This window comes from Barbatula barbatula (assembly GCF_947034865.1).
Source record: "Barbatula barbatula genome assembly, chromosome: 16".
NCBI lineage: Eukaryota > Metazoa > Chordata > Actinopteri > Cypriniformes > Nemacheilidae > Barbatula > Barbatula barbatula.
Window position 1 is genome coordinate 5,112,887 of NC_136779.1, and position 144,179 is coordinate 5,257,065.

The following is a 144,179-nucleotide window of genomic DNA, read 5'->3' on the forward strand; positions in this document are numbered from 1 at the left end:
ATTCAACAGACACTGGACTGGAAACAATACATCTAGAAATGCTAATTTAATAAAATTATATATGCATATAATAAAATTGGCTTGGCAACTTTAACTTTCCATGTGCTCCTGTAGTTCAAATTGTATACCATGGCTCCAATTTGCACATATACTTATGAATTGAATTTAGTTGGTGTGTGTTTAAAAATTCTGGAATTCATCAGTAACTTGACAGAAGCTAAGTTAAGGTTAGATAAACAAACAGAACACAGCCTGAGACACATTGAGATATTATTCAAAACATTGTTAGGGATTTTTCCCGCAGTAATGCATGCATGTGCATGTGGACAGTTAAAATGTCAGAATGACATTTACACCGATAGTACAACTCAATCTCTCAAAATCAACGATACTGCTATTACAGCACTGGGCAAAGATCTCACACACACTCAAACTCACAAGATGGTAATTGTGAAGGTGGAAAAACGTGCATTCAGTATTTACTTGGTCTGACAGCTATAATTTTGGTTTTCACACAGCTTAAAGATAGGTGGTAATTAAAGCGAGAATGTTTTCCTTTCAGATTAGTTGTCCTGTCCATTTATCAGTTGTCTGACCACATGTGTGCGCTCTCAAAGTGAGTCATTCAGAAAGAGCTCAAAATTGTCTCTCCCCATTAAAAGCGTGCTCCACCCAAACATGGCAAGCGTCTCGGTCTGACAGGCGGCTATTTCACAGGTCTGAAATATTCCTTTGCCTGCCCTTTTCGGTCCTTTTCTGTACCCGATCCATCCCTCCCTCTGCGACTCTGAAGCAGAGGAGCTTCTGTGAGCACATTTCAATCGGGTCTTCATGTTGAATTGGGCTTAACTAACCCTGCTTAAACGTCCATGAAATAGCAGCAAAAACTCATCATAAATCTTAACGGGGGAAAAACCCTCAGACTCATAAAACAGGAGGGTGACAAGAGTTGCGCTGATGGGTTGATCAATGCGGCCTCTCCTCTAAGTTACAAGACCACCGTATATCAGCCACCGGGGATGGAGGGTCCAATCAATGACGGGGCCTGTTACGTGCAACAAGCACAAAAAGGGCCCCTGTGTCGGCTCCCGCCGTGTTCCACCAATTAAAATCCTTTTTTGAGACATTTTGGTTATGTGTGAATGCCGACACTTGACTGATTTTTTGATATACAGTTCTGCTGGGACGGGATAGAAAGAAGGCTTCTCATGCCTTTTGGTGGAGGGTCGTGATTGGAGCTTGTGGCTTTCTGTAAAACTAAAGGACTTACTTGATGAAAGTGAATGCTAAATATAATAAATTATGCCATAAAAGCTTTGATTGGGCCTCAGTTTACATAAGCAACAGCTACCGCATGCCACTGGAAATCTTTCCGCCTCTCAATAATTCTTTGTGAAACTGCGTCGGCCATTTCTCAACCGTTCACTAATTATAACCTTCATGCTTTGAAAGTGGCTTTAAAGAGAAAAGCACAGATCACTCATCCTTCTAGTGGCCCCTCCCACTTGAGTCCCCGCCCACTGAAACACTGCCAATCACATTGCTAAGAGCAGATGCATGGCTTACAGCTGCCGTGGATTTAGTGGGGTACAGCCAATGTTCCCCTAACATTAATAATGAATCCCTTACAATGACTTTCATGGCTTTACATGCAGCAAGTGGGCTACCCAGCCCCTGCCCTCTATCTGACCCCGTCGCTGGTCACATATTTCCTTCATAGTGACGGAGGGCAACAGATGCTCCCCTTTCTTCTTCTTTTTCATTCTTTATATCCCTTCATTAAGTAACCATATAAACCCCCAACTTTATAGACTGTGACCCCTAATCTCTCGCTTTTCCATCAACAGAGAAGCTTTTCTTATACTTTTAGGAAAAAGTAAATGTGTGTTGCATATTTTAGATGCCACTCAGAGGAAGTGCTTAGCTGATGTCGAAACAAAATGAACGCAAACTGTGCATGCAGGTTACAGAGTTTTGTGTCATATGAATTTCTTGACGTCCATTACAGAGCAAAAGTGCAAATGTTTTAGCTGGGATAACTTAAATAAAATTCAGCGTATTCAGTTATGTTTGCTCACACAACGATTTAAATTATAACACTGAACAGTATAAATTCAACAAATGTTAACTGTAGATTAAATAGCACTTCTAAGGCAATAGTTACAATAGTTACAAAGTAACAATAAATAAAGTAATACAATAAAAATGCAATTAAATTAAATTAATAATACTCCCGTTACTAAGTTTACAGAATATTTTTTAGGGTGAAAATTTATCTCATAAATGATAAATTTTTGTAATCGTTAATTATAATTAGTTAAATTGGATCAGATAAAGGTTGTACATTTAAGGAACAGTCTGTTGCCACAAGTGCTGATTTGCAATTGTGTCAATTTAAATATTTAGATGTAACCAGTCACTATATATTTTGAGTTGAGGACTTTTTTACCCCAAAGTTTTACACCTTGAAAAAAGAAGTTTAATGTCTATTATGCAATTTTCGTGACTAAATTAACGTAACCTTTTTTAATATAACATCCCTTACACAGGAAGATAAATGGAGGTGCGCTGTGTGCAGCCCTCTGAAACACCATCACCCTCAGGGGTTACCTTCAGTATGTCGCCCACTTTAGGATTCACCTCTGCAGCTTAAACAGGTCGGCCTTTGAATGTCAGGATGTTTTCTCCCTGTGTATATTATATATGCCTTGTATTTTCAAAATCCTTTTGACCACCGAACCGACACAGCAAAAGTCCCAGTGCAACTCTGGCCGGCACAACCCTGCTTACATCACATCCTTTTAACCACACTTTCAACATACCCTTAAACTTCTGTATGGTTCATTTATTCAATCCACTCCTGTAAGTTCTTTTTTGTCGTTCTGCAGTCCTTTACTCAGACCTAATAGGCACATACACGTACACACACAATTCAGAAGGAGCACAGCAGCTGAAGTGAGTAGAAATCAAAGAGACATTGGGGATTTCAAATGGCTCCAAATGGCCATACAGTGGTGACAGTGTAGAATCAACATCCATCCATTATCTCTGCATCTGTTTCTAACTCACCCTACACGAACATGTGCTCGGGCACACACACACTCCTCTCTTTACGTTCACCACACACACACATACTTGCACCAATGTAAACACACAGGCAGAAACACACACCCAGTAAAGTGTCTCACACTTGCTGCAGGTCCTCTGGAATCTCGAACCCCCCTCCTTTACACTCTCACTTTTTATTACCCCGTTTCCTCCTCAGTCCCGTTTCGTGGCGCGAGGATCGCTACAGAGCAGCTGCTGGCAGGTTCTGCAGGTCCAGGCCAAAGAGAAACACATTATCCTGTTCTAAACAGGAAATGTCTTCTTAAATAGTCATAAGTAAAGACTTCATTGCGCAGTTGGGCCCTGGAAACACACAATTTTTTATTTCATGTCAAAACCCTGCGTATGTAAACATAATCACACATAAATCCAAACAGTTATTAGCTCACAGTCGGTCTTTTATACAGTATGTGCACATAGCAGAGAGAACATTTGCGACCTGGAGATGCTGTAAGGACATTGTTTCTTGCATTTATGTGCTTGTTTTGTATCCACAGAAAAAATCCTAATTGTAATTTCCTCAGCATTTCTAGATTTCTTGTTCCAATTGCTTCCATTATTGACCTCGCCTGTAAGCATCTGCTAAATTACTAAATGTAAATGTAGATGTACTGTGTCCATTTTAGTCCAGTGTCTGTTGAATTTCAACAAAATCACTTCAGGAGTGACTTCAAGTCAACTGACAGCCAGTGTTGGGTTGTTTCTCTGAAAAAGTAATGAATTACTAGTTACTATTTGCATATTCAATGGTGTAATTAGATTACTGTACAATTTCCTCTCACCAAAAAGTATTAATTACGTATTACTAATTACTTTCTATATCAACCTTGATTAATTAAGTGATTCAAGGATAGACAAATGACTCTTAATTCGTTAAAATAAATTATATAAAACTACATAAAGTACTCTTATTGACTGACTTACAAATGTGAGAAATATACATTAATGCATGCATTTTAAAGTTAGACTTTGAATTTTAATGTAAGTGCTACTTTACATTACACAGTATTTAGTTCAATTACATCCGATGTAACTGTAATTAAATTACAGAAAAATAAGAGTAATCCCTAACTTTACTTTTTATGGGGGAAGTAATTAAATTACAGTAACAAATTACTTAGTAACTAGTTATACCCAACACTGCAATGTGCAATGTGAAAGACTGACAGCATGACAAAATACAGAGCATCTTTTGTGTTATTTTGACTGGTTTCTCCAGGTTTCATTTTCTGCAGATAAATGCAATCAGAATTTTTTTACACGAAATTTGGAAGAAATGTTGGCAGTAGTTCACAGAATTAAACAAACATAATCTTTTGTGACCCTGGACAACAAAAGCAGTCATATGGGTCACGTTTTTAAAATCGAGATTTTTACATCATCTGAAAGCTGAATAAATTATTTTTATGTCACAAAAACAATGTTTTTAAATGTTTACAGTGGGAAATTCAGTAAATATATTCATGGAAAAAATTATTATTGTGACTCATACAAAGTATTTTTGGCTATTAACACAAATGTTCCCGTGCTGATATGAACTCTCAAATATTAAGACTCTACTAAATAGATATCAATGCATTGAAACATTAATTTCATAGAAAATGTAAAAAAACGGTTCCTTTTAACAAAATTATACTTGATGTAGTGCACTACATTAGCAGTGCAGAAGTCACAGGTCTGGTCTTCAAGAAACTGTGTCTGTGTCCGCCAAATATGTAAACTGTGTCCAGCAAACTATATTTTTGAGAGTTGAGTTTGAGAGAATGTTTTCTTCAGAATAAATAATTCTGGGATCTGCTGCAATGACATATGTTTTCAAGTGTGACCTAAATGTCCAAACGTTTTTTGGGGCCACTGTATGCATGTGTACTTTTCCTCAGCGCTTATGTCTTGTGAATGGCACTGGATTGGTGCTTGTCTGCACACGACTGAGTACCCTGCACACAGACAGTGGGCTATCCACATAAAAGCCTTCAGTGTCTCCACAATCTAGCCTTTGTTCTTACGCTGGTCTGATCAAGGGCAGTCTTTGTGTGCTCCCTGTGCCCCGTCTGTATGCACTTTCAAGGGGATATTTCTCTTCCATGTCTTCTCCTTATGGCTTTCTTCCTTCACTCTGAAATTAAGCTCCGTAATACTCGTCTTTTTCCAGGTAAATGAAAAAGAAGGCTGCGTGATTGATCTGTTTGTCGGTTGCAAGGGGGCAAGGTGCTGTGGCCGGGGAATAAAGCAGCATCTTCCCTTTGTCGTTTGTTTTCCTTTTCAAGTGTCTTGAAACAAAAGCCCTTCTCTTTATTTTAATAATAGTGATGCTTATTTGCCGTGAGTAATTGACTTTGCCAAAACCACATTTTCCAGTGTGCTTTGAGCTCTTTAAACCACATTAAAGGAGGGGCGGGGGTCATTCCTGCAGCGAGTGTAAATATTTGGGCACCGTACACATAGTGGGTGGCACTTTGTGTTCACGAGAGGAGTGGAAGTGCCCTTGGACACAGTGAGATAAAAATCAACTGCTCAGTGTTCTAGCGCAGAGACTAACCCTTTACCCACCTCTCCTTCACTGCTTAATTAGCTCTTATGAAATTAGAAGACCACAGGGGTAGTACATGCACTGCACAAAAGCTTTTTTGGGTCTAATTGTGGATTCTGCAGGTGGTCTGGTCAAGCAGTAATGTACAAAAGATTTATACATTTTCTAAGGATGTGAATATCAGTGCTGATGCCAGAACGCTAGCAATGTGTTGTTGTTTGAGTGTTGCCAGGGCGTTGTCTATATTGTGTTAGGGATTTGGTAAAGTTTTCTGGGTGGTTGGTTACTGACACAAGCAGCGCCGGCCCAAGCCTTTATAAGCAGGATTTTATTTGGGCTCCCCCAGTGCCCCAATACAATCGACTATAGTCAATGTTTGGTTAAAGGGGTCGTACACTGTAAAAAGTGAATACGGGTCTATGTTGGATTAATATAACTATTTGAGTCTAAAGTTAGTTTCTGGTGTTAGTTGACCAATACATTATGTTGGTTAGTGTAAAACAATTTTGTTTGACTGTTGTTGATGATTTATATGTCTTTTTAAATTTCAGATCAATGTGGAGTTCCATAGGCTTAAAGCAAGTTTCTTGCCAAACTCAATGCATACCTGTGTAAGCTAATAGCCAAAATGTGTGACTGTTACATATCAGCAATGATGACCAAATTTACATTGTTTCATGGTGTGTTGGTAACCAGTTAAAAAAATTTTTTTAATTAAGGCGAAACACAACTTAAAATAAAAAAAAATTATATTGTGTAATGTTACACTGTATTTAATTTATTTAATTTGTATATGGAACAATGAAACAATATGTTCTTTTCAAGTGGTCTTAGATATTTACAAAAAATCAACACTAAACGATTTGTTCAAATCTTGGGCAACAGCAATAGCAAAATGTGTTGTGAATATTGTGCCCCCAAACATCCCAAAATGTATTCAACGCACCCTAAAGCAATGTTGAACACAACCACTACCATCGTCTATATTCAGACAAAAGAAAAAATCAGCATTCAGTTTGTCCATAGGGACAGTTTAGAGCAAGTTTGGGTCCTATCTGTCAATAACTATGATTATCAACTTGGTAAGGTCACTGTGAAGAGAAGAGGGGCCTTGAGGTGTCAGAGGTGGGGTTTGTACGCCTACAGGGTATATGGACCTGGACTTCTACAACATGTGGGTGTACTTATATACGACCTGACCAGAGTCACCCCAGCGCTGCCTACCAGGACTTCTCTAATCATAGCCTTCATGTCCTCAAGCTACATGGTGTGGTCAGCAGACATTCTGGCTGCGGTCGAGAAACTTCAGCTGCCCACATAATTTTCTGCTTTTTTTAACGAATCTTGCTGGTGACCTCGGCCTGGCCTCCTGCTCACCCCAGCCTCTTCTTGTTTAGCACCGGATCAAAAACTTTTCATTTTGTAGTTCTCTCCTACTCGGAGACTCCGGTACAGCCCAAGCCTTCTCCTTAGTCTTTTAGAGTTCAGCCAATCGTTTGGATCTAGGCAATAAATCTGAATTGTTATTGTTCAGCCTACTATTTACAACAAGTGTGTGCGCCTGTGTGTCAGACTGCCGCTGCATGCGCGAGCCACAGGTTGCACATTTGGTTTTAATTGCGGCCGTTTCAGTCCAGGGCAAATGGAAAGCACATGGAGACCCCTCCACCTGCCTTGAGTCAGCTACTGACAGAAACACAGCAAATCACACTGACAAGGGGAAGGGAGACATTGAGAGAGAGAGAGAGCGAGAGAGAGAGAGAGAGAGAGAGAGAAAAAAATACAGTAAATTGTGTTGATGAGGGCGTGCAATAATTAATCTGTTTGATGCCAATGTGAAACCCTGTTTGCAACCCATCTTACATCTATAGCATGATGTATTTTTTTGTAAAACAGTATCATTAAAGTGACAAAATGTTCGGAGGGACTTTAGTAAACTAAACAAAAAAAGCTAAGCAAGGTACATTACATTATTATTATTACTATAAGTCCTAGTATAGCTACATATGCTTGAGAATATTTAAAAAGCACTGATGATTTTTTTCCCAATAAGACCAGGACTATGCATTAGGTAAGCATAAATGGTCAAACCTAATTTCATGCCAAGTCCATCAATCACAGGTAGGGGGCGCAGTAGGGTATGAATTTTCACTGGCCACACAAGATCCTTGTGTGCAGTTTGGAAATATGCCTGTGCCTGGCTGTCTTGATAAGAAACACATGCAATTCGGACAAAGAGACTCCTCTTGTATGATTCCCTCTGCTGAGGCGCGAACATAAACAAGCCGATTCAAATTAAAAAGCCCAGTGTCAAAATATTTAAACCCACCCAACCTGGCTTGAACCGATTTCAACAGAAACAACATCGGTGCCCTCTGAGATACCTGCCTAGATGCTCGACGAAGAGAAAAAGATTCTTTGATCCAGCAACAGAAGCAAGTGATGAAAACTGTTGTATAGAGAGATAAAACAGTAAAGCGTAAGAAAGAAATATGACAGATTTTGATCAGCCAAACCGTTTAAAAAAGACAGCCTGTTATACAGTGACCTTGATGTGTGCCAACCATGCACTGCATTTTTATAGACAGGAATAGAGATTTTCCTACGATTCTTGCAATTATTACTCAAATAACCCTCGCTGTGTAAAGGTCACTGATGTTTCTAATGTTCACAAACAGCCTGTCCAGTCATAGTGTGCAATGTTGTTTTAATACAAGGAACGTCCTGTAACAGACATACAAAAAGTTATCATCTGTGTGATGCGTAGGTATTCTGTACATAGTGTTTGATGCGGAAACCTGTATTTGCAGACAAGTTTCATTGATGCCGGTTTCAACTGAGCGAACAAGCGACCCTTCTCAAGACAGATTTGAACCTTTCTTGGAAGCTTTTTGGTAATTGGAATGCACATTTTTTTCAAGTCTGTCACATGAAGTCCAATCTGTACATTGACACACAACATGCTTAAGGGCTGCAAATACTTGCATTCTTGATTTATCTTTACGAGACAGGCTTGATACAGAGACGAACACAAAACAAGCGGAGTCAAATCTCTATCCTCGCAAATCACAAAATGTCTCATTTAGGTATTTTTAAACAGGAATGTCTAACCAAAAACTTTTTCTGTGTAAACTGATCTGAACTTAATTGGAGGGCACAAGGTGGCTTGCGTTACATCCAGGTCCGACTGCTCACTTCACTGGATCTCGTGGTTCTCTAATCAACGTGAGGCGGGGCTTTTCTCTGCTGGCGTCCCCCACCAATCAGCAGCCATGGACGGCTCATCTCCCATCTCATTTAGAGTCACTTAACTCCATACTCAATCTCTTTCCCCTGTCCTTAACTTTGCCATAGACAAATATTCTGCTCTCTTCAACTCCTCTGGGGTCACAGTCAACCTTCCAAATGAGTTTCAAATGTTCATGTTATTTATGATTAGGTATCAATTCACTTTACAAATCCCTTGCAGATGTTTGTGCTGCAATCCACACACAGGCTTGTATATGTGTATGTGTGTGTGTTTGAGAGAGAGAGAGTCTTGTATGAATTAAACATACAGCAGGTGTTACTATTTACCACTAAGCCTTGAGCCTGGGTTATACATCATAGGCGTGGCAATATCATCTCAGTTCTGTTCAGGCACGGACAAAAATACATTTGCAATTTGAGTCCCGCCCTCTCACTTTAAACCCACCCCTTGCAGAAAAAAAACAAGAATTGAAGTGTGTCGAACAACTTAAAGAGAAATAATGATTGGATGAGAATTACATTCTATACAAATATTTTTATATAGGATTAATATGTTGTTATTTTGGTTAAATTGTCTTAATTTGATATTCCTTCACCTTAGGTTAGGTGTCAATCATCATTTACTCACCCATAAGTTGTTCCAAACTTTAACAAATATCTTTGTCCTGATTAATACAAAGAAAGATATTTGTAAAAATCTTAGCAACTGACATTTCTGGTGACTGGTGAAAACATTATTGCATCTTTTTTTTTGTTCTGTTGAACTCAAAAGAAGATATTTTGAAGAATTTAATAAAGCACCACCATTTAAAATGTGCCTACTAGGGTAGTCAATGATAGCCCAGAAATGTAAGGTGCTAAGTAATGTATAGAGGTTTAGAACAACTAGTTTGTTTTCCTGTAGCTGGCAGAGGAGGACGCTTGCGACACCAAGTCATGGACTCAATTCCCAGAAAACATCGATATAAGATTTGTACATTGTCATTTGCTTTGAATTCAAAACATCGGATGTAACTGTACATCTGTTTTGTATAATTGTGCACTGTGATTTTACGTGGGGTGCAGGGTTTTAAAGGTCCTGTAATGTCTTCATTACTCTACAGATCCACTGTAGATCCAACCGTACTGCACTTTCTCATCTGGTGATATGTATTTCTGCCTTAGCCATGAGTGTTCTGTAATTTTTCTATTTAAGCTTACATGAAATCAGAAATTACCCCTTTTACTAACACATTCCAGTGTAAAATATACATCAACAAAATACACATCTTCTAACAAGTTCATTTTATTCCCCCCCAACCAAACCAATTACCAAGGGATACAATGAAGTCCAACCCTACATTTTGTTGCATTTGGCCATGCTGTTACTTAGAAATATGTCTGAATAAAGAAGAAAAATTGGATGTGAGGGCCATTATATGTTGACATTTGAATGTCTTCCCAAGATTCCTGCAAATAATACACGTAAATACACAATGTTGTGTTTTTCAATGCATATGCACATATTTGCTGGAGGTATGATTACTCTTTCTGTCGCTTCTTCTTTTCTATTGCATAAAGAGTTGAGTGTAATATGATCGTGAATTGTAAGGAGGGACAGAATAATGCAGGCCCCGCCGTTCGACTCATACAATTCCCCTGTGGTCTCTCCTAGAACATCTCTCTTAGTGAAACTTACCCCTCCAGATCTCATCAGTCACAGGTTACCCCCGCTGACAGATTTGCCTCGAGATTCACGCACACATGTACACACTCATTTAAACACACATGCACTGCCTTATCCCTATTTTTCCTCGCTCCCTGTACGTTCACAGTTAAGTAAACCTGGACACCACACACATACCACACCCACACCAGCGTCCTTTGGGGTCTTCCACACGGCAGGTCTGTGCAGTTGTGAGAGGCTGAGATCGAACTTGAGACTCATAGGACACAGCTCACATGAACTTCCTCAGACCCCCCCCTTTCTCTGCCTTAACATCTGGTTTGGTTATCCCAATCTTCTGCCTCACACACACATACACTCAACTAAAGCCATGTGCACACACTTACGCTACAACACATACGCACATGCGCGCCACCTCTTGCCCTCCGCCCATTAATCGTATCAGCCACATCATGCCCTCTGCTTTCGCTTTGATTGGTAAAGTAAACCCAAGACGTGAAAATGATGTATGAGCTGCTCCACAGCGGAAACGACAGTCGAGCAGAACCTCAACCTCCAACCAGGCCTCGCTCAACCCCACCCACCACCCCCAACCCCGAAGGACCCCACTCTTCTTCTAGAAAATCCTTCCTCCCAACAGGCAAGACACACCTGTCCTCCTGACATGTCACAATGGTTTACAGGGTAGAGTTTTTCAGGTTTTTATTAAAAGCATCTGAGCCTTGTTAGAAACAGAATGTAAAAATAGATTGCTACCTTATGAGTTTATGACCAAAACTGGGTCTTACTGTAAATGCTATTTATATTTGAGGGTTTAAAGCACATTACGATATATCACTTTGGATTGGCATTGCTGTAGGTTAAAACAATCTTGACATGCTGGATTTTGTCATTATAATTTTTTTCCGCAAGAGTGCAGTGTATTGTAATGATTCTGTGAAATGGGAGCATTTTGCTGTCATTATGAATAATAAAAGCATCAACTAAGTGTTGTCTCAAAAGACAACGTGAGGTTCATTTTCAGCCAGCTTGTCGTAAGCAATCACACTGCTGTTTCTCAGCCTGAAAACACCACACACCACTGCTTTTTGTGCGATGGAATAATGATCTCAGTAAGCCCTAGTTCTGTCACTTAAATCTCATCGATTATTATAATTAAGTTAACTTAACTTATTATAATGAATTAACTATTTGGGGATAGTTCACCCAAAAATGAAATTTCATTCATTATTTACCCACCCTCAGATTGTTCCAAATCTGCATAAACAAGGTTTTTTTTTTAGATTCAACTTTATTGTCATTACACATATAGTACAAGTACAGTGTAACGAAATGTAGTTTAGGTTTAACCAGAAGTGCAATTAGCAAGTGCAGGATATACAGTTAGAATAAATACAGAATACAATATTAGGAAAATTTTATACAGTTATGAATTTTTTTTACAGTAGGTATGTTCTATGAAAAACATCTTTGTCCTGCTAAACACAAAAGAAGAAATTTGGAAAAATGTGAGTAACCAAGCAGATTTCAATCCCATTGACTCCCATAGTATTTGTTTTCCCTACTTTGGCAATAAATGGGAGATAAGATCTGTTTGGTTACTGACATTCTTCCAAATATCTTTCTCTGTGTTCATCAGAACAAATAAATATATAAATGTTTGGAACACTCTGAGGGTGAGTAACGAAGACAGAATATTCATTTTTGGATAAGCTGTCGCTTTAAGAGCATTACACAATCAAGGTGCTTTGTTTTCTTTACGTCTAAAGAAACGTTTACGTTTTCTTCAACTAAACATTATATCACCATTAATTGTTGGATAACACAAGGATTGAAATGCATGTTAAAAGTCATATACAATATTAATTATTTTATAAATTTTCACACAGGTTCCCGTAAATCAACAGAATGTTGTTTGCAATGAAAAGGTCATGGGTTCGACCCAGGGGTCCCAATAATGTGCAATAAACAATGTACCAAATGCTCCCTATAGGTAACTTTGCACAAATGTAAATGTATTTTACTCCGGCTGTTCACTTAAATGTTGAGTTAAAGAAATACATTGATAATAGAAATAAAATACAAAATGTCAATTTAAAGGAATAAACAATCCACCCACCTTGAGATCTCTATGAGTTCAGTGAGTGACGTTTTGAGCATGTCACGTCTTCTCAAAATTACCTATTAACGTTCGTAAAATTACGCTAAAATTCACATCCTATAATTTCCATTCAAAATGCCGTAAACATACGTTTTATAACACTTTTAAAAGTACTCCCGTGAAAAAACAACTCTTTCCTATTGGTGCGATGGACGTCACGAGACTCTGCACAGATCTAAGTACCACGAGAGCGTCGCTTAAACTGCGCTTTAATTATTGCTCTCGCGATACTTGGTGCAACACTTCCCTTACGCTTTAATTATTGCTCTCGCGATACTTGGTGCAACACTTACCTTACGGTTGATCCACTGTTGCACTTTGCATGTCATGTTCAATAAACTTCTTTAACAGCGGCATTTTGTTAAGACCAGTGTGACATTAATGACAGATCCACAGAATAATCCCGATCAAACTATGAGACCAGACGCGGTTACTCGGTTTACAAACGTAACGTTAGGCCACTTTTTCAAACATGTTTCGGAAGGACAGAGCGTGCCACAAAAAGGAAGAAATTAGACACGAGGCTGCAGTTCAAATAGTAAATTCAAATGTAGGCTACTGCTAGTTTTACATGCTTAAACCATCTAAGTAAGCACTGGATTATATCATGCATTTTATTTTTGTCGTTAGTTGTTTTTTGCTGTTTACGTCACGTGACTTGATTTTACCTCACGTGCCTTGTTTGTGAATTTCCCGTTGATATAAAAATAGTTCGTCAACGAATTGGGTTACTGACATCAGAAATGTGATATTAGAAAAGCGTTTTTGCAGCATGGTCAATAACTTTAAGTTAGAAAATGTTTTCGTAGTTCGATTAACCATGTTTACCTTGACTGAGGAAATGAATCATGAATCCCTCTAAACATTATTTTTATATGGAAAGACAAGCATTTATATTATGTAGCCTAACATACTTTAATATTATATATTTTTCATAAACACATAGCCTTCAGAAAATGTTGTATGGTCATAGAAGCGGAGTAAACATTACAGATGAGATGATGACTTGCCATAGGAATCATTCTCTGAGATTCTTTGGATAGTACGCGACATCACATTGAGGGTCAAACTCGATATGCTTTTATTCTCCGTTGTATTGCTCTCGGTTCTGTGCATGCATGTTGAGTCAATACATCGTAATACTTCCCCAGGAATCATAATTACATTAGTTTGAAAGGATGTCAGGGGTGTGTATGCTTGTGTGTATAGGGGTGGGGGTTGTGGAGAGGGAGGCTCATCCCATTTTGTGGAAATACTGAAACTCCAGGAGGTCTGACAGCCAATTAAATAAGCACCAATCCAGCTCCACCCTACCCACTCCTCTCTCCAGGACCCCCTGCACCTCCTATTCAACACTCATTCCTCACTCAGACAGAAAAAGAGAGTGAGAGAAAGAGAAATCTCTATTGTCATCACTGTCTGTCAGTCATAGCCATAGGCCTTGAAGGTAGAGATACCAGACCAAAGAGCAGAGAAAGGGCATCGAGTCTGTGGATATGTTCAGTACCCTACAAGTCTGGGGGGCCCTTTGCAAGTCCCTGCAAGCCTTGTGGGGTAGTTTCGGTGGGGACCCAGCACATCGTCACAATTCAGTAAAACAAAGGGGGCCCAGTCATCTGCCGGGACACCTGTAAAGCTGGAGAAAACAATGGAGACCAGCCTTTTATTTGTCATATAACAGGCATGACAGAGCACAGCGAGAAACGTTCATCGTGTGAAATAAAAAAGACTCCATCTTAGTATAATGTCTAAAACAAAATGTACTTTTATAACCCATTGAAATCCTGATTAATTATTGCACTTTGTAGGGTCTTTAAAAAGATAAACATGGAAAAGAAAGGAGACGGTTGATGAAAAGAAATATCACTTCATGTTATAATCCCCACATCAGCTTCTGATGAGCAGTCAATAATCTGTATCAATACTGTGAAAGAATTTAAAGTGTGAGTCTTCATTTATCATAGCATATTGCACGGTTCGAATCCCTGCAGTTAGTCTTTTCAGATAGTCATTGGTCATTACGTACAGAGCTCAGACAACCACAGGAAAAAACACTATGAAGAGAGCAGACGCACACACTCGCAAGAGAAAACATGTTCAGTCTCAGTCTCATACTCTTTTTTTGACAATGTCATGCTGCTGTTCATTACAGTATAAAACTATTAGAAAGTAAAACTACATTGACTAAAAAGTTTGCATTACAAACCATGCATAGTTATTTATTACTGTATGGGAATTTTTTTGGTTTTATATGTTTGTGAAAATAATATGCTGAGAATAGTTAATATAAATAATTATAGCTGAATGTTTTGAATTTGTGTTTGCCATTTTTTATTAGCTCTTACTCTGAAGTCACACCTTACTTAACCTCAGTAATACTGAATGCACACTGAATTTTAATTACGCTTTTTTCCTTCTCTTAAAATGTCCGATCATGTTGCTTCAAACGTGTTTGAAATGCATAGCCAAAAAAATCAAAGGAATAAGACATGTTTCCATAAAAGGTTCATTTTAAATAGCCGGCTAAATGAGCATGGCGGCTTTGGACTTGTTTAACAGGCTCTTTTGTGTTTTACAACGCAAGATTGTGTTGACTTATGGCTGAAAGTGATATAAGGGCATTCGTGTTTAGGTCTACATTTAAGCATCGAAAAGTTATGTGCTTGGAGAATGAAAGAAAGGTTTCAAACTCTTGTTTCTTGGACTTTCTTTAACAATAATACAAACACCATACCTGCCTGTATGCATATGTTTATTTTGTATTTTAATTACAATGCTTGACTTTATGTTAAAAAAAGTATTTATTAAAATGTATAATTTGGGGGAATTTATTAGTTTCATAGTTAAGGTATATATATATATATGTATTATTATTATGTATTGCGTAGTGGCTTATAATAAAAACCGAAATAACAAACAAATCGCAATATTTTCTATTGTTTTCTATTGCTGACATTCCATAAATTTGCTGAAATGACCCAACGTTATATGCTATTTGTTAACATATTGGTTTGATGCTCCATGAACATATCAGTTTTGCTAAATAAGGTTTCAGGCATGACAATTTTCAGCTTTTTCTTTAAATTTCTGCAGGTGGGCAAACAGTTTTATACATCTTAGAAAGCATTTTTTTCAATGTATTATATATAGCATATTACATACAGTTCTCAGCTGGGCATCCCAGACACAAAGGCGAAGGTATGTATAAAGCTGCCTCAGGGGGGCGAGAGAGTCTCCTGTGAAAGTTCTGTGCTTCTCTGGGTACTTGACGATGCACTTCGTTTTACAGTTTGGTTGGCCCACTGAAATACGTGTAAATCAAACACTTCTACAAAAACTTTTGAATAAGCTGAAATAATATATGATTGGCAAACATACATTCAAAATACATTCATATTGGAATTTTAATGACAAAGTCATGTATAAATTAGCAGTTCATACAAGCTTTATTTTAATGTATTACCATATAGGATATTGTACATTATGTAGAAGCAAATAATTTTGTTATGTTTATCAATGCTATTAATTAAAGTTGTTCAAATTACCAATGTAGGTTAAACTAAATGAATGCATTTGTTGGTTGTAGCTGTGAAATTCACGATATTTCATGTTTTAAATGTATGAATCATATTTTGAGAAGTTACCGAGTTAATTGCCTTTTAAGTCGTCAAATTACAAATGTAATTCACTATTTTAAAAGTAAAATGTATATGTAATTTTGTAACAATCAGATAAGTAAACCATTTAAGTTAAAATACAAAATATAATTTTATATTAAAAATGACTATATATACATATATATATATATATTTATATATATTAAATAATGTATATGTATTACTTGTATTACAGTTTAAATCAATTTTATATCAGTGATTTACGTTTTTTACGTAATAGGTGTGGAAAGTCTTATCTTCCGCTTACATAACAGGCTGTTAAATGAATAAGTCTATATGAAAAGCCACACATTAACTAATTTGGTCTCTTATACACGTGTTAACAGCCAACAGAATAGAAGAAGAGAAATAACCAAACAAATAAATGTGTAATTGTGCTTTTGGCAACTCTAAAAGTGCCCTGTAGTTCCACATTTTAACAAAAAAAACATCTCATTAACCCATTTGATTTTTTTGAGTTATGAAAATAAAACGTGTTTTGTATTTTAAATACCCCAAATTACAGTTGGCAGTCCGATGTATTGACAATTAAGTGAAAAGACCCCTTGCACGAACTATATGAGGGGCCCCACTGGCCATTAGCCTGCATAAATTAATAAACATTTTATACATCAAGTACCCACGTCAATTTACAAAACAAATCTGCACAACACAGATGTGTTTCCGCCCATTTAGGATAATCAAGAAAAACTGGTTATTTTATCTCAATACTATAGTCATTGTTATGAGAGGACTGTTGGCCTGGCGATCAGAAAGAGTAATTGGGAATCACAGTGTAAACGTAATACCACAAAAAAAAACTGTTTTGATTTAGTTAACAGAATTTACCCCGCATTCTCCGTCATCATATTCATTAAAAACGTCTTCTGATCAAGTCAGCGTGAATTAACTTGACAAAAGCACGTCACTAGCTTGCTGCAAGGCTCGGTGTATTTTTCTGAGACCTTAAAAAATAAATAACCTAAAAACATATAAACACATTAGATATAATGCTGTGTCTGTTGCTTGTGCTAAAGGTAAACCGTGTTATAAATAACGCTCATAATAATGCAACAAGTAAAGATATAAAAAAAATTGAAAGAACAAAATTAATGCGTACACTGATAGGCCTAATCACAAACCAAAGCCTTCTGAATTCGCGTAAAGTTACCATCACATATAATAATATCTGCATCCCATAATATATGTACTATAAAAATATAGAATGTTTGAATAAATAGGCAACTTGTAAACATATTTTTTCCAGCTCCTAGTATAAAATGAATTTTTCATTTTTTAAATAGGTTAAAAAGTGTGATTCCTATTTCCAACAGTATCTGCCTTCAGACCTAAATAATAATGTGAATACATTTGCCTTTGTGTTTGTCTCAGGTTAATAAACGGAGCCTAACATGAAAAACGTGTTCCAACTTGGTAAATAACACACACGAGGAAACTTTTTGGGTTAGCAATTTGTCAACCATCTAAGCAAATTTAAATGTCCCCGTATACAAACATGCTTTGAATTAGGCTACTAAGAACTCCAACAACAAAAGTTATTTTAAATAAATTTATTTGTACGTAAAATAAAATTCTGAAATTACATAACCTAGTAACATAAAATACATTTTTGGGATTTTGAAAAAAAAAAATATATATATATATGAGGTTAGAATTAGAAGAACAATATTTAAACAATTTAAAATCACATTGTCGTTTCTTCGTTAAAAAGTAAACAATGTAAAACGTATGTGATCAAATGCAACATGTTTTTTCTTTAACTCATCAATTTAATTTATCAATATAATAATTTACAGCATTTCATCACAAGTCTTAAAATTAATTTACGATATAACTTGAAATGATTTGTACAGTCGATTTTATTATACTTATATTTAAGGCATTTTTTACAGTCTAAAAACAAATAGTGCGAAAAAACTGTAAATCAGGCACGGTATAAAACGCTAAACACAATGTCTTAAATGTTATAGAGTAGCGACTGGATGTAAATGGTTAAAATAAATGTATTCGATCTTTATAAATAAATAGATAGGCTAACTCGTCTAGATTTATTCTGCATATCACTGTTAATGTAAATCTTGTCTTGCTGTAAATGGATCGTTTAAATCAATAAAACCAGCTTCCAGCTTATTATATACACGAGAAAATATTTGAAACCATTTCAAATCATTCATCTATTTGATTCTGACAATACACTGTAATTTGTATGTATACTAAATGAAATAAATAATAATGCATACAAAATTTAGCCCACCTTAATGGCAATGCAACTTCTGAGAAATTCGTGGTATGTCCTCAAAAACTACGCATTTGGTTCACGAAAAAAATCATTCAAATGTTCAAATCTCTTTGACTTGGCGCGATTATCTTTACTATTATGACTCTGAGATCTCTTGAAAAGAAAACAAGGAAGAGAGACTTTCAAAACTCGCGCCATATTCTCCTGTTGGTCATTATGACGCACCAGTGCTGTGGCTCGAGCTGATCTCATAGTGCAGTTAGGAAGAATTTACAAATAGTCGACATCCGTAAGAACGATGCTTGCCTATCGGGTCCAGACCGTGATGCCAGTGGTTTGCTACGCGGTAAAATGCGTTCATGATTGCTGCAGTGTATTGCCATAGAAAGCTCAAAAAATGCAAAGAGCGCTTGGGCTAGACTGTGCGATATGCTCTGTAGCCCTTCCTCTGTTCCACACGCACGATGTAGTCCTCTTCCTTAGTGCTGTATTCCACAACAACGACATTAAAGCATCAAAGAAACTCATGACATTACATGCTGCATATCCCCAGATGCATATCTTCCACTGTATGTGCGGCATCATCCATTTCAACACCACGCAAGAGCACCGGAGGCGCGCCATTCTTAACACAAATTCACGGGCGCCTTTAGGTAGCAGGGTTGGGAAAGAGTGGTGCAAGGGGATCTCCCCTCCCCAACCCAGCAGCTGAGGTGGAGAGGGGGAGGGGAAACCCGCTAGATCTACGGGAGGGAGCCCTTGGCCAGCCTAGCAAAAATCGTTACATGGAATTCCCACCAAACCTATCGTAGATTTAAAGGGGATCATCAGACGCGATCGACGCAAACATCTGCCGCGTATTTGTGCATTCCGCCCGTGTCATAATTTTACTCGGACGGACTTTATAAAAACATAATGTCGGAACACATTGGAGAAGTTATTGTGAAATGAAGGAAGAAGCGAGTCGTGTAGCAACATAATTCGGTAATAAAATATACCTTGTCCTGTCTTCAAATAATCAGGGCGCGCATCTCCAATAACAGACTGAAACGTGACAGCAGAATTTATACCTGACCCGTTTCTTTTTCGTTTCAAGGGCAACCCTAACTGCTTTGATGCTTAATTTCGTGTCCACCTTAAAACACGGGAACAGACTCCTTTAAATGAAGAGAGCTCGTGATGGTGGTTTTATGTCTTGGTCTGATGTTCTGCTTGGTCACTTTTTGGAAAGCCAAGACCTTTGGTCGCTTTGCAATACAAGTAGAATAGCAAAAAGCATTAGACCTTCGTGATAAGTCATTAATAACATATATGTAGGTTAATGCTTAACAGCCAAGAAACCTGTAATTATGTGGTCAACATTCAAGTTGGAACATAAATGAATTAAGTACAGATAAACTACAGTTTTTACGCATAGTGGTCGTGGAACGTGAAAACGATCGGTAATGATATTAATGTAAGTTATTATATAACTATACCAAAAGGCCGAGCCTTGGCTTTTTGGAAAGTATTGTGCGAGTTGAGGTTTCGCATTTCAAATGAATTACTCTCGGCTTTCCAACAGTCGCAGTTCACACTATATGTAAACGCACCCCGGAGGGCAACAGATTTATTTGCAAGAGAACTATTTTACCCCTCCTTCGTACCCTCGACTCGGTGATGGATGGACGATCTCTCTTTGTCTAAATGCAAATAGACTTTAACCCTGAATTAATGGATAACGCCGTAGTGGGGCGATTACTCGACTTTCGGGTTGATCTGCCTTTCTCGTAGTCCGTCTGTCACCAGCTACATGACAATTGATCATTTGACGCACGTTTGGTGCACCCCCTGAATGTGAGAATTATACCAGTCACGGAGACAGTGGAGTTAAACCGACTGCAGGTTCCTTATGCATTCATTTAGTAATCAGCCATTACTAAAATAATCCGACCCCACAAACCTTTGGGTTGCTTAAACAATCCTAAAAAGAATTAAGATAAACTATGCATTAGTAGCCATGCATTATCTTTAAAATGAAATTAATTTACCAATAAATCAGTTTGTGAACCATGTTTTCATCAGCAATGTGTCGACTGAGGTTACCGTGGTAAACCCCCAAATAATCTTTACACTTGCTAGATTTCCATTGAGAATTCATGTTGGCAGTGTTTTAAACATTTTCTGCATGTTAGCACTAGGGTACAATAAATAGCCAATAAGGTTTGGAATTTTGGATTCTTTTTTTTGCTTTAACTCTGATAAACACAACATGGCCATCATTTACCCCAGAGCAAGCTGCAGACCCCCTGTGGTGGTCTGTAAGGAGCCCCATTTAAAAGCTATAAAGAATACAGCAGCGCGTGCAGAGAGGGGCATGGGGAGGCATTTTGGATTTGATTTGAAGTTTTAGAATCAGACAGTAGATCTGTTTTGAATACACGTTTTTTAGACATTTAGGCCTGTACTGAAATGCAGAATTCCCTGTTTTTAAATTATTGACTGAGTGCAGGTGTGAGATTGTCCCTTGTCTTGTACATTACTACCAGGGGTACAAACATTTTATTTCCAGCTAACATTGTCAGGATTAGTAGTGTGCGGACATATTTGTAATAGCATCATCGGCTCTTGCCAAAGGGGGGGGATGGGTGGTTTATGTTACTTGTAAAACTCGATGTCTGAGCACCCTTAAAGTCTTTTTTATGAAATATCACTCATGTTCTTGGTGTCCAGTGATAAAAGAGCCAATGGGATCTACAGAATAGGGCACCTGTTGCAGAGGATAAGTGATGTGGTAATCATAATTTTAGCTGTTAAGAGTTCAGTATTGCAGAGCAAGTTATTCTGTAGGTGAATAATAAAAATAAGTGTGTAGTACATTAGCCACAATCTTTAATGCACGAATGCAAAACCCATTTTGTTGCTTAAAGGCGGATTTTGTGTTTTTTGAAGGTGACATACTGTACAATGTTATTCAACATTCCTCTATTTCAGGTGTTACTAGAGTGCTGTTATAGAACCGAAACAACCCTGGAACTCTTTACAGTTTTGTATCACCCTGCAACCGTAAAAAATGTAAACTTATGTTACACGTAGTTGTTTAGTATTATAGATTTTTGCCTAAAGTGCACCTTGTGTTCTATTTTTAAGTGTCCAAATATTGTATTGGAGTCCCCATCAACAGGTTTAAATGCATCCAAGGTTAAAAAAATACTGTCATTTTCATAAACTATGCATTTAATATCACCCCATTTCTTAAAGATCTCTAAACGGTTCCTTCAAAGCAGTTCGAATATTCAGTTTCTCTAAACCCCGCCCTTCCACAAGCCCACTTGGTCGGCTACCCCAGTCTGTTGTGATTGGTCTTTCCGCATAGACTGCATAGACGCAAAACTACATTTCAGCTCTTGGAGGCCTATTAGTAACTTACACAAAGAAGATTATTAGTACACAGAGATACTGCAAGGTTACAAAAGTGGCATCGATATGTGATATAAAGATAATGACACGCAAGCAACATTAAGCAACATTAATGCGTTAATAAAGTCCAAATAAAGACATGCTGACACATTTTTCATGGACAAACATTAGGAAAGTCCCACACTGATTTTACCAAGGTTGGAGAAAAAGTTGTCAGTGTTTGGATCATACTGTGAAATTGTGGGAAAGATATTTTTATCCTCTGGTTCTTTATCATCATCCTTTGGATTTGGAAGTAAAAACAACTACATGCCTGATTTTGCAGAACAGAACACAGCGTCTCCTCTACAGGATGCAAACACGCAAACTGGAAGTGTTTGTGGGCAGGTCAGAGGGTTAGTGTTTCGGGCAGGAGGGGATTATGCAAATATATTAAATCGTGACGTCTGAAGATGACAGGCTTCAGCGTTCGAATAAATAACACTCGTTCGGATGATTCAGAGTCGACTCTTTATTTTGAGATGCAATTTCTTTGTTTATCATTGACTTTTATGAACTTCGCAGATCGTTAACATTAAAGGAAAGCTACGTTACACACTGCAATAAAGATGATTCGAGGAAATCCAAGTAACTGGCACTCAGGAATATCAGAAATTTCCGTATTCTGTTGCAGAGCATTGTTTGTAAGCTCTATGTTCTCCTACTCCCTGTTTCCCTCATTGTCTTCCTTACCAGTTTTCACAATCTTTTTGTGGCCGATGGACTCGGTTATTCATTCTTCTCATAAAAACAAATCAGCAGTGTACTCGGGACCTTGGCGTATATCAGAGGGTGAACACGGGGTTGTCTAGTTCTTTCTGCTCATCTTTTAAAAGAAAGTGATGCCCAAGGCCTGGAGATAGAAACTGATAAAAGGCAGTAGAATGTGAAAAATAAAGGAACAAGGGACAGTAGGGAGAGAGAGGAAAAGAGATGGTTCATTGTTGGGTGGGCAGTCCCATCACTTGATGACTGTGGCACTCCTCAACCCTGCAGCTGGGTTCTGATGCCCTCACAAACTGTCTTTCTTCTTCCTGACAACAGCCATGGCCTTTGGGGGGGTCACAGGAGCTGCCTCCCCTACCACGTGATGGCGCTACAGATGTGGTGAGAACACTTCATCAACAACCAGGGCAAATAGCAAATGCGTCACATACAAAGCGGTGGTCACAATACTGTCCTTGTATCTCCATCCCAGCTGCTGTATTTAACAGCTGCAATACAGAGCGTATTTGAAAAATAAGAATTTGTAGGCCTTAGACTTTTTAAGACATGCCTTTCTTTGCCGTTCTCTCTGTACTACAACATCTAATGCTTCATGCATATGTATGTAAGAGTTTAAATCAGACCTCTAGCTCTGATCTCAAGATGAAAGAATGGGCACTGCTCTAGTCTCATTTCTAGCCCAATCTATTGTTGTGGATTCTGCATGAGATTTTGACAATTGCTGTACTTTTCTTCTCTAGGCAAACCTCACCAGGGTGCTTTTGGATTTTTAGTTTTGAATGCATGGGTTTATCTCAATCAAGTTCTCACTCAGTGTGTAAAGACTGTGTTTTAGACATCATGGCTCTTTAAAAAGGTTTTCTATTCTGTAGTTTGTCAACAGCTTCATATTGAAAACGGGGTTGGCACTTATTTTTCCGAAGTATTATACCCGTGATTACATTCGACCAGGCAAAGACAGGTTTACAGTGATTCTTCCAGTCGGGAAATAGATGACAAGTTGTCCTAAGGCAAATTGTGGGCCTAAAGAAGGAAAGTGCATTATACCTATATGTTTTATTCAGATTGTTTTTCGGTTTGCTTTGATTTCTTTAACCTCTTAAGGGGAGTTTTATAGTTTTGTGTCCGGGTACCAAATGACCTCACATACCACTGAATGACGCTATTTTACATTTATGGATGGGGTATATGCACACATGACGTACTTTCGCTAAAATCTCAGCCAGTTAGGTCACTTTTGCTCTCATAGCACATGGGGATTTTTCACCAAGTGATAACGATGTGTTTAGTAAGAAAACTTTAATATTACGGTCAACTGACAGCACTACGGGTGAGCATTGTTAAGTGCCTCTGTGATCATGCCTCTAGTAAGTGCAGAAGTTTGCTTTGCTTTTTTCATACTTGGGGATATAACTGATAGTCTGAAGTGCTTCTCCTTTTTGGTTGTCAACGTATGGCGAAGTGTTTCAATAATTAGACTCACATTTACATTTAGTCATTTAGCAGACGTTTTTTTCCAAAGCGATTTATAAAGAGTTCGGGGAGCAATAAGCGATATGTCATGCAAAGAGCAATAGTACAATAGGTGCTATTACAAAGTTTCTACAAAAGCTAGACTACTACCTGTTGAGAGAAGAGGGTTAGTGTATGCTATTTATTTATTTTTCCTTCATTTGACTCACGTTGTTGATCGTAATTCTATGTGCATCCTGAAGAGAAACGCCATGGTTCCCTATGGTGCCGGATGTAACAGCCTGGCTGAGATTTTAGTGGAACTACATCATCGACCCGTATTCATATACCCCATTTGGTAGAATCTTTTATCCAAAGCAATATACCATGAATTCAAGATGTACATTTTCACATCAATATGTCTTCCCAGAGATTTGAACCAACAAACGTTGTGCAATCCTTAACCCTTAATCTATCATGTTAAAGCTTATTTTACTCTATAATTATTCTACTGACGAATCCATGGTCAAATGCCTAAATATTTTATGATATTTGCCTTTATAACCATTCTTAATAATCTGTTAATCTCATTTTCTTAGTGCTGGACTAGTTAGCCTTAAAAGAAACGATGGGAAAGGCCAATGATTTTTATTTTCCCTATGAAATTACTACATTAAATGGCCTTTTAAAAATATTTAAACATTTGCTTTCAATCATTTATGCACTTGGCAGACGTTTTATCAAAAGTGATAAATATGTCATATTTAGGGGGAGGGACTCCCTTTGAATGGAGGGACTGATTAGATTAAATTCCAATTGAAATAGATGAGCATGTGCATTAAAGCATTCTAATATGAGCCACATATTTGCATCATCTTACACTTGGCACAGATATTCCCACTGGACTTGTCCTTGCACGGTAGAAATAATATGAAGCATGCAAGTCTTATGTCATACTGTAATTTTAGTTAAGGCAGATATCAAACATTAAGACTTTAAAAGAAGGTCAAGAGTGTGTAGCAAAATACTGTCATTCATGAATATGGACTGGTTGTCGTATGCCCATTTAATCTTCTCTTTGCTCTCTTTGCTGCCCTGAAAATTGCTTAGCGCAGACAATATTGATATTTATTTCCAAATCCTTTCACGCACCTACTGTATGTTTAGGCCACAAACAAGGTAGTATCCAAAACAAACTCAATAAGAATTCTCAGCACATAAGGAAAGAGTGATTATAATTTCTGACATTGAAGGCAGACCAGCCCAGTAACACTATTTTTAATGATACATGTCAGGGTCATTTGGGGTAATCTGTGTCTATGAAATAAAACTAGACAACTGACTTTTCCTGTCCAACTGACTCGATGCCTTTTGAAGTTCATATTCATATATGTATGTGACCATCTACATAAGACACATCTGAGAATGGGTAGTTTTGCTATGTTGTCCGTTGTCACATCTGTCTAAAAAACAAACAAAAAATTCACTGTTAATTATGAATGTGCGCTAAGTATTACCTGAAGATTGTGTGTGCGTGCGTGCGTGCGTGCATGCGTGTTTCATTCGACTGTGAATCAGCTGTGATGAGTAAAACAATCAGGTTCAGCACCTTTTCATGCACTTAATGAATCCATTAGTAAGTTTGTCTTTGTTTCAGTGATGAATGTATTTCAAACATATTTTTGTCTTCCTAAGTGCACAAAATGTACAAAAGATTCATTACAAATCTTTTTTTCAGATGGCTAATAATGCAAGAATTATGCTTTACAGTGAACCTTAAAAGTGCTCTACCTGTATAGAGTCATTTCTTACCCATTTTAATGTTTCCCTTTATAACTTGTGCATGGAAAAGTGGCATTATATCAAATGCTAATACTTACACCTAAGTATTAGCCATTCCTACATTACCAAAAACATCCATTCAAGCGATGCGCACGGGAACGAAAGCGTTAATCGCGTGACGTCACGGCTCCCGGGGCGTGACCTTAAAGGTAGGGGTGGGCGAAATTTTGCTCCAGGGATGAGTGGGAAATATGCCTCGCGTTTAATCAAATAGCCTGTTTTGGATGTAAAAAAAACATGCATATTATGCTCTAACTTGTATGTAGAAGTAGCGCATTGCTTTTCTTTCAGGACAGCATATGTTTTGTGTAATGGATTGCCCGTTTCTTCAAGGTAAATTTGTAGTTCTTTAAGTAAACAATCTATCGAAGCGAATGTGTGTTTGTGTTATTTCTGCAACTGATCTTACCACTTCTACATGTTCTCGGTTCGTAGGCTTGATCTGAACAAAAATGCACTGGGTAGCGCTAGTACACCGCCATCGCAACATCGTGTCAACATCGAACAACCAACGTATCGCTTTACAACACAAATTTTCGATACAATAGCTTATCGTGTTTGGAACAGCGCAGTCGCAGCGATCGCGATCCTCTCGGGTCCGCAAGCGATGGATTTCAAAATCGTTACGTTGCTAAATCAAACGGGTTACTTTGAGTTTATTTGTGTAGATTCTTTATAAAACCACGTGGGAATGTCCAGTGTGGTGTACAAGTCCTGATCAAGTAGATCCAAGGTCTCCACGACACGGAGAATGGAGTCGTTTCCCCTAGTTTACCATGATCCCGAACATTCGAAAGAGTAGAATAGTTCAATGCGTGTTGAAGAGTTGGGGTATGCTCGCAAGACACGTGCCCTCTCCCCTAATTAAATGAGGCAAAATGCGATGGTCTGGATATGAAAGCAGATTAAATTTCGTTCGTCTCTCCATCAATTTTCTGTTTAATGTCACTGAGCTCCATTGTGGGAGAAGAGGACGCGTCATCCAGCCATAAATTTGTGATTATAGAGGCTCGAGGAAGCAGTTGGCTCTATTCGGATGGATTTGCTTCGTACCTTCAGATAGATCTCCAACGAGAGCCAAACAGCAAGTCATCTTTTCGTATTTAGGCGAAAGGCTTTAGAGAGTTTTCTTTTTTCTAGCGGAATAAATGGGAATTAAGTGCGAATGGTACATTTTATACTCACCGGTTTGTAACAGCTTTAGGTTTTTTCTTAGAATTGAAGACTACACGACAGAAGACATTTTGCCCGTTTTTGCATAAATCGACACACAGTCCTCGTTCAAAAATATTTGCCGTCCGGATGGACTATCATTTTTATAGGTAGGTGTTTTCTGCTAATCTGTTTTTGATTTATCACATCCACCAAGACTTTTGCAGAAGAAGGCTACTAAGGACAGACTCGACTTGTTTACTCGTTTGTTTGTGTCATTTATGCACAAGATATATGGCTTGTCAGAAATTAATAGCGGCCTAATTCAAGGTTGTTCTTGACATCAAAATACACCTTTATGTCCGATTTACATCGTTCGGTCAGTGAAAAGGTGACTTTTATAGCAATTTGTTGAACAAACCAGACAAACGGGTTTTGCGTTTGCTTTCAATTTAGTATTTTAAATTTAGATCTAGGCTACATAAATTTGTATACATTTCATAGCGGAATTATGCATCGACAATACTTTATTATATATCATAGATTTGATCATCTTTAAGGTTTTGAGGTACACCACACATTAAAACAGGCTGTTTCCTTTTGACCGAATATTAGATTTTTTGACTTTTTTCATGGTTTGCCTTAGACTATTTTTTTTACAACAAATTCAACTTTTCTAATTCACGGAAATTAGAAAAATATATAACTCCGTTTTGTTATCGTTGGTGAAGTTGATGAATTAAACTCAATAAAAAGTTTGCGCACATATGCAAAGTCGTTGTAGTTTTATAAACATTTCAGGACCATGAGTTTAAACAAGCATGTGCTATTTCTAGTGGCTCGGAATTTTCAAATCTTTTTTCGTTGTTCAATAATTCAGTAAGTAATTAGTTTCAGGTTAGTATTTTGTATTACTGCTTTGCTCAACACGGCTATGGTCGGTCAAAACATGCCGTCCTACGAAAAATGTAGTGATGCTAGTACTGTTGTTTTCTCAGTTTGTTTGGATGAACCATTCGCGAAATGTAATATCATACGTTTAATTATACAACCATTTTTTTGTCCTTTTATTACGTCCACATGCATTAAGGGAATACGGTTTTACGGAGGGATACTGAAACGTAGATTTACTTGTGTGGCTGATTGATAACAACGTGTAACCCATTTACTGCATACCCGTGTGAGGATCTGACACACAAGACTGTGATACAAGCACGTAGGCCATATTCAAGACAGCTCCGTGGCCCTTGTCAAAACTGAAGAGACGCTGACAATCATTTAAAAGCGTTTAGACGCAACCCCTTAAGGATTTATTGGAATCTTTATACACGGACTCGTTATCTAACGATAATGAAGTTGAGTAGAAGTGACTGCCTTTTGCAAAATTTCAAGTTTTATATATTTTACGTTTTGTTATAGATTTATGGTAGTTGTGAGCTATAGCTTACGAGTAACTGTTCTCTTGACGACTTGAACGACGGTACAATGCAACGATTTGCAAAAGGTAGACCTATTAACAATATTAGTCACTCATTTTGTAGTCACATATTGGTAACGTGTAATTAGTTCACTCATCCGATTCATTTTCAATTTCTTTAGTAACGTAAATTTTTGGGAGATAAAGCTTTATAAAAGACAATTTTATGAATGTCAAAGAATTTACACGGAGGTATTTTAAGACTCATTAATGAAGCACCATGGGGCCAGCTGTAAGTTTCTTATTTACCATTAATGGGTCTGTCAAGACACGGTGTATATAATAAACCCAGCACAGCATAAAATAAACCCACTCTGAAAATTGCTGCGTTGTTTCAAGCCACGCTTGTGTCAAAAATGTATAAAACAACCCACCATTTTCAGTGTCGCTTTTGTCATGGCACCCCCTTAATTTTAAAAATATCCTAGTTTCCCCTATCATCTGTTTTCTTAAAAGGTTTGGAAGGTATACATGCAAACGTTTTTAATTGTTTATTAATAGCATCAACTTAAAGTTTTTTGTGACACTTATTTACCTCTCTATAGTTTGACTTCTAGCTTTTACAATAAAACAGGTCGTAATGAGGTAGGTTTGTGCCATTTATGGGGGTGAAGCAGTACTTCTCTTAATTAGACACAGATGGGCCTTTTCTATCGATAACGCCATTCCCTGGAATTTATAAAGGGCAGCTGGTCGGAGATGTGTTTTTGTCATTCACAACTTTCCTCTGGCCGTACCGCCTTAAACTGTAGGTTTGATGAACACTTTTTCATCATATAGCCATGTAACATTTATTCAGCGTATCCTCGTCGTTTCAGTTAAAAGTCGACAACTCTCGTTCATGAGGATGCAAGCCACAGCTGGGCCTATTATTAACCCATCGTGTTCAATAAGTAAAAATCATCTGTCCTATGGCGAGTTTATAATATTAATTTTAGTCTTAACTGTCCGTTATTTCATAAAGCATGACTGTTCTTTTCGAAGTTTGGGCAGATACAAATGGCATCGTTTGCCAACGAACCCACTTACACAAAAACATTAAATGCAAGATTATATTTTAGGAACAGTGTATGGATTTAACACTTTAGGCTAGTTTATACAGGACTGGCTGTGTGTGTACGTCCCGCATTTGACTTTAAACCAATGTACGTTGAGACGGGCTGTGAGACAACTTGCCCAACAGTTAACAGGGCCCACATCATTTCACAAAAGGGTGTAATAAAGTTATGCAATTCTGGTTTTTGCAATATTTTTCAAAGGGGGTCTAAATATGTTTGCAACAGTCTTTTGTATGGAACAGAAGGTTCCATCAAAATGAGAGGAGAGGTCACTAAATCAACCAATCAATGAACAAGATTAAAATACTCTTTATACTCAAATTCCCAATCCTGTTAAAATGTTTACAGTCAAAATTGTTCGCTTTAAATGCTATCCATTACATCTGTGTTGACTTTTTATACGTGAAAGAACTTTTAAAAGCGTTTCCGTTCTGAACGTAGCCTACTTGTTAATTGACGCAATGATACCGTCAGTGTATGGAATATATATATATTAATAACAAAATAGCTGATTTTTAAAACCATTTTCCATCTCTTTGGCCGGTGAGAGAACCCGTATTATTTATTTGTTAGAAAAGTGCACGTCTTGACTAAACACGCTTCTTCCTCATCACCTGCTTTGAAGATTGTCGCACCGATTCACCCACCAGACGCTTACATAAATACCCCAAACCTACATAGACATGTAGAGGCAAGTAAGCACAGTTTATACATTCGTATCAGAGTGGCCTTTGAATTCAGCCGTACTGTATGTATTATTATTTGCCAAAGGCAGACCAGAGGGACCTCGCACTGTCTTAAAACTGGTGTGCAACTTCGGCCTGACAATAACTGGGTCTCGGCGCACCCTTGGCCTATACGCTGGTGACAAACGCCCCGTTCCGGTAGTTTGAATGTGGCTGGAAGATGGAGGGAAAGTGTCAATCAGAGACGCTTCATTGATCACGGACAATGCCGTTCACGGGACTGGTCTGTTTCGAGAGCAATCAGTCACTCCGCATTAATTATCCCCGCGTCCCACAGTGGGGCAGCTCGCGCTGGCACATGGACAGTGTGTGTCTGTTTGTGCGTGCGTGTGTGTGTGAGAGAAAGAAAAAAGAATGGAAGTGAGCGCGTGTGGAGAGAAGGAGATTGCGTGTGTGCTATGTGTGTGTGACACATTGGTAGAGACCTAGTGTTTGTGTTGAAGTACAGGCCGGCCTACGTGTTTATGTACATGCAAGGTTGAATTTATGGTTAAAAGAGAATGAACGAAACGTCCTATGCTTTTGTGTAAATGCGTGTTTGCATTAGCTGCTTGTGTGTGTGTGTTATCCGCACACCACTAAAAATGTACCCCACCCCCACCTTTCAAGTTGCGAAAAGGAACCAATAAAAACCCAACAATAAAAGAGTCTTTCTTGTCACTAAATGAATTAAGTGCCGATATCTGCTTAAAGCGCTGCACCTCTTTGTATATTGCAGAACAGAATTCTTTATTGCCTCAATGTTATTGCTTTTTTCCAGGCAGCATTTTTTTGGACAAGAGGGTCGGTGGCAGGGCATATCACACCCTCTGTATTGCAGAGTTGGTTAAAACAACAACTGGGTACTTAGTCATATTAAGAGCTTCTGCTTATGGGTCGTTTGCAAATTTCCTTTTTAGTCTCTACAGGACTGGCCATTTCACGCGTTCTCTCAGTTTATCCTGGTGTGTTTTTATTTCTGTCTGGATAGGTCATACTTGTACATCATAATCACACATTATAATAATTTTTCTAAAATGTAATAACTGATTGTTGTCATAACATTGGTCTACATAAATTATTATTTTAAATGTTATTTATATTATATTATTTTAAATGTTTTTATTTCTGTCTGGGCAGGTCATACTTGTACATCATGCTAACAAATTATAAGAATTAAATTATTTTTTTTCTCAAATGTAATAACTGATTCATAACTTTGTTGTCATAACTTTTATAATTTAATTTAAAGTCTACATAAATTATTTTATTTTACATGTTATTTATATTATATTACTTTAAATGTTTGACTTCTGTCTGGGCAGGTCATATACTTGCACATCATAATCACAAATTATAGGAATGAAATACTTTTCTTCTAAAATTGAATAACTGATTCATAACTTTGCTGTCATAACTTTTATAATTTAATTTAAAATCTACCTAAATTATAATATTTTAAATATACTTTATATTATTTTTAAAAGGGTTTGGCAGTAGCCTACTACATACATACATACATACATACATACATACATACATACATGCATTTATTATTTATTTATATACATACATGTAAGTAGTTGTTTTTCTCTTGAGTAGATACAAGACAATATGTATTGTCAAAATAAACAATGGCAACAACACACGATGCAGAACACTTTTGTGAAATTACAGGTCTTATAACTGAGGTTTTTAATGATGTGCAGAAGGTTTTGCTGGTGGGTGAATGTTCCTGTAGTTAAGTTACAGAGCCAAGAAAGATAGGAAAATGAACTACAAATAAAATGATAAATAGTAAGAAACTACAAAAAACAACAAGTAAATAAAGATATACTCATATATTTTATTTGTGAACTTTATTTGTATTATTTATTTTAATAAGCCTATATAATACATTTCACAAGTACACACATAACAAAAACAACAATATACAAAAACAAATGTGATAATTCATTTTTATAATTTCAAAATAATTTCCTTTGTCACTCACCCCGTTTCCTGATTTGCGTTTGAACCGTGGAAATGAATCACGGCTATATATTTCTGAATATTTATTAGTTTTGCGAGCATTGACCACTTATAAAAAAGCCACATGCAGAAATAATGGTTTCACAATCAAAACCGTCAAGTTTCTAAACTTTACCGTGACAAATCTCAATACGTACTCTTGGGTAGGTTTTCCCTTCAATTTTATCCTTCTGCGTTGGTGTATTTGGTTCCATGTAGGCGAATTATCATGTTACTGTTGAATTAGCCGATATTAATCCGAGAATCTATACTTTAAATTTAATACAACATGTAATTTCCCCCTTTTTGACGCATTCCCTTTGATTAAGTCACTCTTGACTCTCCTTTAGCTTTGGGGCCAACGAGGCTCGCCTAGGGGAGGCCTTGAAACCGCCCCTCCTTATCTCCTTTCATCATCCAGCTCTAGGCCGCCTTGAAACCGCAAGGCCAGTAATTGCTTTTTTCAGGCAGCCCAGTGCGGACTGGACAGCAGCCAATCAGAGCCTTGTTTACATTCTATGATTGACAGGACTCTGGCAACGCGCCAACCAATCAAACCGCTTTTAGAACGAGGCCCAAGCTTTTAACCCTGTATTAGCCAATGAACTTTAGTTTGGGCTTCGTGCGATCGTTCATTACTTTAATACGTGTTATCGGATAAAAAAGTTAATTTGAGTGTCGCTTGTTAAATTCAACGTGCATATGGATTATACATCTATCACATGATGTAAGTCACACTTACATTAAAACTACAATGATTTCATATCTCGCATTGGTTTCGAGTTTGTTGACATTGGTAAAATATTCATTACATTCTTTTATTTTGTTCACTTGAGGTTTTTAAGCCATTAAACTGGCCATTCTACTACAGTTTGTTTTAAAGGAGAATTAAATCCTGAAGAGTACAGAGAATAGAAGTGTTTAAGGTTGTTTATTTTAATCATTCATTAGCCTATGTCACCATATACAGCTATATATGTCCTATAATGTCGGTTCGAAAACTCAAATGTTGAAAAAAGGCGTTTCCCTATTTGTTTTATGTCATCAAAGTAAATGCACGCCGGGCTGCATAAGTAACCATGTGGTCATGCTCGTCGCGAGACAGGAAAGCTCGAATGAAGCGCCCGCCGTTTTGTTTAGTTGATCCAGCTGACACGCCATTGGCTCAGAGCGCTATCCAATCGGAGCCACTGTTTATCCTGGGGCGCGCTGCACGAGCTTATTGACATGTCGGCATTAGACCAATGGGCGCGACTGCTCCCCCTGTTACCGCCCCCTCTTCTCTTTGAGTGGCACTAGCAGATTCAGGAAAGAGCTTGTGACTGCTTGTACGGGGCTCGATTCAGCAGAAGCTCTTACTACTACGGTGCATCTCCGAACTTCTGCACTGCACACGCACTGCTATCAAGCAGACTCTAGGATGTAACCATTTCCACATGTTTTTATTTTGCTTCTGATCTCTTTTATCTGTTTTTATAACGTGTTTTTTAAACCATTTATTATTTTGCAAAGGAATAACTTACCAGTAAGTAATTCGCTTATATTGTATACATGTATTTGCGTGCAATAATAAACATTTGTCTTCAAGAGCTGTTCTTACCTTTTTTTAAGAACATCTGGCGCTATACAAATTTACGGAGGCGGAGTGAAAAAGAAAGATCAATTAATTTGCGTTCGTCTCTATTGTTTTGTAAGACAAATAATAATAAAAATACCAAGTGAAGATATTTGTGTACTGCAGAATTACTGCCGAAATCTTATTATTTACAATAAAAGAGGACCGCTTACAATTTTATTCACATAGAAGACCTTAATGACTAATTGATTAATAGGCTATGATAAAATACATGCGTGACGGAAAAATCTTTGAGGGTCTAAATTCGACATGCATTGTCAACTATGTGATGACAAAGGTATACATACGTTCTTTACACACCTAAAATGTACATGTAGAATTGATATTGGTAATTTTTATTCAATCAAAACTGCCTGTTGGGTTGTTATCCATATTTCATTTCTTCATAGAAACAAGCTAAATGTGTTGTAATAAAATTGTGAGTTATACATTTAACTGATTTGATCGGAATGGACATTTCCTACGACTAAAAATTCTTCTTAATAACCTGTTCTGTCATGCGCTCCTCCTCACCCCCCATCAGTCCTCCGAGCCTAATTTTATAGGTTTCAGATTCCAATAAATGTTAAAAGTTCGGCTTTGGTTAATAGTGGGAGGTTGTTGCGTTCAAATATTAAAATCATAAAAAATCTGGTCAATTTCTTCTCATGATGTCACGAAAATGATACACGTTCAGTGAAAACCTCTTTTGTCAGCGCAAAATTGTGCACTACATTTAATTGTTCGCTTCAGAGTGCTTCTCCTTTTTATTTTAGCAATTTATTTACATGTTTCGGGGATCAATTAATAATTAAAGATACATAATTTGGCTAATGATTTTATATTCTCTGATTTTTAGTTTCGTGTAAGAAGTAGAGCGACAGCATTTTGGCACTGCTATCCTCCTCACATTCCAAATTGGAAACTTCCAGTGTTTTAAGGCCTCGTTCACCAGTGCTTTTTTAACATAGAGATGTCCACAGTTTTAAACGTTAAATATCATAATATATGATATATATGGCGTTAATTTAGCATAAATGTAAAGCACAGCTGGAGATCAAACTTGTTCGAAACGTCTTTGCTTTCTTATCTGTCATATAATGTGATAAACAATATACTCTTCACAAATCGCAAAAGCGCTTTTAATTCTTTTTGTTTCTAATTGGATTCGATTTGCAGTGAGTTGCAATTCCACGTAGGCCTGTTTATTTGACGTTTCTGAAAAAGAACATCTAATGCATAAAAGTAGCATATTCGACACACTCTCTCAATGCACCACTTTACCAGAACAAGATTCTTTATTTTTGCACCATCATAGGATAAAACTGTATTTCAGAAAACATGGTTGTATAGACTAATACCCCATCATCTTGGTGCTGTCACCCATATTCAAACACTACAGAGTTAAATGGAAATCAATATCAAAATGCACCAAGTATTCAACATGTAAAATTACATGTAAAACGTGTGTTTCTGCTAAAAGCAGCTGTGCTAAACGTCAACTAAGCTATAGATTATCTGATGGTTTGCATCCCTTTTAATGAAATACAGAAATACTGATTTAGCTCTCTCTATTGTTTTTTTTTATCAAAACGTCCTTGCATTTCCATATAGGCATAAAGATACAGTAAAATTGTATTGATCCTGGCATCTCTGTGTGAATGGTCTATAGCCTGCAGTGAGTGAGTCTTGTGTGTAAATGTGGAGGTGTGCTGCATGCTCGCTCAATTGTGGTGAGATGGGAGAAAAGAGCGCAGAATTTGTTTAGGCAGCATTCGCAGACGCAGCAATGGACTATAACACCGTGTTGGTGTTTTCAATGAAGGATTACCATTGCACATCTAAAGGATACTAATATGATACGATATCTTGGATTTGCATTACTCTCGCGTAACTGGTTTGTAATTGAAACTATTTTTTTGTGTGTTGCAGAAAAAATGACTCGGACATACTTTTTTGTCTGTCAACGCCAAAACTGTGCTGAATGCAAGACGTAGGAGAAACTCTTAACGGGATTATAACATCTGGGCGGCGTTCGGTTCTCTTGTTTTCCCGCTCTGGATTTCGGATTTATCGTTTTTTATCGGGATGGAAGGCCGGGATTTCGGTCATCCGCCGCACCTTCTGGCAGAGCGAGGCGCGCTGGTTCACAGAGCCGCCTCGAGGATCACTCCTACCGGGCATACGACTGTGCAGCATCCCGGTCACTTCCAGCCTGGGAAATATTACCCCTCGCACATACCGATGCCTTCACACGCAGGTAAGTGAAATGTTTTGTGCCGTTCCGCCGTTAAGTTATGCGTTAAAACATACTTTCAGCAAGAATCAAATGAATGTTTCCTTTGAAGTATCAACTTCGCAACGAGATTTGCAAGCATGCCCATGCGCTTTTATTGTACAGTTAATTATCTGAAAATAAGCTATTTAAATTGATTTTATATGATTCATTCTAACGTTTATTTTACTGTGTTGCTTGTAACACGAGATGCAGGAAGGATTGTCGTTTTGTTTAGAGCAACGCGTTTCTTATGAAAGCGAAGCAAGAACATGATTTTAAAACTTTAACAGTGTAGATAGAGGGACACTTTAAATTAATGTCTTTATATTGATTTGTTTATGATCATTTACGTACACGGGTTTGTTATTTACAAACTATTTAGTGGAGGACGCCTGCGCGTTAGCCTACTTTATGGATGGGTGACCCTCTTTGTTTCGCACCCGTTCAAATGTGTAGCTTTACTTTAAAAAAAACTTGTGTTGTGTATGTTGGAGCATAATGCCTCGCGTTTTTCTGTTAATTATTATGGGGCATATTTGAGCGGTTTGCTGCCACAGCTACTTGAAGTTAATAACGCAATTTTGGGTGTGTGGGTCCGCGCCGTGCTTCTCTGAGAAATGTCCAAGATTAGGGTCAGTAGCTCTGTTTGTGTGTGTGTCTGCGTCTATGTATGTGTGCGTGTGCTAAAAGAGGCGTCTGTAATGCCAGAAAATCCGGTTTCTATATTGAGCGGTGATGTGATGGGGTGCGAATGAGTTGACAGTGCATGCATTAGATTTGACAAGTGTCGCCAGCATTCAAAATACCTTTAGGATAGAGGTACACTTTACATTTGGGTTCTTAATGGGATACTAGTTCGTATATGTGCACTTCAAAATTCCAAGGAATGCTCTGCATGCTTAAAGTTCTCGCTTTCATGCAGTAAGGAATGGTTCATGTTATTTTCTCCAATATTGTTTTATGCGTTAAAACGTCATTATTTATACACGAGTGAGCATTATTGTTATGCTGTCAACGTTTCACAAGGTTCAGATGTGTTGTTTTAGAGTATTTGTTTAGCAAGCAGTAGTTCTAAACAATAAATGAATATGTTTTCTTCGTCGTTGTTTAAAATGTAAACATTTCCCCCTCTTCTTAATACAATTTGCTGGCAAATTTTAGTCCATTCATACTGAAAGTCATTGCTGATTAATACGTTCACAATTTCTCTTTGGTCATTTCCCATCATTTTGTTGTCACATACCATTCATATCAACCAGTTGACATTCTTCTAAAACTACATTTTGAGCTTTATTCAGAATATGGTCGATTTTAAATGTAAGGTTGACATCCGCTGGATTTAATACCGAAATATGTTTCAGGAGGGATCTTTCAGTGCGCCTAACCCCGATGGTGCTCGGCGCGCTCTCAATGGTCCTCGGCGACTGTCTTTCTCCTTTACCTACACAATCTTCCTAAAGTACATTTTATGTATTAATAACCACGTGGAATGAACTGTAAGGAATTATAACAAAGTCATGTCGATAAAAACATACGAGTTCATGTTCTTTCGATCAAATGCACATCGTCTGATCTGTATTTTTTATGTAGGCTATTGAATCGGGTCCTTCTCTTCGTCGACTGTTGTTGAGCTGAATGCGAGCGGCACCGACGGTAGTGCTGCTCCGGTCTCGCGTGCACATCAAATGCGGCTCCGGCAGCGCGCTGTGATGATGTGTACATGTGGAATTTCTTCTCTTCTTTTTTCTTTCCCCCACACACTCTTTTCTTTCTTCCATATCCTCGGCAGATGTCTGTAACGTATGCCTGAAGGCGGACGCCAGTTCTTGCCATACAGGTGCATCATTACTTGTGTATATGTGTGTGTGTGTGTGTGTGTGTGTGTGTGTGTAGGAGATAGACAGCAAGTGTGTGCGCGCGTATCAATTTCTCGTTCTTCCGCTGTGGTTTTTTTAATCAACACAGGTGTCTGTTCTGCTCCTACAGATCAGGTACTATGAGCTGATATTGTGTGTATTATTTTACATCAATTACTAAGATTTTATAATGTTTATATTTATGTCCTTTTTATTTTGTCTACACATTTTTCATATGCCCCACTGTTTAATGTTACGCATTTACAAAAAAATTACCTAACAATGTAAGTAATGTGTTCACCTTTTTAAATGGCCTGAAATATCCTAATATAAAATATGTCACATAAACTATAGAAATTGAAATAAATAATCCAATTTGACTAAAGGAAAACTATGAACAAATGAAATTATCGTGACCATAAACATGCAAGGAATTTAAGATTTTCTTTTTTGGCTTTCTTGAGAAAAAAAGTACACGCACACACAAACACACCTGCTTTCACACTGTTGCCTTTATCACTGGCCACAAACCTATTGCCCCAAACACACACACACACACACACAAGCACAAACACTCACTCAAACATCGAGACAAATATCCCTAAAGTGGAGACATGCAGGGTGAGAAGAATGTTTAAAAGGCCCTGAATGTGTGTGAAAATCAATAAGAAATGTATTCTGCGTAAACTCTTGGAACCAGTTCTTCTGTTTGAGCCGAAAAAATACATATTGATCTACAAAGCGAGAGATTAATAAAAGGATGTTTTCAGTTACAGTGCAAGTGGGACACTGTCTGTCACACACATCATGTGGCCGTTTGCCCCCAACTTCAGCCTTACAGAGAGTTATTTGTTCCCTGCACAATGTTTGTGCTGTAGCAGTCATGTTTCTGAGAAGGCAGTGGTCTGCCCTGTCAAGACTTGGTCGGCTTTCTTTCATATCACTTTTTCCTCTCTCTCTCCTCTATGTGCCTTGAGTCCTGATTTAACAATGCTGTGTTTGCGCCACTGTTGATTCCAACCTGTCTCACCCTCCCCGTCCACTCGTCCTCTTGTTCCTCTGCGGTGTAGCTCGGCTCAGCACAGAGGTGCTGCTGCCCTCGGGCCATTCGCCTTTGATAGCGCTTGTAGTTTAAATTAGTGCGGTACACTTGCTGGAGTCTAGTTTGCGTTTATCTATCTTTCTCTCTCTGTTTGACTTTTTCTCTCTCAGCACTGACATCAAGTGCATTGCTTGTCTTCATAAATGTTGAATTGATGAAGTCCATCAAAGTTGGACTAACTGATTCGTGAACTGGTTAATGCGCAGCTTATCTCAGATCTGTCCCTAAATGGCACGTGTTTCGCTGCTCCAAAAAAAGGCGAAAATATGTACAGAAAAAAGTCACTAAAAGAGAGAGAGAAGAAGGATGAAGAGGAAAAGGGGCCGCTGAATGTTTCCACCTGGTTGGTAATCTGGCCCAATTACCTCTGCTTGGTAGCACAGAGCCTGGCGTGTTCCATCGCCACTCACTATGCCTGCCAGCTGAGTGCTGTGTGCGAGTGTACGACGCTATGTGTGTGTGTGTGTGATTCAGCATAGCCTCGTTGGCAGTAGCGGCATAATTCCCCCCTCCCTACACCCCACAGTCTCTTCTTTCACTGTTTGATGTGCCTCAGTAGACTGAGAGAGTCCAAGCGGCTCGGCCCGGCTGCACCCATCACGGCCGCCCCTCAAACAATACATCTACACGTCATTAATGCCGGCAGAAAATCATTTATAAATATTTGATACGTACACCTTCTTATGTGGTTCTATAAAATATGTATCACCCATAGTGGCTCGCAGAATATCATCACTTTCTATCCTGTGACTATTGATCAGGCCTCTGTCTCCCAAAGGCACGGCGTCACAAGATCCCTCACGAGGGGCCGCGTTGGAGTCGCATGCGTTTACCTGCATTCTTCTAAAAGCACGGATGTGTTGTTTTAAATCTGTGTTTATACTGAGTAATTATTATGCTTGTTTTATGCTGACAAGCGCATGAGACATTGGCAAACAAAAACAGTTTACTAAAGATTTAATGCAAAACAGGAGGGTTTGGATGAGGAAGCGAGAGTATATAACACACTTCCTCGACACGCAAACACAGATGTACTCATGCATGAGCACACGGATCCCCTGGCCTCAAAAATGCTTTAAAAGCATTTTTATTTACAATTTTGATGTTTCATATTTTAGCAAAAATTGTATTATGTATTTTTACGCTTTTATTCACTGACTGTCCCATCCCCAAAGTACACACACACACACACACACACATTTACAGATTACACACAAGCACACTGAAGCTAACCTTCTGCATAAAGGATGCAAGAAAACAGGGGTCAGACACAGACGCTTGCACACATACATGCAGTTCAACTTTTAAACCCTGAGTTCATCTGCTGTGCATTGGATCAGCACAACAATGAGGCAGTACTCTGGGGCGCCATGAGCTACAGAGCTCATTTATACAGCTGTCAGACCCCCCCTCTCTCTTTCTCCCTCCCTCCCTCTCTCTCTCTCTCTCTCTCTCCATTTCTCAATCTCCTCCTCTTCTTTCTTCTCTGTTTCCTACTGGCTCACATGTACACAAGAAAACAGCCTCCTGACTTGTCAACATTGCCGTTTGGATTTCATCAGTTTAACGCCCAGCGTTTTTTTCTCTTTCCTTTTTTAATAGTTTTTTTGTGAGTGTCTTCGTTTTTGCCTCTTACTCATCGTGACAGGTTTTCTTTAGTTGCTTGATTGTTTATTTTCTGAAATGAGTAAAGGTTTGAATTTAGTCGTGAAAATTGGTTTATACTGTTAGTGTTAAAGTTCTTGTTTTATTTTCGACTAAATTGTAATGTTGAACGGTTGTGTGATTAGATCTCTCATCTAAATTCGAATTTACCAGTTTTTTACAATATACAGAATATACTGTATACAGTTATGCCGAGTGTACTTTTTAAAGTGTGTGTGTACGCTCACTTGTTGGTGGATACATCCTTTAAGCCATTGGTTCTTAAATTGGGGGCCCCAAGATGGTTCCAGGAGGGGGCACAGATTTTGTGGCATTATATGAAAAATTGAATTAAAAAAAAAAAAAAAGTTCCAGCATTGTATAACAGAATTTGTTTTTGGTTTAATTAAAATTATACGTTTAAGATTCTAAGTTATTATTTGTTTCTTTTATTTGCAATCTACACAAAGTGGGCCTTAGAAGGAAAAAGTTTGAGAACCACTGCTTTAGGCTACTTCTTTTCATTGTGACACCTCAACTGATGAGTTCAGCCACACCAGCATATTTGAACCATGTGGGGAATCTCTCTCTCTGTCTCTCTCTCTCTGGCTTGCAGCCTCTCTTGCACCGCCGTCCTTCATTTTTGAGTCCAAACTTTGACTCGGCCTGCAGCCAGCTTTTGTAAATCAGAAACAATTTTGGGATTTGGCTAAGAAAATAAAAGCCCTCCGCATTGGCTTTGATGTCTGATAGTGGGAGAGAAATGACATTTTAAATAGGCTGCAAAAACAGACCCATTCAGCCCGTGGTACACTGCATGATCATCGCTGTGTATACTAGAAGAAACGGGACTTGCTTGTCTTGAAATGTGTATGAGTGTATGTGTTCAGAATAATTTCTACATCGGCAGTATTAACATTGTTTATATATATGCATGCGTGTGTTTGTGTGCATCCTGTGATCAATAATCAATCAACCTGCGTGTCCTTCACAAGGTCAGATGTCTCTCCTTGGCACCCTTAGGTTTACCGATATGCTGAGCTCATCGCCATCAGATACAGATGATTTCACATGATATTTCACATGATATTATCAAGAGTATTTAGTGTAAACCCACCCACCCACGCACAGATAAATTCTCAGATCAGTGAAATTCGGTGCTATTCAAGTATTTTATGCTTCTTAAATATATCATAAAACAAATTTGATATCACAGTATATACGATTGTTACAAAAGGCCGTGCCAGATATTGCAATTTCTGTAGCATGTGATCCGGGTGGGATGCCACACAGCTAGACTAGCGCTCCGAATGTATGCCGAGCCTTCATTAAATATACATAGCGCATGCTTTTTAAAGACGCTTTGGCTTCCTCACCAGTAAAGAAAAAAGGCACAAAACAAAGATTAGCATCAGGAATTCAATATTAATCAGTCTCAAGGGACACACGCTATCTCTCTTCTTGCCACTACTCTCCTCTCTCTCGTTATAGCGCCGGCTTTAATTCGAGAGGGACTTGTTGCTTACGAGCCGCACGTCTGAATATTTTCATGTTCCCTGATTAAAACAAAACTATGGTTGACGCATCTCCTTTGTCTTTGGCCCGTGCTTTGATTGCTTGTTGAGATTTCCTTGCTCACTTTCATCCATCCCTAATCGTCTTCCTGATTTTTTTTCTAGGCAGGAACTTGCTTGTTTTCCGTCTCTCTCTCTCTGGTTCTGATTAGTGTTTCTCAGACTCGGCAGGAGGTTGGTTAGCTGTGGGGAAAGACAGTTGCCGTGACCGCCGTGACCACACAGTCATGCCTGAACACAGAGCCAGCCTTCCATGCATCCCATAATAGCCTCCGTTCTATTTCTGAACTCCGGCCTCGCCGTTTTTACTCGGAATACGCAGAAAAATGAAGCCTTATTTGACCACACAAATTCTCAGCCGCGCTCCTCCCACGAGTCAAATTTGACTTGTCAAAACATGTGGGTTTCGTACCAATAATCTGAAAGAGTTCTCCCTCTGCCCCAAAACGCACCGATTTAACACCAGACTACATAGACAAATGCAATTAGGCTTTGCTGGCAGCTTTTTTTTAATCTAGCCCAGCCCCTGCAGCTGATCTGTGATCAGGTGTACTATTGATGCAGCGCTAGTCGGGACATCTCTGCGGTCACAGTCATCCCAATTAGGACACATACATGCACAGCAGCTATCCGCATGGCAACATAATGACTGCGATTTGGATTAAAGAAGAATGCGTGACTACATACACTGGCTGTTGACAAGGGAATGTGTTGCAGTCTATACAAACCTGCCCTTATTATCAGTCTCTACTTATAAGCAGTGGAATTGAATTAGCTAATGTCTTGTTTTAATATTACATATGCGCATTTCAACTCCACACTCGCACACACATGTGGGTGTTTGTAGCATGGAGATTATAGCTCTGGTAATGCGAACAGGTGCCCGTACCCTTTAGGTAGGGCAGTTCATCCGGGTTGCATTAAACGGGATTGTCTCTGTAATTAAGGTGAATAGTGTTGCTTCTATGACGTATAACCAATTATACACCAAGATGCTTTGTTTAACAGTAAAGATGACGATGTAGCTTACGGGGGTTGCCGCACGCTGTATGTAAGTCTCTTGTGAGTCTGAATTCGCAGGTAAGCAGAGTGAGATTCAGGGCTGCCTGTAATCCCTCTCTGGGCTCCGGGTCTCTGAGCTGCCGTCTCACACTGATACTGGACTGTTAGTGAGGATTAGACTTCAGCATTCAGTGGACCCCAGAAAAGAATGTGGGTGAGAGGAGAGGGAAGCACGAAAGAAGGATGAACGGAAGAATAGAAATAAAGAAAGAAATGTTTATGGAAAGAGAGGGAGGTCGAATCGATGATGGGTGCAATGAATGACGAGATACGAGAAGGAAAGTGATAAAACGAAGCAAATGAAGGAAGTGAATGAAAAGATGAAAATGGATAGAAGGAAGAATGGATGGATGAATGTAGAGATAGAAATAAGTAAAGGAAGAAAAACGAACGCATTATGAAGAAATGAAGGAAGAAAGGTATAGGAAAGATGGTGGAAGGAAAAGCGGGTTATATATGTGCAAACGTACATGTGAGTAAATGTGTGTGCGTGTGTGTTCCCTTGACTTTAGTTTATGCTCCAGCGAGAGTGCTGATGTCATGTAGACACTACCAAGATTAAAGTGCTGCACCCGCTGTCTGGGGTGTAAACGCTGCCGGCACATTAAACATTGCAGAGAGAGAGAGCGAGCGAGAGAAATGCAGAGAGACAGAGGGATGGGGTACCGAGAAACATGTAAATGAAAGAAGACTATATGGTCACAAAGCAGGAAAGACAATGAAGTAGAAAGTAGATGTGGTACAGACAAAACATGAATGACTGATAGGAGAACAATAATAGAGAGAGCTGAATGTGTAAAAATAATAACTTTCAAGACTCAAATAGGCTGACACAGATGACATCATCAGCAGAGCATGCCTAATAACCTGAAGAGCTTAGCTCATTCTACATCTCTCCTTATTGTTTTCACAAAATGCTTTTGCGTTCGATTTCGTAATTATCTGTAATTCCATGTTTACTGCAGTGAAATCTCTTCATACTGCTTTGTGGCATTCATCAGGTCTGTTTTGATATAATTCTTGTTTTCTTTCCTTCAAATAAACATCATATATATGATTATGAAGGAAATAGACCGTTCTCAGTGAGATGATGGAAAACAGATGAAAATACAATAGGCACAATAGTTTTGTCTTTTAGGGTTTGCGGCTTGAAATGAAAGTTCAGGAGGAGAAATGCGTGTTCAGAGGATCCTGACGTTCACGACTACAAGGACAATAACCAGCTGCCTACCTTGTTTTATCCATAGTTTTGTCTACGATCTCAAAATTCCTTCACATCTCAGTTGTTTCATTCAAATACACCCTTAAAAATATAGGTTCACAGCGATGCCATTGAAGAGCCATATTTGGTTCCACAAAGAATCATCTCTTTCTTACCTTTTTATAATCTGTAGAAACTTTTTTCGCAACAAAGAACCTTTTGTGAAATAGGAAGGTTCTTTGGATGTTAAAGTTTCTTTATGGAACCATTTAGACAAAAAAGGTTATTCTATGGCATCGTGAAGCACCTTTCTTTTTAAGAGTGTTCGGTCTCAATAAAATAGACATAAATGAGACAACTGTGGACATATACAAACAATATAGCTATGATATAAATTCAGATAGCATCACTCGGATAGGTCTTGAAACTTTGTTTGTTTCAAAGATGTTTATTGTTTCTGTCTGTCTGTAAAAACGGCGGTGAGTCTCAGTGTGTTCGTGGTGGCTTTAGTCAGCAGTGGTTATCAAAGGCCTTGCGGGTGCTGTGTTGTCTCTCCGGCTTTATGGTTGGGCCCTCAGCAAGTCTGTCTTGGCAGGCCTGTCCTCTATCATGCCTGCCAGATAGTGGGTCCTCTGTGCTAGGCTTTGTTTGGAGGTCAGGAGCCTTACACACAGCTGTGGTGACAACACAGAGGCAGTCAGAGTCCCACAGTCCTCCACTATCATTTCCACACATGCACCAATGCGCTCGGAGCGGTACGGACGTGGAGCCGGTCCAGGCCGAATAAAGAGGGAGAGATGTGAGGCTATAGTGATTCTTCAACTTGGGTGCCAAGAGCGTTTTCTCTTTCGCCTTGATAGATGTCTGAGGAATGACAGTCCAAATGTACGGCAGGATACAAGAACGAATGTCGGTTGGTACAAGTCCGGGGAAAGTTAGTGATTCATGTCTTTTTAATGATTTAAACTCTCTTCCCAGCTTGGCTCCTCTCCTCTCGTTTGCTCTCGGTGGGGCAGAGGAGTGTTTCGGCCAGCTGTTGCAATGAGTAGACAAACACGGTGAGGCAGCCCAATGTTATGTTTCCACTGTAAAAACCGTTCAATCAGCCTTTAATTCTCCTAATAGCCGAGAGACCGGCCTATGATTACACTTTGGCTGATACACACACTTCCCTTTGGCTCCCAGTCAACTCTCCTTGCGACTCGGCTAGGGAAACACTCGTTCACTCCTTTTACATTTATTCTCTCTTTCTCTCATCCTTTATTCCTTTCACTTAGATTTGTCAGTCTGATAAATTCATTTAGCTAACTGCACTGTGAGAAAACCCACGTTCCAAAGACAAACTTGCTAAACGACAGACTGTGCAATGACTGTTTCTAAATGGCTGAATAAGCATAAAAACTCCAAATTGTTTATTATGGAGACAGGTGTGACACCTATTTCAGTAATATCTGTCAAGTAGTAAGGACATTGTGTGTCTGAGAGATTGAGTCCATAATAAATTGCCTTTAATACTCTGCTATCTCGCTCTCATATACTAATATATGTGCTGACGCAAACACACCTTTTTTATTACAGCCTTGATCCTTAACCTATAATTTACAAAAGTGATTGGATTTCCTCTATAGTCACACATTCACTTCCCTCCTGCCAATATTTCTGCCTATTTTTCAGTTTTACAAACCAATGCTAATCTATGGGTACCGCCGTTGTTCGGTTACCAACATTCTTCAAATGATCTTCTTTTGTGTTCTGCAAAAGAAAGAAAGTCACACCGGTTTGAAATGTGAGAACAGAATTGAAATCTTTGGGTGATTATCCCGTTAAGCATTTCTTTAATTGGAAATACATTTTTAAGCATTGATAAAATAAATTTTATGAGGGAAAATATGTTCTCCTGACTAACCAAAAACATTTACTCAGTAAATTTTACTCCGAGTTACTGAGTGCAGCTGTAACACACCAGAGAAGACCTGGCCCTCCCGGCTGAGCCTGGTTACTTCAGAGGTTTCTCCATCATTGGAGTTTGGGTTCCTCGCCACCGGGACATTTTGGCTTGATATTAGAGTAGCTTTGATTCTTTAAACTCCATCAACATTGCAAACTAGAATGGTCTAACTCCTTCTATAACATATACTCTATTGTGTTTTCTTTTCCTTTTCCTGTAAAGCTTTGAAACAATGCAAGATTGTAAAAAGCACTACATAAATAAAATTTAATTGAGTGGAAATCAGTTAAAGTTTGACATTTACTCAACATTTTACTGTGGCTGTGTTGTTTTTGCGCTTGAGGTAGAGACAACACCAATGATTTGAATGAGAGTGATCTAAATTTGCCGCCATGCATTATACAGCTGGATTTTCATGCTGTTATAGAGAGAAAGAACAGTTCTCAGAAAGAGTTCTCACACTAACGGCTCTTATGTTATATGGGAAAATGGTCAGTAAATCAGATGTTATTTTTTTGGGGGGGGGGGGTGATTTGTGTATGATAGCAGGACAGATGGTTATGGACTTCAGTGGGTTTAGAGGGACAATCTGCAGGTTGGAGGGGAGGTTTATATTTGAACGAGGAGAGAAATGACCTCATTAGTGCTAAACACACTCGCACAAACATGGACACACACAACCTCATCTTATCTGTATGAACTATTTGTGTGTGTGTGGTTGGGTTTGGTCAAGGTTAGAACGTTAGAAGAACGCTCCAAACCCCTTTTTGATGCATTTAAAAACCTCATGAAATCCCTATTGGAGTTTTATGCTTTTTGTGTATATGTATTAGGCTAGTGTACTTCTAAAAGTTGATGAAATGTACATTCTGGAAAATGTAACAAATATATTGAATATACTGACTCATCATGCACTAGGATACATCCTATCTAAACTTCCAGGTTTCAATAGGAAATACGTCAACACAGGCCAAAAACCTGCACTTTTCTGGTGATCTTGTGACGTTTGTAACCCCACATCTGGGATCGATGTTGCCCGTCCTCATGCAACAGGGAAGATGTGTATAGCTGTACAGGAAGCCGCTTCAACAGTAGTTCGAATAGGGGCATGTATGTGGCCTCCAGGTCGAATGAGAGGAAGTCTGCTTTCCTGCTGCACACTCGCTCCATTCTGGAGGCACACCAGGAGAAACTAAAATAAAACCTATCTATGTTTCCCTCTTTCTGAACCCTTCATCTGTCCTTCCTTCTGCTTTTATTTGTTGAAAACACGCATACACAAACCCCCGGCGCGGCGAGGCCGTGCACCTACGTCGATATTCAGAAGGGTCCTGAATGGATGGCTGACATTTGCATGCATTGATTGACTGCATGTTTGCCCAATATTTCAGAGCAGCTGATGGCTTTATTAGACACATTGATTTAGAAGGCAGATAGATGGAAGTGGACAGACGGAGAGAGGAAGGAATGGAGGGAAAGAAAGGAGGAAATGTGGAGAAAATTGTGACATCGTGAGGAGGAGAGCAGATTCCCAGTGTTGTTGTCTCTGTATTAGGTGCAGTCACACAACCTTTCTAAGAATACTGAAATGATATGTTACATATGTTACAGTATTGGACTTTGTTTTAAAAAAATAGCAGTTCAACAAATAATAATTTAAAATGCTATTTCAAATCAATAATATTGTCAATACTGTAAAGCATACAATTCTTAAGCTTATATTCTTTGCATCAAGAAAAAAGTTAAATTTTTACGAATTATTGGTCAATTATTTTTTAGCAAGTGCAGGTAGGAGTTCAACAAACTGGAAATTTACCACCTTAGTGGTTGTGTGTGGCATTTGCATTTTTTGTCTTTTTTTAATTTATAGATAGAAATAACGGTGAAATTGTTCACCTTCATAAACCAAGTTCTGTTTTACTCTCTTGTGGTCTATGTACTTTTTAAATGAAGTACACTACACATCCTATGTGTACAGTCTTCTTCAGAGTGCGTTGAGCGCCGTTTCTCCCTCTGACAACTTGCGTCAACAAGCCCCTGACTTGTCGACAGAAGTTGTCATCCCCTTCTAACCACTCGGACCCAAAATGCCAAAACAAATTACAAAATTTTAAATCAGGTGCCATTAGCATATTGTTGTTTTTGGACTTTGAATGCTGTGATGTATTAAAAGCATTCAATCCAATTAACGGCATGTTTTTAGATACCTTTATACTCATCTGTAGTGTGTTAATATACAGACTTGGTGATGTAAACACATGTCTGTTTTACTGTGATGTGCATTTTTGTTTTGTAGACCATAAAGATGTTTATAGACCTATTTCTGTAAAACTAAGGGAAAGAGGGATTGCTTTAGACTCTGTGTGTGTGTGCTTTTCGGAGGAGGGTGTTGGGTTGTCAGTGGAAGCAGTGGCCTAAAGTGGAAACTCTCACCTTTTCACCGACACCACTCAACTCTAGCCTGACCTATACTAACCACCACACACACACACACGCACGCTCACACACACACATACACACACGCACACGCACGCACGCTCACGCACGCACGCACGCACACACACACACACACACACACACACACACACACACACACACACATACACACAAAGCCTCAAGAAGGCATAGACAGAATGATTTTAGTGGAATGAATCACACCACAGACTGCTAACTACTCTCTCTGTCTCTCTCTCTCTGGAGTTGATCGGGGTCAAAATATGTTTTCCTCACATGTGACACATATCTGACAAAGACCATTTGAACACCGAAAATCCTTTTAAAACTGACTTTTCAAATTCTGACCGAGGCCACCATCATGATCAAATAATTCAGACAGCTTTTTTGCCTTCAGTGTGAACATGTCTGAAGGAATTTTTACGTCAATCTAACATGACATTTATTTTAAATGATAGATCTAACCTACGTGTGAAGAACACGGAAGGCAAAACCAGAAACAATATGTCTGACGTCATTAAAATGTGGTTTGACACCTTTTTTTGTCTAATTCAAAGTTCATCTAGCACAATCAATTGGTTTTTGAAACAGTTTAAGATGGTCAATGTTGGCTACAAGTGCTATATCTCCATTGTCAAAAGTCAATGATGCAATGCCAGGTGACAAATGGTGCATTTCACGAGCATCACCTGTTCAGATGTGAACGCATATCTCTAATGATTTTATTTAAACAATTCTTGTCCTCTGAGACACAGCCCTAAAGTGTACACTTTCCGATTTGACTTTAGAATGCATTCACGCCAAGCAGATGTGGTTTTGGGTTACACGTCTGTCAAAAATGTCCCAAAAAAACTGCTCCTCTATTCCTCTTCCCTATCATCTTTTTGAACGTGGGAGGGCAAGGGTATCGCCGTACCTACGCTTTGTGGTTTAAAGCTGCTTCATGGTCGCTCGCAGTAGCCAAATATAGAGGCTTGTTCCAGTGCTGCTGTAAAACAGAGCCAGACCAGACAGACCCCATTGCAACAAGTGCTGCTATTTCCACTTTCCAACAGGAAACTAGCTGTGTTGCTGCGTGTGCTTTTGGTTTTTAAGTTTGTGTGTGTACGTACAGGGTTGTATATACTAAATTTTTTTAAATGCCACCATGAATATATTTAAGACATATTTAACCTGACCTGTTAGAAAATCCCCTACTAGGAAAAGCTCATAACTTGTCATTTACTTTAAATTTTTAATTCTTTGCAGGCTTTTGTGAGTTGGGGTCAGTTGATAGAAAATATCATTAGTTTGGCATGACCACATTGGACATCTATGAGATGTCACATATATAGTGAAAGGAATGTTTGTCTGTAAGATAAATTGTGAGATACATTTTTGGTAAACTGTTTCGTTATAATGCCATGTGCCGGTGTGTGGGTTAATGTCATGTTAAAAATAAAGAACATTTTTGTGCGACAGAAAGGATGTGTGTTTGCGTATCTGATGTAGTGAGCAGTTACCAGCAGGAGTCAAAGAGCAGGAAGCTGTTGGTCTCTCTAAACTCCTCCAGATCTTGTTTCTTTATGGTTTCTCATTACTTCTCTCTAAACACCCCCCATCCATTGTTTACAGAGCTATACTGCCATTGCTAAGTTTTGCTTGTATAGAAGATCGGCAATTTAATATCTTTGTTCAGCATTAAGAGTGTGAATTTGTGCTCTCTTTTTTCTCTCTTACCCCCCCCCCCCACACACACACACGCTAGAACAGAAACTGTATTACTGTGCCGCTCTTAAAGTGGAAATGGTATTTATACTGAGGTAATAATATTTATTATTCCCTAACCTTTTTAGATTTACAGCGAAAGAGGATTTGACAGATTTTTGGACCCAAGGGCTACTTTAAATGTCTATTTTTTACACTTTTGACTGTATTTTAAGGACATTTAAAAAAATGACCCACATGAATATAGCCAAACCTCCACACTTATTACATTTATTAACATTAATTTATTCCAAGCTTTTATCCTAAGCGAATGCATCTTGCATGTTTACTTTACATATATCTATATCTATACTTGGGAATCTAAATGGGGACATTTTATATACATTTTAGCCAATTATAATTATAAACATTTTTAGAATAAAAAACATATCGCTGCTGTCCTTCTGAGATCTAGTATTTCCATGTATCGTGATTTGGATTTGTGCAATAAATCATTATTATTAGTCACCATTTTTTGGTCACTTGGTTTAACAACAACCAATAAAGAGTACTGGGAAGTGCTTGTCGTCTTGACAACACAGCTAAATGATAGCGAACTTACACATCCGAGGTTTCGGAAGGACAGCGACTATATGTATCTTAATTAGGGCTGTCAATTAATGAATCAAGATTAATCGCATCCAGAATAAAATGTTGTGTTTAGATCATATATGTATATATGAATTTGTATTTATACAATCATACACATACGTGCATATATTTAGACAAAATATCAAATATACAAATGAAAAAAACATTTAAATAGTATTTAAATTATTGGTAAATTTGAATAAACACTCAATCAATTAAAATATTTCCTAAATAAGTATAAATGTATGTGTATATGTTTATAAATACAAAAGGAATAGGCACAGTACACAAACGTATATAACGTATAAACACAAATTTATTCTGGATGCGTTTAATCGTTTCACACCCTTCATTTTAATATATTGTTTATATTCTAGGAACCCAAGCACTAGGTACACAAACACAAATGAACTGAAATGTTGAAGAATAACAAATGATGTTTGATAAAAAACGCACAGTTAACGAGCAGAAAAAAAAGCAACCTGAAGGCGACTGAATTAGTTTGGAAAAGACAAGCTCTGAGTAATTCATCTGCAGGTCTCCGCATGCCTGTTTGCACAAGCTCTGGATGTGTGCGTGTGTAAGTGGACACATACCTAGGGCAGCGGAAAAAGTCATTTGTCTCTGTGATTACTCATTAATGATCAGCGCCCATCCAGCCACTCCTGTTTTGTTTGGTTTCTTGCGCATGTATGTGTGCGCGCGAATATTTGTGTGCGTATGAGTGAATGAAGTGTATTTGCTCTCCTCTCCCCCATCATGGCTAATTGCCCTTTCTCCTCCCCCTCCTCTTGGCTTAATGAGGTGTCTGACCCCTGGTCGCCTACAGCACCATCGGCGCCTTATCATAACACGCACACATGCACACACATGCTGAATATGACTTCTCCCACAGTTCCATTTGTTTCTGCCTTTTCTTTAGCGCTGGAAACTACTGGTTTGTAGGCACATCTTCACAGGGTTTACATTGTATGACTCCCATCAAACATAGGAAACCGTGGCAGATTTTTGTTGTGGATTTTGCTGGATATTTTCATCATGATAGATGCCATTGTCTGTTTTCTGCAGTGCAAATGCAGATAGGTGATTCTGGTGGCGTGTTCAGGCGAGTCAGTGTAATAAACCTGCTGGATTATACCAGAAGGAGGGGCTGAACCTTCATATCCAGCATCTTTGATGACAGTTCGTAACTGTTCCTCCTGGCAGGTTTTTAGCGGTGTTGATACATAAAACAGCCTCAAAGGGATGGTTCACCCAAACATGAAAATTCTCTCATGATTTACTCACCCTCATGCCATGCCAGATGCGTATCAGACTTTCTTTCTTCAGTTGAACACAGGCGAATAATTTTATATTAAAATGCAGTCATTTTATCTTCTTAAACGGGACTCAACATGTCGAAGCTCCAAAAGTTCTTGCGTGTATTGTGATGAAATATTATATGACTAGTCACAAGAATAGATTGGATTTAAAGTTATTAAACGTATAACTTGAAATATTAGTTTGTTTTAGTGTCAGTTTCACGTAATAACCTAAAAATACGAGTTGCCTTTAAACACATATTTCATTTAGATTCAGAAGACATTTATTAACCCATTGGTGTCATTTGAATTACTTTTGTAATGGACGAATGTGCTTTTTGGACTGCATTATAATATACAGTACATATTATTCATTGTTATTAAAATTGTTGTTGAAAGTAAGGTAAATTATGAAAAAATATTACATTTGGATCTATTCCTATCGGTGTTGCTTTTTGTTTATTTCCTGAACTTTCGAGGCAATATTTTGGGGACAAAATAATGAACAGTGGCACTTCTGCTTCGTGTCTGTAATGGTTTATGGGTTAATCCTATAGCAAACACTTCTGTAATCACTACACAACCAGACAGTATAAATTTGTATGACACTTGATTACGAATCAAAAACAAATCTGTGTGGATAACAGCAACAGACATAATTGAAGTAGACTCATTGTCGGAGACGGGCCTTGGCGACTTGACTGACATGCAGCGCTTATACGCAGCTATTCTGACTATAAGGCACTTCCTATCTCCAACAGCCCTGTCAATAAATACAATAAAAGCTTAAAAACGAGTGTTACTGTTGCATGGTATTGGTGCAATATTCCTGTGAGTCTACCTGCATAACAGGTGCATGTTGATGTGAAGTGAATTAACGTTGGTAGGAAATGGACTAGTTATGATTACCTTCATGTGTTAACTGTCATTTCGCCCATTCCAATCAGCCTGGTGCTTGGCCCCCCGCGGCTGCCTCTGATTGGTTTCCCTCTTCCGCCATCACAGGAAGAACATAAACCCAGCTGGCTCGTCAGCCAATCATCTACTCAGGTCTCACTTTATGGCTACTGGGAGTACTTATATGTGTGTGTGTATAGGGTTTGAATCATGTTTATTCTTTTTTTATGGAGAATTTGCTACTTCATGTGCATTGTGTGCCCATTTTCATGCAAGTTGATGCCTTTGTTAGTGCATAACTTTGCATTTCTGTATTATGTAAATTGAGATGAAACTATATATGGGTGTGTGTTCACCTCTAGACACACAGACACCTTCAGGTGTGTGTGAGAAAGATGCTGCGTGCACTTCTGCCCTTGATGATGTGAGAGCGTTCCCCAGACGCACTCATCCACCCTCAGCTCCTCCCTTCCTCTGCTCTCATCTCTCTCTCTCTCTCTCTCTCTCTCTCTCTCTCTCTCTCCCCCTTCCTCTCTCTCCTCCCTCTCTCTCTTTGTCTCTTCTGTCATTCTTACCTCTGGGGGATTCACAGCTCTATAGTCTGGGGTGTCTTCAGTCTGTTGACAGGCAGACAGATGAGCGCTTGAAGGACTGCTGCGTGATTCTTGTCTGCGAGAGTATAGGGGCGGATACCTGAATTGAACTCTCTCAATCTCCAATCTGGTGCCAAGAACGTTTGATTGACAGCTGTTGGACCTGTGCAAATCTCCATGGAGATTGAGAACTAATGGAGAGTGGAAACACTCTCCAGAACTGTGTTAAAAAAGTGGATATTAGAAGCTGTGTCATACTGCACATCAATTTCGAAACACATTTTGACAAGCTTGTCTCCTTCTATTAGTCGAAATGTGCACACGATTGTGTTTAAACTAAATTCTTCTGATATTTTTTTTCCAAATAAAAGAGGACGCGCATCATCGTTTAAATGTAAAAATAAAATTGTAAAGAAAACTTTAAGTAAGCCAATCCCCAAGAGGTGTAAACATTGTGGTGCTACCAAAACATGCATTTATTTGGGCATCACGACCAGCCTGACACAGTAATGTTTGCTCAGCCAATGATGCGAGTTTGGGGTGGGGCCATCAGTTTAACTGTCCAATCAAGAACAGGTGAATACTTTTTGCCATTTCTTATGGCTGTGGTTAAGAAATTACACAGTTCCTCTTTAAGGGAATTTTCTTTTTACTAGAATATGCAGTCGGTGGCAGGTTGGTGTCTGCTGCGGCTTTAAAAACGTATTTCTGGTCTCTGAGCTAAGTGTATCGGTGTGTGTGTGTGTTTAATTTGAGCGTGGGAGCAGGGCCCTTGTTTATGGAGGCCCCCGGTAGGGCGGATGACTGATTTGAAACTTCATGCTGTTTCTAGGAGTGATTGATTTTATGAGCCCTCGTCCCAGTGCCGGGGCAAATGCGTTCCCATTGGGATGCCCTCCCTTTCAGGAACCTCCTTCGTGTTCGTGTTTATGTGTTTTCAAAGTAATGGTCAAAATCTAATTCCAAGGAGCCTCTATGCTTCACGGCTGATCGTGTGTGTTTGTAGATTCACAGGGAATCTTGTAATTTGCGATGGTTTATCCAGTTTCCTCCAGTTTTTTTTTAAAAAGCAGCCTTTTTTGCTGCTCACTGCCTCATATTTCTTTCTCTACATTGTATTCCCTCAGTGAGACTGCAAAGAATGAAAAAGCCGGGTGAGAAAAATGGTAAGAAGGCATCTGTGTTTCAGTAAACACTCGCAGTAGTGACATGAAGCAGTGCATTTATTTGAGGCGAGACTGACCTGTTAGCGACTCTCATTTCATTCTGTCCTTACATAATTTAAGGAGTAGAGCTACTCTCTCTCTCTCTCTCTCTCTCTGTCTCTCTCTCTCTCTAATTCTCTCGCTGTGGCCTCTGTTAATCTGGAATCTTTAAGCAGCATGATTTCTGTTGCGGGGATCTTCAAGTCCCTTTACCTGAGACATGTGCCGTTGTCGAGCAACCCCACATCCTCGCCTGTTCGGTCGGCTTCTGTAGTGAGCACTAGCCAGTAACATGAATGTGAGTACTGTCAACATGTTGTGTCATTACAAACAGCAATGTCGTGTTGTAAAGTTGGTAACTTTCTAGAATTTTCTGTGTATTCCAGTTGAAGTCAATGTGACACTAATATACCATTTACCAACACACAATTAAGTGATGGTGTAAACTAAACTTGTCTTGTTTTTTATTATTTATTTCATTTCATTCATTAGCGACAGTAATACACACCAGACAAAAATATTGACACACCTATTCATTATTAATTCATATTATGTGCAACATTTTGGAATAGTAGAAGGCATAATTTTTTTTATCAACACCTGACTAATTCGCAAACATAAGCACTTTTATGTATTCATATATTCCTCACTTGTCCATTGTTTATGATGAATATAAATGTATATGATAAATGAGTAAAAGAAATGATGAAACGGGATATAGTATGCAGTGATTCTTCGAAATAGCAAATCTTTTCCTACATCAAAGCTCTGTTGCACTTTTTATTCTCTCTTCTACTTTTGAGGAATTCACCTGCGATGCTTTTCTAACATTCTTATGCTTTTCTTTTTATCCAGTGATGGGCTTATCCATTAAATAAGTAAAATTTTTAATTTAGGCAAAAAAGTTCAACAAAATTGAAATTGAAATGACATCAATAGAAACATGTCCAAAATGTTGACTGGTAGCCTATAACAGGTTTCTAGGAAAGGAAACTTTCCCATCATTTGGGCATGCAAAGCCTGGCAGTTATCAGTAGGGGGCGACACTCTGCCAGAGGGCGCTGTAGGTTGCAAGGTGTGAGCGGGTCAGACTTGCGGTCAAAGTGTTTACTGTAAACAGATTGTTGAACAAACAGCGGCTAACATGCTCATGGCAGACCCGGTGTCCACTGTTGACTTAACTGCTCCCTTATCAGAGAGCACAGCACACGGTCAGCCCTAAATAAACATTCCTAACACATGAATCCTTTGTGTGTGTGTGAGGAAGTAGCGCTTTAACTTGTCCATATAGTGAGTTCAGCATGCTTCTAAGACACACGCTGTCCCATGCAGATATGAGTTAATGATCTAGCTGAGCGTTCAGGGCGACGGTCCAGAACCAACCCGGCCAGATCAACACGCTCCGAACCTGCAGCATGCTGATACCGCAGCTCATCCTTTAAAATAGCTTCACATAACAAACATTACACAGATTTGAACCGCGCTGGAGCCGAACCAGCCCTTTTATCGCAACCAGAACGTTGTGAAGCCCCACGTGAGGCTTTTGATGTTGCAGTGACAATATTTGGAAGTCGTTTTTATGTCACATATTTCTTCGTAGACGTTTGTTCTGGGTTAATGTCTTTCAACACTTTTTGTTTCGGTTCCAGCGAACGAGTTCTTAATTACGTTTAACAGAGGGATTCGTTGGTGTTAATGGGAATTGAGTCCAGCGTTAACAAGTCGGTTGCGTAAAGTGTGTGTGTATGAGCATATGAGATCAGGCTTCCCGTGTGTCTGTGTTTGTGTGTAAGTGCCCGTCACTTGTGTTGTTGCTCGATGTCAAAACATCTTAATGCAGGGACTAAGCTCTGACTCGGAACACACACATTGCCGGTACGCAGCATGCTGCCAAGTCTCTGGGTGGCTGCGGAGCTCAACCTGCTAAAAGATTGAACTCTGGAGGAAGGTGCTGATTTGAGCGCAACACACTGTCTGCCTGCAACACACACACACAGTTTTGGTCATGTTTCATGAGGGAAAGCTCATAAAGGCACATGCCAATTTTTATTGTGTTCTCAACTGACTTTTTATAAAGGAAATTTTCTTCCTGTGAAATATGAAAGTGCTTTCTCTTCATTACAGCAACCAGCTCAAGGCCTTCCACTTTTTTCCACTGATTTATTTATCTTGCAAGCATGCGGCGCAGGTAGCGTGTGTGCGTTGCATGTCTGTGTGCGAAGACAGCGAGTGAGAGTTGTATGAACAAGTCAGCATTTGTAGAGACACTGTTAATTGGCATTTGTGACAATACAACGCTGGCACTTATTGATTCCAGATCGGCCGGGGATCGAATATGCAGAGTGCAGTCCCCATCCCGTCTAAACACGGTGAGAGTGTTTGCGTGTGTGCATGGCCTGTGAATGTACTTTCATTGGTTTCGATCAGTTCAGATAGCTTGAACGGCACCGGACGGTGTGATGTAACTGAATCCAGTCATTTCACAATACGAGTCTTTTCTCAAATCTCCCACATTGTTCCTTCTAAATGACTGATGTCTGAACAGTCAGTCGGGTAGGAAGGGAAATTATAAATGAGATCTTTTGATTTCTCATCTGATTCTCCAAGACAGCTGTAAGAATAGATGGAGAGCAAATTGAGACTTACAGGAGCGTTGTGATTCAGTATTTCCTCAAGTCTTATATAGAGTTTTTTTTTTTGTGAGCACAGTTTGTAATATTGTATTGATTCCAATATTTGCAATCAAATATTTGAAATTTCAGTATGAACAAAAACATTTAATATAAAAGCTTCCAAATACACTGTTTTGTTCTTTATCTCGGCATTTGTTTTTGTTCTTAATTCTCCCGAGCATTTTTTGGAGAATCATCACAATGTTGAATGCAAGCTTCAAATTGTCTCATGAGCAATGAAAGAGTCTCTTAACGATAACATTTTCTTTTGCTCAGTGTCTGAGAGCAGGTGTGTCTGTGGAAACCACACAGGTTAAACACGCGCAAATGAAAAAGTTAATTAAAAGGTTGATTCTTAATTGAATTATAAGTGAGAACTCTATTAAGTCTTTGACTGAGTTGTTAAAGATAAACCTCTGAGCCGTTACGTTTCCTTCTGGCGTCGTAGCTCAGTTCTTCCAAATTTTCTGACCTGATCAGCTGCCAACTTTGAACAGTCAGCTGTGCAGTCATTGGCTGACATCTCTCCAACGCTGACATCACGGGGTCAAATGACGCCTCCGTCTGTGCGCGCTCTCCTGTGAAGATGACCTTTGCTGCAAGCGTACAGATTACAGGAAGTGCTCCCTAATTTTACCCCCCTCCCAGCTGGGAAGGCTTGCTGCTTTATTTCACCAGATGTCCAGCAGACATTAGAATGTCACGGATGAATGCGGCTGTGTGATGGAAGGCGTAATTCAACTTTAGTGCGAGGTAGATTCATGTTTCTCTGGTAGGGCTTTACCAGCATCCAAACCCACTTTTCGCCCCCTGACTGGTAGAGTCCAGCGGCTGGAATGACATAAAAGAGTCTCTGGATTGGTTCACTGTCACAAAAAGGGGTCGTAGAGAAAATGAGTAGAGAAAGATAAGACGACTGATCTCTATCAACCTGAAGAAACATATTGACCTTTTCATCTGCATGTGTTTAACCTGTGCGGCTTCCACACACACCTGCCGTCAAACACCAACACAGAAAATGTTTTGTGATCAGAAGTTGCTGTTTCTGTGCTTTTTGAGACTTTTCTTCTCAAGTTCTGTTGCGTTTAAATATCAACTTAATATGTTTTCAAAAAAATGTTAAAGATATAATTCACCCAAAAACTAACTATTATGCATCGTGTTGTTCAAACCCTGTTTAGTAGGCCTACCCTTTAAGCCATGAAACACAAAAGAGGATATTTTCAGAAATGTCTGAAGTGGTTTTGTGTCCATGGAAGTCAAAGGGCGCCAATGTTGTTTTGTCACAAACAATCTTAAAAATATCTTCATTTGTGTTCTGCAGAAGAAAGTCACACAGGTTTGGAATGACTTTAGGGTGAGTAAATGCTGGATAAAAGAAAATTCTGTGAACTTCCCAAAATCGTGAGGCTAAAACATGAAGACAATTGGTGACATACAGTAAAACAATAAACAAATAGCATATCTCAGATCATTTGTTTAAATTTTATAAGAAATTTGAATCCGTCTCTCTCAGCTTTTGACATTGAAAATGCCTCTGAAACTCTAGAGGTGATACATGTGAGCACATTTGATACATTTGAAATGCGAGACTCAAGCAAAGTCTGCATGTGATTCCATTGCCATCCTGGAGAAACAAAAAGATTGAAAATATCTAATTTTTTTTTTTACTTACTTGAGGGCACATACAAATACATGCAAACCCATGGACACCAAAATGCTACAAGAACTTTCACATTTACATGCCAGAAACACACAGATGCCAATGCTCTGTCCCTGCACCTGGTCCCCGCAGGTCACCTTTACTGCCTTCCTCTCTCTTTGTTCTCACCCTCCCTTACTCTTCCTCTGTCCCGTTTCCTGTCTATATTTCTTTCTACAGCCCAAAAGAGTCATCCCTCACCTCCCCCAGAGTAAACGCCAACACCAGGCCTTGCACCACGGGGCGGAAAGTCCTTGGCTGGCGTAGCCTGCGGACTTATCTTCTTAGCTCTGCTTTCAATCCGAGCTCTCCCCCGGGGAGGAACGCGTTTGAGCAGACGCAGTCGCAGTCAGCTCTGTCTTCTGTCTGCGGGACTGCTCTGGATCTTCTCATTCACAGGAGTGGGAGGGCATGCAGCCCTGAGAAAATATGGGTCTTGATACCGGCACAGGGTATGTAAATGTTTGCTGTCAGTCCAAAACTGATTTGGCTTGCTCTTCAAAGTTGTGTAAATGTTAGGACATTGTTAATGGTGGGAATTGGTCATTAGTGTGACAAAACTCTCTCGGTACGTCTCGAGACATCTCATGTCCTGTTTACTTCTCGATACGATGGCGGCGGGTTTTTCATTAACTTGATGTTCGGGTCTTTGGAAGCGACTGTGCGATTTTACATCTGCTCGAATGCTATGACATGGATTTTTTGGTGCTTGAGCAAATATTGACGGCTGGTGATTTGTCAGAAGTTTAAACCTCAGGCGTACTGACTCCCTCAAGATTCCTTTGACCTGCTTTATTCTTTACAGCTTAATGGAAAGTTTGGGAAGGTCTTGTGAGTCAAGTGTAGGAATGACCTCTCAGTAAGTTGTCAGTGGGATCTTTGGTTCCTCTGTGAGGCTGCAGACTTACAGAGAAGCCTCTGGAGTGATGACGTGGCTCAGGGTCAGAGAAAGGAGGCCTGGGAAACTATGATGAAATATTACTTCATAGGCCTCTGCTTCGATTAAAATGATTTTTTTATCAGTTGTATAAATCATTTCTAGTTTCCATAATACCATGTGTCCATACTGGTCACATGTCTCATTCTATATATGCAGACGCTTTTGCATAAGTTTATATACCCTTTTAATAGTTAAATATAAGAAATCATGAATTTGTTTGTTTGTAATCAAGAAACAAAATGCTCAAGAGTTGCACGCAATTAAAATTTAGATCCAAGAGAAACTACTGAATGGGATATTTGTGTAAATTCAATTATTCATGTCTTCCTCATGGCAGTACTGCATAAAAAGTCAACGTGTCATTTTTTGGCTTATTTTGGATTGGGATTTGTATTTTTATATGTATTTAATGTTTTGAAATCTTCACACCATTGACCACTAAGTAAGGAGGCAAAGTCATGTGCACTGAATGCTCTTGGTGGGGCTGGTGAAGGAAACAAACAGAGACATTGAAAATAATTAGGTTGGACATTGATTAAAACAATGATGATATGCAGTGTGCGAGATTCAGCCTGATGGCAAGGGCAAGAGCAGCTGGGAAAGAAGAAATAAAATGATTTCTCAAACTTGTATTCCTTCCCCCCAGTCGGTCTCATTTCTCTTTCTTTTTGTTTAGATAGACTTTGTCCTTGCTGTTAAAGCATGTTGTTCCTAAGGGAGAATTAAGTCCAGTGCTTTGGGCATTCTGTGTGTGTGCGTGTGTGTGTAATGTCTGAGTGGCCCCTGAGGCTTCATGCTGGGAGCCCACCCAGCTGACAGTCTAGCCCGTCCCAAAGTCCCAGCTTCCCTGGCCAGACCACCCAGCCACCTGATCCCAGGACTCTTCAGATACGACAGGCAAAGTGGGATAATGTGGGTAAAATTTTTGTGCATCTTTAGAGAAGACAACCCTGGAAACTCGACTTCTTCCTTTGTAATAAAAGATTACAATTGTCAACATTAAAATAACATTATAAATTGAGGCTCCATTCACTTTCATATTAATACTGTCACAGTCTAGGAGAAACAATTGAGAGATTAAAGAGATTTGATCTGTTATTTTCCTGTAGGTAGGGGTTACTTCACAGGGTGCAAAGATGCTCATAAATCCAGAGGAAGGAATTTAATGCACACATGCACTTGGGCTAAAACCAAAGAGAAACCTGCCAACATGTGCAAACACACAGTGGCGTGAGGATAAGCAAATGCATTAGTCATCTATTACAGGAATAAGTCTCATACTGGGCCTGTTTTCCAGTCTCGCTGGATGCCTTGTGAATTTCCACCCGTGAAATAGAGCAGCTTTCTTCCTCCGGTCTCGTCTCCGAGCCGGAGTCTGACTGCCCACAGGAGGTGGCTCTGACCTGCCATGGAATCTCTGCTTACAGCGGGTCAAACTCTCTACCAGCAGTGTGGATGATATAAAACATAATCCAGCAAAGAGAGACACGGCGAGACTGACTCTGGCTTTATGAATGCGCTGAATAGAGAGCGTCAGCGGAGCCGGTCGATTTAAAAGCACGCACCTGGTGTGATTCAGGTGTATTGTACATGCTAAATGGATTTCTCACCTCTCGTTCTTTGTGGAGCGGACAGAGCCGCCGGATCGCCCTTGCCGAGTGCGCTCTCAAGGCCTTGGAGTATATCCTCCCTACCGAGAATGAAAGTAATGGAGAAAGAGTAAGAGAAAGCGAGAGGAAAAACGGGGGTGTGTGAGGAAAAAAAAAGAAGAAAGAAAATAGCGTTTACGGTTCAGGCTGCCTCTGAAATAATTTTCCATATCAGTGCAACTGCATGAGCCCAGTGGGAAAGGGAATATGATTTTCTCTGTACAGCGCCAACGGAAAAATAAGAACTGGAATCAAAACAAGCAGCTTGGACTGGAGAGAGAAAATGCTGTGAGAATGAAAGACGGAGAGGCACTTGTTGGTCTTAACATTAGAATTCCCGTACTGGGATTAGTACTAGCGCTGTTAGCAGATCTTTTCTGATTGGAAAATGCACAAAACATCTTTTAGTCACCCATCCAGAACCCTGTTTAGTAGCCCGCTGACATCCATTAGGCTTCGGCCTCTAGAGTTATAGGTCAATCCAGAAAGCACAAGAGCTCGTCTCCCTGTTAATTCCGCTCGGTTTCTCTGCTCTCGGCCCCTTGGGTCGGAATGAGGCTCTTGCTGAGCCCCTGGTTTTGGACAGCAGCCTGTCATTAGTTAATACCGGAGCGCCATCTGATATTCACTAGCTTCATCCTTCACGTCTCCCATGCCGACACTGAGAGTGAACGGGGGAGAGGGTGGTAGTTGATGGGGACGTGGAATGATATTCGGCCCCTGAGCCAAAGTGCTCTCGTGACAACAGGCCGATTAGCATGAAAACAAATGCTCGTAGCAGACAATTGAATCGTTCCCTGTTTGGAACAAATGGTGGCTTTGCTTGTTGCATGTAATTAGCCTAGCCGAGGCAGGCTGACAGCATCCATATGTCTGCAAGGCTGCAAGAGTGTGTGCGAGTTTACCGTAAGCGCTGGAGCGTAGAGCGCTAGCCACTAGCGCAGCATTTTTAGCAGGAGAGGAGCCGCGGGTAGCGGCAAAGGGAGGAAGGGAGATTTAATGAGGTAGGGAGAGAGAAAAAATGACAACACGACCGTCGCTACTGTTTGGTGAGATGGCACGGCGGAGTGATTGGGATGACGAGATGCGTATCCAGAGAAGGAGAGCGGAGTTTCCTCATTAAAGTCTTGGATGGTGCAGATGGAAAGTGATGGGAAAGTACTCCTGTGATCTGACTAGGTATCAGATATGACACAGCTACTTACTGTGTGATGGGATTGATCTGTCAGACAGAAATAGAGAAACAAGATATTCAAATAGAGCAATAGAATAATGCAAAGCAGTAGAAAGAAAGGGAAGAAACTTGTGTCACATTTGTGGTCTACAAAGCCACTTTTTTGTCAGTAGACTTTGAGTGTTCCCTGAAGTTCAAACCTATAACCTTTGTATTAAAATCACAATGCTTTACAATAACACTACAAAACCGGTATATGAAATATTCCATCACAAAAGAAGAAATGTCCAGAAAGTGGTTTTGTGTCCATACAATGGAAGTCAATAAGGTCTAATGTTATTTGGTTACGCTCTTCAAAATATCTTCTTTTGTATTCTGCAGAAGAAAGAAAGTTTGGTGTGCGTCCTATCTGTGAACCCTGAGTTGACCCAGACTGCTGTGTTTGCGTTGTGGAGTGCTGTGTGTGTCTAGTTTTCCTATGTGATCTCTCACTTCTGTGTTTATTCCCTCTCTCTGTTTTGTTCTAAAGGTGGAGTGATTTGAGAGACCTACTGATCATAGAGGGCTGTTTTCACACACACAGGGGGTTGATTCAAACATTCATACATGGAAATGGAGGGGCGGCAGTGCCAGCGGGGAGCAGTGTGTGTGTTGTGTCGTAAAGTGTGTGTGTGTGTCTGCTCATCACCGCTATTGTTTAGTCTGCTGTGATTGACTCTCATCACTGTTTTTTTATACGCTCCTACACACACACTCAGTATATACACATTTTAGTATATACACATTTTGATTTTGCATTAGCCTGGGTGTTTTTCTTTGATTGACAGCTCCTGTTTGAATTCATTACTGTTTTTAATAAGGGGGTTGAAATCGTGTCTGTAATTTAAAGTGAAACCTACGTGAGCGCAGACTGGCAGAAATGTTTTTAATTGATCCGCAATGGAGACAGAACAGCTATTTGTCAGATTTGGAAATGTGGTTGGACAAGTCCTGCCACTTTCCAAACCAAAATTATATGTAGTCTGAATCATCTGGAGGTGATGAAAAGCACCCGCTAATTTTTAAAAACGGAGAGACAACCTTTTAATTCCACCAGTGTATTGTGGCCGTGCCAGCCAACTAATGCGTTTAGCTTGTGGTCTCTAGAAATGAAGTCTATGAAAGTACAGGCACAAATCCAGCCTTGTCGTACATGCTTTCTTGCGGCACTGTGGCGTTAACAAACCTCAGTTCTCGAGAGGGCGATAGAGTTACCTTCCAATGCCTGTGCCATTAAACTGGAAAAATTCTGTTTTGCTAGCTTATAAACATTTTAACTAAATGTTTTTTCAAACTATTGCAGTAGTAAAGAAAAAAATGACATTAGAGGCAGACTTTTGAAGCCCCTTCCATCAATATTGCGAAAGCGATATGTTGGATTAAAATTAGCCTTTGTACATTTTTCTACATGCTAGTGACGTGTAGCTGTGTCACACACTGGCATAGAGTGTGTTTTATGGCTAAAACAATTTGCATTTCTCACTTCACTTCATGGTGCTGCTTTCAGACTATCCGTCATTGTTTTCTTTTTCTCTTTGGGTGGTGTGCTGTTCTGTTTCTTTACATGCACGATGCACTTTTACTGTCCAGCAAAGGATGCTCTGTTGTTCCCGCCAGCTGTGCCGTACGTGCCTACACAAACAAGCCGAGCCACAGACCTGGCTGTTGGACTGTAGATCGTTGGGCCTTTGGTTTTCTTCTGTGTGATTCTTCGATTCTCTTTATCTTTTATTGAAATTTCTGCAAAAAGGGGGTGTGGCATCCATACACACGTTTGTCACAAATGGAAATGTCCAATCTTAAAAAAATATAATTCTAAACTGGGAATTTGCTGGCCTCTTTTACAAGACATTTTACAAAGTGACAATTTGAGATAAAATTCCTTAACAGCAGCTCATTTACAACAGCTTTTTAAGATTGTGTACTTATTTTTATTTACCGTATGTTTAACGTGTCAAGTTCCAAATTGTAAAAAGCAGTAGACATGTGTGGCATCTCTAGTAGATGTTAGGGTGTGAGGGGATTTGTGCTTCCTTTCAGAAAGTGCACTCTTAAAAATAATGGTGCTTAAAGGTTCTTACAAAGCGATGCCATTGAAGAACCAGTTTTGGTTCCACAAAGAACCATTCAACCAAAGGTTATTTAAAGAACAATCTCTTTCCTACATTTTTGTATAATCTGAAAATGAAATAAAGGTTCTTTATGGAACCAAAGGCTCTTCTGGGGCACCAAAGATTCTATTGAAGCATATTTTTTTATTCGGAATATGTGTAGCTGGTCTTCGTTGAATTCATTTCTGTCTTTATTGATTATATTAAATCACATATATGTGTTTATCCAGAACACATGACCTTCTGCAATGTCCACTTTCAGGCAATGGACACTCCCATATTTTCCCTATGATGATAATTGTAACTTAAATGTCATTTAGTCCTCAAAGCGATAGTTCTACACAATCTCATAGAAATTCTTAACTATTCTACAAGAGGACTGATTCCTATGAATTTGTACAATGAATTTGCTTTTTTATTGTCCATTTCTAGTAATTTTATGTTTTCGTAAAATCCACATTGTATACAAATGAGCCATTACGTGCCCCGTTTCATTTCCTTCCGGACACATTTGTCAAATTGTTTTGTAGAACATCCCGATTTTTTTTATTTTTGAGTATGTTGATGCTTTGCTTTTGCATACAATGAAAGTAAACGGTGACTGAGTAAGGGTGAATATGATAGCCGAATGTTCAATTTTGGGTGACATATCCCTTTAAGACTCAGTCTAGAACAGAAAAACAATTTGGGATGTGTTAAACTCTTCAGAAATCCAGGCTCATTATACACAGGCCACACTTGTAACACCTAGCCAAAAACCCTTCCAGCGGCACGCTGACGGATGTAATTTTAGAGCGCAACCAGGGGATAGACCTCCAGTGGGAGCAGTGTTATACGTTCAATGCCACGTTCATTTAAATCCTTCCTGTCTCTGCCGTTTCTGTGTGTTTGGAAACAGAAATGATTAATGACTAATGCTACTTTTACATGTGGATTACCCTAAATAGTCCCGTGTTGGTTTAGACTCACTGACACAGTGGAACAGGCCAAAACCGTGAGGCTTCGAAAATATCCTCTCGTACGGCAGAATCCCAAAAGGGCGTTTTTACTCTGACTCACGGCGCAGAGACGCAAAACAAACACGCAGTGAGAAAAGTGCGCTGTTTCTACAGCTCCCCCTTTTCCCTCCCAAAGGCTATTTATTATGACTAAGAGAGAAAATATTGGGGTTTTCTGCTCTTGGAGTGGCACATGTTTTGGGGGACAGCGAGACGTGGGGTTGTGCGAGAGCGTGGAACCCAGCTGTGTAAACAGTCTCAGACTCCCCTGCCGCACACACCTGGTCACACACACGTATGCGGTAACTGTTCCCCTGATGAAACTCCTAATATGAAGTCTCTCACGGCCATCCTGCACTCCCGCCATGATCTATGACATATTCCAGCTCTCGTGCTGATATCGTTGTAATGTGTGTTTGTGTGTGTGGGAACGCATGGTGTGATGAAATTTGTCATTTTTTCACATTGTAGTGAAGTCTGCTTACTGTTTGCTCATGTTCCTCACATACTGTATGTTGATGCAGCTGTGTAAATGGGATTAATATTTAGTAACTTTTGAGGTTTATTTAGAAAGAATGGTCGGCTGGATGTGCATCAGCGGACATGAAATATTGAAGATGAACAGCTATTTCGGGAAATGCTTTGCTAGGGACATTTGACCCTAAACATTTTGACCAATCAGATGAACGTATTCTAAACCATTCCTTCTTTTTTATAGTCGTAATTTTTTACCCTCATGTAGGTTCAGAATCAGTTTTTTGTCTGGGGAACACGAAAGAAGATATTTTGAGAAATGTCACAGTGGATTTGCGTCCATACACTGGAAGTCAATGGGGTGCGGTGTTGTTTGATTACCAACGTTCTTCAAAGTATCTTCTTTTGTGTTCTGCAGAAGAAAGAAAGGCATACAGGTTTGACATGTAGTGTGTAAATGCTGGTGAGTAAATGATGAAAGAATTTTAATTTTCGGTGAACTAACCCTTCACTGACTGGCCAAAGCAAACACACACACACACACACACACACACACACACCATGTTTCTCTCTATCTGTTCGTGTTACTGTTTCTTACGCGGCTGTGGCCGGAGGAGCACTTGTGTTATCTCTGTCTGTGGAACCGAGTACTCAGTGCTGGCAGACATAAACATCCTCCTGTGGAGAGAGAGAGAGAGAGCGATAGAGAGACATCTGTTCTAATGTACACACACAGACCCATTAGAACCCAGAGCTGTTCTTTGGTGCTGAAGGATTGCACTTCATTTGGACCTCTGGAAGACTGAACTTAAACACATAATCCAAACCTCTGACTTGACTTTCTTCCCCCTTAAACCCCTCTGTCTGTCTGTCTCTCTCTTTCATTCACATGCGTTCAGATGAAGTGCAGCGCTGGGGGACTCTCATCTGATGACAAGGCTGAACATGCACTTGTGCAATTGGCAGTTCAGTGAGAGTGTGTTTGCGCGCGTGTGGCAAACACACTTGGGACTCCCACTCTTCTGGATTCTCCCTTTTAATTCCTTAATTGGATTAATGACGCTCTGATCCTGGAACCGGGCGATTAGTATTCACATGACCCCGATTTCCTTAAGCGCTCGCACAAGAGTCAATCTCTCTCCCGTTCAGGCGTGTTTCCCGCCGCGGACGTAAATAAACACGTTCCCTTTGGGGATCCGACAGACGAGACCACATCATTCTTTATATCTCATGTAATGGCTTCATAGCGACCGGGCTTCCCGGGCTTCAGCATGTCGCCCCACGGCATGCACTAACCGCTAGCTTTCCTTGGCACCTGCGTGTCTTTTTGTGGGGATAGTCTCTAGACTTCCCGCCATCCTTTACTAACCTCATCCCTTCCTTCCAGGATCAACAGCGTTTCATTTCTCTAGCTGGTTTATTAGAGATGGTGGAGGAAGGGGGGCTCGGTAGGGTGAGCGCAGGCAATAATTTCACCCTTTGCAGCTGATGCTCGGCCCACCGGCGCGCTCGAGACGGAGGAAGAAAGAGAGAAAAAAGTCAATAAAGAAAAGCAAACAAGAGGAAACGTTTCATTAAAGGGAAGTTGGCGGAGGGCGTAGAGGAGGAGAGAGGGCTTTTATGTGCTTTTGAGGAGAAGGCTGTGTACGGCTGGGGATAGCAGCCAGACTTCTGACTTGCGGCGTAGTCTGGTTCACTTCGCAGCTCGTTTCGGCCAAGAACCACCCTCTTGGACTGTGAGAGAGCGCATGATGGGCATGTAAAGTGATCAACTGCGGTTCTCTGTTTCTAAGTACATCTGAATTTGGTGATTGCACAATAATAAACTGAATTAATGTGTGGAAATAGATGGAAACAGATGGAAACCAAAACAAGTGTATAGTTCTTTCTGTTGTCATGTGTCTAAAAAATCTTGTTGTTAATTTTATCTCTTGCTTATTTTCAGCTTTAATCCTCCTACCTTGTAGCATTACCTTGTAAACTAACGTTACTGTTTAGTGTGTTGACAAAATGTTTATATGGTCTCCTGCTTGTAAGTTGCTTTGGATAAAAGTGTCTGCCAAATGAATAAATGTAAATGTTTGTTCACTCGGAAATTAAAATGTATTTATCATTATTCATTTACCATCACTTATATAATTCCAAATCTGCTTGACTTTCTTCCTTCCGCAGAACACAAAAAATATATATTTTAAAGAACGTTCAAAACCACGTTGGTAACCAAACAACATTGGCCCCCATTGACTTTCATTGTATGGACAAAACAACCCCAACACATTTCTCAAAATATCTTCTTTCGTGTTTCACGGTCAACAGGAAAAAAATATTTTTGTGTGAACTACATCTTTAAAGCTAAAATGTGTAACTTTTCTTTCTGTGTCGCCATCTCTGTTTGAAACTAAAATACCGTTCCATGATAGAAGAAACTGGTCATAGCGCAAAATGCTACTTTTATCTGTCACTACAAGGGGAACGAGTGAGTGGATGAATGATGAAGTGTCTCGTTGGTTGTCATCCCAAGGAAACCAGAATCCGCCCAGGCACCGACGGCCTAACGTCTTTTCAAACCTGTAATTCTGCCATTTCTCAAAGTTTTTCCGCCCTCCTCAGTAGTTGGGGTTTCAGCCCGGGGCTCGAGTTGTGGCCTGGTGCTCTGTTTATCTTGTAAGAACAGTCATTTAGTAATTTCACACCCATAAACATATTCCTTAACCTCATCCTTTTCAACCACGTTAATTAACTTTTATCAGTTTAGGAAATGAAACCACACTCGCCTTCACCTCGATGTTTAATTGGCGGTTGTTTCAGGGACACAAGGGCAGGGTCTTTGTCGGGGGAGACACACAGGAAACCGCAGCCGCACGCACCGAAACTAACAACAGCGCGTGGTGTTTTTTTCAGCAGCAAAGAATTCACAGTGTGTTGTTAATCTTGTAAATTTTATTCAGATGGTACCTCGACATCTTGAGCGCAAATCGGTCTATTGAACTCTGTTTAATAGACGGATTTGATTATTCTATATGCTGTGTCGCACCACGTGCAAATAGTGTTTGGTGAATAGCTCATATTTAAATTATATTGACTGAAGTTTATTAAAGCCATTCCTCTGTAGCATTCAGGTTAATCAAATTTAATGGAGCGTTGCAAATTTGTTGTGTTTCTTTTGTTGGTTGGAAAACAATTGGTAAATGACGTGTGCAGATATTTAATGACGGTCCATATGTTTGTATGTACTTGTATGCACTGTGCATGCGTAATATTTATTAACTCTTGTCAGGTTGAATGTATATTAGCAGATTTTTTGTTTGTTTATTGAGGGCTATCCTCTTCTCCAAATCGAATCACTAAATGACTGTTTGGATGAGGGTGTATTAATACAGCCTGTGACTTATTCTCTTTTGTAGGTCTTGTTGCAATGTGTGTGTGTGGAGAGAGAGAGAGAAAGAAGGGTTGAGAGACTACACCAGAGCGATCACAGAGACTTAATTATGGAAGCCGTGTTTTAGAACAGGCTGCACACTTAGATGTTCAAAAACTTTTTTTTTCATGTTTCCATTTTTCATTCCCCCACTATTTTATTCTGTATCTCTCACATTCTATGTGTCTCATAATTCTGCTTTGATAATTCATTTAGTCTTTTCCCCTGCAATTGCACTATATTTCTGTCAAATTTTGTCGGAATCGTATTTTGAGATGTGATGACTGTGGGTTCAAACTCACAGGCGTTGACCAAACCGTTATTTGTTGCCTCTTTGGAATAGTTGACTGTTGTAATCCACTTAAAAATGCAATAATTTGGTAATTTTGATGAATTGTCCTTTTTTTAACCGAAGTGTTTTCTTTTCCTCAGGTAGTGGACTTATAGGGAACTCCTCTGCCTCCTTCATGGGTACATTTCTGGCCAGTAGTTTGGGTTCTCCTCCCTCCCACCCCACCGGACCCCCATCATCCCCCTCTTCTCCGCCCTATCGGACCGGACCCCATTCCACGGCCCCATCACAGATCTGGTTTCCCCACCCACATGAAGGTGAGTCATTTCATCCTGTTTTCATTGTTTTCATTCCTGTTTTCCCATGCACAGAAGGTCGGATGGATTAATCTTTTCCAGTGTTTTGGTCTAGACTGTGCCTTCATCTACACAATGTCATTTTCATTTTATATACCACCTTCCCAGCATCCTTTAAGTAACTTGTCACACCCAACATTCACATACGCACAACGCAATGTTCTTTGCAATATTGAGTTGCTGTGTTTTTCATATCTCCAGTCAAGTGCACATCAGTCACTCCACTGTTTACATTTCCCACATTTCTGGCTTTTATATACGAGTGTGATTGTGTTTTTCACCTTGTGTGCTTATATTTTAATCTATAGGCTGCACATAAATGTGTAATAGGATCTCAGAAGGTTTATAGATCTTCATATAAATGTTAACGTTCTAAGTGTGTGTGTCCAAGTCTATTCTTTCTAAATAGCTGAGCACTTGGTATCGGTATTTTCACAAGTGTCTGTATGTATGTGTGTGTGTGTGTGTGTATCGGTGCAGGTTAAGTGCTCTGTATCTGCGAAGCTCTTGGCAGCTGGCAAAATGGAACAGTAATTGTGGTTGGCAGTGAACACAGTGGTGTTACTGCTGGCACTGAGCTCTACTGTAACCGAATGATTGAACAAATCTGCGCGCGAGAGGCGGAGAGAGAGAGCGAAATACAGAGTTGACCTAGCGGATAACTCTACTGTGCTTTACATAAACCACCAATATTTCTGAAACAATAACAATAATCATAAAAATAACAAAAACAATAACAATAATATTAATAATAGAACGTGTCTATAATGATACAAATGGCCCTATCGTGATGATAAGAGCTCATTATCAAAATCAGTCTTTAATTGTGCTCAGCCCCCTCGAAGCAGCAGATTGGACGGCTCCGTTTCCCTCCAGCCATGTCCCCGCGCTCCCTGCCTCATTTGCATAAAAAGCGTGTCATCAAAACGAGCCATGCAATTACCCCGACCCTGTTCCCCGGGAGACGGTCCAGCTACCGATGATGTGACGCCCCACCTGACCCATTAGGCCGGGGGGTGAAGGGGGAGGACAGGAGAGAAAAGCTTGAGTTGATTGGATGCAGCAGGATCTCCTGTGTGGTCCGGAATAATTATTAATTCATATTTATTAACTTTATGAGGGTGGTGCGGTAATGTTGGCAATTTAGTAAATTACCTTAAAAACTAAAATCGTGGAATGTCATTGTGATGGGATATCACTGGGTAGTCTGACGTCGCGATGTGAGACCTCAGCGCATACATGCTCAACATTAGAAATCCTCTGTTTTTCGGGGGGATGATGTAGGGTTTCCTCAGCCATAGCCACGGGTCTCGTGACCCTTACGGTTAAACCCATCTGCAACGGTCTACTTCCTGCCCAGACAACTGACACTCACACACAGGGTGTGCATCTGTGTGTGTGTATTTTTGTGGGTACGTGCATGCGGTTTTAACTGGGAGATGCAGAGGGTTAGAAGCATCACCACAGGGAGGTGCTAGCTTCCGGAACCTGTCGAGCGTGTTGGTGTGTGTGTCCTCACTGCTGTTGGCCCCTCGGCTCCTCTTTTGGCTATGAACAGTTTGTGGTCAGGGACCGCTTTTCAGTGCCTGCTTTATCTCCCCCGGTCAGGTGTGTGTGTGTGTGTGTAAATGGGTGTTTGTAGTCATAGAAATAGGGCAACGATGAGCAGCATGCTGGCTTAGACTAACTGATAATTGCATCCAACCGCCCTATGAAAGACATGTCTGTCTGTGTATGTGAGAGAGATTTTGTGTTTTTCAAAGAAAAATAAATTAAGTTTAATGTTATTCCCCATGTTATACAAGAACGATAATGAACTACAGCTTGAATTCCAGTGCGTATCCCAAAAAAAGCTATCGTCTGGCTTTAGATAAAAGGCATTTGTAACTAAATGGAATTCTAATACCTGTCAATGTGTGTTAAGATTGTTTAATATAAATAAAGCTCTTTTTTGTCTTTCTGCAAATGATTTCCTGTAAAACTAGAGTTATGCTTTGGGTGACAAGTTGAAAGCAAACTGGACACCTGTTTTCCCATCTGTGTGAGCTCTCCAAGGAACATCAGGTTCTGATTGTGCCTGACCGGAGGATGCTCATGTTTATTCTCTCTCTCAATCTCTCTCCCTTTACATACACACTCTCGTACGCATTTGCGCACTCTAAATTCTCTAAACAAGTGTTGTGTGAGACATTAAGCACACAGCTGAGCGTTACGTCGGGTGTTAATGTAAAACGCCTGGAGCAGGTAGAACAGAAGTCAGTCTGCGAAGCCACTACAAGTTTATACTCCGAGTACGTGTTGGAGGTAGGTCTGCGCGCTCGGGCTCAGCGAGAGCTAGAGAGAGAGAGAGACATAAAGAGAGAGAGTTGGCTCAGAGCAACAGAGAGGGGATCACCTTTGAAGTCCCAGCTGGTGGAGGAAGCCAGGCTTGGGCTTGGCACGTTGCATGAAGTGACTATTAGTGTGTGTGTGTGTGTGTGTGTGGAGAGACTGTGTTTAGCCTGGGAAAAGACAAGGAGACAGTTTGTATATTTCATTATAAATGAGAGCGTAAGAGGAAAATAATTGGTTACAGTAGCTTGTGTACACCCGCTCAAATATATGTTCGTGCTCTCTCTCCTTCACACACACACATACACACTTTGTCCAAATTATTGTTTTTAGGGACTGAATCCAAGAAGCCCCAGTCGGCGAGCTGCCAGTTGGCCAAACTCCAGTGTCTGGAGCCCAGCCAACAAACAGATTTGCCATCCGACACATACTCTCTCTCTCTCTCTCTCTCTCTCATATGCATACGCTCTCGATCTTTCTTTTATCTCTCACTCCTTTAATACTCGACCCCTCTCCCCTTGATGTTCTAGACCACTCTTACTCAATATTACCTTTTCACCCCTCTTTATTCTTCACCTCAGTCTGGCCCCTTTTTCAAACCCTTCCTCGTTTGTTCCTTTGATGTATCTTACTTTCTCGTACTATTGATAATCGATAACTCATTATCTCTCATTATCTTTAACCATCTTTTTCCTTTATTTTTTACATACAACATATAATCTATATATATACACAGTATAATATATAAACTGCAAATGTTTCCTATGGTGTGACAAGCTAACAATGAATATAAATCTCTCTTATGCTTTTTATATTAGTGGTATAAATATTAATAGTAAATTATTACCAGTTTCTTTTGTACATTTTTGCTCTCACACCATAGGACACATGGTATACATATATATATATATATATATATATATATATATTTAACGCTCAATATTATAAAAATGCACGTGGGACTGATAGCACATTCTATATCACTGTTCCAAGTTGCTGCAATGCTATATTACTCGATGTTGAAATTATTATTTTGAATTATTATTTTGAATAAACATTCATTTTATTAACACAAGCGTCTTATATCGTATTGCTCTCGCAGGCATTTTATAAAAGCAATAAGGCACTCGAGGCCTTGCGTACAGTGATTTTTAGCGCAGATAAGGGGTGTTCTTTGGTGCGTAGCAAAGCAGCCTCTCATGGCTTATTGCTTTGTTCTTTTTTGCCGTCACGGTGGCCGCATTCTACTGCCGTTGATTCAGCACACCTCGCAATTAACAGAGCTGACAAGATCTCCTCCCTCTCTTCACCCTCTCTGTTCTGTTCTCTCCTCCCTCCGTCTCTGATTCATTCCGGCGCTTCGCTTCAATTAGAGAGTTATATGGGCATGTTTAATTCGCCTCTGTTTTCTTTTTATATTGTACTCCCATATTAATTTAAACTATAGCTTTGTGTTCTTTACTGGCATGACAAATTTGCAATTTTATTGCTAAAGCAGTGCACAATATGTACAATAAAAATGTCAATAGTGCAAATGTAGCAAATCAGGGGCTAACAAATAAACTATAAATAATAGCAGAGGGCCACGCAATTGAAAATAAATGATGTTATGTATTGTGATTACTGATATTGTGTTTATGTTATATTTATGATAAATAATTAAGTAAATATTTCAATGTTGGTATTGCACCTGTTTAACATTTTTGCCTTATGATCCACAATGGTTATAAATCTCTATTTATTCCTTACTTCATCACTTCTTCCCACTTATATTTTGGGTACGATTAATTACACCAAAATATAAAAAACAATAATAATTCAATATTTAATAATTCTTTCGTTAGTATATATTGCAATAATTGTTTTACTATACAGCACAACAATGTGACTGTATAGTATGTTATAAAGAATCAAATGTAACAAAATAATGAACCGACGTAAAGCCACAGATGCAAGCAAGAATATAATATGTTATTAAAACAGAGTGCGTTTCTCTCTCTCTCTGTGCGAGTCCATTGTCTTCCAGAAGGACGTGGGGCTACAGTGGGATTTGTACTATGTGTGTCATGCAAACTGGTCTGTAATCTGAGGTTGTATTGCGCCTTAATGTAAAGCTATATGATTGTGTCAGGGATTTACACCACAAAACTGCTTAAAGATCAGAGCCGTTAATATTAAAAATTACGCATTTGGCAGACAATTTTATCCAAAACATTGCATTATACTATACATTTGAATGTGCAATTCCAGGATCGAACCCACAACCATGCTCTAACCACTGAGCTTCAGGAAAGCTGTATTTACATATGGGTTAGAAAGAGAAAGATAGATAGTAATTAAATAAGTAATTTCTCACAGACGTAAGAAAAAATATCCTGCACAAAGCAAACATTGGTGTTAAGCTTTTGTGTTAATGTGTTTGTGTGTGATTGAATAGGTTGTCTATGTGGCTCCGTTTGGTCTTTCTTTCATTCCACACACACACGACAGCAGCTTCTCTTTGACTTTGTTTGGATGCAATCCAACATTCCCCACCTGTCCTCACTGCTTCTCAATCTTACTGAACAAAAACAGTGTCTTGGCTTCTTACCTCGAATCCAGTTTGATCTGACACTCTTAGACCTGTTGCTCTTTTACTTTTCATTTTGATAAATACAAATTTCATTCTGAATGTGAACTTAGAAGTTTTTGCTTTATCGCTTTGTGTGTTGGGTTGTTGTATGGGTCTCCAGGGTTCTCAGGGTGTTCTCAGTAAAATCTTGTGTTTCGTCCACCTTTTTTTCTGTGCTTTAACTGTTGGCATTTAAATTAATTGTGGAAGGAAGAGATTGCTTGACTTCTCTAGTCTCATCTCGTCTCCCTTCCTCTCACCTTGTCTCCTTTTGCTTCCTACCTCATGTTTTCTCCTCTTCTCTCTCCTTTTCTCTCACCTTACCTTACCTCATCTCTTCACGTCTGATTTCAACATCTTTCAATACCTTTTTCACCTCTCCACACACACACGAACACACGCACGCACGCACGCACGCACGCACGCACGCACGCACGCACGCACGCACGCACGCACGCACGCACGCACACACACACACACACACACACACACACACACACACACACTCACACACGTATGCATGTTTAGAAATGTGCTGACTTTGTTAATTCCTCTCTCGCTTGCCTTAGTGTGTGTTCACTGTGAATGCTTGCATCTTTTTGTGTCTGCATGCGCTGCACGAGTGTGTGCGTCGATGAAATTGGAACTTTGTGGCGGTAGGAAACAGGTGCAGCCAGAAGGCCTGATATTACACATCTGGACTCCCCTGTGATGTCACTGTCAGCAGGGTGCTCCACTGGTGTCAATTAGTAGGAGAGGCAGAGAGGGGGGAGATCTCCTTCCCTCATCCTTTGTCTCTCTCACCCTCTCGCTCGCTTTCTTTTTCAGACACACTCACACATGTACCTACGCAGACATTTACTGTCTGTCTCTCATAATCTGCTTCTCGAAATGATACGCTCTGTCGCTATCACACATTGCTCATGTGTTTTTTACATTAACCCTCTCGCTCCTTATTTATATCACGTAAAGATTCAGATTGTATCCTTTCTTAATTCTTAAAGTTCATAGAGAGTGTGTTTACTTAATTCCATCCTTTAAAGTGATAGTTCACCCAACAATCAAGATTCTGTGTTCACCCTCATGTTGTTGAAAGCCTGTATACCTATCTCTCTTCTGTGAAGCACAATAGAAGATATTTAGAAAAATGTCTAAGAGGTTTTGCGTCCATACAATGGGAATCTATGTGGTCCGATGTTGTTTGATTTACCATATTTCTAAATATCTTATTTTGTGTTCCGCAGAAGAACAAATTTAGACAGGTTTGGGTTGACATGGGGGGGGGATTTACAGTTTTGAGTGAACTATCCCTTTAAGTATATAAATAGTGGCCAAGCTTTAAGACCAGTGAAATATTTCAGTTAGGAATCTTGATAGTTAAGAAACCTGATGGAAGACACCAGCTCACTAGCATCCAAAAAACAAACACTAAGCCAGCATTGTTGTTACAAAGGAGCATTTGTGCATTTGAAGAAACATGTCCGTCTGTCACCATCCCCAGTTTTCCATTGTATTGTGTTAGGGCTAACAGAGGTCATGACAACATGTGTGTGTTTTGTATGCTTTTGGACAATAGTTCTGTTGAATGCTGAGGATGGGCATTATGGACTTCTGTTTTCTTTGGCCCCAGAGCGTTAAACTTTTAACTGCAACCAATTAAACAGTGTGCAAGGCAAGTAAATATCTTAACACAGGAACACACATTGGCTGAAGACACAAGAATCTTCTGGAAACTTGCTCACATACACACACCACAGATGGGTATAATAGCTGTGTGTTGTGCGCATCTTAAGAGCATGACCCTTGTCTGCCTAGCCATTGACCTCTGCTACTCTGTGGTTTGGTTTCAGTCATGTACTTAGTTTACAAAAAACCCACTTCAGCCTCGATTATTCCAGGACACAGTTGAATATCCTTGAAGATGCAAGCAGAGCGGACATTGATCCTTCCTTTGAACCCGCGGAGTGTGCATACATGACGCATGTACAGAACCTTAGTCAGCACTACTGAAATATACTAGAAAATAAACAGGAGTTAAAAAACTGTTGTTTAGTTGAGGTACTCATAAATCTCGAGTAAAGAACTGAACTTAGTTGTTTGTGCAGGGATTTCTGGGAAAGGTTGTGCCATGCTGTAGGGCTTCATGAGGGTGCATCCAGCCATAGCTCAGCAAAAGGCCAAAACTGTCACTTTCTTTTGTTACATTTGTTTATCCTGACAATGTTCCCCTCTCCCTTTCTATCCTCTCTCTCTCTCTCTCAGCCCCAGGGTATCCCCGCTTTTCAGGGAGTCTAGCCCCCACATTCCTCCCCATGAGTCCCCTGGATCACCATGGCAACAGTAGTGTACTCTATGGACAGCACCGATTCTACGACACTCAGAAAGGTGAGATGGTTAAACTACATGAAACAGTCAACATACAATACCTAAATCATCAAGCAGAATAACCTATATGTTTTTTTTCTTTTTTTAAGATTTATTTCTACGAAGTCTTCCTTCGCAGCCCCACCTTCTCTCTGCCAATCACAGCCTCCCACCCCTATCTCGAACTGCCCCCACCCACCCGCTAGATTCCTGCAGCCGAGAGAGGGAATCTGGGAGTTCAGCATCCCAGAAGAGCTCCAAAGAGACAGGTGTAGCAGAGCGAAGACTAGCACCTGGAGGAAAAGAGAAAGACAAGGGTAAACAAGATTCCAAGCAGGATCGCCAGCACCATGCTCCTCCACCAACTACCCTTCACCACCATCACCATCCGCATCAACATTCGGGACTAGAAGAAGACTTCAGGCACAAAAACGACCACAAGCACCTTAGCTCCTGCCTGCTTAGCACGAAAACCCAAAACCGTTCTGATCAAGGGTCGACAGCTAGGGGTTCCCTACCCAGTTGTGTGGGGCCGGGGGCCTCAGGTCTGGGAACTGGACGGCAACAAGGCGGAGATGGTAACTGTTGTAAGGAGGGGGTAAGTGGAGAGATGCGGATTAGTGAACCACCTTCAGACTGTCTTCGGCACAGTGCCATGCTGGGCCATGCCCACCCAGTACCCTACTCAATGCCCCCACCCCTGGGCCTAAGCTCTGCTGTGGGTGGGTCCTGGCTGCACCCAACTCATCCACACCATCACCATCCTCATCATCCCCATCCAGATCTCTTCTGCCCACCACCCCCTGCTCCACTAACCATGCCCACTGCTCAGGAAAAGAGGCTGGCTCACGGAGCAGGCAGGGACTCTGAGGTTACAGGGCCCACCTTTGTTCCCTCAGTGGGGCCATTGGGGGACAAAATTTGTGGACAGTTTCAGCAGGGAAACCCTCATTGTCGAGGTGTGGGAGGTGGGACTGGAGGAGGTACAGGGAAGGAAACCAAAACTCCAGAGAGGAATCGAGCAGTTCCTCCTGCGCCTCCCTTACAGCCGCCTCCAAGTAGCTGCCAAAGAAAATCCTCCCAAGAGCAACACGCATATGGCAAGGCAGACAAAGGCCCAGACTGGCCCCCGGGCCCTCATTCCCGCACACACGAGGTTCAGCACAGTCACAATCAGCATTCCCACTCGGCTCGTTCGTGTAACTTGGACAGCAGTGGCGAATCTGATGCCTTCCGGCCCTCTCTGCCACAAGGAACGAAGGGTGGCCACCAAACTAAGAGCAGCATATATGCCAGCACCCCACCTTTCCGGGACTGTTCCCACTCAGGTCCATCAAACAGAGCATCGTCTGAAAATAAAAATGGAGCTGAGACTGAGTGCACACTTCAGAGAAACGGTCAGAGAGTTGCTCGGATACGTCATCAGCAACACGGAAACAGGGCTAGCACTGGAGGACAGGGTTTGGAGCTGGAGACTAGCAACAGTGCAGAGAAGAGGAAGGTGGAAATGGAGACAGCTTTGCAGAGATACAGCGGGCATCAGACTGACACTCATCCCTCCTGGGGACACCAGGGGATTCGGTCGGATGAAGACTCTCCGGGTGCCAGCTCACGTACTTCTCAAGGGGAGCCTCATACGGCACCACAGGATGCCACTTTGGGCCCCCAAGGACCTGAAAGCAATGCCATGAGGAGCCTGATGAAGTACAGCACCCAGCAACCATTGCTATTCTCTCAAAAGAGCCCATTTGGTGGCCTGGGCTGCCTCAAGCAGAGGGCAGCAAGCGGAGAGAGAAGCGAGAGGAACGAGAGAAATGACAAAAGTGCAAACAGTTCGAGCTGTGCTCTACAGGAGGCGAAGCAGACCCTGCCCCCCAGGAGATCCTCATCATCTGGGGAGAGCGAGCGCTCAGAGCGGGTGGGTAAGGAATCAGGGGAGGCTCAGGGGGAGGGAGAGGTGCGGCAACCCCCTGTGGGGATAGCAGTGGCCGTTGCCAGGCAGAGAGAGCCCCCGTGCCGCCTGCCAGACGGGCATCCCACCCATAGCCACCACAACAGAGTGATGCCCAGCATGAAGGGTAAGCGACTACCAGCGGGAGGTTTGGTGTATGTGTGTGTACGCCACTGTGTGTTCCAACAAGCTATATATAGTTTGTGAGTTTACTGGAGATTATTGAAAAAACTTCTTGAAACTTAATCTGTTAAAGAATAGTCTGTGGTTATATAAATAATGCCGAATAAGATTCTTTTGGTTGTTATTCCAAATCATATAAACATCAAGACCAAGGTCTCTTTTGATGTTTTGAAGGCTTACACTCGCCAGATTGGGTGTTTTAGGTGTTACAGAGACTGCCAAGTTGCTCTTATATCTCTAGGCCATGATGTACAATATCTGTTCAGATGAGCATGTGCCAAGATTGCATTGAATGTTGGAGGACAATTAGCAACCACCTGTTTAAAACATTGATTTAATCTTGCTCAGTTGCAATACACCGGCTGTGTCCAGACCCTGAACGATTTAGCTTTCTCAGGTGTTATTCAGATGAATCTTAATTCAGTCTAAGACAAATTTCAATTCAATATTTCCATTACCCTTGTCTACTGATATTTCAACGTATGGTCGATTTAAGCCACAGAAAAAATTAAAAGCCCACTCCTTAATTATTATTTGTTATGTGAACTATTGACAACATTTCTGCCAAATAAAAATATTGTTTTTTATTTGCACAAAATTAAAACAGGAGAAATTGGTCAAAATAACAAAACGATAAAATGTTTGTAGATCTTACCCAATACTAATGTTTGACATGTATTATAGGATCAGTTTTAAAATGAATTTCATTGCATTCTTTCAGTCTTTCACATTTATGTCATTCCTGAGGTGTGTTTTTGTTGAAATTCAACAAACACTGGACTGGAATGGCCACAATAACATTCAGAAACGCTCGTGGGGTTTCTCAATTTCTTTCTGTGGCTATAGATGTCTTTTGCTGCATTTGATATCCTACCGTGTGTGTGGTTCGACAGTTGTTTGAAATAATAAAAAAGGGTTTTGCTTGAGCAGTAAGAAGCAGTATTCATTCGAAATATCCATTTTGGCACCGGAGTCATTAAATATTCATTTAGTTTTCTCTTAAGCACTCTTGTCCTTTTTGTAGATATTTAGACGTTTTTTTTTGTTGCATTTTTATATTGTGGTACTGACTTGGTTTGTGTTACATGTAGGTGTTGGACGCCCCATGTACCCGCTGGATCGGGAGGTGGATGAGGAAAGAAAAAGAATGTGTGAGGAACATCTTGGATTGCCTCCATTCGACAGAGAGAGAGATCTCCTCCTCAGGTCTGGCTTCTCACAGTGCTACTGTACATACAGTACACTACTATTACAATCTTTTCAAAGGATAAAAATAATAAAAGAGATATAGATTGTTTTAGAAAAGATCTCTAAAATCTATTACTTTGATTTGCTGTAGTATTCAAAATACATATTTTTCAAAAATTGAATTATCTTACCTATGCTATTCACATTAATTGTGTAACCGTAACTTATGACGTCATAAAAAAATTCACAATATTTAATATCACTTAACAGATCAGAACCAATTCCTGTTGACTGAGTCAACCTGCAGAGTTCACATGCTGCCTTGTTTTTCTAATACCTTAGAGTCAAATTTTGCCGTTTTTATTGCTTCATATCAGGGAACACAAAGACAGAGTTCAGTTTGCCAGGATCCACCCCTCCAGTAGCTGCCATGGAGATCTGACCTCACACCTTCTTGTGCCAGGCAGTAGCCAATTAGGCACTGAGCCATCTGCTCATGCCCACCCCGCCCATCATCACTGGATGCCTCGGACAGGAAGTCCCTCCCTTTGGATGGGACACTCCTATAGTATGCAAATGCCATCTGTATATTTACTGTTTCAATAGTGTTAGACTTGAACACACTTTATAGTCTTATTATATAGACAAACATTTGAAACTTAAGACAAAATCTTTGAACATTCAGGAGCATTTTTTGTCTCTGTTTAGGTCTCAGTCATGCAGCATTGCACCAGAACCTGACCCCAGGCTTTTCTGCCGCTATGCCCGGCCCCTTGCAGCCAGTCCTGCCTCTGCCTCAGGACCCTTCTGCTGCCCTAGTGGTACTGCCTTCTGAGCCAGCAGCACACCCTGCCACCCATCACTTTGGTACATTACACAACATAATGTGAATAATGCATGTGTTGTTTTTCCCAGGGTTTATGTTTCGGCACCCATAACACCCTGTTTACACCAGACGCGACATGACAAAAGACAATAGAACCCATTAGAACCCTTTATAATTTCACCTTTCGTCCTCACTGGATGCGACGCGACACAACAAACCCCATAAGAACAAGGATTTTATTGTGTTGCATCGCACCGCTCGCATCTGGTGTAGACAGGGTGTAAAGACTAATTCACACCAACTTTTGGTAAAAATATGTTTTGAAATGAATCAGAGCACTTTTATAAACTCCCTTAGATCAGTGTACAACATATTGTCAAACATTTTAGCCAAAAAAAATAAGTGATGATTATATTTTATTTAAGCTGCAATGCATTACTTTTCCCTCTATTGCCATCTCTATTTAAAGGAAAATTGCATGTAACTTTATGTAGTTGCATGGGTTGAACTAAAATTACATTTCTGATGAAATCGTACCTGACAGCTCAACTTATAAAGCATAACTATAAGCTTCTTGTTGTGAATTGTGCTAAGGTAAAGAGACAGTTTTAAACACTAATGTTTTATGAAAAAGCTAAATAATGTTTTTTTGTTCGTTTTAATAGAAAAATTGTTGATTGGAGCTTTTTTATTATAGATAATTGATATAATACATTTACATTTACGGATTTGTCCAAAGCGACTTTGCATTATACTATACATTTGTTTCTAAGAATGTTTAATCCCTGGGATCGAACCCATGACCTTGGCATTGCTAGCGCCATGCTCTAACCACTGAGACATAATTATTATTATTATTAACTAATTAATATACTTTGTTATTAATATTATGGAGAACAATTTTCCAGGTATCCAGACTTCCAAATAAGTTTTGTTAGGAGAAAATAGTTAATGAAAACTTCACACTTTTGGGTCATTTCGTCACAATGGGCTCAGTATGGAATGAGCCTTAACCTGAACTCACAGCAGCTCCAGTAACTAATCAGCGGTCGGTCAGTCCTGTTGTTCCCTTCTGGAATTCTACACTGAATTTCGTCCCCCTGGGTCTCATGTCCCTTCCCCCATCCCCGGTTCCATCTCATCCCCTCTCTGCCCTGTATCATTCTGTAATCATTATTGTGAAACGCTTCACTAAGCCAAGCAGGCATTTACAGCACATTGTAGAATGGACTTAATGGGAGCAGTTTCACAAGCGACCCTAATGCACACTCTGAATGCGCAAAGTGGAATTATTCAAACTGTTTAAACAAATTATCATTTCAAGTAGATAGCTTGCGTATTTGACTTTGAGTGTGTGCAGGGGGAGGGAGATAGATAAGCGAGCGTTAGAATTGGTGATGTAAAGGCACTGTGTGGGTGTGCGTTTCAGGGTCTGTTGGTTTAGATTAAATTTGTATGAATATGTTACTGTTTGCACAGCAGTAAAATTATTCCAGGTGGGCCTGAGGCGTTCGTCTCCATTGTAGCAATGCAGGGAGCCCGAGGAGTTGAGGGACACAGGAAAGAGTAACAATTTAAGGACACAATTTGTTATTTGGTTCTTTTGTTTGGTCGGTTGCTTAAAGTCAACATGAAATGTCCCCTTTGGCCCTTGTTTTATTTATGTAATATCTTATTTTAAGGTGAAGCAAGATATTTAGTGAGAAAAATACATAAGACTGTACATTATATTGTGGGAATCTATAAAGTTGTGAAATGTGAGGACTGGCGAGAATGCACATTTACCATGGAATGTTTACACGTTTTTCAACTGCCTAGGTGACTTTCGTAAAAAAGCACATTTGTTTCAGCGACGAAAACAAATTATCGCACTTTGATAGAGATAACAATGTTTTCTCTAGAAAAAAACTTGCACCGTTCAATTGTTCACAATACATTGGCACGTTAATACATTTGTCAACACTTTTATTCAGGCAACATACAATGGAAGCTATTTATTTGATCAATATGTGCATTCCTAGAGATTGAAAGCCATGACCTTGACGTTGCAAGCACGATCTACATGAGAACAATAGGAATCAAGGCTCAAGTTGTCCACATCATTCTGTGCTGTGTTGTCCATGCCATGCGAACAAAGTTAGAATTGAACTGCTATTATGTACTCTTTGAACTGTTGTATTGTGCCTTGCTGTGCTCATGAAATCTTTTCTGTACAGTTTGGCATTGCGCTTTGATTTGCTGTGCGTCTCTTTTACGCCATTCCACCACATTCCACTTAGCCGTGCCGCGCATCGTCGCACTGCTTTTCGATGTATTGTGCTGTCCTGTGCTGCGCGCCTCTGTTTGGCATTCCTCCTCCCCACGCTGGCTGTGAAATTTAATTAGCTCTCTGCTCCTTAGCATCACACTCCCCTTTCTGCAACAAAGAGGGGAAGTGCATCTACTGGATCCCTCCCTAGGGAAACATAACCCTGTCCCAGTAATCTTTCCCAAACAAAGGTCCTTGCCATACATCAGGGAAGGAGGGGCGGGGAATCGGCAGCATGCAAAACCCAATGGCTGAAAAAAACATATTGTGTTGAAATTTCTGTGGGCTGAGGCTCAAGGCTGAGACTAAGTGCTTTACACAGCTGCGCTTTATCCTTCTACACTCTCTCTCCCTTCAGCCTCCGCAAAACCCGGTGCGGCAAACACAGATAAAATCGCTGGAAAAAAGCGCGAAGACTTTGTGATTAGAATATTGGTCTATCCAAAAGTAACATGTAGTTATTTCACAGAGATCAGTCAGAAGACAAAGCACGATATACTGCATCTACATTAAGTGCCTTCAACAAAATTATGAATGTCTGGATGAGATTTTATTCAAGTATTGTGCATAATCAGTAAACATACCAAACAGATGCTGACAGCATGACCGAATTTCTCTCTTGATAAAACATCTGTGCACCCATCACCCTTATTAGTGCAATAATAACCCAACCAAACTATGGTGAGCCATTTGGGGATCGACCCCCTTGCCCACTCTCAGCAGGCTGTCAGGCAGGGCTTGTCAGAAAAGCCACATTCATGTGACATTTCGAGACAGCAGCGCTGAATCGCTCTGACTGGTACTGCGGCGCGCGCGAGCCAGAGATCAGGCGAGTGCGGCTGGTTAGCTCACTGGTGACCATCCATTTACGTTAATCCGCTGAGGTATGAATGAGCAAACAGTGAGTGCAAGTGACAGACGATGCAAAGAGGAGAAGGGGTTTGCATTCTCTGTCCGCCCGTAGGTTAGATGAGCTCTGCCTCTGTGGCGAAATGAGGAAGGGGATGTGGAAATGTGAGTATGGGAGTTTTTGCCCTGGGGATGGAGGATGACTTTTTGAAGAAAAGAGTGGAAGAAAAGAGAGACACAAAAGAACCTTATAGCCGTAAATCAATAGGCCTTCAGAACGATAAGTGCGACTCGCCTTAGGGCAAGAGAAAAAAACCTTTGTTCATACTTTTCTCTCACTCTCTTTCTCTTTCTCAACACTTTCTCTCTGTAGATGTAATGGAGCAGCAGGGATTGTGGCCCCCTGTTTATGGAGCCCGAGGGCCCGCCTCACACATGCAGCATCCCGCTGTCTACTCCCGCTCCCAGTTTCTACGGCAACAGGAACTCTACGCGCTGCAGCAGCATCAGCACCAGCAGCATCGTGCGGCGCAGGCTATGGAGCTGGCACACAGACACAGTCATTCACAGGTGACACCAAAGAGAAAACACTGCAATTACACTTGCACACACACACACACCATCAGCACATAGAGTTTAGATGCATTTCCTCACAGGCCGATTTCCCAATGGCTATTGCTCTTCCGCAGCCCAGTCTTTCAACAGTTCTACCCGGAGCACCCAGGGTTGTGAAAGGCCTGTTATTCCTGCTTTCAGAAATTCATAGCAGTTAAAGCACACGCAACTTTCACTTTTGAAGCGCATTTTGATGTCGGAAGTTTGAAAGAGCAGGTTCTCTGCAGATTTACGATTCAAGCTTTTATCCCAGCGCTTTTATACAGAGACACAGAGCCGAATGCAAGTGAACTGGAGATCATTAGCACCCATTGTACTGCATGTCAGGTGCTTGTCCTTACGCAACAGTGCTGGGAAACCTGAGACGGATGAATCTTAACTAGCTTCATGCTGCAGAAAGGTTACATTTTCAATATAAATGTATGTGAGAAAAGAAGGAACAATGTTAGTTGTGAATACCAAAATGTTAAAATCAATACCAGTGAAAATTTTAATTCTCTATAATTACCATAAAACACACCTTCATTTACTAAATTAACTTACAAAAAGAATGTAATCAATTTCACAGCATTGCTTTACATGTTTCATGTCATGATTCAAGTAAACAGCATTATTGTAGCATATATATGAAGTTCTTGTGCTTGTCTTTTACTAAATGAATTTCCTGTTTTCCTGCAGAGGAAACCTGAAGATCCCCCCATCGATTTGGTCGAAGGATCTTCTGAGGTCCGCACATCCAAGCCCACTAAGCCCGTCGGCCCCTCCACTAAACCTCCTCCCTCCTCTTCATCCCCGGGGGGCTGCGCCTCTCGTCTTTCACCCTGCTGTCGCTCACCCGCCCCACGGACCCACCTCAAGAGCACGCCCTGTCCCGAACCCAGCCCGGCCGTTGCTGCTCCTCGCTCCCCGGCGCTCAGCCCCCACGCTATCCCCCACCACCTGCCTAAACCTGCTGAATCCAAGGACAAGAGGGGAGAGGGCCAGCCCCCGCAGGACTACCCACAGTCCCTGGAGCCTGGTGAGAAAAAGTTGCACCGTTTGTGATTAGTCATTTAAGTTGCTTTTCTGTGTAGTGATGTTTATTTAGAGAATTATTCAGAGTATGAGATTGTGCATAGTGGAAATAAACCTTATAGAGTAGATAAAGTTCAGATGTCTGTGGTTTCTTATATGCTATGGAAAGCACGGGCAGGACTTTTTGACCAAAAAATTAAAATGTTGTCATTTACTCACCTTTGAGTTGTTCCAAATCTGTATACATTTCTTTGTTCTGATGAACACAGAGAAATATTTTTGGAAGAAGGCTTATTCCCATTGACTACCATAGTAGGAAAAATTACTCATTCTGTTGAACACTAAAGAAAATATTTTGAAGAATGTAGGAAAGAAATCAGTTCTGGGGCACTTTTGACTACCATTGTATTTTTTCCTACTGTGGTAGACAATGGGGTCCAAGAACTGTTTCGTCCAAATATCTTTTTGTTCAACCAAAGAAATTTGTACAGGTTGCTTAAGTAAATTGATCATCTTTTCCTGTAAAAATAAATCAAACATTCTTGAAATAAAGCAAAAACACTGATCAAGAGAATCATTTTTGCACTGAAACAACCAGAGAAGAAAAGACAGAATAGTGCTTTCTCTAAATGTCACCCCTCCCAATGCCCTCACATTTGAGTCTGCAAAACATCGACTATAGGACAGACGCTGGAACATTTCTTTCTCAAGGTTAGGGTCTTGCCACAACGCCTGGCTCCACAATCCCCTGGGGGAGAGGTAGTGAAGGAAAGATAGAGCGGCTGAAAAATCCCCTGGTCTGTGAGACTCAGGGCCAGTCAAAAGAAGAGCGAGATAGCAGACCACAGATAAGATACACTAAACCTTTGAAGGACTTTTTGCCCCTTTGATCACCAAAATCAGTCCATTAATGTGAATCGAAGCACAATCGTGTGATTTTGGCTTTGAGTTTGTATCTGTGCACAATTGTATCTATTTTGAAGCATTTGTATGTGCAAGAGATGCCTCAGGGAGCAGTGTGCTGTGAAAGAGGCAGACAGGGAACGGAAGGGAGGTCACGGAGACAGAAGACAGGGCCTCTCTCTTATCCTTCAGGGGTCCTTGAGTTCCGGCTGGCGGAGGGATATGTATTTATCTGGCGGATGGTCACCATTAATAACGTGTTGCGGAGGTGACAGGGCTAGCTCGGCAATCACACTCAGACACCACGCTGTCATCAATATACCCCGGATATCATGTAGACACACACGCTCTTTCTGTGAATGCGATTCACACACTCACTTTAAGACTAATTTATACACAAACATTCCTACGTGCAATCTTTCTCTCTCACTAGCGCGGCGCGCTGCATCTATAACAACTCGAACATAATTCAATATTCATAGAAAATTCGCTCATGCCTGCGTTATAGTCTTTATGGCGCCGGCTCCATTATGTGTGTGAGTTATACTAGATAAACGCAGCAAATGGTACACACTGTCGCTAATGCTTCTCTATAGAGAGTTTATATCACCACATGTCTGCACTTCAGCGGCAGGGGTCCGTGCCCCTTAACTGACAAGGTCATATTGTAATGTGTACAACAAATGAATGGTAATAGTTTGTTGGTTTGTATGCAGCTAGTGTTTCAGTCACATTTCTACGTCAGTAATAGATTTTAAACAAGGTTGTGGAATCTAAACCAACATCTGTGTTTTGGAAACACTCAATCAGTTTTATTTTCATTTTTCTATTTAGATCTCCCTCCTGGCTACACTTACCCCGCCATCGCCATGGGTTACAAAGGTGGCCCAGTGAAACAATTGGCAGAGCATGCCGACCTGGAGGCGGAGCAAGCAGAACCTGCTGAGCCTGCGCCTCAACCCCTCCCACTTTCTCCTAAAGGGGAGGAGCCTGTTAGTCCCCCTGGAGTGGGCTCACCTACCAGAACATCACATGAAGTAGAGAAGGAGGAAGAGGTTGGAGTGATACAAGCTGAAGAACAGGTGGAAGAAGGAGAGTCGGGGGTCACTTGTGGACCTGCAACCATATCGCAAACTTCCCTTTGCCCCGATTCTCCTTCAAACCCTCATTCAAATATAGCGACAAAGATTCCCAACACCCAAACAAGTGAAATTGATATTTCAGTTCCAGCTGAAATTAGCAAAGGGAAGGATGAGGAACTACAAGACAAAGTCCAGGTTTCACAGTCTGTGGGACCTAGTGAGAATGATCCAGAGAAGGCAGGTGACAATGAGTGTGGATTAACCTGTGACCCAGGGACCGCCCATCCCTCGCCACCCCTGTCCCCCTGTCCCGTACCCTCCACCCTGGGAAATCAGTACCCGGGCAGCTGCATTTGGAGTTTGGAGCTGCTCATCGCAGCAGCTCTTTGTGCCACCAGAGATGCCCGCATGGTTCCCCCCGTGTCTGTATCTGATAATGCAGTGGCCCCTAATTACGGCATAGAATTACTGAGTGAAATGGCAGAGTTGGAGCGAGCCCAACAACAGAGGAATGACGTGGGGGAGAATGAAGGTGAGACTAAACAAAAAGTGTATATTTAAAATGAACAATGTTTGTAAAATTCTAACTGTCATGGTTTCTGAAAAACGTTAGAAACCCCATTGAAGTGATAGTTCACCCAAAAAGGAACATTTTGTCATAATTTACTCACCCTCTTGTCATTTCAAACCTGTCTGACTTTCCTTCTTCTTTGGAACAAGAAAGTTAGTAACCGAATAGCGACGGCACCAATTCACTTCTATTGTATGGACACAAAACCAATGCAAGTGAATGTGTGATGGCTAACAACATTCTTTAAAATATTTTCTTTTGTGTTCTACGGAAGAAAGAAAGTCATACAGGTTTGAAATGACAAGAGGGTGAGTAAATGATGACAGAATTTGTATATTGGTCGAACTATCACTTTTTAAAAATGTCTTGTAGATTCTACCCAAATGTTTTGGACATCCTTTAAGTTTGAAATCCTTTGAGTCTTTCGTATCTATAACATTTGTTGAAGTTGCTTCCTTGCTAATATAAGGTGACATCAGAAGTGTTAGCAGAAGTGAGGTAAAAGAAACCAAGAACTGCTTTTCTGTTCTTTCATATCACAATGTAAGCACAGCCAAAACCCACACATGATTTAATTTCTCATCAGTGATTTGCATGAGGCATGTTGTAGGGCTGTGATACAGGCAGCCAGGGAAGACCACGGCGAGGCCTTTCATTTCGTTTTTCTCTCCTCACATAAAGAAATGCAAAAACATGGCTTTCAGACCAGCTACATCTCCAGGCTTTATGTGAATTTAAGATAACAAAGACCTGCCCATCCTGACAACACACACACACCCAAACAAACAGTACATACACAATCACCTGACTGTCCTGTTTTACACTTTTATAGGAACACACGCACACACGGGCCAGCCTTTTCCCTATTGCGCACACGAACACACACTCCATCGACTGAGCCTTCTTGGCTTCTTTTCCTGCATAAAGATCAAATGCTCCTCAGTCTTTTGGGGTTCCGCACTTCCTGTGGGAGAGACTTAGACAGCTGGAAGGAGGGGGTAGTGTTTTTAAAGGGCTTTAGCCTGTCTTAAAAGGCAGCTCTAATGATGGCTGGCTCCCCACGGGTCCGCCGGGTTTTGGACTACGTCCACTCAGTCATCTTAAGGGATGTTTCCCTGCCCCTGCTCCTCAACCTGTTTGATCAGTTTTATTAGGCTCATTTTAAATGGAAAAAAGCCCCTTCGCTTTCCCACAGCTCGCCGAGTCCCCTGGTAAAAAGTTGATGAAAAAGTTAAAGCAGTTGATCTTTTTCCTCTCAGGACGACAGCGTTTTTGTCGGCTAATTAGGGCCCATTGTTTCGAGTGCTGTTTTAGACGTGTTGCTTTTCCAGGGAACGTTTAGCATCTCCCAGACAAAGAATGTTTTTATTTACAGCAGCAACTGAGGAATCCCAAACACGTGGAGAAAAAAACTAACCGTATTCTGCGTTTTTGTCATTTTGCTCAGTCTAGCTTACAGACAGATGAAATGAAAATGTGGAGCAATGCATTGCATGTACTCCTTAAGGCTGACAGTTAACATGTAGCAGATGTACGCATTTACTGCAAAATTTATGGTTTTTAGGAAGATGGACTGGACTAAAAAAACATTTACATTGTGCAGATGTTTTTATCCAAACTGCTTTACAAGTCTAGATCTTAAAACCAGTTATAATGCTCCAAACCAATCTTAAAAGAAAAGTTCACTTAAAAGTAAAAATTATCCATCCATCCAATCCATTATCTTCTCAAAAAAATATTTTCTGCAAAACACAACAAAAGATATTTTGAAGAATGTTGGTAGCAATCAACATCGATTGACTTAAATTGTATATATAAACCACTGAAACATTTCACATAATATCAACATGAGGGTGAAAAAATAATGACATAATTGTTTTTAGCTAAATTATAATTTTAAATTGGATTTGCCAGTTGTGTGGCTTATCCTTGCTTGTGTGTGTTCTTCCGACAATATTAAAACAGGGATGTAATCTGCTGTGTAATTCTTGTCCAAGAAAGCTGCACTAAAGGGACTAATAAGAGAATATGATGAAGCTCTTTGCAGCAGGATAGAAGCCATCAATAAACACGTCCGGCGCTGAATTATTAAAGAACTGGAGGTGAGGCAGCCCGCTCTGGCTGTCAGGACCCGGTCCCTCGCCGGCTAAAGATTTCATATGCGATCAGGTTTAGCCTTTAGTGATTTACAGATTTGATTTCAAGGTGCTTATCTATTGCAGACATCTCAAGCGCTCTGCTGACGTTCCTCGCGGCGTTACGGACGTCGTGAAGTGCGGACAAATAACATGTGATAAAATTATATAGATTTTGAGAGGTCCTTTGAAGTATTGTTGGTAGTTGTTATTGATTGGTCAGTGATACCGCCACATACAGCATTACCACTCAGTCTTTCCTGGGCTAAATGTTCTCGGCTATCACCCGGAGAGCATCATTTGTCTTCAACCTCTCCTTCTCTTCTTCCTCTCTCATTTTCCTTTCTTTTACCGGGTCTCTGTTCTTCCATCCATCTCATGCATTCAGCTTATATCCAGTATCAGTGTATCGTTTCGTAGCTCCCACCTGGTCTTGTTACTGTAGGGGATGGGCATCGATTTCACAAAGACCACCACTAGGGTAAAAGTGGCATGGTAAAAAGACCATGCCAGACTAGAATAAACCAGTGTTCCTCATCTTGTCTTGCTTTCCCTTTTCTGTTCACATCTTGGTCCGTTTCAGTTGAAAGATTTTCTTCAATGGTGCAAAAACTCTTTTAAAACCTATGCTTGTCATTCACATTTCTCTCATATCCTTCCCTTTTGGTTGAATCCGTGAAACCTGTGAAGAACACGTCAAGGTCACTATAAGAAGTCAGAAAAACAGGCTTCATTTTTTCATTTGTATTATTTTTATGCCAAAATCATTCAATTCCACAACAATTCTCATTACTGTAATGCGAACACATACCCACCCACACACACCCAAATTACAGCAGTGTGTAAAAATATCTCTCATTACAGTAGTGGTAAAAATCTCATCCTTTAAAACAATGATATAGGCTTATTTAAATTGTAAAGTCATTATGCATTTTGATAGTATTTGTTTTACTGCCTTTAATTTATGCTAATTAAAAAAAAAACTTTGTATTACAGTAATGACAATCACTACTGAGAATTATAATGGCAAATCCAAAACAACTCAACAGTGAAACGTTCAGGCGCATTACGGTAATGAGAAATTGGGGGTGGATGCTTAATTGCCATGATTCACGAAGCAAATGTTAATGTCCCTGAAGTTGGCTTTATTTTCATTACGCAGAATATACGATTTCTCTTGATTTGTTTTTGGGCAAACGTGGACATGTTCTTGACGGGTTTCGTGAGTTTGTTCTCTTCTCTTGTAGTCTCGATTTCCTCCATGTGCATTTCCCTCGGAGCATAAATTGGATTTTTTCCATGTAAGAAGATGTTTGCGAATAAATAGATAGCTCAATAAACACATCTTATTGTCCTCTCTCCCTTCCACCACCCCTTGCGGTCTCTCTCTGAAAAACACATACTGTGCGCCTGTCTTGCTGTGACGCGACAGAATAGCGAGCTGTGTTCGCTCGCTGACACGGACACAGACGCTCACACGCGCAAACAACTCGCTCATACAGTGTTCTCAGTATCCCAAGGCCAGCTTTGGCTGTCATGAATATTCAAGCCTCATTGGCTGTGTGGAGACTGAGCATGTGGCCTGCCCTAATGACAGTGATAAATGTTTAGAAATTCCCCTTCTTCATCTCTTGCTCTCTCGCTCTGTAACATGGCTCCTGGCATCTAAGCCTCATGTACAGAGATAAGCTCTCTGGTTAATAGCTATCATCATTGCTCATTCGGGCTCTGAAAGCACAAAGTGCTGTCAGGAAACAGTGGCGTGCTTAGCGGCCTTATATCGTTTCAGGCTTTCTCTCTGTGTTTTAAAGGTCTCTCTGCTTGCATCCATAGGGACATGCTAGATGTCTGCATTGCTGGGTCTCTTTTAAATGTGGAGAGACAGGGGTTCAGTTAAGACCTATTATTAAAATGTGTTACAAGTAATATCACATTCAGCCCATGCAATGCCGAATGTGATGCAATGACAGTAAATTTAATTAAAATGTGATAGATTGTGAAATGTAATGTTAATTTCTCATGTCAGTCAGTTAATCGTTGAAAAATTTGATGGTTGGTTTAAGCTTTCCTCGTATTCTGTGCAGAAGAGGACATGCTGACCTTTGACCTCCAAAGTCTGGCAACCCTAGCTGCCGCACGTGCCCTGGAGCTGGCCCCGCCCACAATGACAGACTCGACCCCACCCCTCCGTAGAATCCTCAATCTGCGAAGAAAATGCAAGTGGACGCCCCGCCCTGAACCGGTACAAGTAGCTCATGTTTATTCATTTATGTTTGCTTGTTTGTTTTGCCTCGAAGCTGCATCTTTCACTTCCCCCAAAATGATGCAAACAACTTGTGATCTACTGTATAATTTACTGCATCATACACATTTTTTGGTGTTTCACATAGAGACGAAATTTATACAGAACAATGTAAGCATTTATCATTTAGATCCACTGTGTTCAGAACTTTGGCCTAAACTGATTGGACTTTGTCGGTGTAGGCGTGTCCTGTTAAGGGTACCATGGAAACGCTGGATCGGGAGGAGCTAGCGATGCGCATGCAACTGGCAGAACTGCAGAGGCTCTACAAGGAAAAACAGAGGGAGCTGGCAAAGCTACAGAGAAAATATGACCATCAGTGAGTAAACCACAGACATGCACACACTCTCGCGTTCCACGCACCTCTTAAAACCCATTTAGGCATACAGAGATCGAAAGCTCTTCGATCTCACACACACTCTCTCTCCAGTGCTTTCTCTGTCCCCGTGTAACACGCTCCTGGGACCACCCAGCGTGTGCTGAGACCTCTTAGCTGAAGCTTAAGCTGTGCCTAAGTCTTCCCACTAGTCCACTCTCACAATTAGTGTGGCTTAGTGTTTCGTAGCGTTCAACATCATTAGTGTGAATTAGCGTGATTGACAGCTCTGTGTGTGTGTGCGCGTTTACAGAAAAGAAGAAACCTCACGCAGTCCGGCTCGCAGAGGACCGGGAAGGCCACGGAAGCGCAAATCCACGTCGGCTCCAACAGACGCCCCTAAAAAAGTCAAGTGAGTGTTGCTCTTTGCAACAACAACACTTTTGAAGTCTCTGACACTTTTGCTTGCTTAATTATAAGGACGAAAGTTTGAATGACCTATTTTTTCAAAAGTTGTCCAACATGATGATATCCTACAGGTCTGGTATAGTCACATTTGTTTTCTCAAGACCTTTATCCTACATCGTAATAATTAAAACGCTTGTCTGTTGTTTCTAGAGAGAGAGTCGAGATTAAATTAGAGTTACGGAGACTAGCTCATCATTGCCTGCGATAAAACAATTACTTACCTGTATCTGAACTCTTCGCTTCCATTTATAATAAAGTCTAGATAGGAGCTGCGTTGGCTTTCTGTAATATTATGTTGGCGTGTACGATCTACCTCTGTGCGTGTGTTCACATGAGTGTAGAAGACTCGTATCAGTTCAAAGAAGGCAGACTAAGTGCTTAATCCGTGCAAAAAGCCATCATTAATCATATTTACAACTTCCATTGATTATCTACAAGTGTTGCAACTCCCTTCTATCCCATGACGCGCCAGCGATATTAATTTGATAAAACACGGAGACCAATCGCCCGTGCAAAGTCAGTGCTTTAAGTTATCATCCTGATGGATGAGCACTCAACCCCCCCGAGATGCACCTCTGTTTACACCAGGCCTCAGACATTTTGATAAACTCAGTCAAATCAAGTTTACCCTACCTGATTAACAAAACTCATTTTATTACTACCCTGGTTGATTAGCAGCTTGCTAATGAAAAGCAGGAGCCTTCGTTTAATTACACATGCTATACCCAGCGCGCCTTTATCCCTGCCGTTAATAAACCCCCTCCCGACAAATAAAACAAATGACAACCTCCCGCCACTAAAATTTATCCAAGTCATAAAAGCCTTTTTAAGATCGCCTTTACGGAACGTCGGAGAGATGTTGGGGTTTTACGTCTCTATCGGTTTCATCAGTTGGATGGTTGACATCATGAGTTGTTGAGCAGTTGAAGGATAATATTTACCAGCGTGTTCGTCAGCATTATTGGATTAAAGGTTTTGTGCTTGGGAGAGAAGGAAGTTTTTTGTTGATTAGAAATTCTTCACTATGTGTTTGTGTAGCATCCTTTGGCATCATCAGGCTGAATCTGTGAGAGGTCAGAGGTCATTAGACAAGGTTAAGGGTGTTTTTCGGTTTGTTTTGGCATCAAATCCAGTTCGAGTAGGAGCCAGGCAAATTATGTGATGTGTGCAGGTCAGAATGCTAGGCAATCATGGGAGCATGGGTTAGAGATGCATGCAGAATTTTTTTTATGATTTCATTATTTATCTGTTTAATTGTTATGTTGAAATATACTGTGATTTGTTTAGTTCAGTTTTGGTTGTACTTTTCTTCCAGTTTAATTTTTAGCTATTATTTGCTATAATTTTGTGCGATTTTTTTATGAATCGTTTAATTGTTATGTAAATGACTGGGATTTGTTTAGTTCAGTCTGGTTGTAAAATTTTTCGGATTTGTTTGCTATTATTAGTTATAATTCTTAGCGATTGTTTCTTGATTTTATTATTTATCTGTTCAATTGTTGTGTTGCTCTATACAGTGATTTGTTTATTTCAGTTTTGGTTTTACAGTTTGCCAACCAAGTTTTGGTTTAACTTTTTTTGTAGGTCAACTAAAACTAATTCCACTTTATTTAAATCTCTAAATGTGTGTTTATTTTATTTTTATTAAGCTATAATAACCTTTGTTTACTTGCTGGTAGGGGCACAAACATACATGTTCAAATACAGTACATACGTTCATATTTATATGCTCTCTTTTGAAGTCTTCCTCTCTGTCTCTCTCTCTCTGTCTCTCTCTCTCTCTCTCTCTCTGTCTCTCTCTCTCTCTGTCTCTCTCTGTCTCTCTCTCACTCTCTCTCTCGCTCTGACTCTCTTTCTCTCTGCTTGATGATTGTGTCCTGCTAATCAATGGCCTTCTCTGAATAGCATTACTGTGTAATCCTGACCCCTCAGAGGGGAAGGGGTTTGTAATTAGGGGACTGTGAATTCTCTTACCAGCCTACAGACACACTCTCTCTCTCTCTCGCTCGCTCACTAGCTCTTCCCTTTACAGCTGGAATGTGACATGGAGTTGACACAACGACTAGAAAGGCCTTTCAGGATCAGGAGGTCAAAGGGTCGCCTTTGGGTGGCGACAGGCAGAGCATGGTGGAATGGGGGGTGGATGTCAGCTTGCTTTTTAATAGACGTCCTAGAAACATCAAGCTAAAGCAACCGCACACCAAACCTAGTGTCAGGTTACTAATCAGGTTTCCACGGTTACCTGGTCTCCCAGGCCTTGGGGGTTTTAGGAGACTCTATGTGGCATTTAAATGCAGAAGAAGTGAATTGCAGATGCACAGCGTCTGGAAGCAAATACTTCCCTTCTGCAGACTGCTGAGGCTTTATTCGTTGTTTTGACAAAAACAGGGCCTCTATTAAGGCCCATAATGAGTTCATTGGGCTGTGGTTGAAGACGTGTAGATAGATATACTTGTGCCACAAGGAGGAGAAACCGAAGTGCACTCAAAACTCTCTTTACTCTGTTCAGTTGGGCGGTTTGCTCTTAGTAATGCTTTGTTCTTGAAGGTTTTCCTTTGCTTCCCCTCAGGTCTGTTATGTCTGAGAAATCCATGTACGCTTGAAGCATCTCCCAAAAAACAATAATTTATCTCTAGTTGTGTTTTGAGGGGGATTGTGGTAATATGGTAATATGAGGTTTTTGGATGAACTCATTGGATGCAGATGTGCAGAATGGGTTGTAGACGGGTATGACCGTGTCGCATGTGGTCTTGGGTCGATAGAGGTTAGTGTCCATCGATCAAGCCGTGGAGCTCTGGTCAGACGTCTGATTCACTCTGGATAGCTCTCTCTTTCTTTCTCTCCTGTTTTTACTTGACTTGTTCTTCTATTGTGTGCTGTATACTTTTCTCGACAGTAACATTTGGATTTACTGCTGAGACTGTAGCACTTTTGTTTATTTAACTAAGAGGTACAATTCTGCAGGCAGATTTGTTGGTGTATTTAACTGTAACTTCCAAATTTCCTTTTTATGTTAAATAATTTTTTTTTAACATTGTTTATTCATCCTTACGGGATATGAGTCCAAATCTGTATATGACCCTTTAAACTGTGGAATACAAGAAAATATATTTTGAGAAATGCCTTTGTGGTTTTGTGCCCATTGAATTCAATGGGGTTCAGTGTTGTTTGGTTACCAACATTCTTCAAAATATCTTCTTTTGTCTTCTGGATTAGAGAGAATATAATACAGGTTTGGAGATACATTAGGGTGAATTAATAATGAAAAAAATACTTTTTGGATGAACTATCCCCTGATATGAACTTTTTATTGAGGATCATAAAGCTTATTCTATTCAAACAACTCAGTTTCTATTTTTAAATGTCTAACACGCTCTAAGAAAGTTGCCTTTTCCAAACCAAACTGTGTTTGTAAACCAGAGCTTTATTCATGAGCTTTTTTAGACCATGGTCCATGTTTTTTTCTACCCCTCATCCTCCTCTCCACCCATCTGTCCTGGTGATGTATCCTTCTCTCTCTCTCCGGGCACCCCACCATGCATCTCTAGCTGAAGCAGGGGCTCTTTGTGTTGGACGGGGCCTGTGTGTTGAGGACACTGATTCTTTCTGACAGCGCTGGCCAGAGTAAAGGGCAAACAGCCAGCATTCAGACAGCTGAAAGGAAGCGGAGAGCACAACACAGCTAGTTCTGCCTGCTCTACAGGATCTGTGCGGTTCATGTGTACATGAATGCGTGTGTGTTTCAGATCTTTATGCATATGCTGTGAATTCGTTTCTTGAGACATTTTATATCATGGCTTTCTTAACATTTTCGGCTTCTCATGTCTGTGCAATGTAAAAAATATAGTATAGAGGGAAGTAGCTCTGTTTGTTTAGAACAGAGGTACTGCCACCGTCACTGTTGCTAGGGTTGGTATTTGAAAGTTGGTGCTTTTTTATAAAATACATTTATTTTAGTAGGAAAGTGAAATTTAGACAGGGGAATTGGTTGGAGAGAGGGGGTGGGAGATTTGCCCATAACCTCGGTCGCTTCCCTGGCGTTGCTTGCGGCAAGGAGTTGAACATTTCTCAACTTTTCAAGCGCCAACTCAGGCGTCAGCCATTCAGATCACCTTATGCAAATAACATAGTGCAGGCACTAGCCAAATGCGTTAATGCAAGACCGGAGAACAATTTAACTGCCTGTTGTCACTATGACGGTCCATGTGACGCCCTTCTTCAAGCGTTGACACTGACGCTCCATGTGAATCCAGCGTAAGTTTCAGGGACCAGAATTGTTGAATTGTTTAGAATTCCCCTACCTATAACACACCGTTGCGACTTTAGACACTCACCTGCCAATCACCCAAGTGACTGACAGGCCAGCTGATGCCTGTGGCTCCACCCCCGGCCGCAGGCACTGACTAAGGCAGCCCGTGGCGGGTTTGAAGTATCTGTCTGTCGCTCAGGAGTAAAAACACTTATGCATGCTGCAAAACAAGAGACCGGTGGCCAGAGAGCAAGTGCATGAGCTTTATTTCAGTTTAATAGGCCTGCTACACGGTCGTCCACTTACACACATGCCCTCGCTCACACACTCTGAGTCGCCCCCCCCCCTGAAGGCCAATGCATTGTGCAGGAACAGATGCATTGATATGGTAATAAGTCAGAGTTTTTTTTATTAATGTAATGCTGGAATTCACAGCCCCGAAACCATTGGCACAGAATGGAGAAAGAGTAAGCAAAGACGGAGAGACTGAGACGAAAGAGCGAGGAAAAAAAAAAAAGAACAAACAAAATTATGAGTGGGAGGTTGCTTTACCAGCACTTCTCTCAGATATTTCTTGCTTTGGCGTCAGATCCCAATTTTTCAAGCGTGCAGCGGGGAACCAGGCCCCTGCCTCTCCATTCATCAAAGCTTGAAAAGAAGGTTATTAGAGAGCCACGGAGAGGGAAGGCAAGCCCTCTGCTCGCCTCTGATCTCTCCTTTTCATCCTTCGTTCCTCTCTTCCCTCATGAATACCTCTCTGTTGTGATGGACAGGTCGGCTGGGATGGGGGCGGGGCCAGGCCTGCTCACAGCTGAGGACTTGGTTGGAGATGGAGACAGGAAGAGGAAGAGGATGTCCAGTAGTCCTTACCATCATCTAGGCAGCGCACAGGTTCGTAGATAATCGTTTTCTGCCACTGAAATAGGTTGTTAATGTGTTTTTTGTTTCTTTTTTAACAATAATACATATGCCTGGGTTATGCTAGTTAGGTTTCCTGAAGGAAGTACCAGTGCTTAGATAGACTTTGGTTCTTTGTAAATGAAAGTCAGTTCTGCTCTGCGAATGTTATTATAAAGCAACCTAAATATTTTCCTAGACTTAATTTTCTTCCTTTCGTCCTCTGAAGGCTCACTGCAGGCCGAGAGGAAGACCAAGACTGCTGAGCACCAAGTTTAAACAGAAGGCTTGCTCACAGCTGAAGCAGACAGCCAAAGCCAAGCGTGGATCGAGACTAGTAAACTTATTGTGTCACAGAGAGAAAGCGACAGAACATCTGTCTAGAGCACACGGTGGAAAAGAGGAATATGCACATAATAACAAAACTGGAGAACACAGTGACGCAGGTAAAGGTCATACTGTATATACATTTGCTTGTTTAGGTATGATGTGCATATACAGTATATGTGGAATATATTTTAGAATATCAAATGTACACAATGTAAAAAAAACATCAAATAATGTAAAGAGGTTGTCACAGAATAAGAATATGTGAATAACTCAATTTTGACAAAAATGAGAACCAATTTATTTTCTTAGTACATGCTTGTAGCTCCAAAAAATACTCTAAAATTACTATTCTGTTTTGCTGAGTTAATTCTTTACAAAATCTTGTTCACAATCCAATCAAAGTGCATTTCTATAATTGTATTCCTTCTTTAAATGCACCATTTCACTAGATACCACCTCAGATTACGAAAGTAAAATGAATTGCTGATGGAAATTTATGTTGACTTAAAAGGAATCTTGGTTTTCAAAACAAGTGCATTAATCCAATTTCCTTTAATTTTTTTAGTAATTTGTTCTTTACAAGGGTTTTGAAATATATTTTTTATAAATCATATTTTTGTTTCCCAACAGGCAGCGGGGCAGCAGTCCACCCAGTATCAGTTCGGAAGCAGACTATGATGAGAAGAGGTTCGAGGTCAAAGGCTATCCTAAACTGTACCTCCTCAGCCCTCCCAAGTCAGACTCAGCAGCACCTACGCAATAAGGCAGACAGCAAGCTTGAAGTTCCCGAGAAGGGCGGCTCTCCCTCCGACAGCGACACAGGTGAGTTATGGGCCATCGAAAGATCACCGGACCCTCTCATTTTCCTGCTCGGCTGTCATGCTAATAAAAAAATACAGACGCCTCATCAACCACGCATTGGCTGAATATCTGAGCTGAAATGTTAGCCGGAGTCCAGCTGCGTTTAAAATGTCACACCGTGCAATCTCTCCCTGTTCCACTCCATACTTCCTGAAAATGCATTTCAATAAGTGAGCAAATGCAGAGATTGTCATGACTGTAATGAACTCAAATGTAAGCTAAGCCTGTGGTTGAGCTTGGCTATGTTGTCGCCGCTCCGGTAATTGCCTTGAAAGTTATCCTTTTCACATTTCGCGTGCATGCAAGAGTGTTGACGAGCGCCTCGTAAGTGACAAGTCTGTCAGCATTATGCTGACATCCGACACTGTGGCCACCATGCCATCTCCGCTCTATGCGAGACACGTTGCCCACAGACGGCATCTGCCGATACAAATCCGTAATGCCGTAGCTTGCTTCCAAGCAGAAGTCAGAACAGACACTTATTGGGTAGCAAATGTTCAAACCTATGAGTGACTAGACGTCTTTGACCACTAAAGTTCCTGCGAACGTTGCCAGTCTTAGCCACCAATAGCGTGAACATTGCAAAATATCGAACGAATCATACAGTGAGAAACCATCAGACCCCGACCCATTCAGATGTCCACCGTGAACTGCGGTTCAGTCAAGCTGTCAATGTATTCAATCGATCCATCATTTTCACAGAGGGAGAAGACGACTGTATGTTTGACAGCGAGGAAGGGGCAGAGGGCATCAGGAATCTATCATCTAAAGAGCAGCTGTCTGGAGCCAGCCGTCCTTCACAGGGCTCCACCATGAAGCTCGAAGCCAATCAGAAAGCCAAGAACAAGACGGAAAGACAAGGATTTGGTAAATGTTACATCGTTATTGAATTAGAAAATCATTGTGAAGTGAAAAGTTCACCCCGAAACATTTTTTTTAATATTATGCCAATACCTTTACCCAAACTTGCATCTAGTATCCATATTCGATAAACAGGTTCTCGCCATAAATAAAGCTTTACATGCAGGAATGGCGTTATGAATTTTTTTATAAATAAATAGTATCAATATTATGTATAAACCTAATTTATATATTTTAATTGGTAGTTGGCAGTACAAAAGTCATGAGTTAAACCCTCACTGTCGACATGTCGCTCATAATCTTAATATTTTTTGCTATCAGGGTCTGTTAATGTGTCCAACAATAAAGAAGTAAAGATGAGAAGGAAGGCCCCCTGTAGGCCAGCGTTGGTCAGTGCTGACAATAACCATTTGGAAATGGAGGAGGAGAGGCGATGGACTTTCCCCAAGTGGAGAGAGGGGTCGAGGGAGAACACCTTTGACCACACTAGGGTCCTCAAGGCCTCCCCTACTCCACGAGAAAGGACCTCACGGAAGAGTACGGTGCTTCTTGGAAAGGTATTTTTTTAATATATGTTTTACAGAAATTACTTGGGAAAATTTGATACAAACAAAGCTCCTTATGGAGCTACCTGAGAGTATATTTTGTCTAACATGCTCTATTGTGTTGTTGCAGAGGAAGGTCAGAGGCTGCTGGTTGGATACGCTGTCGTCTCAGTATGATGACATCACTTGGAGCAGGCGGATCAGAAACAAACAGGTACGGAAAGGTCCACTTCATCAACATTGTTCGTTGCGCTAGTCTGATAGCAAATTAGACTCTGGTGGCCTAGATCTAGTTTGCCCTCTTGGCACCCATAAAAACTCACTAAGAGGGATTATGCAATCTCGCTCAGTTCGTCCTGTCAGGGCCTCTCGTAAATCTCCTCACAATAAAGATAAGACGGGGATCCGCCTGCTAATTCACGGGCTGATTCATGCATTGTCTAAATAAACCAGTCGACAGATTTCAAAGGATTTACACCATAGGTGTCAAGGCCGTCACCGTCAGCCCTTTGTGAGGTCATCCCAGAGGTATGCGGAGGCTGCCTAATATGAGGGTGGGGAAAATTCCCACTTTGAAAGATAAAATCACGCATCACTCTTCACCTGTGGCTCACCCATTTGACATCCTGGTAAATGCACCAGGATCACCCAAAGTGACGAAACCCCCAACGCATTAATGTATGACAGCTTTGAGCAACATGCTCAAGAATGACCTGTAAAGGGTGCCAGAGGTTATGATAGATTTGTATGAGAGTTTGAATGAATCCTGGAGCCCTGAATCACTCTCTGAGGGGCCGTTAGGGATGTCTGAAAGTGTCTGTGAACTGTATGAGTGTGAGTATGTGGCGAAACTCACACCCTGTTGCTGTTAGCAGGATAAAGGACGGGCAGTCAGTCGTTTGCTGGAGAAATTTGCTGCCGACGAGGGATTCCGTATGGATGACGACAGCAGTTTCTCAGAAGGAGAGGAGGAGGATGAAGAAAAGGAGGAACCGGACATGTTGGGCAGCACACTGGCTGGTGAGAAAGATAGACAGACATAGATTTGCATTCATCTCCATGCATGTTGGGGCATGATGTGGTGCGTGTGGTGAAAAGGAGGATGACCTCTCACTTGAATCCGTCTTTGTCACTTTCAGCCCTGCCCAGATGTATTCTCACCAAAGAAATCCTGAGGGATGGATTGAAAGTATTAATCTCAAAGGAGGACGAATTACTGTATGCTGCGTATATACATACGCTGGACCTTCCTGATATGTAAGTCATCACCCTGTGTGACTCTTCACAGTCATCATTTTCAACAAAGATGTGCAGAACAATTTAAGGTCTTTTGAAATGGTGTTGGAAGCATTTTTTTTCTCTCTTTAGATATAGTGTTGTCGTTGAGGGAGAGCGGGGAAACAGACCGAGGATCTATTCTCTTGAGCAGCTGCTGAAGGAAGCGGTGAGAATCTTTAAAAGCTTCTTCAGAGGGTGTCCCACAGGCTCAACACTGTGAATCCAGCTGAACCGACCCTCTAGGCCACCCTCACGCAGACCCTTGTAGACTCTTGTGTTTCCCCCCCTTGAGAGTCCCGTCAGCTCAAGGCTGGACTTTGTCCAGTTCTTTGACTTTCTCTGCCAGAATATTACATCTGGGCTGGTGTGCGCTCCATAAGACAGTTGCGTAGCCACTACTACTATTTATAGTATCTAAAGGGCTCTTGTGCATTTTTAGCTGCAATTGTAGATTTTTTATACATTGGCGCCTTTGTATTTATCTCACTGAGCAAAACAAGATGAGCCTCTTGTATCTAAGAACATGTATTCATGTGTGGATTGGTAAAAGCCTTAGGGTAGGTTCAGGGTTAGTAGCTAGTTATTACCCAGTTATTATATTTACTGTCATAAGTACTCAGTATGTACATGGGAAACAGCCTGATACAGCCTGGTTGGTTTTTCAGCAGTTTTTTCTGTTTGCTGAATCTAATGCAGTCCATCAGTTCACTCTTGCATTTAGAGTTTCAGGATTTGACTGAATAAGACTGTTCCTTGTTAGTTTCTGTGTCCCCTGAGGAGAACAAACAGGAAAACTCTCTTTTAGTTGTTTATCTTCTTATTTAGAAACATCTTCGAATCTGAACTGCTGGTTGCATTTACTGGCATAGTTTATCGAAGCCAACGGGGGAAGTGAAAGCTGATTACACACCGTAAACCAACAGCTCCTTGTTGACATGCATTCATTTGAATACATTATGTGATGCAACTCTGTTTCAGGGGATGAAGAAAGTGTCTCGTTGCTTATGGGGAGAAGACCCGCCTATAGCCCTGCCACCTCCCAGCTCTGTGTATCTCTCAAATTAAAATTTGAAGTTATCTCTTCTTGATAAAATCCACAAAGGGCTACACAAATAGCTTCATGAAATGCAGAACAAAGAGGCACTGAGTGTGTGTAGTTTTAATAGAGAGGGAGAGATGGTGGTAGTACAGCGGGGGCTTTGACATTGAGCGCTTTGCTTGCTCCGTCACACTAGGACTCGCCCACGAACCCCCAGCACTGTTGGTGCAGATGTAGTTTGTTCTTCAGCCTTATTGGTACTAAGAAGTAAAGACGGCTCAGGTTTACATACATAAACTTAATAACACACTCCCACACACACATTTTCATACACAAACAGGTGTTGGTGTAATATTCCTTATCTGATTCCACACCCACTTTGCCATTCTGAATTACTTTCAGAAAAATGATAATTTTTCTCAACATTTACTAGCAGAGCGTATCGTTTTTGCATCACTGGTGCACCAAATATAATAAAGGAAACACAGATTATTTACCATTGTTTTGACATAAGGCCATATTGTTTACAGTTTTGCCAAATGCATAAATGTAACATTCTGTCGACATCAAGCTGAATAAATATTTAAACACAGACAAAATTGCACACATGATCAAACTATGACAAGTCCCCATTAGCCCCACTACAGTGATATCTCTCCTGTGCCGCCTTTACAATTTCTTATCATTGGCTTCCCACAGTACCTGTGTATCCAGGCCAAAAACAACTCCCCATTTGCTGTCACTGTCAAAAAAGGCTGTTTAACTGGATCCTATAGAGTCCTCAGTGTACTTGCCCTATGTAGTGTGAGGGGATCTGGCAACCTCACAATAAAGTCATAGATTTAAGGTCTCCCCTGTGATCTTTAATTTCATTGTTCCAAAGCAGATGTCCTTCTCACTGATCCTGATTTCCATTTTTTCTGCGTCAGTATGAGAAGCTATCTATGGAAACGAAATCAGAAAACAGCGTCTCAGGAGACAGGGAAATACTTATGGTAGTAATTGTCTTAAGGGATAGGCCTCAAAGACATCTGTTATTTTGCAAAGTGGCAGCTTTCCAACATTTTCCAGCATGTTTCTGAATCAACTTGTGTGTACGCTTCCTGTCTGTGTGGGTTATTTCTTAAAGTAATCCATATGTTGTAGGTTTTGGATGTGCGGCCGGAAATGGTGGAAACTCTGACGGACGGAACAAGAGTGTGCGCCTACTGGAGTGAACGGTCACGCTGTCTGTACCCTGGAGATGTCCGGAGAGGTGTGAGCTCGCGCACACAAAGACACACAGTTAAATAGTAAGAATGTTGGTTCATTTCTTGAAATATGAAGATTGTTTGTCTCCTGCAGGAGGTCCGGGTGAGGAACAGAGGGAGGGCAGTGTAATGGTTGAATTTGATGATGGAGACCGAGGATGGATTTCTCTTCAAAACATTCGTCTGCTTCCTCCAGGCTACCAAATTCACTGTATGTCAAATGCTTCGGAACATAAGTGTCTTACTTTCCGTGCTTGTCTGTAAGCCTTGCTCTTCGCTTGTTCTTGTACTACAGGTGCAGAGCCCTTACCAGCCCACCTGGTCTCACCGACTTGCCGCAGGAGGAAGAGCTCCAATCAAGAGAAGATAACTCAGCGGGCTGATTTGTCCTTGGAGCGTAGCGCTAACGCAGAAACCCAAAAGAACAGTGTTAAAAACAAACCAGGTGCGAGACAACAGCTGCATCGTCCACATTCTCAGGGTTTTCCAAGTCTCTCACAAAAATTGCACAGTGTTTTTTTTACAGCATCATCCGAGATTAAAATCTCTCATGACTTGCATACAGCTCTGTTCCGGTTAACCTGCAGTGAAGTTTGTAAACGTGTTGTTTCAAACAAAACCTTGAGAAATCGTTCAAGATTCCAACACATACTTGTGAGCTTTAGTGATTTAGCATTTACAGTAAATTGCATGTTATTCAATGTGAAAACACATGTTTACTAGATTCCTGCATCTTGTCCCCAGAACACACAGAATAATAATGTATTTATGTCTCTCATGGGCCACTGAAGTCCCTTATATTGTAAATTAAGAAAATAAGTAAAAGGTGTAATTTATAGAAAATTAAATGGGGAAACATTTTCAGTCATTAATTTAAATGGCTGTAAAATTAACACATCTGTGCTGATGAAATCAACGTTCGGTTGACTAATGGAATGAGATGTGTTTGAACAAATATTTTAGCCAGTCGAGGGTAACTGACGTCAAGGTTGAACGCTACTTAAATACAGAGTCTAACTGACAGAGATATGACTCAAATGGAGCTACCAGTCCAACAGCTCTGACTTTGATGTTATCTCCAACAATGACATAAATCCATCAGTTCTACTGCTTTGTCTGATGGGCTAAAGGTGCAAAATACAATATGACTTGACTACTTTTTTAGTTCCTGAATGTCACCATAATAACGTCTTTGTTTGTCTCTCTCTCCAGGAAGACCAAAATCCGCCAATTCTTCATCAAAGAGCTCCACGGTTGAGAACGTGATGGAAACTGCTTCTCCTCTTCTCGGCTGGCCGCTTGCCACCACGTCCAGACGGAAGCCCTCCATGGATCTGTTCCAGTTTAACGGGTTAACCAAGAGAGCTCTGAAGGGAAAGGAGTCAGACATGTTCCCTTTACTTAGCTCCACCATGGCCACCCCGGCTAAAGGCATTTTTGGCACTTCCTTTGAGGTTGATTCTTTCAGCAGCATCGCCAATGGTTGCACTTCCTTTGGGAATCAGCAGCTGACAACAGGCCTGCCCCTCGGTCACAAGGGAACCTCTAATTTACGGGGAAGAAAGATAACGGACAGGAAGGAATATCTGGTCAAACTAGACCACGAAGGGGTAACATCCCCCAAGACTAAGAATGGAAAAGCATTGTTGCTTTATGGAAATCCAGAGGTGCAGGGTTCTAGAGGCGGAAGGATGGAGAAAGGCTTCGGAGCCAAAGGATTAGGAGAGCTGACCTCAAATATGGCCTACTCCCAGTCTGTTCCTCTAGTTAAAGATGCCAAAAGAAACAGCGGCAATCTTCTCAAAGGTTCATCAGACATGGGCAGGCACCCTCAGGGTCTTGGGATTAGTGAATATGCAGATTATGGACCTAACTGCCACAGCGACTGCCTAAGCTCCTATTCAGATATGGATGAGGACGAAGAAGACGGCAGAAGAGCAGCAATGCGCACCAGCGGGCGTTTTCTGTCTCGTCTTTCTGTTTCATCATCATCATCAGGGTCCTCCAGCGCATCTAGCTCGGGGTCACTGTCCAGTTCCAGCATTTGCTCCTCTGACAATGACTCATCCTACAGTTCAGATGAAGAAGAGGCATCACGGCTTCTGCTCCAGGGTTGTCTGTCCTCTCATCACACATTACTTCAGCAACAGCAGCATCCTGAACCTCCCACCGCCCCTCCACGTCACACTTTCGGAGCCAAAAGTATGGCTATTGCAAATTCAAAGGTTGCAATTAGTAGTACAGGGAAACCTCAGAGAAGGAAAAACATTGTCAACTCGGCCTCTGTAGTCCAATCCAAACCGTGCAAAGACTTTCCTAAAAAACAGAAGATGGCGTCTTCAGATGGTCCAACAAACTCATCCTCTTTCATGCCGGCACGGCAGCTGTGGAGATGGTCTGGTAATCCTACCCAGGTATGTTTTGCCATTGTTCATTTTCTATTGATAACCAAAATGGTTGTAGGCAAGTAATTTACACTGTGCAATTTTCTTTGTGATGTCATCAGAGGCGAGGATTGAAAGGTAAAGCTAGGAAACTCTTCTACAAGGCCATTGTCCGGGGAAAAGACACGATCCGAGTTGGTGACTGCGCTGTGTTTCTCTCTGCTGGTCGGCCTCACCTACCTTTCATCGGTCGCATTGAGAGTCTCTGGGAATCCTGGTCCAGCAACATGCTGGTCAAAGTAAAATGGTTTTATCACCCTGAGGAGACCAAACTTGGAAAAAGACACCGGGATGGGAAGGTAGTCATTGCTTTACATTTCATCTTCGGCCTAACTCTTTTCTTCTTCCGATTTTACTAGACTCATATGTTCTTCTCTTGTTACAGCATGCACTGTACCAAAGTTCCCATGAGGATGAAAATGATGTCCAAACCATCTCCCATAAGTGCCAGGTGGTGAGCCGAGCTGATTATGAGCGCCTGAGCCATATCAGGAAGCCTAATAGCAACGGTCAAGATCTCTACTGCCTGGCTGGAACCTACGACCCCACTAGTGGTCAGCTGGTGACCGCTGAGGGGGAAACCATCATCTGCTAGGGATGCACTACTGAAATCACAAAAACAATCTGGCAGGTCAAGACATACAAATGGCATATTGTGAGAAGTAAACTAAACCCAGAACCATGGGTTTGTGCAGCAACTTTTATCTCTACTCTTTGGAGTAACTGTATTCAATGAAATGTGGAGATCGTGATGATCAATGAAGGCTTCGCAGTGATGGAAATACATTTTTGTATTTTGTACTGAATAAAGGCACTGGACTTGTTCAGAGTAGGATGTTCAGACTGAAACACATGGATTGTAGGGAGGTGTGAAACACTGACTGTCGATTTGCCGTAAGATCTTTAGGAAAGATCTTCACCAGTTAAACATGTCAAACTGATGTCACCAGGATTTTTGATATCCCAGCAGGACCAAATACACTGTTACTGAGCTGTGGTATGATCTGTTTGTTTGTGCGTTTGCGTGAGAGATGTGAATGAGATGGTAGTTTTTTTGCAGTATGCAAATATGTGAATAACCATGTGCGTGTGCAAAGATCAGCCACAAAATACGAACAGGATCTGACCTGAAGATTAGGAGACCTAACTATTGTTCTTCTAAACTGAACCGTGCTCTCACATGTGTACAGTCGAATGACCTCTTTTGACAATTCCAGGGATTTTTTTTAGCCGTTTTTGTTTTTCTTTCTTTTGACACAGAGATAACGAAAAGTCAGTATATTACGTCAGTTTATGAACTGATGATTTGTGTGTAAACAAAAACAAACCGAATGATTTTTCCAGTCAAGCCATAATCTTCTGTACCTCTTGCTTCTCTTCTCATTCAGGTGTATAGTTGTACAATTGATTTATTTGATGTGTGTAAATATATAAATATATAAATATATATTAAAACGACAAACTGTAAATATAATATAAATGAAGAGAGAACTCTATTCCTCTTTATTGCTCTTGACTGTGTAATTTTTATTATGAAATTAATTGTTCTGTTTGTTAGGGAAGTTCTGGACAGGCATGATTTTGGACACCTTAGTTAATGAACACCTTATTCGCTGTTGTACAAGTAGAGGGTTTGGGGAGGTTCACCTTGAGCCGACATCATGCAGTCTAGTCAGCAACTGGGTGATGAGAAAACAGGCTTTGTTATTGTCATTTTTCCTTTATTCAGTTTTATTTTGCCACAAAAAATACTTATTTTACTATTGCATTGCATTAATTTGAGTGGTCGAATCAAAAAGCTCTCAACTGTGCGTATCTTTTTTATACTAAAGAACTTGACATGGTGTTAAAGCACTAACAAACAAACAAATGTCATATGTGCTTAAGAAGTAAGTAGTTCCAGGTTCATACAGCACATTAGAGGTGGCATGAACGTCATGAAATACATATAAAACAAACCTTACTGAAACATCTGGCCCCCAAAATCCAAACCAAAGTATGTTTGTGGAATTCCTACACACGCAACTGCAATAAATATGTAGACTGAATCATAGTTTTGGGGCACTTGCAATGTTTACAACTAATTTTGCAGATAGCTTTCAAAATGCTTGTGTTGCCGAAACACCTGACATGTTGTCAATACGTTTCAGAAATGTTGTAGCAAAGTGTCAGCCATGATGTTGTGTTTGAGAGAAGTTGAGTATAAGGAATGCAAAGTGTGGACAGAAATTTTCAGCACTTCGTCATGCTGTCCTACGTCACGTGACCATGAAGGACAATCATAACCTGTAAGCGAGGGCAGTTAAACACAGATCAAATCTAAAATATTGCCTGTTGTGTCGTCACTTTTCTTCCTGCTTTGCCAAAAATCGTTCTGTTTCTTTTTCCATTGTCAACGTTGTACTTTTATTTGTTCAATATGCAAGCCTGTACAGATTGTTCCTTGTTGGAATTGTGAAAAAGGATATGCCTTCAATCCTAAAGGATGACTTACTTTTTTATGACATTGTTGCTGTTACACTGCAGAAGCTAAAGCTTTAAGAAATATGATGTGAAAATTAATGTAACGTCACTTTCTGGGTCTATAAAAACAAAATAGAAAAAAAGAAAATGGTATTTTTGTAACAAACACTGGATTGACGCAAACTCTTGATATGGTGACACTGGCAGTTGCCAGGACATCAAGCCTCAAAGGAAATGGAATCATTCTGTAACCTGAATTTGAGACCCACTTGGAACTGATTTTTATGGTGGATGTTTTTTTTTACTTTGTGGGAAATATAACTAAGATATTTCCACTCTCAAAACATGTTATTTATCTTAATTTTATTGCATTTGTGTTGCATTTAATTAAAAAAATTCTAAATTACAATGCCTCACTGTATTTTTTTTAAGTATTTAAGTTTGTCTTATATATATATTTAAATATTTTATTTTAACAGACAATAGGCTACATTGTTTATATTTGTGGAGTGTTTATAGGTTTGGAGAGATGTTTTATGTGTTAAAACATAAGTCTAAAAATTTTAAGTATTGTTGTGCAGAATACTGACTGGTTCGGTGTTGTCAAGTTTGTGCCAAGCAGTTTTGTTGCACACAATAAAGAGCAGACAGCTGCTATCTAAGGTCATGAACACACGCAGGTCATTTTCCTTCAGTAGCCCCTAGAGAAGAGAGAGAAGTAATGGGAGAAAGAGAGGACATTGAGAAATAAGGTGTACAACACATACCAGTTATTTATTGACAGGATGTCCTGACATTTTATTTTTAAAACAGATGTGATAAATGAATTGCGTAATCTGTCAGAAAATTGTATGGTCCTAAAAATAAGCCTAATTTACAGTTATACAACTAAAATTGGCGATCGTGCGGTACGTCGATCGACTCAGGATCGGCTGATATACGTTCTATACCTTGCCTCATTGAAGATTCATGAACTCTGCAACAGCTACTTTTACGCGCCCCCGTGTTGCATCTTGTGGTCTGAAAGGTTAAAAATGTCGAACAAAAATAACATTACGGGTACTGACCGGAGAGGTGAAGATACTATTATTTGCTTTGTACATGTCAGAAGATTCATAACTGAATTTATCACCTATCAGTGACTTTCCACATATTTAACAGAGTTTTTGAGCAGTTTGCTGGTAACTGATTCATGGCGTATCAAAGTTTAGCATAGCATGATATTGTATATAATAGGCATGGGCCGGTATGAGATTTTGGTGGTATAACAATCTTACCACGCTTTCGCTGTATTACGGTATTGTTATTACAACACTAAAATGAGTTATTTCCAAACGTCTGCATATACAAAAAAAACACCTTTTCAACTGGACGAAAAATATTTCTTTATATTTAACCAACATATGTGTGTCAGGTAAAAATAAAGCCTTAAAATTACAATATTCTTTCCAAAAAAATATTTTTGTCATATATATTAGACATAAACATCAAACATTGAAATACATTATTTAATCATTTATTTTTCTGTAAAAACAGCTCATACATTAGAAACGGTATCACAGACATTATCTTTTAAACCTTTGTATACCAAACCGTTATTCAGCCCATGCAGTGTTGTATAGTATAGTACACTATATACAGTGTTTACCTCAGTTTAAACTCCCCCATATTAAGTTGAACCCTTTCATGTATGTACTGTATTTATTATGAGCTCAGTCAGGTTTTGCGTGTGTGTTTATTGCTTTAAAGGAAGGCAAAACGTGGATTTTCTGATATTTTCAGAGATAGGTCAGATGTTTCAACTCCAGAACATTGTCTAAACAAAATATAAAAAATAAAGTGTTTCAGACGTGTGGTTTCATGTGATGATGTGAGTAATGCTGAGGTCTGGCCAATGACTTGCTATAAGAGAGTAGGAGCCTGTTTTTATTTTTGGGTGAGGTGTACAATAGTTTGCTTTAAAGCAAATCGCATTCAGGTCACTGTCATGAATACTGACACAAATAGACAAATGCTGTGTTTTTGTAGTTGTGTGTTAGACAAAGCATAGTAACTTCCTGAACCCGAAATCTCTTTCTCAGTTTCAGATCAGATGCCAAGCCATGTCAGTGCTAAGGTGTTTTTTTGTAAGAGAAGCCAAATATCTACACTTCATAAATGTCCTGCCCTCGGCATGACCTCTTCTGGCCCGCCTGCTGAGTGGCTCTCAGGAGGCCGAGACCAGAGTGTTGGAGCTGGGTGGGTGTGGGGGGTTGGCATTCAGAATGAGGTGCTGGTGCTGAGAAGGAGAGCCCTCACAGACCCCTCCTACGGTGGGTTGGTTTGGAGGTCCGAAAGCTCATCCATCATACAGTGTCATGCTGCTGAGGCGTCCCAAACCTGTCTGTGTGTGAAACCTCAGAGACGTACATAAGGATGGAGGAAGAGTTTGTTGGGGGAGGATGGAGACAGTCTAACCAGCTTGTGCTTCAGCAATACAAATACAGCGTAATTTGTCATGCCAGTAAAGCGTGTTGAAGCATTTAAAGAGAGAGATGTAGCAAGGGCAAAAGAGGAATTGTAACACACAGCAATGGTGTATTGTAGCACACAGCAATACTTTCACTCTCCTAGTCTTAATTCTTTTCAGTGGAAGCAGAGATGGCAAAGGCTCACTTTAATTTTTTTCCCAAACAAATATAAATGTCATTTGATTTGAACAAGTGTGACAAAGCCAAAGCTTCTTAGGTGACCCTCAATCGTCTTTTATGGTTGTTACAACAATTCAAGTACAGTTCAATGCCAAGTGATGTTTTGGAATCCAATATATTGTTAAGAATGCATACAATATGTTGAATTTTTGTTGCATAGCTGTACTACTTGAAGTTCAAACTGCATCTCAGCTTTGAAAATAATTTAAAAACACCTGGCAAAACATTACAGACAACACATGAGCAAAAAGACAGTTCATGGCTGCAAAATATTACTATAACAACAAATATAAATTATAGGAAAATTATTTTTGTTTTGTATATTTCATTGAACCTTATATCGCCTGATATGTTGTAGCTTTCTTATCCATTTAGTATGCAATATAATATATATTTTGGGGTTTTTATCAAACCTAAGGGTGTATTAAAAGCAAACATTCTACAAATACCCCGATCACTTTTGGTCAATTCTGTATGTCCAGATGGGTAGAGGATGCATAGTGTCCAGGAGGTATTAGGTTGTAGGGTATCAGTCTTCGATTCTGTTAATGGTGACCATTTTGTGGCAACTCACTCTTTTTAATCACTGTCTTGATCTTCCTGCATAGTGAATTTGTATGTACACTTTATGTAGGCTGTCAGTTGATATGATGTATGAAAGAGATGTATGCACTACTAAAAGGATCAGCACTATTTTAGTCCATTTACGGAAGTCGTGCCCCTCGGTGGCCATGTTTGCAACGTCACTGGGCTGTTATTTATGTCATAGCAAGTTAACAGTCCTATCTCTTGGAATGGTGAAAGGCAGATATTTCTAAATTTGCTGGGAAAAATCACAATTAAGTGACATATTTCCGATCAATTATTAAACCTGATGTGGACTGTACCATAAATTCGGATTGTTAAACTGTAATGACCTTTTTCGAGGTTGCTTCAGCTACAATGCATGCGCACAGGCGGGCAAGTTCCCCACATAAGCTCTGCCCCAAAGAATCGTCAGTCTTTATCAAGTGATGATTAGATCATTCTACTGAAAGGCGGGGCTTTCTTTGTTTGAGCGGCCATATTGAGCATTGCATTCCTCCCTATTCTTTGTAATGGCAGTAGCACACCTTGTTCACATTTTACTATGTTTGGCAGTATCATAAAATGCATTTATGTTTTTAGTGGACGCTTACATTGAAAGTGACTTGGAGTGAATTCCAGCTTTAGATTTTATCAGCATGTGCCTGATCTAAATCCATGACCTGGGCATTGTTAGCAGATTCACCAGTTGAGCTTCCAAAAAGCCTGTAGCTCAACCGGGGCCTGTTGCTTGGACTAGTCTTAGTTAGTCATCAAATTGTTTTCTTCAAGACTAACTTCTTCAGGTACATAAAAAGATAGACTGGTCTTATTAAAATATGAAAAGTAAGACTGATTAGTCCAAAATAATTGCTTGTCACTGAGACTAGTTGTTAAGAAGCAGTCTTAACTTAGCGGCTAAGTCTATGCAACTGGGCCCTGGTATGGTTTAAATGGACTATAGCATGTCACAACACAGGACATATCAGCTTACCGAAAGTATTTAGAGTCAGATTCTCTCATACTAGGATAAAATATAGCAGTAATATGCTTGCACATAAAAACAGGCATTGTAAATTGGATTCATGCACAAATTATGCCATCAGTCTACTATAATCACAACATCTTCAGTATACTGTATATATATATAGATGCACAGGCATAAAAGCATAAGCTTGTGTTGGACTGCCAAACTAAAATAATCCCCAATACTTATGTCATCTGTCAGTTCCCTCTATAGCTTTATAATATTTTGAAAAACTGCTTTTCAGTGCTTTTGCAGAATCCCAACGCGCTTCATGCGGGCCAAACTGTTTCTCACTTAACTCCCTAAATCCACTATCTGCCTGCCACTTCTGACACATACTGAATTTCTAGATTTTCAGATGCTTAACCTGGAATTACATGGGATTGGTCTGTTTCCTGAACAGATATGCTGGCTAGACCTTCTCTAATGCGGGAATGGACAACATTTTTAGAGCGTGATATGCATGTTCTGGGTACGGTCAGTCATTTGCTCAATTTGACATTAGTTGAAGTTTTGATATTGTATAAATCTCTAAATTGAGTCAAATAATAATTCAACAAATTAAAGTTTTGTATTATTGAAGGATTTTATTGAAGGTCCTGAGCTCTGAGATGGGATAGACAAAAATCGCCATTTTAAAGAGGTGTACAGACTGGCTACCATTCTTGATAGGTTAACTTTTAGATTTTCTAAAAGTTCTCACAACAAAAAAATTGTCTCTAATGTGTTTTTGTGGGTATCCCATATTCGTGCAAAGTGCCACTTTTTCATATTAGTCTATATCAGCATGCAAGGTAATGTGTCGTTACTATGAGCCACGAGTCTAAATGAATGACTGTCAGCTGCATACGTGATAGTGCTGGACATGGTGATCCAGTATGGGTTGAGGGAGGGATTAAGGGCATGGATCCCGTCCAGCTCACCCCATCCATCCCTCAAACAGCCCAGGGCCCTATGGCCCCTGTACACACAACATATCCATCCACAGCACATTCAATGTGCACATTCAGGTCAATGCGCTGAATGATGTGCCAGCGATTATATTGCATGCCACCACTGCACAACACTGCATTTGTTGACGTTTCTCTCGCCCCCTCCTCTCTTTTCCTGTTCCATCTTTCATTAATGCTTGCCAGGCCAGTGGTGTAATCCCCCAGCTGTCGCAAGTTTTTCATGTGAGTTTTACCTGATTTAAAGTGAACAGGTGATCAGGCAGTAGCTTTTTCACCCGACTGTACATTGGACATCATGACAGCCCAAATCAGAAATGTTTTATTGAACAAATGTAAATAATCTTTTTTAAAGCATAAGGTAACAGAAGTGTGCTGTTACAAGAAAGGCTGCCGTGTAAATTGTTGTTGCAGAACTGTCAAGTTGGGTCTATGTTGTCTGAGATGATATGATGGACACTTGTCCAGTGCCACCTGACTCCAGGTGAATAATTTTTACTGTGGCCATTTTATGAGGATGTTTTTGAACCCACACCCTGTAAATCTTTCTTAAGATGTAGCTGAGGAATGTGATTGCCAAGGCAGTGCAATCTGTTTTTATAAATACACAGTCACCTGCTGTCTCCAAGGCAGAATAAGACTTCTGGCAAGACCACTTCTGAAACCCCCCACAAACTCCTATTTATCAGTATATCTGTGTGAACCATGCTGGGGTTTCACCTGCACAATATCCATCAGGAACCTGAGACCCTTTCCCCCTTTAAACGCCCCTTCGTCAGTATCCCTTCCACCATAAGTCACTACATATGCCAGCAACTCTGAAAATAAAAAACATATAAATATGGGCATATGTACCACATGCTGTAAATATGCCTGCTAAATCTTTATAGCTGTTCTATGCAAGCAGGTGCTCTGTCCCTACATATGGAGCCTGGGCAGGCACGTTGGTATCAGGGTGGGCGTCAGGCAGCTGGGAACCCCTACAGGGGGCTGTAAATCAGGCAGGCGTCATGCAGAAAGGAAGGAGATGGCACAGTCAGGCAGCAATAGCGCAGCCATGGCAAAGAGCGCCCGCTCTTGCGCATGTCTCTTTGGGCCAACACACAGATCCTCCCGTCAGGCAAACCAGCTATGCAGAATTACCCGTATCTCTCAGGCAGGAGGTCCGAGGCCTGCTGAGACAGTTGAGGGTTCAGAGTTTAACATCCTATGAGGAAGAGACAGGGGGAAGGGGCTTTCTCTATGGGAGCTGGGTAGATGCCTGGAGGCACAACATGAGCTCTGAAAAAGGTGTTTCATTTAGTTGTTAAAAGACAAATGAATTATATTGTGAGATTAAATCATGCATAGTGGTGTTTAGTAAACAGTTCCTTTCCTATGAATGCATATAGGTAACTGACAAATAAATGTGTAAATGTGTCCTATGGCATGACAGCAGATATAGAGTTCGTTTGCAAAGACAGATAACTCAGATAAAAATGTTTTTGCAAATTTTAAGGAAAACAACTCTTTTTATATTTAGGGGGAAAAAAATAAACAATGTAGATACATTTATGTTATGATATTTTATATTATAAATACAAATATTAATAATATAAAATTGCATACTATTATTTTTTGATATATCACACCATAGGAAACATACAGTTATTTGTCAACTACGCATAATCATTATTCTTAAAAGAATAATTAAACCAAAATTATGATCTGTCATCATTTAATAACTTGCATGTGGTTTTATTTTCTTTCTTCTGAGGAACACAAAAAGAGACGCTGGACTTATTAATTCAGTAAATATTTAAGTTACCAAGGGCATAAAATGCCATATAACATACTGTAACCTAAGCCATCTTTGGAGCGTGTGTCCCAATTTACCTTTATTGGATAAAATAATAATAATACATCTCCTTTCGTATTCGACACATGATGGAAAATAAAACAGATTTGAAGCGTCATTAGGGTGAGAAAATTACCCTATTATTTTTTCAATTAGATGGAAGCACAACATACAATTCACACTGCCTATAAAGTGCCCCTTAGGGTTTATTTTCTTGAAATTATTAATAATAGGCCAACGAACTTCCAGTCCAGTCTTTCATTGTGTCTCATCTTTCCGTCTCCGTGCTGATGTGTTCACTCGCTCAACCAGTAACTGTGGGCGTCAGACAGACCAGCATGCGATGGCTGTGTTTTGTCTCTGTGACAATGTGAGTGTGACCGCGGAAACCTCACTCAGCTTTACTCACTGCTCTGCCTTTTAAAGACATGCAAAAACAAAGAGATTAATCTCTATTTCTCTTTTCTTTGTGTGTGTTCTCAGATTGAGGTTAACTGTGAGAAGGGCACGAAAGCAGAACGTCTTCCTACTGTACATGCAGGCGTTCAAGTTCAGAAACGTGTGCAGGTGTGCGCTGATGCTCGTAATGTCCACTGAATTCTATGTTTATTTTACAAATATTATTTTTAAATGCCTTTTATCATGGTTTTCTTAGCAAATATTGATATATGAGACTAATTGTAATAATTTATTTTGATAGATTTAAATAAAAGGTGACTGTGTTTTGTATGCATTTGCTCATGAGCGGTTTCTAGAGAATATAGTGTGTTTTGTGAGTCTGGCAGGTATGTCTTGTAAAATGTGTTTGGGGCGGCTGCTGTTTTTCTCCTTCATCATAGTCTTTTTCTGACATATGCCATAAGTAAACAGACTATTTATCAGACAGGCAAAACCCAATACTCCTTATACATGGCCTCCTTCATATAGCGTGTGTGCTTGTGTGTTTGCATGTACATTAGAAACAGAGGGTAAAAGAAAAGGGGTTATGGATGAAAAGAATGGATGAGAGTAGAATATAAAACACAAACCCATGCTATCTTTACCGTTTTTCTCTTCGACACTCTGTATACTGTGAAATAAAAGGACTTAGAATTATAAAAAACTGCTTTAATCTCTATGGCAGATGGTCAGATGGAGCTTGCATGGCCAATAGGATGTGACTTCGTAGGCACCCAATTGCCTCAATCACAAATACAATGTGATCCTTTTAAACCATAGAATAATAATTTCTGGAAAACATTGATTGATTAAAGATGTCATTATAGTCTCAAGTCTTTCACTTCACTCTTTATTCAGCATAGTGCAAATTATCTTTTGTCAAATACAGAGAACCTACATAAGTTTCACATTTTGTAAAACAAATCAAGCATGGCGGTCAAATTTGTGGTTTGTATATATACGGTTTCAAAACAAAAGCATGAACAAATGTCAATGCGCATGACTTAAATGTGACAAATGTATAAGAACCATTCAACCAACAATACAATTTATATAGAATAAAATTCAACTAATTGTTTATTTGATACAATTATAATTCAATAGAATATTGATATAAATTCATATTAATTAAAATAAAAATGGTTATATTATTAGCCACTAGCCAGATCGATAAACAAACACAGATCGGAAGTTAGCTTCAGGCTAGCTATGTGCATCCGCTGAAACCGTTGTTTGTGCGAACAATGTATTTTTCCACAATACATGTCTACTTTTGATTAGTTATATTTGCTATAAGTATGGTGTAGTTACATAATCTTCCAGCAGGGGCTAACTGCCGACTGTACCCAGTCAAATCTTGACCCCCTTGATATAGAGTGACAGGAGGGGTGGGACTTGGCTTCATTTTGACATCACATACATTTGATGGTTGAATGATATCATGCGTATAAAATTCTGACAGCCCAAAATTCTAAAATTGACAATCCGCGCCACATGCCGTTCCTCTCATCGCATAGGCTACAGTGTGTGTATGTGCAGGATTGTATATGAGAGGACACATGTGTACGTGCCTGATGACAGACGATTTCCTCCCACTAGGTTTGGCTGACAAAATCCAGACGGAAGCCGATATTAACGGGAGGAGGCTGCAGCCTCTGCGGACTTTTCACAAGTGAATATTTGATCTCGCTCACACTCCCCGTCCATGTAACTGTAACTCTGCATGTTGCCCAGGGGATGGTCAGAATTGCAGCTCCATCAACGCACCGTGGCCCTCTTCTCCTTTCCCCTCCCTCTTCCCTGATCTCTGAAACTAAAAATACATTTATCGTAAACTAAGAGTGGAAATCCACTCCCTACAGGAAGCCACAAACAATGCATGTGACATCATAGAGGTGACTATTTTTACATATCTAGATTTTTTATGGTTAATGGAATAGTTTAGTCAAAAATCTCAATTCTGCCATCATGAACACACACAGCGTTTACTCGTGTTGTTGCAAACCTACTGTATGACTTTAGTTAATCCGTGGAATACAAAAGGAGATGTTTTGAAGGATGTTTACACTTTAAATTATTTTAGAGGAAGCTCTCAAGCTCCAAATATTCCACAATAGCATCACAAGGGTATCATTAATGGGGTCCAAATTTTGACATACTGTCTACGCCCTACAGTGTATTTCCAGTCCTTCAAAACATAAATGGCAATATTTATGAATGAATCTATGCGACATGATGTCAACTGAAAAGGGTCAAGTAGAAAGCGATGTTATAGTACTTCTGTTTATTCTTTTGTATTTGTTTACGCTGCTGTGTATTTTATCTTATCTGTGTTGATACACTCTAACAAGTAAATATCCATGTGCACATGATGTTGTTTTTTTAGACAAGGGAAAGTGAGCATGTTTATTTGAGGGTTAGAGAAAATACGTAGGCAAAATGAGTGCAACTCTTTAAGCGTTCGTGACGGGGCATCTGTGTGTGTGTACATAAGCTTTTGCCTCTGGCATCAATACTGCCCATGCTAAGCTCATCTGGTGGTAGCTGATCTTTGTAACCACTTGCACATGTTGGTAGAGTCTAGTCTATGTCTGATGCTCTGTGGGGGCAGAAGCATCTTGCAATCACAATATCTCTAGAACCGGCCCAGATAACTTTCCCAGACGTCCGCCTGTGCAAAGCAAAGACCTCTCCTGTATACAGTACCACACATTGCTGCCGGTGCCCCACATTAGACCAAACAAATGGAAAACCTTCTGAATGAAATTAGAACATTATAAGGTTTGTAGAGATAAGTTTTGACAAGGCTTTATCTGGAATGTGAAAGTGTTATAGACCTTTTGTGTATTCAATATTTTAGGATAAAACAGTGTTAATGGGATAGTTCACCCATAAATTCAAATTCAGTGTTTTTCAGAACTTTTTCATTTGAAACCTTTATGACTTTCTTCTGCAGAACACAAGAGACGACATATTGATGAATTTTGGTAACCGAAAAGTATCGGTCCCTATTGACTTTTTTGTGCATTGTGTTCTGCAGAAGAAAGAAAGTCATACAGATTTGTAAAGACACGAGGGAAGTAAATGATGACAGAACTTTCCTTTTTGGGTGAACTTTCACTTTAAACACAGATAAGCCATCTGTCAAGAAAGCTCACTCCTGTTTCCAGTCCACATATATTCTGGTCTAGAATGTGAATGTGGTCAAGCGGAGTGAAACTGAAATGTCCAAGTGACAAACCAAGCTAAATCCCTTTACTGAATTTGATGCATGTGTCCTGAAAGCTCCAGTAGTTCAAAAAAAATAAGTAGAAGTTCATTATTTGGTAGTTGATGATCTGCTAAAGAAAAATGTTTAATACAAGTCAAAGCTAAACGATTAAGACCAAAATAAAAGCAATGCCAGGTTTGATGCAGGTAGCTTAAACGTTCTACAATTCAAAAACTTGACTGAATTGATAAATAGTCAAAACAGCATAAGTTAAGCCAATAAAGTGTGGACAAAACACAGTTTTTACAACAAAATGCTCCACAACCAGACTAGCAACCAATTTTGTCCAGTGTGAAGTCTGAATTTCCACATTTGATCAAGGGCTAATAAACTAGTCATGTTCCCTTTGTTTACCATCTCGGTGTTTGTAAGCCATAAAAGGATTTGTATATTCTCTGTTTACTGTTCCACATGTTTATCTGTCTCGCCGTCTCTCTCCCGTGTATCCAGCTGTTGCTGTCCCGTTCCACTTACTGCATTCTTCGGGACAGGGTGTGTGATGCGTGTTCGGTGTGTGTGTGTGATGGAGAAGAGAGATGGACCTGTGAGCCCCCTTATGAGAGACAGATGGCTGCTGGTGATGCATGTGTAGGAAAGAAATGTATGCAAACAGAGAACAAATACGTAGAACATCTGGACCAGCCTAATGAGGAGGTGTTAAGAGAGTGTTGAATGAAAGTAATAAGCGTCTTCTCAAAGCGATTCAACAGTCAGTGACATTCAGATCTTTTTTCTGGAAAAGAACCTGATGGTTTTAATATAATGGAGATATTTTTGTGTAAGACAATGTTGCTAAAGCGATAGTTCACCCAGAAATGAAAAATGTTCTTGTCATATATAATGTATGGCTATTTTTTGTCTGCAGAACACAAATGAAGACATTTAGAACAATGTTGGGAACTGAACAACAGTGACAACAGTTTTTGGGTGAACTATCCCTTTTAGGCTTGTTGTAGACATGTAGACGTTTGTAAGGGATGTGTAAGAATATACTGTATAGCTTATACTGTATAATTCATTTATACTGTGTTTTGCATACATTATATACCTTATTGTGTATTGCAGTCGATTGTGACAGTAAAACACGGATACTGTTGTCTGTATTTGTGTGTGCGCACTTGCGAGCAGGCGACACTGAGCTAATGAAGAATGTGGCAGTAGCATCAGTCTAGAAACCCTCCAGTCGTCTGCGGTCTGCTCTGCTCTCAGCTGACAGGGGGTGGGCTGTGTGTGATTCAGTCTGCATGCTGAGTCAGTACAGAGAGTGGTAAAGCCCTAAGCCATTCAACTGCGTTCTCGTTCTTTAGTGTCGGCAGACTCACTCTCGAGCCATATAATCAATCAATATCAGTATGACAGGTGAACATGTGTGTGTATAAATGGTCTTTGTGTGGTGTGTTTATTTATTAAGGGCTATATGTGTGCACGGTGGCAAGATTACTGACCTTGACAAGAGAATCCAGCGAAAAAATTATAAGACTATTAAAAGAACACAAAAAAAATGCCCATGCTGCTCATATATCCATACAATGAAAGCTGATGGGGACTAGCAACAGCCGTGGTCACCATTCACTTTCATTGTATTTTAAAATCAGCTAAACATTCTGATAATATTCTCATTTTATATTGCAAAGCAGCTTTACAGCCAAGAAATTCAAGAATTTTCACATAGATTAACCTATCCATTAGTAAAATAAATCTTTGCTATATATAAAACAGGTCTGAACCATATCAGTCATCGTGTGCGGGTGTGTGTGTGCTCTCTCGATTGTGTGCATGTTTTTGCGTGTGTGGCGAGTGAAGACTCTTCATCCTTTCATCTTAGTGAATCACTCACAGCTCCATCAATCACTCCTTCTGACGTCTTCTCATCAACAAAGGGTCCAGCTTTGAATGATAAGATCTGTCCATGCGCACACACACAACACTCGCCCACACAAAGAACAAACGCACCTAAACGTGATCTGCCACCATAGACATGCATGAATACAAACACACCCATCATAAGCTCTTGGTAGTGAGTCTCTGCGTTGTGCAGTTGTTATGATGCTTGCATTCAAATGTATAGGAGAAGCCATTGCAACCCCCTTCCTTCATTAAAGCTCCCACTCAGCAGTGGCCATCACCATGAGCAGTTTCTATGGCAACATACCAGCAAACACTGATGGCGGAAAAAAAGATCCCTCACGGGGCTTTGGGCATCCCGGTTCCAGGAACACTTTCTTGCACATCTGGCCCCTAAACTGGTCCATTCTTTAACTTTTATCTCCCCCATTATACAAATTGTTATTTTTCATGGCAATTGAAAAATGAAATATATAATACTATTCCAAAAACGTAAAAAAATAAAAAAAATTTGTGGTCGTGTGAAATCCCTTCACACAGGTGTCCTTCCAGAGTATCCACAAGTGTAGATCAAGACATAACTCTGGACATGTTGCACAAAGTTTAATTGCCAGAAAGCTTTCAAACCCTGGTTGTCTTTAAAGGGTCCAGTGTGTATTGTTTGGAAGATCTATTGACAGAAATGCAATGTCTTCGGAGGTATACAAAGACCTTACATAATGAAAGTTTTTAGAATGAACTATTTCTATCTACATCCACTGCGGGTCCCCTTGCATGGAATTGACCATGTTGTTTCTTCAGTAGCCCTTAATGGACAAATTGCTCTCCTGAACACGTTTCGCACAAACGTTATCTACTTCGGCAAAGAAGTGAAAACGAGATGACATCTTCGTTCTGTGTCGACCGCCGTATTGCTTCAAACGGGAGGAGGGAGGGCCAGAGTGAGTCGTTGGTTGCAATCCGCAAACGCACCACTAGATGCCCCTTAATTTAATACACGGGACCTTTAAAAGAAATTCAAACATGCTAAACAAATGACATTCTTTATTTCTATAATGTAGTTTAGGTGTATGTAAATGTATTATATTGTGTGTGTGTGTGCGTGTGTGTGTGTGTATTGTGTTATTTTACTTAGTTCTAGTAAGACTACAGTGAGTTTGTTTCTTCAGATGTGCTCAAATTCGTCAGCTTGATTTGAGCTGTTGTCTCCCTTAAACAAACAGCATCTCTGTCATCATCGTAATCTGCGTAACCTTTTTGTATATATCACATCTCGTTCTTTCACAAGGGAGTGTGAGACTGTTCTTGATGGAAGACTGCAGTGTCATATCTCTCATGCAAATAGTTTACCATCAACACATGACTCATTTCCTTTTCGATTAGTTCCTGGACTCCACAGAATTTGTGGAGAGAGGTGCGTTTGAAGCTTACAATGTGCCGGACTTGGCATTGGCAAAAAATAAATACAAAGCACTTTTGTTTTCAAAACCTAACTGGGGTACTTGAGAATAATTCTCACCAGATTGTGTTTGAGGATGCAAAGTCAACAACAGCACCAGAGCCTTTTAAAAGTTTTTCAGGAAATGGACACTGTACTTTTTGAATGATTACATACTGTGTTGACGAAGTTGAAGAACACTTTTTAATGGTTAGATATTTGCAAAACCCAGTGAACAACATAAAGGGTGACTAATAATATTAAACAAACAAAATATTAAAATCATAAAATCTAGAGGTTTCAGAAGGATAGCATATAACAAAATCGCCAGTGTTAAAAAAATACAAATTAACTCTCACAATGTATATATAATCCACACTTTGAGAGAGTGGATTATATATACACTGTGAGTGTTCATTTGACATTTTTTAACACTGCCGATTTTAATTAGCAGGGATTGTTTTATTTAGCAATGTAACTGGCAAAACTTAGAATTGTATTTTTTAAATCCTATTAAAAAATAAATGCGCTGCTTTAAACATTAAAATATTTTGGCTGTAACAGAGGCATTATAAAGAATACCCCATGTTCAAATTAGTGGTCAACCCATGTCTTTTGCTATCACCGTCAAATATGTGGTTTTAGTCAAGAACCCCTAATTTTGTGGTCACAACCTTGCAAAATAACAGTTTCTTATCCTTATCGTTATCCTTAGTCTTTGTACTTCACCCTTAAATGATTTATTAGGCTTCATCCAAACGTAAAACAGAAATAACTAAAAAGAAATAATTGCGCAACTAAACAAGAAAAAAAGAACAACGGCAGAACCCACTCAAAGTGGCGTTGGGAATAATTCTGTTACGCATAAAATGTTCAGCATCTCTCCCCAGAGACTTGGTAAATATGAACAACAAAGTGGTACTGTGTTTTGGAGCTTAGCTTTCAAAATGTTACCAATATTACTGTCTTATGTTTCGAATAAAGGGTAAACTTTGCAAAAGTCTGAAAATACATGTGGGTGTATTGGTCCTATTGCTTAGCGACTGAACTTTATACAGGATTTTACAATCCAGAGTCATGAATATGCCAATAGTTGCACATTGTAAACAATAGGATTTCTGTCTTTAAGTGATACTTTCTAAACACAACACCCATTTGTCTCTGTTTTTGCTCATTTGGAAATGAGTGATAGGGTTCGTTGTGACTATTGCTTAGTTGGACTGTCTCAGTCCCTTTTTAGTTTCTCATCTTTTTGAAACCGAATGGCCATCCCTAGGGTTTCAGTGTCTCTGCACTTACAAACACACACCCCCCCCCCCCCCCCCCTCACCCCCACAGCAAGCATGTGGAACATGTCACACATCTTTTTTAATGGGAGTACGTTAAGCTGTCAATCATTTGCTCCCGGGGGGTGTAACCAAGACCCCACGCCACCTGCTGATCTCCTGTCCTGTCTTGGCGCTGTCTGAGCCCAGCGTAGCTCATCTCACCACGCCTCTCTGCCCAACACATGTCTAAATTACACTGCAGCCCCTACATCTATATATCGTTTTTTAAAATAACACTTCTGCACAGCTACAGAGACTTAATATGAATGAATATTACATTTCTTTCACCCTTATGTGCAGTTTGAATGGGTGATCCAACACCTGGCGTAAACTAAAGGCACAGTTCACGCAAAAATGGAAATTGACTACCATAATAGAAAAAAATTGCTTTATAAAATGTTTTGTTCTGTTGAACAACAAAGAAGATATTTTGAAGAATGAAAGCAAACTTTTCTTGGGCACCATTGACTACCATTGTCATTGTTTCGACTATGGTAGTCAATAGTGGCCAAGAACTGTTTGTAACAAGCATTCTTCCAAATATCTTTCTCTGTGTTTATCAGAACAAAGGAATTTATACAGATTTGGAACGACTTGAGGGTGATTAAATGATGACAGAATTTTCATTTTTGTGTGAACCGGTTCATTGGGTTGAATAGTAGATTGATAAAATTGTAAAACATATGACATATAGTGTGTTGGTTTGATGTATGAAACATGATGTTCTGTATGTATTAAAGGGCAAAAAGTATGTGAAATATGACCCAAACTGTTGATCAGCGCAAGTAATGGCCTGTCCGTTTGTTTTATTTTGTTCAGTTTTGATTGATTCAGGTGTCATCCAATGAGGCCTGGACAGCAATAACTAATGACAGAGAGATACATCTTAAATCAAGGTAAAATACTATTCATTTTACTTCTGTTATCTGATGTATTTCCAAATAAATGGCATATTCAGGATTTTAAAATATGTGGGTGGGACATAATTTAAGGGTTGTCAGCTCCAGTCCTCATCATGTCAGGTATTTCTCTATTTAAAAACACCTTATTTGACTTATAAGCTTTATAATGTATTAACTAAGAAGACAACTAGAACATCTGGCATGAGGGCTTAAGACTGGAGTAGCCTTTTGGCTATTTAAAAGGAAGACAAGCCCTTCCATAGGTCCTGCCTAACTTAAACCTGCTTTTAATACAACAGCACAAATAAAGAAAACTGTGCTAATTAATTTCCAAGCCACACGGTCTTTAGTATTACATCTATGGGTTGCCCTTCCTACAGTGTGGTGTGTGTGAGCTGAGGGAGAAGAGTGTTAGTGACACCGAGAGGAAAACTGGACGAGAGACGATAGACACGGAGGGCGTGAGATGGTGAGAACAACGGACCTGCGGGAGGGAATGGGGCACGCGGAGGAAGGGGGATTCGATGAACAAGAGAAAAGGGGAAGAAGCGAGACAGGACCCCGGTGAGAGTGGCAGGGGGAGTGGTGCAGAAAAATGGAGAAAGAAAGGGGGGAGGTGATAGCGGAGGAGAAAGCCTCAGGGAGGCGCAGGCAAGAGAAGAGGTGGTAGGGAAGCGTAAACGCTCTTTGTCAATGTCCTCCTCAGGCTCTACAATAAGCACTCTCAGAGAGAGAGAAAGAGAGAGAGAGAGAGAGAGAGAGAGAGAGAGAGAGAGAGAGAGAGAGAGAGAGAGAGAGAGAGAGAGAGAGAGAGAGGGAGAGAGATGCAGACAAAACAGGTAAAACAGATAGAGCCAAAGATTAAGTCACAATAACAGTGAAAGATTGTACGCTGTGGAGAAAACAAAGATGGAGGCACTCAAAGACAGAAGATAAAGGAGTAAAGAAACACTGAGGCTTAAAGACAGTGAAAGGTGCAGAAAGAGCGAGTGGACTGCTGAGACGAGACATTCGCTGTTAGTTTGTTTTGTCACCGTAAGCTCCCACCTGCCACTTCAGCAGTTCCTGCATAACCAACCCACAAACTCCCTTAAGCAAATCCCCACACAAACTCGCGCTCCGAAAACAGGCTTTACGTTTAACCATAACACAGGTGTGTCAGGGGGCCTGAGGCAGCACTGGCTGACAGACAGACAAACTAAACCAGTTTGCTGCTGCGCTGTCAATATCCCCTATACTGCCAACACCTGTACATCCCAATGTCTGTGCATCTGTCTTCTGCGAAAATAAGTCAAAAACATCATTTTAAGATGTGGGATTTCTTGATAGTAGAATTCATTTACAAAAACAACATACCTGATTCATAAGCCACCAAAACGGCATCACATGCGGAGGGACTCTTGCGCAAGTAGTTTTATGAAAGTGATCACAACATTTTCTGGAACTGTAGGGGTAGATGGAATAAAGCATCACACCGGAGTCCATCAAAAGAGATTCAGATTAAACAAGCGTAACCTTTGCAAAATGGAAACATAACCATTTGGGAATGTTACCGTTTTAATAGCGCTATCACAATTGAGGAATCTCCTGTGGCTTTGCTGTGTGTCTCCATGGAAACGCTTCCCTCCAAATCTAAGGGAATGTTCTGGTTAAAGGGCTTTGTTGATGTAAATACATTTTTAACCTTCATTCTCTCATAGAACAGGGAAAACACATCTGTCTTGTATGTAAAAGACTGACATTTTATTTTTTACAGCCGCCGAAAAACAACAATGTTGTTGTTAAACTTCTGTATTTAGGAAAAGTAAAAAATGATAACCTCAATTTTAATCACAGTCTTCGTATGCCTTGTCATGTCTTTTACGTTGCTGTTGGATGACTTTGTCACTCCTGAGGTTTGATTTTGTTGAAATTCAACAGACACTGGACTGTAATGGCCACAATACATCTAGAAATGCTGATGAAATAATAAAAATGTGAAATGATCTCTTAATTGTTTCTGGTTACTAATTTGATTTGCAGAAGGGTAAAGAAGAAATGCAATTCAGTTCATTCCTTTATTCTTTTCCTCGTTTCAGACTGACATGACTTGTTCTGTTGCTCCAGGCCAAAAGTCAGAGTATGAACATTGTTTCTGATCTAAATCAACGGGAATCAAATGGAAAATTTGAATCAAATAAGATCCTGATGCCGGGTGTGTGGAGGGCATCTTTGCATGTGATTTTCACCTTTATTTCTGCATTTAGTGACGGTAATAAACCTTCATGGGTGCACTCAGGACCAGCGCGGCTTTAATGGCGTGTGGCAGCCATTAAAATCGGCATCTGTTCATTTAGAAACAGTGGAGAATGTATGTAGGGTGTTCTTGCTTATGATAAGCACACCTTTGGACGCCTTAATTTAGTATTTTAATTTTAGTGATCACTGTGTATAGCTTTGCTTTCGTTGGCACACGAAGTTGTGTTCAGCATGCTCTAATCATTCCCAGTCATTTTCCAGCCGGTCCGTCGCCAGGTGCGTTGTCAGAACGCGCTGACCTTCCGCTAACGATCCGTTCGTGATGTAATTATAACACCAACTGTCCACGACACCACTTGTTACTGTCATTCTGATCAGCGTGATCTGTTTTCACCTGATATCGGGCAGTTCTGAAGCTGTTCCACATGCCAGCAGTAAGAAAAGTACTGGATCATTACACCTGTAAAGTGTCTGATGTGGGCTGGGTGACCTGATCTGTTTTATGTTAAAGCAATCATAATGAGGGATTGTGGGTTTCTTCTTTTTTTGCTTCATTTTGTTCTACATAAAGATCCAGCATTAGGCATGTGACTTCAATGGAAAATTACATCTTGATAGTCCTGCTGCCTGGGTGTTTGGTCTTTTAGTACAAGATACAAACAGTTATGCACACACATTTACTTACCACACAAACACACTCACACACACACAGTTTCAAAGGATTGTTATCAAATGAGTACAAACTTCAGGATACACACCCAGTATACACACACACACACAAAGTCTTTAAAGTAATAGTTGACCCAAAAAATTCTTTCATTATTTACTCGCCTCCTTCACCTTTCAAACCTGTATGACTTTCTTTCTTCTACAGAACAGAAAAGAAGATATTTCGAAGAATGTTCCAAACAACAGCGGTACCCATTGACTTGCATTGGTCTATACAACAGAAGTGGTTGGGTACCGCCACCGTTCGGTTACCCATATTGGTGTTTTGACCCTTTGAGAAGATGTTTTTATACAGTTAAATCCTTTGAATAATTTTATATAATTTAGATAAAAATTAGGCTCGCCATTGATATAAATAGTAAATGATGACATAGTTTGTATTCCTTGAGTGAAGTATATACTAAGGGCCCTATGTTCACGATCTAAGCACATGGTTTAAAGCACACGGAGCAAGTGCACTCAGGGCGTGTTCGAATCCACTTTTGCTAGTTTAACGGCGGGAAAACGCCTGGGCGCATGGTCTTACGTGTTGTCCCGATTCTCTTGATGAGTAATGGGTGTTTTTTGTGCGTAACATGCAATAAACCAATCAGAGTGAGATATTCCATTCCCTATAAGAGGATTCGCTATTTACACTGCGGAATTCGTAAAAGCATGCACTTCTCCAGAAAGGAAACGCGTCTGCTCGCGTGAGAGGTTAAAGTGTGCAAGCAGATCATCTACAAGACAAGGCAAGTTTTATCTTTATGTCCACAATAATAATCTTTTACACTGTAATTCATTTTTATAAATATTTGGCATTGTGTGCTTCTGTGTGTAATAGGCCGAATGTACGAGTGCTGTGCACCAGCCTATAGGCAGTTATTTCTTACGCGCTCTTTATATAACTAAAAAAATATTGCCATTGACTTTAGACTTTTGACCAGGTTTGATCTATGGCGCAGTCTATTTTCAGTTCCAACAATGCGCCTGAGCACACCTCTTTTTTAGACAGACATGCCAATGGTCGCACAAATGAGCAAGCCCTCATTTTTTCTAAAACCCTTGTGCGGCGCCTTGCACCGCATTGCGCCGGGAGTACGATAGGGCACTAAGTGTGAATATTGTCTGTGCACATAAAAAGTGACTCTATGAGAAAACGAGACATGCCCCTGATTATTTTGTCTTTGCCTTGGTTTGATAATTGTGGAGTAAACGCACCTTTGATTTGATTTATAGTTGTAATATAATTTAAAACGTCTGATGACGGTAGAGCCAGAGGGTTGTAAACAACTTGAGTTCTAAAGAAATGCTAACCCTTTCATACTCTTTGTATTCGACAGACAGTCAGGAAACAGCGGGCATGCTGAAGGAGAATGGCTGTGATGCCCGGGGCAGCCAGCTTACACATTCAAAACTAGCTCTTCCCGCATCCTCCTTGAGTTTCAGCCAAAACCATGCTGGCAAAGAGCAAAACTTTCAGTTGTTGACCTTTGCCATGGGTTGTTGAATATGTACATATACACCCACCTCACACATATTTCCATGAAAGTTTTAACTTCGTAAAATAAGCACGGGATGAACCCTGAACTTATGCAAAAAGGCTGTACTGTATTGTATCTTATCTCAATAGTGTATATCTCAGAGGAAAATGACTATTACAAAGCTTTGCGAATTCCTTCGCAATGTTGTCACTTTAGAATTTTGGCCTGCAGCATAATGTGAGCAACGATATGCATGGGAGGCTATGAAAGGTCTCCGCGTGTTTCGGTTATGTGGGGCGTTCGGCTCTTATAACGATTGATTTGTAGTATGTTTTGGGTCTCTAAATCTGCAACATGGTGCGCTTTATAAGCCCGGGAATGAGCTTTGCCGAACTGCGGCACTTAATGCCTTATGAAACATTTTGCCAACATGGCCGATTGATTTCTTTATAGATCCTTTAGAGGTGATGATTTATGACCGCATTTAATGATCTTAAAAATGAAATATTTAATCATCGACAACTAAGAAATTTATATTCAAACTAACAGTACAACAACAAATAATGTTTTTATAATATTGACACTTGCTGGAAAGTGTCAAAGTTGCCCCCAACCCCAGGCAGACAACAGCATACTATCTTGGGTAAAGTGAACTGAAGTTAGCACACAGTGCTGGGCTCTTGCTCAAGGCAACTTTTCTCCTTCAGCAATACTGCACATGACAAAGTAGCAGACTCTTGTCAACTCAACAAAAACACAATGCTGTCTCCAATGGAAGCAAGAAAAAGTACAATGTCATACTTACTTAGCATCGAGAGATATTCTGTGTTTTTTGTGAATCCTGCGGCAGTGTGGTGTAATTGAAAACGGGGGAATAATCAGTAAAACAACAACGGATCTCTTACAGAAAAATGTGTAGGACTGTGTCTGGTGCAGTAACCTATTATTGTTAATTTTGAGCCATCACCATCCCATCCAGAGACAAAACGAAAGAGACATTCCAGGGTTAGAACATTTTACATTTACTGTATAGAGGGTTACATTCTGTAAAATAACATCTCCGTCAACAAGGTTTCAACTCGATAATAACACTTTTGTAAGACATAACTGCATGCAAGCTAATGATCAACACGGACCATCATCTGACCAGTTTAGTTCAAATAAAAACCAGCTTCCTGCAGAGGAGAATGACAGAGCCAGATACCCCAAATGGCACATTTATGCAATTGAAGATTTCACAAAGCTTGAAAAAGGGGTGTTTCATAATAGAATCACTTCATCAGGAACTCAAGTGCTTGAACGAAGGATCCATCTGTTCTGTATATCCTCTGATTCGCCCTCTTAGCGCTCCCCATTCCTCCCTCACCTCCCATTTGCACTACGTAGGCCTGATTTGTCAAGAATTGGCTCTCAGGTGTGTTTTTTGCGAGGTGGTGTATAACTGCGCTTCATTACAGCTCTAAGAGACGTTAAGATAATCATTCAAATCGCTCCGAGTTTAGCCCCACCCGCCTGCTAATTCAATCTGCCCACAGCAAAACATGCCAAACAACATCCATTATGGTCACACAGTTAATTGGCAGAGGGTGGGGGCTTAGGCATGAGTGGGGGGGGGGAGCGGACAAAAGCAATCTTGTCTTTTCGCCGGTTTGAGATGGCCGAGTGCTGCGATTCTTTTGTAATGATTTATATTGTCATTTGACAATAGACAAAGCCCGCACGGGACAATGATGAAAACAGGGAGTGATATGATTTTAGACAGGAATACGTCCTGAAAAATTCTACAGCTCATTATGGGCTTTCTGTTCTTTTGAAACTTGATATTTTCAGAGAAATTGGAATGTTCTCCACATGATTTATAGACTTACGTTCTAGTAATATACGTTTCATATATAAGCACATCTTCACCATTTGGAGTAAAAACAAAAGATTGACAGTTAATGATGTGCTAGCCAGCAGGTAAATGGGAAATCTGAGCAGGTAAGCAACCTGAGGATCAGTCAAACCTGTGTGCACCGATATGAACCTTTACATTTAAACCTTTACATTTAATTAAAATGAGTTTCGTCTGATGGCCCTGTCTGACAAGTTCCAATTTTTTATTTGCACAATTTTATAAATAAAATAAAAAGGTCAATAAATCAACTAAAATTAAGAGACCAACCAAAAATTTATTTTCAGTTTTTCTGAATTATAGCTTTGTGTTTATCTAAAATTATCATTTTATTTAATTCTGTGACAACATTTCTCCCAAATTCCAAATTAAAATATCGAACAGAACCAACTGGTCAAAAGAACTATAAAGATGCATTGTTTGCTGATTTTAAATATAGAAAATATTTAGAAAGTTAATATTTATGTTTAAATAACACAATACTAGTATTTTACATGTATTTTTGTATCAGTTCAAACATTGCATTTTTGATGGAATAAGCCTGACTCTTTAATAATACCAATTTTAAATTGTCTTTGAAAATTATGGCATGGTGCAAAACATTCTTATTTGCAACTTTCAACGTCCTTTAAATGATACATCCAAGGCTACCACAAATCACAATTTGAACCTCAAATGTCTTCCGGCTAAATACGTACCTTCCAGACATACACATCAATTTACAAAACATCACATAAAACCAAATATTTAAGTTTGTAAGGTATAATGCCCATCCATTTATTTGAATATCCATATTAGAAGTGCCTATGAAAGGTGGAGAGACCTTCTGAGCAATGTGAGTTTGTATGAGCGTTTTACATGCTTTGACCCTCAAGCACACAACATACGCTGCAGGTTTCCATCTTTATTTGATGCCGGGCACATGGCCAGCTCTCTCTCAGGTCCACAGCACAAAAAACCTCAGTGTGCCCTCCTGAGCAATGAGTGCCCATCATCACAACCTGTTCCTCTTCGTCGTCAGATAATCTAGACTCCTTATGCCCTATCAAGCCAACATTTTACTTTGTTATGGGCATCCAGAGCTTTATTTGAATCCACTCTTCCTTCACTCTTTCTTTTATCCTAAAGTCTCATGTTCTGACTCTCCTCTGTGCTAAACTGACAAAGAAACATTTTAAAATGTGGAATACTCAGAGGTAGGGAGGACGAGCTAGTATAATGTAGTGATGGTCGTAACAAGCAGACCGCCGGTGACAATTAAGACCAAACAAAAATAAAAATAGCATCACTGCTGCCATGGTATTAAAAACGGTGACATTTACAGACCTGTATTTAATTACCAGCTCATGCTGTTAGCCAGGTACCCCATTACACCGCGTAATAAATCTTTTACAGCAACTGTGTGTCTGTGTGTGTGAGGTCGGGTGGTGTTCTACACCGATGAACGTTCATAAGGCATTGATCAGCAAAATAAATATGCCGTATGCATAAGAAAGAAAGGCAAATATTTGGGTAGGGAGCAGGGAACCTTTTGAAAGCCTGCTCCGAGGTGCACAAATGCTGAATGGTTGTAAGAGGGTTTGTTTTCGGACGGCGGTGTTGCCTATTGAGGGACTGTAGCTAGCGGCCATTAGCTGTCAGAGGGCTCACCGTAGATGCTGCTTTTCAGCACCGTTGCTCTGTTTTCAATGGAAGTGGAGTGGATCTCGCTTCGGCTGTTTTTTTTGTGTGCGGGCCAAAAGCATGGAAAACATTTTAAGCATGTTCATAGGCTATCATCACCCATATGCTTGTGGTCTTGAATGGCACAAGCATGTCAGCTGTGGCAAGTACTGGAATTCAGTCAAGCGTCTCGGCGCGAGTGTTGAACGAGAATCTCGCTCAGGACGACAGATGGGATAAGTATAAACAGAAATTGCACGCTTACGACTCTCTCTCATTCACGTCATTTACCGAAACGGTGGTTTTAAATTCTTATCAGACGGTTTAGTTCTTTCTAAAAATAATAATATCTAATGTTTGATTTGCACACAGAGCACCTGGGATACACCTCAGATGAGCAGGTGTTCTACAAAGCGTGCTATTTGTGAGCTAAATGCAAGTTTAACTGTATGACGTGTCACAATAAAATCATCTGACGTGCAAAACATTGTCTGTTCATTCCTGTATTATTTCTTCTTGTATAACCCTTTTTTCTCATCATTATCTGTAGAATTTTTAGGCAGCGTCCCTCCCGCTGTACCCACCTGCCCCCCTGCGTATGCCGGGAAAATGAGAATAGATTGGCCCATTCGTGGATGGTGCCAGGTGGCATTTAGACCCCCGAGAAGACGCAAGTACAGTCTATCTACCTCACAGTGACAGACGTCAGGCCTGGAGAGAGAGAAAAGGGTAAAAGGAAGCAAGTCGTAAGAGAGAAAAAAAACATAGTAGGTCCACGCAAATGTGTCGTCCTCCTGTAGCCACGATTGTTTTCTTGCCATTATCTCAAGCTGCTGTTGTACAGCGAGCCAGATGTACACGTGGGAGTAACCAAACAGGGTTGTGACAATTGAAATGTGCTTTTATTCTCCATTGGCATGTAATCTTGCCATTTTCTTGTTGTGAAACTACTTAAGCTATACCAGTTGGATTTAGAATCGTGTTATATGGATTAGTGAATACACAAACCAAAACCCAAACATGCTAACATTCGTCCTTAATGTTGATACAGTATCAACTAAAGAAGATTGATACTCTGGTTTCTGCTACATTCTGAGCAAGTCAACTCTTGCAATGCATGTTGCAAAAGGATATTAATCATGCGGCAATGATGGTGAAAGAGCTGGTGTCATGTCATTGTTTCCATTGTTGCGAAATACCTGTTTTTCATGTTCTGCAATCCGTTTTCCTCATTCAGAGCAAAAGCCATGACTTCCTGCCATCTGGGTAAGCAGTTTTTATTGTTTGTACATGAAAACAAGAACTCTAATTATAGCATCTGCTAAAGTATGCCAATAATCACGATACCCCTGGCACAGAAATGGAAGCAGCCTGCAATGACCCTTTAGCAGGGCTTTTTTCGGGGTGATTAATGAAAAGGATGGGGTGGACAAGAGACGGAGAGATAGAGAGGGCGAGTCGGGGAGGGGGTGATCGTGACAGATTGTTCGAGGGGTTCTTCAAAACAACACGGGGAGATAGATGGCGGCACTGTGTGTCTTTCATTATCAGTGACCCCTGTTCAATCAACGCTGGGGAAAAACGGACACAGTCCAAAGCACAGGGCTACAGGACAAAGTATCATCCCGACATCGCTCAGATGCCACTAGTTTTAACACACACACACAACTTTACCCTACCAATGACCCCATAGTGCTCTATATGTTCCACACAGACCGATGAGATGTTATTAAGGTGACCCCAGATTGGATATGCCCTCTTACCCTCGGGATTCAAGGAATGGGTGCCATTGAAAGTGCCAGTCGAAGCGGGTGGCATAGCAACATGCTGTTGAAGGCTGTTTACTTGTTTCACTGTCCAGTCAATCGATGACTAAACAGGCAACCTGTTCATGAAGGTATTTTCTAAGATATCTGGTTTTGAGGTCATATATTGGCAAAATAATATTTTCAAAGTGACCCTCAATGTTTTTTTTGTGATTTACTGTTTACTATAGAAAAATAATTTGATATCATGTTCTGTGAAAATATAATCTCGATATCTTTAATATTGACTAAATTTGGCCATGTCAAGGACTGAAATCATAGTAAAATATTGTTTGAATTTTTCAAAACTCAATATATGTTACTGATATTTATAAATAAATGTGTTCACAATAGTAAGCAAAGAAAGCATCTTTATACTGCATGCAGTCTAACCAGATCTCAGACCGCATTCGACACACTTTAAATTCCCTTGCATTTTACTTATCGTACACCTTCGTCTACCGCCTGCAAAGCTTTTGGACACTTCAAGTGCTGATTATGTCATCAGTCCAGCGGATGGAGCATCACATCACTTTTCCCACAGTCACCAGCTGCCCATCTTCATCTCCATTCATACTAATTCCGATTGTTTTTTTTCACACCACTCTCAATCCCTCTTGAAAACATGATTTAGCGCATTACAGGGAAGATCGGATGGTGCGAAACCTCCTCAAGAACCTTTGGACTAGAGGTGTTTAGAAACTGACCATACTGCTGTCTGCATTAAAGAGTGTCCTCTATGGTATAGGAGACAAAGATGAGAAGGGACAGATAAAAAGAATGACTGTTGATAAAGAGAGGTTGGATGAAGGGGGAAGGGTTTTGGGCCTGAGACCTTAGATGTCGTCACCAATCTCGGTCAGGCAGTGCAGCAAAGCTAATGGGATGGTTGATTTGACGTCAAATATATATATTGATAAAATATATAAATGAACATTATGGCAATGTATGACTTTAAGTGGAGCCAGGGCCTAATACTGGAAATGGTTTGAGGCAAAGAAAACACACACAGACAGACGCGGGAGGAGGAGAACGTTTGCTGGCTAGATAGGGTGATAGATTAAGCACTGTGCCACCCTCTGAAGCAGGTATCATCATTCAGAATAGCAGCGGTGAGCACTATAGAGCTACCTGCTGAGGTTCCTGCGGTAATACAGCTGCTCCAAATAATCATAATCTACACTACACTACTGAAACGGAAGAGAAAATACAGTATAAAGAGTTATAATATTTGTGTAGCATGTCTAACAAACAAGTCAAATTATATTCTGCTAAGTATAAAAGACATTGTAGGAAAAAAACAGAGGAAAAAGAAAGATGGAACTCTCGTCCTCTCAATCTTTTAACGAAGCTGTGAAACAGATGCTTGCGAGAAGCATTAACAAAAGAGCGGCGCTTCTGACCGCGAGCCACTGCGCTTGGCAAGTCCTAGAGGTAATAATGGTTAGCAACCTGAAAAATGTTCTTATCTGAAAAAAAGCCCCAGACAGTAATGAATGAAATAATTGTACTAAACACATTAATCCATGTCGACGCCCCCTTGGGAGGTGGGGTGCAGGGATCTGTGAGTGTTAGAGGTATTGAATGGCAGTAACCTGCCAACGAAAAGAATCTCTCTCTCTCTTTCTCTCTTTCCTTCTCGACCCTCAGCAAACAGTGTATTTTTTGCCCTGCCTTTCGGGAGGCAGGGGTCGTTATTAATCTTGCGGGCTTGCTTAGCTTCAGGCATCACAGCAGGGCAGCATCTGTGTGTGTGTGTGTGCGTGTGTGTGTATGTCCATGCCAAGATATGGGTAACGCATGGGCAGAGACTGTGTTTATGTATGTCTATTATTGTGTGTGTGTGTAGCATCGTGTTCACCTCCGAGTATATGTGTTCGAATCTAAATGACATCAATGTGCAGGAAAAAGTGCAGGAAATTCAAATGCAAAAAATAAGCCTAACAACAAGGACAAGAAAGAGTTATATTTATTGTTTAAGGTCTTCTGCAGGGTCCATCGCCACTGGGCGGACATGATGTAAAGCCTGCTGCCCAGTGGACTCAGAACACGATCACCACGGCAACCATCCATAGCAGACCTTAGGCCATGCATCCCACCAGCGCTATTATACCGTCATGGTATGGGACCTGGAATGGGTCATACAACGTAAAGGCACGATAGGCATAACGGCATCATTTATTAGGACCGGCCGAGTCTGGACACCTGGCATGGGTTGTTGACCCCAAGCCACAACCAATAGGGTTTCTCGAGTATACAAAGCATTGAATAAGCAGAGCTGTCCAGCAAAATGGTCGGATGAATGAGCAGACGGATGACGTGGGATCAGTGTTTTCAATGTGTGGGTAAATATAAAAGACTGATGGTGTATATTCATGTAGGTTGATGTTAATGCACAGTGATTACATTCAAGGGTGTCGATCTAACTCGTGTTAAAAACAATAACCTGTAAATGGTCAAAAACGAAAGAGATGATACGTTGGCTCGAGCTCTCCTCGCAGCACAAACGGGATAAAATAAACCACCTCGGGCTACACGTACGGGGCTTTCCAGACAAGCAGATACGTAGTTAAATATCATATCTAATAATCATGTTTTTAAAGGAAATCATTTTTATGTTGTTAAAAGGTGCGGCACCAAATGTCAGAACCGTGTTAGTTTCACTCGCACTCTGATAGATGCGAAGCGACGAGCCGAAGGCGCTCGCGCTGACTCCCGACGCGCGCGGGGGTATTTCCGTAGACAGAGAACGAGAGAGGGAGAGAAGCGCGAAGCCTGGAGGTTCGGCCAATCACGTCGCGGGGGAGGGGTTTCGAGAAGCCATCTTCGCCTATCGCAGCACAACCCACGTGGGCCTGGAATCGTGTACTTATCAACGAACATGCATCGAATCCACTCTACCCAATCACTCGGGTTCGAAGTGTTAATCTCAATTCGGATTGGATGGCAGTTTCATACTGTTCTTTATTCATCCCTGATATTCTACGTCGTTAACTCATTCGTACCACACGTTTTATTTTTTTGCATCGTGAAACGTTTCTCATGCACGTCCCTTTTTGGGAGGCATTTTCTTGTCAGCAAAATAAATCGCCCTAAGTTTAGGCACAAATTGTATATAAAACATCCATCCTCTCTTTTATAATCAGCATCCATTAGGCCATAAACCATTAGCTTGATTACATTTGGATGAAATTTACATGAGCTCGAGAAAAAAAGAAAAAAAACAAGAGTCCTGTTGATACGGATGTGTCAATTAACCCACGCACGAAATGAAATGTTCTTAAATAACTCGTCTGATTGAATAGACGGATGCGAGGCCTGAAAATACTGCGCTATTTAGGGGACGCATAGGTCTATTCTAGGTTGTAATAATAACGCAACAGACCAAATTGTCGAGGGCGCCATTTAGCGCCATTCCTCCCTAGCGTTTTGACTATAAATTCAGCAGAGTCGTGGGAAAATGACCGTCGCTTCTAAAAGGAGACCGAGTCATTTAGTGGCCTACGCGGAGGACTTTTAATTGCTTTAATGATTTAGGTAGATATGCAGCAACCATTTGGACTCCTGTTTCGCACCTTTCTGTAACTGGAAGGTCCCGTTTGCGCAGCGGGGGCTATAAAGCGACGATTAAAAATAGTCAAGAGAGTATAATCCCATCGTACTCACAGTCACAGAGGCACCACGTCTGACAAACCGAGCATTAATCTCTTATTTTCTTTTTTTAAAACGCTCTCGTGACCCCCGCCGCCGCGAGTCAACGCGTAAAGCGACAGTGGCACCTAGAGGTCAGACGGAGAACTGCGTCTGATGAAAGGCGCTCTTACCCGTTTACCCCCTATGAATTATGCAACAGACGTACACTTTAGGTGTTCCCGTGGTGGACGAGGTCACCCGCAGCCGCATGGCTACCACAGCTGTGCGTTAAAGCTCTGATGACATCTTCAGACAATAACACTAATACTGCTATAGACAAAATGAAGATTACATTACAATAACATCTATTCATTTACCTCTGGTGATTGCAAATACAAGCAGAAGTGAAGAATAAAGGCACCGAAATGTAGAACGAAACCCACTTCTCAGCAGAGTTGGAGGGATGGAGCCTATCTCAACATCTTGGGCCACAGACAAGGTACATCCCTGACAGACCGCTGCCAGTCATAGCAAATGTCTTTAGAATACGACAATAGTACAGTGTTTAAGTAAAAAAGAATGAAACTGCGTGTTCAGCAAATATCATCTGGTTGAATATGCTTGTTCATGAATCATGGCGCATTTGAAAGCAGTGCCGAATGGACGTTTGGGCAAACGAATCCATCAACACTGCCACACCGTTACAGAAACATGATATTGCTGTGCTAATGATGGGTTTTTACAAGGTTGCAACTGGGGGAGACAGAATTCACAGTTAAGGAGATGAGGGTGGGCACAAATTGAGCATTGGGTGTGGAAAGGGCTGAGAAAGGAGAAGAGGGTTGAGATGAACGTGGGAGATGGGATAAGAATGGCAGAGATGATGAAGAGGCAGAACGGAGTGAGAGATAGAAGAAGAATAGAAAGACTGTTATATGTTAGTAGTTCTGAGTGTGGTGGGGTTGTTCCCAGCAGAGCAGGGGGATAGCAGCATTGCGGTTAATAGGGTAGAAAAAGCTGGGGGGCTGTTAAATCTGAAATGTTCATTTTTAAACTCAAGCTCCCTCCACCCCCCCCTCTCTCTCTCTCTCTCTCTCTCTCTCTCGCTCTCTCTCTCTTCCCCCTCCCTCCCTGACAATTGTGTTCCCTCCCCAGGCTGCGTAGTAATGATAGCTATTTGACTGCCATCAGAAGAGCTGGGTAATGGTCTCTAAAGAACCATTTCAGAGTCAACCTGGCAGCGCTGGCCTCCCAAAAACATCTGCTTGCCTATCACGAGGTACCACTGCACCAGACACGCTATACACACGTAAGCGCACGCAGGCACACACTCATGCACGGACACGCTCAATGCTGTGATGCATAGAGTCATGCCTGATCGTAATGGACCATGAGAATGAACTTGTGTGCTGAATACCAACATAATAAAAGAGGTGGTTGTAGCTGGTGTAGTTGTTTTAAACAGTAAATGAGAATAAGGACTGGAGATTGGAAAAACAATGTAAGAGATCTAACTGAATCTATTAAAGCTCTAAAGAGTCTGGCCATCAGGATATCATTAACAGACAGGTTTGCACATATATTTTGTGTTAATGTGTTGCTGAGGTCCTTATATTGTTAAGATAGTTCTCTGTTGTTGTATGCATTACCTGGGTTTCCCCAAATTAAAATTATTAGGGTTTATGTTCCTGTGTTCTGTGACATTGTACATATTGTGGTGTTTATATTTTAAGTCAGTTCCTAAAAGATGATATAGTTCCCAGATTTAAAGGGGTAGTTCACACAAAAAAGAAAATTCTGTCATTATTTACTGACCCGCTTGTAATTTCAAACCTGTATGACTTTTTTCTGCAGACACGTAAGAAGATATTTGAAGAATGTTGGCAATCGAACATCAGCAGTTCCCCCTTGACTTGTATTGGTTTCGTGTCCATTCGATAGAAGTGAATGGGTACCGCCGTTGTTTGGTTACCAATATTCCAAATATATATTTTTGTGTGATCTGCTGAAGAAAATAAGCCATACAGGTGTAATCTGACAAGAGGGTGCGTAAATGATGACAGAATAAAAACATTTTGATGACGAAATTTTAGTTATTACTCAATTATTATTTTTGTTCATTTTAGTGTCATTTTAGTTAGTAATTTTGTTATGCGTCCTTTCATTTTTTATTTAATCTTTTATTTAAAGTTTTTGATTTTGCTTCATACGTTTATTTTTACTTCAGTGTTATTCATTTACATTATTCAGGGGCAACATTTCTAATTATCTTTTAGTTTAGTTTTCACCAGCAGATATTTTATTTGATTCCAATTAACAGAAATGTTTTAAGAGTCCTAGTAAACTAAAAACCTTGATATATGTTACTCTGCCGCTCTCTAGTGGCACACATAGTACATTCCTTTCATTTAGAAAGTTGTTGAAGGGTTTGCACCATGTAACATTTTAAGTATTTGTCATGATGCTCAACGTGCTGGTTTATTGCACTTTCTTAAAACTGTTCACATGCACAAAAAATATTTCTTATATCTGCAAACCCCCTTTCACCCTCGGCCATAGTTGATGTAATATGAGCTTCTGTCCCACTGTAGTTGCTGTCAGGAGAATCAGCCTCGCTCACAGGTCAGGATAGCTATACTGTTTGAAAGAGTAAAGCTTCAAACTGTCAGTCAAGCTGTTACGGTAACGGGAATATCTGTTGACAAGCTCTCAACCCATTCATGAGAACTTAAAGGAACAGTTCACCCAAAAATTATAATTCTGTTCTTCATTTACTCACCCTTAAATTGTTCCAAATCTGTCTACATTTCTTTGTTCTGCTGAAGATAT

General features: G+C 40.3%; 1 protein-coding gene across 3 annotated transcripts; it reads left to right on the forward strand.

The window, feature by feature from the left end:
• The first annotated feature begins 27,145 nt into the window (after window positions 1-27,145).
• Window positions 27,146-112,035, forward strand: bahcc1b (BAH domain and coiled-coil containing 1b). 3 transcript variants are annotated; one of them, XM_079476390.1, is made up of 29 exons: window positions 27,146-27,410; window positions 36,058-36,385; window positions 71,187-71,363; window positions 78,607-78,729; window positions 78,819-80,786; window positions 81,934-82,048; window positions 82,408-82,598; window positions 82,739-82,897; window positions 86,387-86,583; window positions 87,307-87,646; window positions 89,380-90,159; window positions 94,418-94,575; window positions 94,818-94,954; window positions 95,265-95,363; window positions 100,442-100,559; window positions 100,795-101,011; window positions 101,526-101,717; window positions 102,459-102,623; window positions 102,939-103,174; window positions 103,293-103,376; window positions 104,035-104,182; window positions 104,302-104,419; window positions 104,531-104,606; window positions 106,626-106,734; window positions 106,824-106,940; window positions 107,025-107,174; window positions 107,942-109,143; window positions 109,236-109,472; window positions 109,559-112,035. In XM_079476390.1, the coding sequence occupies exons 2-29, from the start codon at window positions 36,214-36,216 to the stop codon at window positions 109,766-109,768; spliced, it is 7,995 nt and encodes a 2,664-aa protein (XP_079332516.1). In that variant the 5' UTR covers window positions 27,146-27,410; window positions 36,058-36,213; the 3' UTR covers window positions 109,769-112,035. The 3 variants fall into 3 exon arrangements, with proteins under 3 accessions (XP_079332516.1, XP_079332515.1, XP_079332517.1); XM_079476389.1 differs by lacking the exon at window positions 27,146-27,410 and adding an exon at window positions 33,869-34,035; XM_079476391.1 differs by lacking the exon at window positions 27,146-27,410 and adding an exon at window positions 33,869-34,035 and having other exon boundaries at window positions 104,038-104,182.
• The last annotated feature ends 32,144 nt before the right edge of the window (window positions 112,036-144,179 follow it).

What these genes read in the sequence shown, in the direction of transcription:
- bahcc1b (XM_079476390.1), top strand. Translation starts at nt 36,214, where the DNA reads ATGGAAGGCCGGGATTTCGGTCATCCGCCGCACCTTCTGGCAGAGCGA. An exon ending in ACAGACACAGTCATTCACAG is followed by an intron (nt 86,584 to 87,306) that starts GTGACACCAAAG and finishes GTTTTCCTGCAG; the next exon opens with AGGAAACCTGAAGATCCCCC. An exon ending in GGTCTGGTAATCCTACCCAG is followed by an intron (nt 109,144 to 109,235) that starts GTATGTTTTGCC and finishes TGATGTCATCAG; the next exon opens with AGGCGAGGATTGAAAGGTAA.